The 142,064-nt window shown below is 48.3% G+C and overlaps 3 protein-coding genes and 1 non-coding gene across 10 annotated transcripts; 3 read left to right on the plus strand and 1 right to left on the minus strand.

Annotated features, from left to right (window-relative positions):
• Positions 1–6,856: 6,856 nt before the first annotated feature.
• On the minus strand, positions 6,857–6,963 carry LOC112310012 (U6 spliceosomal RNA). The gene has a single exon (XR_002975332.1). It is a non-coding gene; the product is annotated as a U6 spliceosomal RNA (small nuclear RNA).
• Positions 6,964–16,627: 9,664 nt separating this feature from the next.
• Positions 16,628–43,863, plus strand: ENTPD3 (ectonucleoside triphosphate diphosphohydrolase 3). 2 transcript variants are annotated; one of them, XM_024565851.3, is made up of 11 exons: positions 16,628–16,750; positions 17,465–17,590; positions 20,784–20,911; positions 24,364–24,481; positions 32,323–32,473; positions 34,541–34,700; positions 35,646–35,879; positions 39,194–39,466; positions 39,639–39,749; positions 40,157–40,294; positions 42,502–43,863. In XM_024565851.3, exons 2-11 carry the CDS (start codon positions 17,551–17,553, stop codon positions 42,739–42,741), a joined length of 1,593 nt encoding a protein of 530 aa, XP_024421619.2. In that variant the 5' UTR covers positions 16,628–16,750; positions 17,465–17,550; the 3' UTR covers positions 42,742–43,863. The 2 variants fall into 2 exon arrangements, with proteins under 2 accessions (XP_024421619.2, XP_024421620.2); XM_024565852.3 differs by having other exon boundaries at positions 16,672–16,750; positions 17,539–17,590.
• Positions 43,864–51,575: 7,712 nt separating this feature from the next.
• Positions 51,576–54,924, plus strand: RPL14 (ribosomal protein L14). The gene is made up of 6 exons (XM_053929267.2): positions 51,576–51,641; positions 52,145–52,246; positions 52,837–52,931; positions 54,132–54,231; positions 54,320–54,373; positions 54,588–54,924. Exons 1-6 carry the CDS (start codon positions 51,639–51,641, stop codon positions 54,864–54,866), a joined length of 633 nt encoding a protein of 210 aa, XP_053785242.2. The 5' UTR covers positions 51,576–51,638; the 3' UTR covers positions 54,867–54,924.
• Positions 54,925–61,037: 6,113 nt separating this feature from the next.
• Positions 61,038–71,250, plus strand: ZNF621 (zinc finger protein 621). Of its 6 annotated transcripts, none has more exons than XM_045200111.3 (6): positions 61,038–61,177; positions 61,844–61,929; positions 63,776–63,846; positions 66,642–66,784; positions 67,358–67,465; positions 69,006–71,250. In XM_045200111.3, the coding sequence occupies exons 4-6, from the start codon at positions 66,751–66,753 to the stop codon at positions 70,043–70,045; spliced, it is 1,182 nt and encodes a 393-aa protein (XP_045056046.2). In that variant the 5' UTR covers positions 61,038–61,177; positions 61,844–61,929; positions 63,776–63,846; positions 66,642–66,750; the 3' UTR covers positions 70,046–71,250. The 6 variants fall into 6 exon arrangements, with proteins under 6 accessions (XP_045056046.2, XP_053786235.1, XP_024421956.2 ...); XM_053930260.2 differs by having other exon boundaries at positions 61,038–61,389; positions 66,658–66,784; positions 69,006–71,249; XM_024566188.4 differs by having other exon boundaries at positions 66,658–66,784; positions 69,006–71,249.
• The last annotated feature ends 70,814 nt before the right edge of the window (positions 71,251–142,064 follow it).

The following is a 142,064-nucleotide window of genomic DNA, read 5'->3' on the forward strand; positions in this document are numbered from 1 at the left end:
CATTTTAAAGTGATAAATTCAGTGGCACTTCAGCAAAATTCACGATATTGTACAACTGCCTCTCTGTCTAGTCCCAAAACAGTTTTATTTTCCCGAAGGAAGACCCCCAACCCCAAAAAGCAATCTCCCCCCGCTTTTGCCCCCAGTGCCTGGCAACCGCCAATCTGTTTTCTGCCCCATGGGTGGGTTCTTCACATGGGGCTCTGTATTCCATATACATGGAATCATGCCGGAGGTCACGTTTTGCGTCTGGCTTTTCCTCACGAAGCATAGCGTGTTTGAGGCTGGCCCACGCTGTGGCAACGCGTGTCAGCACTTCCTCCCTCCGTGGCCGAATGGCATTCCATTGCAGGGACACACCGCCGCTTTTGTCCGCTCATGGTCGTCTAGGCTGTTTCTCAGTCTTTCCACCAAGGACGTGTATTGGGACCTGTCCCTCATATATCGTCATTCCTTGTCACTTCTTTGACTAAACTATCACAAGTTTTTGACTCAATTATAGAGGAATATTCATCACTCTATAACTCTCCCCTACAGACCACCCGATTCCTTATTAAAGCCTCCTTTAACCCCACTTGGAATCAACTTCTCCCACGTACTTTGAAAGAAAACCAAAAATCTTCCCTCAGAGTTTATCAGGCAAAGCGTTTTTGTTTGTTTGTTTGTTTGTTCTGTCCGACAGAATCACTTTAGAGAAAGTATTCTCACAGAGCTGCAATGTCCTAGCAGGCATTTCTGACTGAGCTGGAGAAATCTGGGCCAAATAAATGGGCCCCCTGAGATCCCACGTTGCCTGATCTCCTTTGTGCTTCCACATGCTTTGGTGGATTAAGCATTAAGCACTTAACTGAAAAGGGGAAAGAAGCCAGCCGCTTGAGTGTTGGAGCAAAGTCACCAAGGAAAGAATCAGCAGCGCTGCCTCTGCCCAGCCTGTCTTCCCCCACAGGCCCCTGCACAGGCCTCTCGTGTCGCGCGGAAACTCGAGGAAGGGACTGTGGCTCTTTCACTTCTTCCCTCCAAGGATCTTCTCCCATGGAGCAGAAATAACCTGTATTCACTGGTCCCTCTTACCCAGAGAGAAAACGTTGACTAACGCTTAAGAATAGCAACATTTCTGTGGCCAAATTTCACTGACCATTTCTAGGGTTTGTCGTTAATGATTAAACATCAACCATCAACATCTTGATCTATTGAACAATTTAAAGCAAATTTATCTAAACAATATGACTCCTATTTCTTGTCCAAAGTAAATACTAGGCAAACTGCTGGAAGATTCTGTGTAGTATTTTCTGATCCCAGAGATCAAGTGAGAACATTTTGGTCTGGGTGAGGTTCTTCAGGAGCTGATGGAAGATGCAGAAATCATCAGATAAGAAGCCCGAGGACAGATGCCTCCCCTGGGTGAGCCTCTCTCAACTGGCAACAACAACGGGAAGATTTCAGAGGTAAGCTGTCTTTTCACATCCCCTGCTGTTTGGGGCATAGGCTATTACAGGGATAGGGGAGGTTGAAAGGGAATATATTCTGCAGTATAATTAGAAGCATATATTACTAGTCTAGAGAGTTTTGCTTACAGGGGCCAGAAACAAAGCACAAATTAGCTTAAGCCTAAAAAGATGACTTACTGGTTCATCAAACTAGAGCTTTGTGGCCACAGCCGTCTGCTCTCACAGCTGAACGGAGGAGCTCACCCTGCACCACCCCCTCTGCCTTCCTCTGTGTTGTCTTCACCGTTAGGCAGTGGCCGGGGCAGACAGCTCCACCGGAACCAAACCAAGGAGAGGGGTAGTTCCCCAGAATAAAAGCCAGAATCTCGGGGTAGACAAGAACAAGAGATTCTCCCGCCGGAGGTCATCAGAGTGACCTCCGTGAATCTCGCCCGGAGGTGCCGCAGGGACTGATCTCAGGGCACCTCCCCAGCATCTGCTCCGTGCCGAGCGTTTTGTGCTAAGTGACAGCGATGCACCGATGAGCACGGCATGCTCTGCCTCGTGGAGCTTGTGTGTTAAGGTCAATACACTTTTCTATGACGCCAGCCAGACTAGCCTCTGTCGCGAATCCACACAACAGCTGGGTGGGGAGTGTCACGGGCCAGATTGCCTCCAGGCAGAGCCTGACACAAGGATTGGGTAAGTGTGATTTTCAGAGGGGTGGTGTCCTTAGGGGAAGAGAGGGAGAGGGAAACGGAGTGGAGCAGGGTGAGGAGCTAAGCAAGAACGGGGTCTCAGCGGGACTTGGCTCCAGCCTGGTCCTGGAGCTCTGGAGCGTGAGTTGTACGGTGGAGGTGGTCCCAGCTCCAGGCAAGAGGGCTGGTGCCCCTGTGCCAGTCACTCCATGGCTGTGGGCCACCCTGGGTGGGCTGCGGGTGTGATATTCCAGACCAAGTGGCTCCCATTCTGCCACGACAATTCTCTGAAGTGGGCAGCTGTGAGTCGTGAATGACCAACACTCCCAGCAGCTGGGGTTGGGTCCTCTGGCTTGGCAAAGGCATCCGGGTGGAAGGTGGGCACCAACAGTGTGCATTATGGAGGGGATGATGTTGCTTACCTTTTCGATGTAGGGTGTAATGCCTGTTTATGTATTGGATAACAGCTTTTCTTCAATTTTTCAATTATTCAATTAGTTCAATGATATGACCAGAGAGCAAAATAATAGAAATAATAATAAGATGAGGAGATGAATCAAAACTCCCTATAAACCTTTCCTAGGACCTTGGTGATTCTCTTAGGAAAAAATAATCATGAAATGAAGGCCACACTATAAGCTGAGTCTTTCTCAACAACGCCCAGGGTATTGAGGGAAGTTAAGGGAACAAGGTTGAGTCACATAAACTGTGCTTGATGGCTGGAAGGGGCCATGTCCACCAAGAGAACTTTGCTCCCTAAAAACAGAAGCTCTGCCTGGTAAAGTCAGGGCAGTTATAGCCATTAATCATCTGTAACTGAACGCTTGTAATGGAATAAAATGGGAGTTGAAAACTCCAAATCTGATTTGTCAGTAATGGACAAAACATTCCATCTAGAGGGGCGCCCGCTGCAGATAAACAATAAGCAGTATCTTATGCTTTCTGCAGTTTCAAATGACTTCCCTCATCAGAAATTGCAGCTTCGCTGACCGCAAAAACTTTACAGGCATTAAGAAGATGGTAAGCCACCCACTGCATTGAGAGAGAACAGGAAGCCTCGGGAGCCCAGAGTCACACCGCAGCCAGGGTGGGGATGGGAGGCCTGCACCCAAGGACAGGAGAAATGGCACCGCTGGGTTTTGTGTGAGGGACTGACGTGAACACCCACCCTGCTCCCTTCTACACACACAGCACTCACTGCTACTCCATCACATTTGTGGGTATAACTTGGCCATGAGAGAGACTTCTGCCCGGGAAAGTAGCTTACGTGTTCATTACGTGAACTTCCTTAAAGACATGTCAGTGCCGCTATAGGAAGTATCGGCAGAAAGCTTACTCCCTAAAATGCTTCGGGTCCAATTCTAAGCCACTGTGTCATGCTCTTGACCCAATTCTAATCAAGCATCTCACTAAAAGACTTCCAATTCTCAATACCTCCCGCTTTGCCTTTGCCCCTTGTCGGCCCAGCAGATCTCTCTTGCCCTAGTGTGCTCCCCCCATCTCTCACTGTCAAGTCAGAGTCCAGTCAAGGTCAAGGTGGCCCTCCAAGACTTTCCTTCCAGGCATTGGTCACTGCTCCCTGCCTCCCCCATTCACCCATTGATGTCTAGTAGTGACACTGTCCCTTGCATCTCCCTCTACCCTGACCACAGCTTCCTAAAGAGTGCTTTGTTAAACCCTTCTAGAATTATACAACTGGGGTGGGCCCATTGTTTCCTGACTGTAGCAACATCCCCATTTTTTTTTTTATTTTTAAAAGTATTTTGGCAAGCCTCATCAAGAAAAAAGAGAAAATACATGCACGTTAATATCAGTAAAGAGAAACAATTGCAAATGTGGGAGAGTTTGTGAAGGATAGAGCAATTATATGGAACTCCATGTGAATAAATTTGGAAAACTGGAAAAAAATGGGTAATTCCCTAGGACCGTATAGATGAAAAAAATTGGTTTAAGAAAAAGAAAACAACCAGAAAAGAAAAGGCAACTAAAGATCTACTACCCTAAACAAGACTCTGGGGGCTAAGTGATTAAACTGGACAAGAGAATCTCCATGTTATGTAAACTGTTCTACAGCTCAGAAAGAGATGGGCATCTTCCCAACTCAGCTACCACCCTGGCGTAAATCCTGCACTAAAAGAAGCAAGTTAGAAGAAAATGATCCGTCGATTCTACTTAGGAATATGGATGAAAAACTATCCTAATAGAATACTAGCAAATTGAGCCTGGCAGTGGATTCAAAGAATAACATGGGTTCCTTCCAAAAATGGAAAGATGATTCGACATTATCTGTTACTGTAACTCAGTACAGCAAGAGATTAAAGGAGAGAATGGCTGTCTCACTAGATGCTAAAAAAACCCATTTGACAAAACTCAACCCCTATTCCTCTATCAGGTTGTTAGAAAAGCATCTCCTAGCAAAACAGAAATTAAAGGAAACTCCCTTAACTCGACGATGGGTGGCTTCTAGAAATTTGCAGCCAGCGAGAAGGGAGGAAGAACTAGCCATATAGCATAGAACTCAAAAGCAAGGCCTTTGGACTTTTCAATTCAATTTATTTATAGTAGATAATGTTTTATGCTTTAAAATTCAAAAGACATAAAATGGTACAGAGTGAAACCCTCTTCCCCGGGCCATCCGCCAGGCACCCCGTTGCCCTCCCAATAAACAAAGAACACCGTGGCCTTCTTGGTTATCCTTCCAACACTAGTCGGGGCGTTTGCTAGCAAATTCTCAAATATTTTTTTGACAATGATAGGAAACACTAGTTCTTAGTTTTTGTAATACATTGTTCCATACTGGTACATGAAAAGCTTCCTGATTTTTTTTCCTGGCTAGAAAGCATCACGTTAGATCAATACCACATACGTTTATTCACCTAGCCCTCCCCTGAGAGATACTCAGGTTGTTCCAAACTTTTGCGACGACAAACAATGCTGCTATGAGTAAGCTTTACACGTGTGTCATTTGTGTACATGTGTGTGTACGTAGGATTGTGTACTAAAGAACTTGGCCTTGCGCAAAGAGATGGTCTGGTTTTTGCCCTCAGCTTCTGAAAGGTGATCCGTGCCGTACTTGATAAGCGAGGCTTTGTTCAGGGCTTCGACCTGCCAGAAGGATCAGCCACGTGACTTAGGATGGGGGCTTCGGGCCACACAGCATTGGTCACCCTGGGCCCTAAGTTCCAGTGCTGATTGCATGTTTCTGTGGTTCAGGTTCTTAATTCTTCTGAATATTGTGTGAGATGTATTTTATTTCTTTCTCTTTCAGAAAGTGTGATCGGGCTGCCTTTTACTTTGGAAAGCTGCCCACTTGCTTCATTCCCTGAGGACCAGACGCTCTTGACAAGACAGAAGAGAGCTCCCCGTGCTCGTCTGAGTAAATCACACTGCACCCTCCTCCCGGGGGACGAGGCTTGCCACTCTCTTACAAACCTGGGCTTACTCCTAACTGCGCGGCAAGCCCCGCGCCTCCCGTCCCTTCTCTCCACATAATTTCCCTCCTCTTTTTTCCACCGTGGCCGTGGATGTTACCAGAGACTGTTTACCTTCTTTCTGGTTATTGCACTTCCTGAGTTCTCCCTCATGGTTTCTATCTCTCCCTCATCTCTGGAGGGTCTCGCAGCTGTGGTCCACCTCTCCCCACCTCCCTCACTGAGTATGCCCACTCCTACAGACCACCTGGTCGACCTGGAAGGTCTCGGAGCCGCCTGACCCTTGGGGACAGTTCCTCTCACCTTGTGAGAGCTGCTCAGTGAGTTGTTTCATTCTGTGAAAAGTCAAGGAGCACATTCGGTCACATTTCCAGAAACTTCCTATGAAAAGAGTTGCAGGATGTCATTGTTGACAGCTCTTGACACCTTTAATAATTTATTGCTTGGACCCAACCAGAGTGGAAACTGGATTTTACTTCAGTTTTGTAAATACCAGTGAGGCCTTAGGCCAGCTGCCTAATATGACCGGGCCCCAGCTGGAAACATAACTTCAAAAGGAGTTTCTGGCTCCAGGATGTATAATTCCTAGTCCTTTGGTTAGTTGGAATCACACAAAATAAAGAGCATCTCGCCCATGAGCTCCTGTTGGCCTCACTCCTCCTGTCTATAGTTTCTGAACGTAGCTCGGCCCAGGCACATGATAGGCAGTCAAAAAGTTTTGATATTTGAGTGAATGAAGAAATGAATAAATGAATACACAGAGGATGTTAACAGACCACCTGTTTGGTGGTGGATGTGGCCAGTGACAAGACAGTCACGGAGTTGCAAGGACTAACTTCTCTCACCTCCTCTACGGTTAAGCAGGGCAGCCTTTGAGATCTTATTCCTCTTCCCCACCCCTCCCCCACTTCCGGCTCCTCCACCTGCTGAACCTCATACTTGGGAATGAACCCTCAGAGACCTGGGGAAAGTGCTTCCCACCCACTGGATGAAACACGCTGCACTTAATAACCAGTTAGGCTGCTCCCGAACTGCATCTTGTCCTGACCAATATCTGTAACTGGCTCTTAGGTAAACCGGCAGCAAACTTACCATTAGCTCTGGGAGACAGTTCTGTTGTCAAGTGTAAGGGCAGAACACTTGGCTTGAAGTCAGCATTCCTCCGATTCTCAAAGTGGCAGCAAATATAAGAGAATGAAATCTAAGGCTCATGCCAATGACAAGGGAGAAAAAGTGATGGTTATTGTAAATTTGTGGGTTTTTAATTTAATTGCATGCTTGGGTTTGTTGTTTTTTTTTTTAATATATGGAACGCTTCACGAGTTTGCGTGTCATCCTTGCTCAGGGACCACGCTCATCGTCTCTGTATTGTTCCAGTTTTAGTGTATGTGCTGCCGAAGTGAGCACGGTGTTTTTGGTTTTTTCAGAAAAACTGTCATTAAAGCAAAGGTGACTATTGCTGATCTCAAGAAATCATGACATTCTATTGATTTTCCACAAAAGTCACTTTATTGCATTGGCTTTAAATTCATTCTATCGGACCACGAGAGTACATTCCTCTGCAGATTTTCTTTTTGCATTACTTCCTTTTAAACTAATATTTATTTTAATAAAAACAACGTAAGCAAATGATCTTGGGAACAATACACAAGGGAAAAAGTGTTGGTTGCCTTGGCAAAGGAGAAGTAGATGGGCAGGGGCAGAAAAGAAGGCAGACTTTTTACTGTACCACTTGAATTTTGAAACATGTGAACATACTTTCTATTATAAAAACTTAATACTAAGGTAACAGAGGCACATAATTTAAAAGTTAATAGCATTAAAAGACAGGTCTCAGCCCTCCCTCTCCCCACCCGCACTCCACCCCATCCTTCAGAAGCTTCATTTTCAACTCTTTTGGCTGCTTCTTCTTTTACGTATTCTCACATCTTTAAGTCGGGTGTTCTTATTGCTACTTCTAACTTTATCAGTTTTAGAGGGTGCCTGTTAATTTCTAATGATAGTATTTGAGAATTTAGTTTCTTATACCCCACGACCTCCTGCTCCCCTGTCTTCTTCTTCACAATGTGGTTACGTAATAGCTTTTTGGTTTAAAAACAGCCAACGTATGTATTGTTCACGGGTGAGCCAGGTGGTTCTGATTTACTTCTTCCTCTTACAGCTTTCTATTTTCCCCTCGTTCTTATTTGCTTAATTTTCTGTGATATTTTTTTCAAGTAATCCAACAGATTTGTTACATGTCTAACAGTAATTTTTCCAAATGCCCAAGGACTCGAATTTCCCCCCAGAGTGTTATTTTTTTTATTCTGCCCTCCTGAGATTATCAAAGCTGGTCATCAGCGGCAGCCTCGAAGGTGGTTCGATCCCTTGCTAAGAGCCTTTGTTCACCCCAGCTTTCCACCAAGCCTGTGTTACCAGCACAGCCCTACTTGGAAAAAGGTCAATTCAATCCTGTTTCCTCAAGGGAGGTGCCCGCCCCCGCCCCCCAGGGGGCCACCAAAACCCCCTGCGTGTGCTTCCCTTGAATTTCCTCTCCTGCTTCTCAAGGTAAGTGAGGCTCCAGGTACAAATACGTGTCATCCACACAAGAACACATTTTAGCGTCACCAGCTGGCTGCATCAGCAAAGAGTGTGTTCATGTGCCTGGTGCCATAGTGGAGGCCCAGGACCAGACACATTCCCTGTGGTCAAAGACTTTGCAGTTGGGTTTATCTGCCGTAGAGGCAAATAGTCACTAATAATTAATAAGAGCTACAATACTGTTCTTTCTTTCCCCTTCCACCTCTGATGGATTTTTTTTTAAACTTAAACGTAATAGTCTTTGTCCAGTTTTCTGTTTGTTCTCTCCTTCTGTCTCTTTCCTTGGTTACCCTGTGTAAGCACGAACATCTCACTGCATAATGCAAGTATTTTCTTAATTTGAGGGGAAACTCATTTCACCACCCAAGCTTTCTGTCTGCATAACCTTTAACAAGTGGGTTAATCTTATTCCATTTCAGTTTCTCCGTTTGTAAAATGAAAATGATAATACAAATTATCTATTAGATTTGTCGTGAGCATTCAATGAGCAGACCAATGGGGAGAATTTAGCATGTTTCCTGACATTTTTATGCAGTCAATAAATATTAGTTATTGTTTGTTTATGGGAATTATTACTTTTCACCATCATCATCATTGTCTCTGGTCTAGAAGGGAATCTCAGTGCATAATTTCACCGTCTTCTAGTGTTCAGTGTTGCTGTGAAGTCGGAAAGCGATCCGACTTCCATTCCTCTGTAAGTGAGCTAACTGTTCTCTCGCTCGCCAATCTTCTCTCCATCGTCAGCATCGTGAAAATTCACAATGAAGTGCTTGTTTGCTTCTTTTCTCAACTATTGTGCTGGGCACTCAATTTAGCACTTTCAACCCAGACCTTATTTTTCTCCAAATTGGGGATTTTTCTTATGTTACTTCTTACGTTCTCTCCCCCCATTTTCCCTGCTCTATCCCCGAATCCTGCAACAAACACCATAGGATTGTCGAGTACTCCAAAGTCCCCAGTAGGCAGAGGGTCTGTGGATACAAAATTTAATTTTAATCTTTTTCCTTTTCAAAGAAATGTATTTAAAAGATGAGCAACCCAATAGAAAAACATGAGTAAATGATACATACTCCCAGTTCACCAAAACAAACAAGAACAAACAGCACGTGGGCAATAACATATAAAACGATGCCCAAAATTATTGTCAATACTTGGATAAGGTTACATCATTCTCTCTTTGTTATAAGAATAAAGGTGGAAAATTTTATATTTTCCCAGATTTTATATTCTCACTGTTTTTTGTTTTGTTTTGTTTTCTCGAGCCAACAAATGTCTCTCCGGGGCCCATCATAATTTTTTCCTATATCAGAAGAGCTAGGTAGGCTTACAATTTCAAAACAAAAACGAACTCAAAGACAGAAAGAGCCTAAACATACTCACTTCTTTAGTCTTCCTGCCTGCCTTCTCTGATTCCCATTATCCACGGTCTGGTTTATTTTGGTATCGAGTCCATGCTAATAGCTGGGAAATTACCGATGTCGTCTTCACAGTGGTGGCCTCAGAGCCTGACATTTCTGTATTTAAAAACAACACAATACCTCACAAATAAAACTAACATTTTAAAAATTGAAAGGCTAGGCCAGCGCGCCACATATCACCTCTCATGACTTTGCTCTGGAATGATGTTTAAATTACATTGTTTAGAGGAATGCAGTTAGCTCTCTCCTCTTCTCTGCAAAGAACAAGAGGAGACAAAGGAATTTATAAATGGAGGGACACGAGAAAGGCCTTGAGGATGACCTGTGGTTCCTCCACGTCAGAATTTTGTCTCCACGTCATCAGCTAGACTGTGGGGTGGGACCCCAAAGAGTCTGTTGCAGTTCTGCCTCATCAACATGTGACATAACCAGCATTCCCGACCGTATCTGAACCCATTTTAAGACCTTTGTATTACTTTTGAAAGTTCCACCTATAGTCTTCCCAAATCCTTTATAATACACCTATATTATAATAATATATTGAATATCTACATTGTCCTAGGCATTGTTCTAGGAACTTTTCATACATTAGTGGACAAGATTAAGATCCCTACCATTCTGGAGCCTTGATTCACTATGATTCATACACAACTAAGGAAGAGTCAGGTTGAGTTGAGTATAATTGAATGGTTGGCATGTTACATTGTCTATTTCTGTTAGTCAGGTTAGGCTGGACTATGCTGAGATAACAAACAATCCCTGCAATTTCAATGGCTTCACATAACACCAGGTTATTTCTGACTCACTCCCTGTCTGTCCGGTGTGGGTTGGAGGTGCTGTGCTCCATGCAGACACTTGGGAACCCAGACTTCCAAAGGCATCGCCACCTGGTAGCTGCCCCAGTGAGAATGTGTGACTTCTTCAGTCTCCATAACTGAGAAGGAGTAACCTGGAGAGTCGCACACTGGCTTTAAAATAAAATGTCCCATACCAGGGACAGAGGTTACTTCCAGTCATACGCAATGGCCGAAACCAAGCACAAGGCCCCACCTTCCTGCAAGGGAACTAGGAAACACGGGGCAGCCTGAGCAGTATATATCCCTTCCACAAGACTTATTTAATATTTATTGATTTTGTTTTGCAGTTTTCCTTTTGTATTTTTGAGCCAATAAATGTTCTTTCAAGCCACGAATATTTGCACGAAAAGCCACAAGCTCTGAATGCTGTTCTGTAATTATAATAGTTTGTGTTTACTGGCAGCTTTTTATGTGCCAAGCACCTTATAGGAACTTCTATGTGTGTGTGTAAATGCGCAGCTCATTCCCACCAGCCCTGTAACATGGGTACAGGGGGTCCCTGTCCCCCTCCTACAGCTGAGGAAATGGAAGCACAGAGAGGGTGAGTCACCCAGCTAGTAAATGGCAATGCCCGAATTTGTACCTCCTAGTTACAGTGCCTTTTAACACTTGAGGGATAACACAGCTGTGGGACTTTCAGTACTTATCTTGTCTGCCTGTACCAGCATTTATGGTCACAATAATGAAAGAGCAGAGAAAAGAAAGGGGAAAAACAGGACTCCTCCTGCCCAGTTCAAGACCAGTAGCGAGCAGTTCTTATTTACTTTTGGGTGTGTTTCCACCCAGCACAGGCCTATAAAGAGATAGGAGAAAGAGACAGGGGCCCTCCCCCTTCAAAAGCGTGGCATTTCCATCCGCACTGCAGTGTGCCTTCTGATCAAGTGAGATAAAACACTCACGCAGCCAGAGCTGTCCCAGGGGAGTTCATTTTCTTTCCACAGGCACATCTAATGTGGTTAAAGAGGGGAAGCCATTAAATAGAAAAAGTGCACCAAGGTAACGACCTTCATCATTGTGCCCGAAGCAAATACGAATGTCGTCAGTCCCATTCGAGACGGTGCCTTACCCCAAACCTGGCGATTGGAGCTCGGGAGGACATCCGTGTCTCAGCACACCCTCTCGCAGACATGTCCTTTATGTCCGGGTTTCCTTGGATGTGTCGCCAGGGAGGGCAAACCAGACTCAGCTGCACACTAGGACGCGTGAGCAGGCACACGCTCATGCTAGGGCGGCGGTCTTCAACCTCGTTCCTCTCACGGCACGCATAAACTCAGTACTGAAATTCCACGGCCCACCAGAAAACCTGTTTTTTGCCGATCTGACAAAAAATAGGTGTAATTTTGATTCATTCACACCAGGCAGCTATTGTTGGGTTGGCTGTTGTCATTTTTTTTTTTAATTTGACAATCTAAGGGGAGAGAGGGTAGTGCCCCTGACGAAATAGTCAGGTAGTGCATGTTTTAAAAATTGCTGAGCACAGCTGTTGCAAATCGCTGACCTAGAGTAAGAAGCCGCGCTCCCGAGCCCGGGCTGTGCCATTCCATTTATATAAAGTTCAAGAACAGGCAAAACTTATTTATGGTAACAGATGTCAGAATAATGATTAATCTTTGGAAGAGGTACAAGGGAACATTCTGGAGTGATGGAAATGTTTTATATCCTGAACTAGCTGGTGTTTACACATTAAACATTCATCGAACTAAGTGCTAAGGTTTGTGCATTTTACTGTATATACAGTAGACCTCATAAATGTACCGTATTCACCTCTCTCACTAGAAATCACTAACCAGGCAGTACATGATTCTGCCATCCTGGGGTGAGACAAACCAGGAGTCGCTCTCACATACATTGAAATCGCTTAAACTCTCTAAACCCCAACTGCTACATTCTTTAAAAAAAAAAAAAAAAAGCTAGTCACTATGCCTACCTTCAGGCATTCCTACCTACACATGCCTTAGCCCTAAACACAAAAAGCTCTGTTTATATTTATGAATCCATATATACATATATATGTATATGTGTATATATATATATATATGTATATGTATATGTACATATATAAAACTCTGTGGCCCACCAGTACTGGTGACAGAATCAATAGCACCCAACAACTGGCCCACAGTTCCTAAAGGGAGGAAGAACTTAATCTTCAAACAGCTCCAGAGGTGAGTGGGGAGGGGCTCAAGGAGGTGCACATCCAGAAGTGCAAGCTTGGAAGTGGATCCTGCAGAAGTTTCCGAGACAAAAAGGCAAGCAGTGGGGGGTGAGGGGAACCCGGCTGCCCTGGAAGCCCATGTGCCTAGCCCAGCCCAGGCCGCTGTGTTCGGCTGGGTAGGTGGCACAGGGCAAAACTCCAGGGCTGCAGTTCGCGTGAACGGTGTCCCCTGCGGCTGTGTCGGGCAGGGTCGCTGAGGGAGGCACCACCAGAAGGCTGAGATCTCATCCATGAATGTCCCACCTTCTCCAGCAGAAAAACCTCTCAGGATAGAATTTCCTCTGGACTGCATCAGCCCTTCAGCTGGTGAGTTCTCAAAAGGGCAAAACTTATCAACACAGCGGGACTTGGTTCTCTCCCTATCTGAGTGTCCTGTTTCATTCACCTCCCCTGGGAACGTGCCAGGAAAACTGAAAGGCAATGGTGGCCCCAGACACCACAGCAGCGAAGGTGTGAACCCCTGCGACTGCACTTTGGGGGGTTGGGGACCCCCGTGCCGGCCATGTAAGTGAGCCCACCCCCCAGCATCTGCTGATGGGAGTAGTATTGTATCACCATTCATATGGATGAACCTCTAGCTGTGGCTGATTTGGAGCTTTGCTACATATAGCACGACCGTGATACAAACAAATTTTTGATACATCAATGAAGTCCAAACAAGGAAGAAAACGGTGCCATAAACAAAGAGAGACTTTGAGGCCAGAGGAATCAGTGAAAGCTAAAATTCACTCCAGGTCGAGAGAATGTCAGACCCAAATGCAGACCTCAGAGGCTGGAGGGCGAAATTACAAAACGTGATGGCAAAGTAAATCTGGGTAAATGTGGACTTGACTTCATAATAATGTATCAACATCAATTTATGAGTTGTGATAAATGTAACAGGAGAGAAAATTAGGTATGAGGTACACAGAAACTCTCTATGATATTCTGGCCACTTTCCTATAAAGCTGAAACTTCTAAAGGGAGAAGTTTACTAAAAAACATTAACTTTCAAAGAAGTAAAAAATACACGCGTAAAGTTATAAAGTCATAGCAATAATGACTGTAGGTCTCTTAAATCAAAACCATTGTGGGTGGATATTGGGCATTGTTATTTCTTTTTAGATGAAAAGACATTTTATTTCTATTTTAATATATAACATATTAGTGCATATACCTGATTGCAGGCACAGTATTCTTTTTTTAAAGTGCCCGAGAAAGAGAGAGGCAGAGACAGACAAAAGCACAGGACACGGAGAAGGAGGGACATTGTAGGTGTTGGGGACTACATTGTGTCCCCCTTTCCCCCCAGATTGAAGCTCTAACCTTCAGTGTGACTATATTTGGGAGGCAGGGCTTTTAGGAAGGCAGTTAAAATTAAACGAGGTCATAAGCTAATCATGTTGCTCATGAAGTTAGAAAAAGAACAATGAACATTCAAAAAGTGGAAAGAAGGAAATAAAATTAAGAGCAGAATTAGGTGTAATTGCAAACAAAGGCACACTGTAGAGAGAGGACTGTTAATAAAAATGACAACAGAATTGTGGCTGAGAGACAAGAAAACTATGAAAAGAATGCAGAACCCGGTCAGGCAGAAAAAAAGAAAGAAAGAAAGAAAAGAAAAATTGAAATCAATCAAGTGGACAAGGAAATTAGGTGTATTCCAGCTAGGAGTGCAGAATTTCATTTTCCTAAATCAGGTGATTAAAAAGTGGAAAGAAGTTACAGTTAAAATTGGTGCCCCGGGAACATGTGAGGTGCTTGTTTACAAATCTCAGCCCCCCTAAAAGGATTTGGTTGGGTCTGGCAGTGGCTGCCACTCCCCTGGCATGGACCCGGCTCCGTTCTAAGAAAGAGTTAGCATGTGCCTGTCTGTGACTCACACAGAACTGGCCAAAACAGAAGTTCTGAGGACCCCAGAGAGTTCTTGTTTTCATGGGTTTTAGCTATCGATAATGAATGCATTAGAATTTACAACTAGAATTCAAAAATATTTTAGTCATTTAAAAATACCAAGAATTAATCCAATACATTGTTCACATACAGAAAAAGCAAAATGAGAATGATCCAAATACTCACAAATACCGAAAAGCCCAAGTGCACTGTGGTTTACTTATATAATAGAATATGCTATAGCTTATTTAAAAAATATTTTATTTATTTATTTTTAGAGAGAGGGGGAAAGGAGGAAGAAAGAGAAGGAGAGAAACATCAATCAGTTGCCTCTTGCGTGCTCCCAACAGGAGATCTGGCCCACAACCCAGGCTTGTGCCCTGACTGGGAATCAAACCCAGGACCCTTTAGTTCACAGGCTGGTGCTCAGTCCACTAAGCCACAGTAGCCAGGGCCAATATAACTTATTTTTTACTAAATCTATAGATAACAAGATGTTAACAACACATCTTGGGGTTAAAAAATAACCCTTTGAATGGAAAAGGCAAGTAGCAAAGAAATAGAAAATACAATACCATTTATGTAAATTAAGGCAGGGAAAACCAATTGGTAAAAAATAATTGAATGCCAGGCTCAATTTGGACCTATTTCAGTAGGCAGTGAGAGCTCATTATTGAATGGATGAGTCATCAAAAGATTTTGAGCAGGAAACCCACACTTCTGCAATGAAAATCAGTCTAGCAGCTTCTTAACCTGGGGTCCACGTGCAGAATTCAGGGGGCTTGTGCCCTTGCATGGGGGGAAAATGCCTCTTTATTTTCAGGCAGTGGACTAGCTCCCAGATGAACAGAGTCAGCAAAGCTCAATGGTACTGGCAGACCTGTGCCTGCACCCAGTGCGATCCCAGATATTTCCTGTTGCCTGCTAGTTACGGGAAATGTCTTTAAACATGCTTTACATTCATCGCAGTATTACACCTGCTGATGTAATTGCTTAGTGACAATAAAGAAGCACACAGGTATTACCCCACAAATTTGATTTTTAAGACATTTTGAAAATGCATGCACACACACCCGCCCTAGCTTGGAACCCTCCTCTCTGAGAGCTCAGAGGCTCCCAGGCCTAGCTCTCTAGGGAGGGCGCGCAGGCCCAGGACATAGCAGGGGCCTCAGCTCCTTCTTCTAGACAAGCAGGAGCCACGAAGAGGAGGGGTCCAACAGCAGCCAGGTTAGGCCTCTTGCTGGGATTATTGCAGGGATCGCTGGGGTCACCGGGGGTGGGCGGTGAACAGTCTCCCGGGCCGTTGAATGCCTGCAGTCCCCCATGCTGCACTTTCTCATTTTTCCTGTTTGGCCTCTTTCAGGCAACACATGTCCTAATTTTTGGCTTAATGCCACCTATATAAAATCGGGAAGGGGACAGTATTGCTCAATAGCTGGGGAGCCTGTGCCCCGGCCCAGCCAGGGCAGGTCTGCTAAAATACGGAGTGGGCAAAAGTAGGTCTACAGCTGGGGGTATGCGAAACTCGGAGTTTATTCTTGTATTCTTATTTATTAATTATTGTATTGTTTAGTTGCATTGCTTATTCTTATTATTGTTATTACTTCGAATCCTGACTTAGGATTTGTCATTTAGGTAATGATGGCTGGTAATTTAAGCTACTTCTGCTCACCCTTGTATGTGAGAAGGAATGTCTCTGCATTAGTTTGCGCTTTTGGCCCAGGTGACCCAAGGGTCAGTCTGCTCAGGGGCCTCACCCTCAGCTTGACAGGTGTTGACTGGTCTGCAGTCCTTGGAAAGGTGGGACCCAGGGCTCACCTGTGGGCGCCTATGGAGTGTCCTGTCTCTGTTCCACTCTGCCCCCACATCCCCCTCCACTTAGGCTTTGGGTGCAGGTGGAGGAAACTGGAAGAGAAATAAAAGCGTTCTGGCCTTGACAGAGGAAAGAGGGGCAGGCAGGCAGTGGACACCTCCCCCACTTCCCCAGTATAGGCCCCAGCGGGATCTGGGCTGGGGGGCCCGAGGCCTCGCAAGCTCCACACCTTCCTATTTCGGGCTCAGGTGGTAGTCGCGTGAACCGCAGGACCGAACGTGAAGAAGTACTCAGCCTTGACCCGGCCAGGGGGCGGTCCCGGGCGCCGCAGCCGGCTCCGCCCCGCCTCCCCGGCGCCTCGGCCGTAGCCTCCTGCACGCTGTCCGCCGGCTGCCACTGCGGCAGCTCCGGTCGCCTTCCTCGCGTTGTCCGCGCACAGGTGAGGACAGGGAATCCCGCGTCCGATCCGTTGAAGAAGGAACGGGAAGCTTCGTGAGCTTGAGAGCTGGGAGGGAAGGAAACGGAATCAGATTCCGCAGAGGGCCGGAAGGGGGCACCGAGGGACGTGAACCCCAAATCTTTGGCGGCGGGGAGGTGGTCCCTACCACGACCGGAGAGGTGGGCGCGTCTTTCCCAAGCGCCCCTGCGGGGTCCGGAGATGCAGGGGGCGCTTAGATGCTTGTGGCAGCGTGGGGACCGGGGCCTCCCGGGTCCTCGGCGCTGGCTCCCAGGGCCCCAAATCCGCTCGTAGTTGTTTCCAGCCAGGAGCTAAAGACACCCCTCTGGGTCTTGAAAAGACGACCCCAGGCTCGCGGGCCACGACCACACGCCCAAACCTTGCTGGCTTCTGTGCTTTGGGGAAACCCCTGCCTGAGCGTGTTAGGAAGGGCTGGAAGGTCTCTTTCCGCCCGGGGTGCTGCGTACAGGTGGAAAATTCTGTAGGAAAACCTAGACTGCTTTGTGACTATTAATCTTTCAATGTAAAATTTCAGCAAACCCATTTCTCTCCTTTTTCTCGCATTTGGGGAGGTGACTCTGGAATTTAAGCCCCAGCTTTTAGTCTTTCTCCGAAGTTCTAGGTTCCCCACCCCCCCTACCGCCCCCAACCGCCGGGAGGTTTTGATCTGGAGGGGGTGGGTTTGTGTTTTGACAGTGTGTGCGGCTTTTGAACTTGAGAGACATCAGGGGCCGCGGTCGCGTCGTCACTCCGTGTTCTCTCACCTGCAGCTGGGCGAAGAGATGTTCAGTGTGCTGACCCACCGGCCTTGTCAGCAAGCTGGTAAGTATCTATCTCAACAGGCAGCCAGCGTGATTTTCTCAAATCGCAGGAGAATCCCAGCTTCAGCTCCCGGTTTCTCACCCCAGCCCCTACAAACGACTGTTGAAGCTCTTTAGCTTGATACTGAGTTGCTCACGGGCTTTCCCACAGGCATTCCTCATATGAAAGTAATGCTTTTCATCAAAGCTACGCCAAACAAGGACTAACATGCGTGTTTCGATTAAATGGTTTTTCCGGTTTGCATAATCCATTAATTTGGCCCTTGTGGTTTCCCTTACCCAGCAGTGGGTAAGGTCGGCTTTAACATAGTGTTGATTTTATGATGAACTTTAAAGCAACTGGATCTTTCCTCTATTTCCATTCAAGTGTTGTAGCTGGCACAGCGCCTGCAGCCTCCCCCAACCCCACCGTGGGTCAGCATTGTTCCTGCAGTGGCGCTGGTGCAGAATTCACACACACACACACACACACACACTCACACACTCACACACTCACACACTCACACTCTTCCTCTGCCTGCCTCTGGAGCACTGTTTGCAGTTGCTCCTGTGAAAACCCAGAAGGCTCTCCACTCTGAGGCAGGCACTTAGTAATCACAGTGTTTGTCTACCCTAATGATATCGCGCTCTAGGCCCTGCTCCCTAACTGAGTGAGACCTGGGCTAGTCGTGTTGCTTCGTGATAGACTTTTCTGCCGGAGCAAGGGTTTGCTTAAGTTAACCATAGTTTTTTTTTTTTTCTTTTTCTTTCTTTTTTTTTTTTTTTCACCTAAAAACTACTGAAGCTCAGAGGACTTGGGAGGGCAGCTGGTGGCTGTGGTTAGGGGCCTGCTTACATATCAACCCACATCCCTGTTTTTTTTTTTTTAAAGATTTTTATTTATTTACTTTTAGAGAGAGGGGAAGGGAAAGAGAAAGAGAGGGAGAGGAACATCGATGGGTTGCCTCTCGCACCCTCACAACCTAGGCATGTACCCACACTGGGAATCGAACCAGTGACCTTCGGCTGGCAAAGCAATGCCCAGTCCACTGAGTCGCACCGGTCAGGTCTGGGCAGATGTTCTTTAGTTGTGCCCCTACATTGGGCCTTTTTGTCTTCCAAAAGGATATGATTTTAGGATACTGGGGGCAATTTATACCAATCTTTCTTCTTTTTTCTTTTTTTAAGGGAAGTTGTGCCTAAGGAGCTGATTTACTTTGGTTTTCAGGTTTTTCCCAAAACACCTTGAAATTTTAGCATATATACAGTAACATCACACATACAGACTAATTGTCACATTCCTCCCAAAGGACAAGTTCGACCTGGCAGATTAAGTCTCCGCTGTGTCTTGTTAGGGGGAAAAATTCCCTTAAACTGACACTGATGTGTGGATTCTGTAACAGTTGATACCAGCATTTGCCTCTGTGGATAAACTGGCTCCTGGTGGGTTCATGTGCTTTTCTCTTGAATCACAGAAAAGTGATCCAGGACCCCTTCAGAGACTCTTAAGGTCAACTCCACGGTGGGTGGCCCCCCCTTCGGTTGCTACTACAAAGGAGTCGTCAACAACGAGTCACTTTGTGTCATTTTACACAGTCGGGGCTCCTTCTGTGCGATCAGTCCCCAGAGGTGGGAGTGCCAGTCAGATGGTGTAACCACTTGCCATTATTGTCAGTGAGTATTGACACATGGCCTTCCATTGGTGCCGGGTCAGTGTTCACTCCCAGCGACAAGGTAGAGGAATCAGGGTGTTAAGTGACCGCCTCTGATGGCAGGAAGTGTCCGTGGCAGCATCTGTACGGCAGGGTCATCAGATGGGGCAGAAAGAAATTTTCATTAGCACACATGCGTCTGTGAAGACCCGAGTGAATATCTGCTTGTAATCAACCAGCTGAGCAATAGCAGTTTACATTTAATAAAGAGACATAGTTCATTATGATCGTGAGGTATTATTGCAAAACATAATATGTATATACATTGTATGTTATATAATACATGTAGAATTATATCATTGTCTTTATTCAGAGTCTATATATATTTAAGAGTATTCATGTGCTTTTATTTATTTACTTATTTGTCTATTTTGCTTTTAAATGGGTGAGTATAACTTACATGTTATGATTAAAATGCAAATACCAGAGATTACATGACCCCTTTTGGATGGGACATGTGGCCTGGGGTCTAGTTAGTCTTGGTTTGTAAAGATGGGGGTGACCTCGCGCCTTCACTGCAGACGTAGGAGACGCACCTGAGGGCGAGTTCTTACTGGGAACCAAACACCTGAGAAATGTGGACATGTTATCATTTGCTCTACAATAAGTCATTACATAGTAAATCGCGGCTTGTGTCTGAGGTAGAGTATCAATTTCTTTTTATTTATCTGAGGTTATTTTTAAAGGTTTTATTTATTCATTTTTAGAGAGAGGGGAAGGGAAAGAGAAAGAAGGAGAGAAACATCAGTGTGCGGTTGCCTCTTGCGCACCCCGTACTGGGGACCTGGCCCAAAAGAAACCCAGGCACGTGCCCTGATTGGGAATCGAACTGGCGACTCTTTGGTTCGCAGGCCCATGCTCAATCCACTGAGCTACACCAGCCAGGGCCTGAGATTATTTTTAAATGGAATATTACCTTCTTTAATAGAAAACCCATGTTTTTGTAATCTCCATGGAAACAAATGTTGTAAATTATCTCAGGGACACCCAGTAATATGCATAACATACTTTGAGAAATACCAGAAAACTAAAACCATGCACACCTGAAAACTAATATAACACTGTAAAAAACTAATACATATACAAATATATTTTAAATTAATACATGTAAAATATATATAAAACTAATATAAATAAAAATAATGTGATGCTATATGAAACTCCCAGAAAACTGTATAAAACTAATAGATATAAATATATATAAAACTAATATATGTTAAAAATATAAGAAGCTAATGTACGTAAAACTAATATAATACTATATGAAAGTAAATACCTAAAAACTGAAACCATGCAAACATGGTTTAGTCCACTCTTAGGAGGAAATATAAATGGGCATTAGAGCCCAGTTTCTTCTCCCTCCTAGAAGCGTGGGTCTCGGTAAAGCCAGAGGCGGGGGCTTTGCACGCGGTTCTGCATCCAGCCCCTGGATCCTACAAAGAAGGCGCGTGCCTCGTTCCCACTTCCCCCTCATGAGTCTTCTGGGTCTTCTTCCTGTTGTAGGCCTCAAGGCTCTCTCCCGAACTCCAGTCATCGTCACCTTGGGGGTCTTGCTTCTGAGCGTCGTGGTCCTGGTGACTGTCATAGCCATCCAGACTCACCAGAAAGAGGTCCTCCTCCCAGGACTGAAGGTCAGTGTGAAGGGACTGGCGTTGGAGGGGAGAGATGGGCTATGGCATCAACGATTCTAAAGCCATGAGTGAGGAGAGAAAGACGTCATTTTCCCCACCTGTAGCTAGAGGTACTGGCTGGTGACAGGAGGGCATGTCCCCGTTTGCACAAGATGGAAGGTGGGGGGAATGGGCACAGATGCAGGAAAGTGTGTTGAATTGGGGGAGGAAAGTACCCCACAAGTTGGGGGGAAGGCTAGTACCACTTAGATCCAGGAACTGGGGCCCCTGCCCTGAGCCCCGTATTTCAGAAGGACCAGCTCTAGCTGTGCTCCGGGTTTACGTCCCTTTGTGGAACAAGAGAACATGCCCACCCAAGCCACGCTTCTCCATCCACAATATGCTATGGGGCCTGGCACTCCAGACTCCAGGGTCCGTACCACTGGTGTGAAGGGAGGCAGATGGGCAGCTGCCTGCAGGGAGGGTAGACGGAGCACAGACGTGGGGTCCGAGCTGTCCCGTCGCCTGCAGTCTGCATACAGATGCATGAGGCTCTCTACCTCACGGCACTGCCAGGGTGGGAAGAGCACAGGTGGATGGAGAGGGCAGGGCAAAGCCTTCATCTGTAAAGTTGTCCCTCAGGCCCTACAAGTGAGGCTGGTTAAGGTGGTTGCCAGCTTCTGCCTTGCACTCCTTCTGGGAGGTAAGAGGTAAGTCCTCTGTTCCTACTGGAGGAAGTGGAAGAGGAGCCTGAGTGGAGAAAAGCAGACCCTGAGGCAGGTGGAGGGCAAGGTTGAAGGAGGGACCCACCCGTGTGAGATGCCACTGTCTTGGGTGGATTCCCCTAACTAAGGTGTGACTGCAAGTAGGTCATCTGAGGATGGCCCAGGAAGTGCAGGCAGGGGATGGGGAAGGGAGGCAGGAGGGAGGGCAACCACTAGAGGGCCTGCTACCCAGCTGGTTACCCCTGTGGGCACCTCAGTCCTGCTGGGGATGCCGGGAAGTCGTGCAGAGCTTGCTTCAGGGCTGCCCTCTGGCGAGTGGCCTCCCAGCTGTCCTGCTCAAGGGCGTGTTTACACACCAACTGCCATCAGTCATCGGTTGAGAGGCTGTCCCCTGGGGAACATTAACTCTAGTATTTCTGGCATATTGTGTCCTCAGGTAGGCTGAGGCCACTAGAGGAAGCCTTCAGGCAGGTGGAAAGTGCATAGCTGGTCATTAAGTGGTAAGACCTGAGGGGTGGTAGGCAGGGAACCCCCAGCGACCATTCCATGTAGATACAATTGTTGCCACCCCCCATGTGCAGATACCCCCCATTGTGCAGAGGAAGAAATAGAAGGACAGAACGGCCAATGGCTCCCCACGGTCACACAGATAGAGCATAGCGGGACTGGGATAGAAGGAAGAAAGGAGTAGAGAGCGTTGGCCTCAAGTAAGCATTTGGAAGGACAAGAAGACACGCCCTCACCGACTGGCACACAGTTCAAAGAGGGGCTTTGGGATCTCTACAGGGTCATGCTCTCAGGCCCCAGTCATGGCTGCAGGGGACAGGGCGTTGTCTAACAGTGGAGTATTGGCTCACAGGGCCCCTCTGCTTCACTGGGAGGATTCATGTGAGAGAAGACAGATGTTGCCCTGCCTGGTGTGGCGCAGTGGGTTGGGTGTCGTCCCTCCAACCAAAAGGTCACTGGTTCAATTCCCGGTCAGGGCACATGCCTGGGTTGCAGGCCAGGTCCCCAGCTGGGGCACGTGTGAGAGGCAACCAATTGATATTTCTCTCACACATTAATGTTTCTCTCCCTCTCTCCTTCCTTTCTCCTCTCTGTACAATAAATAAAATTAAAAAGAAAGAAGGAAAAGGCAGATGTTCTGGGCAGGTTTAACCAGGGGAAGAAGGACAGCCTTGGAAGAGAAGGTTGCCCATGCGGCTCTCCTCGGGGTGTTGAGAGACCTCTTTCGTGGTATACTGTGTGCCGGGGCAGGCAGGGAGGTGGTGGGGGTGCGGCTGGGTGGCTAAGCGGGCTTTCCCATTGTCCTATTTGTGTTTTCGTATCTCGAGCCCTGTTTTCTTTTCTGTGCACCTGACAGTTGGTTCTGAGGGGCCAGCCCCCCTCTGGGGGACCCTGGGGTGTTCCCCAAGACCCTCATGAAAAGTCATGATATCTGGCAATTAAATCCAACCAGGGCTTGCCTACCCTTGGTTTACTGAGTTTAAGAGCAAATTAATAAAACTTAGTCAGGGTCCAAATGTCCCCTTGTCATTGTTCCTGGTCTGACCTGTTCTACGAGCTGGCAGTGTAAACACGGTGACGTGCTTTTCCTTCTTGCCGGGGCCCCCACTTGCTTTATTATCATTAAGTCCAGTATCTCCCTCCTCCCGAGGCTTCACTGTCCCACCTCCAGTCAACAACGGTCTGGAAGCCCTGCAGTTTCTCCGTCCAGTATGACCAAGACCTCATTGCCGCTGCCCACGCAGCCGCAGGGTGTGACTGTTGAAGAGGGAGGGGCCTACATAGTCTCAGGGCTTCCAGGGTGCAGCTTCTCTGTGGTGACCTGTGCAGGTCACACTAGTTCCCCATGTTGGGTCACTCTCTCCTGGTTGGGCATTACTCTCCAGAGTGCAGCCACTGGGCCCGGCTGTGTTGAAACTGTTCCCTTCTAACCCTCGTCAAGCAGGGGCCATCAGTGGGGTCTCTGATGTCTGTGGCCCACTCAGCTTGCCTGCAGCACCCCCAGGTCTGCCCCTTGGAGAGCGAGAGTTGGGTCATCGATTTGTTCCTTTCCAGAAAGCCCCGGCTCCTTGCTCAGCTTAGACCACCTTCTCTCCAGCCGGACCTGCACACCACTCGACTATGAGCTTGCTTTCGAGGGGCTTTTGGTCTGCGCAAAGTCAGTCTGCCAGGCCGTCTCTGGCGCCTTATTTACTAGACAGTCACCCTGTTAGACTCGGTTCCTTGGAACTCAATGAGAGCATGGGGGTATGAATATCGGTTTAGGACTCTGTGAGACCCAAGCTTGACCCCAACTCTGTGACCTGGGGGGTTACCCCTGTGAGCCTCGGTTTCCCCACCTGTCAGATGGGGGCGATGATGATGGCTGCACTGTCTGTGCACCCACACCACAGCCTGTGCGCTGTGCCTGGCACGCTATCGGTGCTCGATAAACATCCCGTTCTATTCTGCTGCGCTGTTACAGTACTCGTCATGATGACGACGATAGTAATAAACAATCTAAGAAAGCTGATCTTACGACCTTCGCTTTTGCCTTTGCCAGAAGCCCAGTCCTTAAGTTTTGGACCATGGGGTCCATAAGGAAGACTGTCCACTTTGGGTTAAGCCACCGAGTATGTCTTCTGTTCCACATTCCTGTGCTATTTCTTTCTGACGCTGCATTAGACAGAGGGTTACTTGCTGCGTCCCATCCCAGCATCAGAGCCAGCCCCTGTCTGACTCCCCCTTTCCCCTTCTATTCAGTATGGAGTCGTGCTCGACGCCGGGTCTTCCAGAACCACCGTCTACGTGTATCAGTGGCCAGCGGAGAAGGAGAATAATACTGGAGTGGTCAGCCAAACCTACAAATGCAGCATGAAAGGTAAGGCCCAGAGTGGCTCTGGGAGGCCCGAAGGGAAGCAAGGTAGAGTCCCATGTCCTTTGGAAGCCTGGAGTGGTCGGTCCTGAGAAGCTGCGTGGACTAGGTGTCAGGGAAATATGAGATGTTATGCTGGTGCTGCTCCTTATCAGTAACCGTGACCTGGGGTCAGTCACGGCCGTTCTCTGGGCCGGTTTTCTCATCTGTAACATGTGCAGGTTTGGAGGGCATGTCAAGAACTATAAATGGCCTGAGATTTTACCCTGCCCTTCTTTCATGGATGCTGGTGGAGATGCAAGATTCCTGGGTCAAAAAATAAAGGACAGCCCCGGCCGGTGTGGCTCAGTGGGTTGAGCATCATCCCATAGACCTAAAGGTCACCTGTTTGATTCCTGGTCAGGGCACATGCCTGGGTTGCTGGCCAGGTCCCCATTTGGGGGCATGTGAGAGGCAACCAACTGGTGTTTCTCGTGCACGTCAATGTTTCTCTCCCTCTCTTTCTCCCTCCCTTCTCCTTTCTCTAAAAATAAATAAGTAAAATCTTAAAAAAAAAAAGAAAAGAAAAGAAAAGAAAAGAAAGGACAGTTCATTATTCACAGCAATAGCAGAAGCCAGAGTATCAGCTAATTTTCCTACGCTGGTTCTCCAAGGATGATGTAAGGAGGGCCAGGCCCGCCCCGCCCACACGGTGGGTTGTGTTGCAGAAGAGAAACCCGAGATTACGGAGCCTGAAACTTTCATAAAGGGCACTGAGTGTGCCAGCCTTTTGCTCTGGGGCGCTGCCTTTCTGTCTTCTGCACCTGTCTGCAGCGCAAACGGCCTCAGAAAAAACAATCCAGAACAAAGTCAATCAGTGCCTGTGCCCATAAAACACGCAGAAACCTGAGAGACTCACCGCAAATTGTCTTCCCGAGGGTGTACGTGGCTGGGGGAGGGGTGGTTGGAGGGAGATGGACACCCGGGCAACAAATAGGAGCCGCTCTGTCCCAGTCCAGCTTTCTTTATGGACCCTGAAACTGTGAATTTCATGTGATTCTCACAAGTCACAAGATACTCCTTATCCTTCTGTTAATTTCTCTGCCCACCATTTTAAAATGTAGAAATTGTCATAGCTCACAGGCTGTACAAATAAAGATGAGAACTTGATTCGGCCCTTGACCTGCCAAGCCCTGAAACAGAACATAGTCAACATCTTTAATGATCCTCCACCCAGCTCCCTGCCTCCCCGACAACACATCTTGAACTTCACGTTAGATGTTTCCTCGTTCTTCTTTATAGTTTTGTTCTTATGTATTTAGTTTCTCCTGGTTTTGAAAATGAAATCGAACTCGTATTCACTTAAATAGGAATCAAACAGTTATTCTTCTGTAATTTACGTTGTTCACCCACATTGGGTCTTAAGATTCATCTGTGTTGATGTGAGTAGCAGTAGCTCATTCATTTTTCCCTGTTAATGGACACTTGAACTTTCCTGGTTATTAATAAGGTTGAGTATCTTTTGGTATATTTATGACCATTTCTGTTTTCTGTGAAATGCCTGTTCATGTCTTTCGTTCATTTTTCTCCTGAACTGCTTGACTTTTTCTTATTGATTCATCGAAATTCTCTATACATATTCTGACTATGGATGCTTTTCTGGCATTGTTATTCTATCGTTGCTAGTAGCATCTCCCAGATCATGGTTTGCCTTTGGAGTCTCTTCGTGATGCCTTTTGATGAATAGAAATTCTTCGTTTTTATGTAGGCGCACTTATCAACCTTCTCCTTAATGGTTTTCTCTGTTATACATTTCGTCTAAGAAATTCTTCCCTGTCCTGTGGTCATGAAGACATCCTTCTATCAGAAATTTTAGCATGTCGCCTTTAACCATGAAATCTCTCGTTCCACAGTCAAGCCCAGGGAGTGAGTGTGCGTCCATGTGAGCCTTTCTCGAAACCCGTCACTTCAGAGCACTCTGATCCTTGAGGTGGCCTGGAGCTTCCCAATTAATGTGCCCTATATCTGTATGGGTCACAGATATACTCACAGGACAACAGGTTAGAGACTCCACACTAGTCCTCCTACTGCTAAGTATCTCCTTTGTGTCTCTCAGTGAGCTGCTCCAGTAGTCCAGACTCTTGGGGGTCATGGCATTGAACCCGTTGAGAGGCAGACTTGGCCTTTCCCCCATAGTCTCCCTTTGAAGACCAGGGTGAAGTCTGATCCTCTGCCCTCCATGGAGGGCATCCTGGCGCTCATCTATCCTGATGCACAGGTGTTCCAGGTTAGGATTTCTAGAAGCGGGTGTTGAGTCAGAGTTAGGGATGTAAGGTACTTAGTTACTAGAGACCCACACCTGGAGCAGGAGCGGATAAGGGGAAAGATCCCACGGAAAGAGATGAGGAAGTACAACGTAGGCCTGACAAAGCTTCAGCCAGTCAGAGCTACCCTTTGTTGGGTTGAAATGGCCTGAAAGAGCGGGGCTGCGATACCCTGTCACCTCCAGTCATTGGTTGCTGCCATCCTGAAAAGACCAAGACATTAGCTCTCTGTAGCTGAGGCGAATCCTGAAGCTGCTGGCAGCTGGGACAATGAGTCTTTATTTGGAGGGTGTCTGTGTGGCACCTCTCTGGACTCATCCCAACAAGGAACTTTGGTGTTTTCTGAGTACTGCTTGGCCACAGGTCCCAGGGACCAGCAGCTTGCCGGAAATCCCGTCTCTGTTCTCATGATGTCTGAGCCATTCCTCAGCTGCAAGCATGAAAGCGGCCACCGGGATGCTTGTTTAGAAGAGAGAGGTCACCCATTTCAAGAAGAGAGGAGAGCGTAGAATAGTGATTAAGGCTTTACCTCATCCCTCCTGTGTGAGCTCTGGGAAGTTATCTAACCTCTCTGAATCTTGACCTCTCCTCTCTAAAAGCCACACCTGATAATAGTAATGCTTCTGCCATAGGAATGATTTGAAGATTAAATGGCGATGTATGTAAAGCAGGTAGCAAATGCCTGGCATACAGTAAGCACTCAATAAGTGTTAGCCATTATTAGTCATGGGGCACCACGCTTTAGAGCTCCTGGTGGATATTCTCGCCAAAAGGTCACTCTGCCCCATATTTACAAGATCTGTTTCGACCCTGGAAAGCAGTTTAGCCAAGTCAGTCCTGACGTGCCTGTGACTTGCAGGGAGACGTGAGACTTCCATGGGAAGGAGTGCCGACGGTCCCTCAGGGGTGGGGGCCCTCTGCCCCCCCAGGATGAGACTTAGGGCAGCAGCAGGGTCACGGAGCCCACGCCACATCCACAAGTGGGTCTTCCCTTCTTTGGTCACAGTAGCTGCAGGGATCTGTATTTACCCCGATGATCAAAGGACCACAAACTGAAGCTTAATGACAGAGCTGAAGTTGGGTTAAGTGTCATCCCCTCAAGGACATGCTGCTTCTCCAGGGATAATTTGGGTTTCTGGTTTCTCAATTATAAATTTCCCCAGGACTCCCCGTCTGTGCCAATCCGAGGGGCGGGGGTGAATGTGTGCTTGCCCAGCGGTGTTTCCCCAACACGCAGGCCCTCAGAAATTCACCTCGCAGGGGGCTCCCTGGGGAGTCTCAGTCCTCGGTGGCTGCTCTTCTCCAGGAGTTGGCCGGGTGCTGGTCGCCATGCAGGTGTCTAGAGCTCTGGCTGGTGGTTGGAAAGCCCTTCCCTGGCGGGCACTGGCCCCTGGGCGCCCTCCTCTATTTTGCAATGTGCAGCGCTCAGGCTGGCTGCTGCCTTCTCCCACAGCGGACATTCGCGTTTTCCCTTTACACCAGTGTGGAGCCTAAACATAGCCATCTCTACTGAAACACCTTAATGAGTTGCTCCAGGGGGCAGGCCGCTTCCCTGTTGAAAGCACCCTTTGCTCAGGCACATTTTTTAAAAGATTTTATTTATTTATTTTTACCATGGGGAAGGGAGGGAGAAAGAGGGGAGGTGAAACATTAATGTGTGGTTGCCTCTCATGCGCCTCCCACTGGAGACCTGGCCTGCAATGCAAGCATGTGCCCTGACTGGGTATCACACTGGCGACGCTTTGGCTCACAGGCTGGAGCTCAATCCACTGAGCCACACCAACCAGGGCTGGAATAGCAGGTTTAACTCTCTGTTCTTGGGGTTGAGAATCCCAGTATCCCACGAGCCTATGAACCCCACCTCTTTTTCACTCTAGGAGGCTTAAGGGACCTTATGCAGATAGGCCCTCTGGTGACATGTTGGGATATGCCAAGTGTTGACATTTTAGCAAGGTCCCTAACCAGTCCCTATCCAGAGGCTAGCTCTGGACGCAGAATGTCCTGAGCAGAGGGCAGGCCCAGAGGAAGGGCCAAGGGCGGGAGCGGCTGGGTACTGTATAGGAAAAGCAAAGGGGCCATTGTGCTGGAGCAGAAGGAGGAAGAGGAGGAAAGAGGAGACACGAGAGGGAAGCTGTAGCCAGGCCAGCTCATGGAGAGCTTGAGATGCAGTAGGGCTTTGACTTCTACTCAAATGAATTTCTGCAAAGTGCATCAGGAAGCCATTAGAAGACTGATTAGGGAACTAACTCGTTTTAAAGGGTCTGTCTGTTGCTGTACAACACACAGACAGGCTAAGAAGAGAAGCGGGGAAACCAGGGTCAGTGCAGGTGACAGAGGATATTATGAGGGTCTGGCTTAGACCAGCGCTTCTCAGCCTGGGGCGATTTTGCACCCCAGGGAACATTTGGTAATGTCTGGGGATGTTTTTGGTGGGTCCATCCCAGGTTGGTGGTGCTGCTGGCATCTAGTGGTAGAGGACAGAGAAGCAGCTGAATGCCGCACAGTGCCCGGCACAGCCTCCGCACCAAAGAATCATCTGGCCCCACGTGTCAGCAGGGCTGAGAGAGAGAAATTCTGACCTAGAATGCTTCTGGGGATGGGGGTGGGGGAGGTGATCAGGTTTGAGAGGCATTTTGAAAGGAGAGCCGACGAGACTTTGTGATAGATTCAGTGTGAGGCATGTAGGTCGATGGTCGGTGCCTGAGCATCAGCTCCGACCCGAGTACCCGTGGGTGACGGTGCCGGTGCCTGAGAGTGGGAGCCCGGGAGTGCAGTCAGCTGGGGACATGGCAGGGAGTAAGGAATTTGGTTTTGGACATAGTAAGTTGGAGGTGCCCATGAACCATCTAAATCAGGGCTGGCAGATTTTTCCTGTAAAGAGGTAAATGAGCAGCCCTGACCTGGTGGCTCAGTTGGTTGGAGCATCATCCCATACACCAAAAGCTTGTGGGTTCGATCCCTGGTCAGGGCACATGCTTAGGTTGCAGGTTTGATCCCCAATCAGGGCATCTCAGGAGGAAACTGATAGATGTCTCTCCCTCTCCCCCCGCTTTGTATCTCTTAGAATCAATGAACATACCCTCAGGTGAAGACTAAAACAAGAGATCTAGATGATACATATTTTTTTACTTGTAGGCCATAGGCCTCTGACATAACTATCTAACTCGGCTGCTTGAGCATGAAAGCAACCATGGCCAGTAGGCAGACGGAAAATGATTTCAAGAAAGCTTTATTTCTGGACACTGTCCATGCTTAATGGGATATACTCTAAGGACAAAAAGAACTTTCAAAAAAAATCTTGAACTGTTTTCAATGATCGTCCAGTTGGTGGCAGCGCTGGTATTGTCATCGGAGACTTGGATACGGACTGTGAAAGAAAGCAAATGAGTTGCTAAGTTGGAACGCTACCACCCAGGGTTTGTAGCGTAGAAGAAGAAGATAAAGATGTCAGGTCAAAGAATTTAAGTAAAAACCTATAGTTTTGGATTAGAAGCCCCAATAAGAAATTCATGATATCTTCTTCTCTTGAAATAAAGTTTTCCCCTGCGTCTGCCCTCTCAAAAACCATACAGTGAGCACCGCAGCTTCCAAATTTAGGCACTAAATACTGTTACCCGATAAAAGAAACCGGGACTCCCTGGAGAAATGGCTGAGTCCGGATGTGGGGCAGGGAGTGTACAAGGTTGTCGATACATCTTATTACATCAGAAAGCCGGGCTGCGCTCAGAGGTTTCTGGGATCATGTCAGAAAGGTTCAGGGGCCAATTGGAGGAAGCTAATAAGAATAACAACTGCAATTAATGGAAACACATCAACTATATCTTTAAATGTATGTGTTCCTAAGACAGAAACAAACAAAATCCCTCATTGGTTCAGTTAGGAAGATATCGGAGCCGCAGGCTACATTTTTAAGCTGGTCAATAAAGGGGCAGAATCAAGCCCGTCTCCTGCCTTCTCTGGACAAACTGTATGATGGGGTAACCACAGTTAATGAGGGGGATGTTTTTCTCTTATTACAACATTTCAGGTGAAAAAGTGAAGCAAGAAAGATGGCAATAAAATATCCCCGTTTATAGGCCCTCATGGACTCGTGGTGCTAAGCGGTGACCACGGATACCTGCACCAAAAGAGAAATAAGCAGACACTCGTGCCTCTTACTGGAAGTGCACGCTAGTCCCTGTGAGTCCCCGTTTCTGAAAGAGTGCAAACCGGAATCTGATTAAGTCTCGGCACTCAGTTACCAACTTACAGGAAAAACCAGGACCAAGTAAATGTTCAGTGAGGCTTGGGGATTCAGTCAGCAAATTCTAGGCATCGGGGAACTCTCCAGGCCAAATTAAATTAGGAGGAAAAAAGTTTGAATTACAAGGAAAAAATAGACAGGAAGAGAGGGCAGAACCTATAGGTTAAAAGAGACTTAAGAGGTATACCGCCCGATTGCAATGGATGGAATTTATCTGGACTCTAATTCAAAGAAACTGGATAGAAAGAGAGGGATGGACGTTGGGAGAGGGATAGAAAAACTATGACCAAGGAAGAAATGGGAACCTTAACTAGATGTTTGACTATATTGAAGGATCGTTTTTAATTCTTAGAGGTATAATAACGGGATGGTGATTGAGCTTCTTTCAAAGAATGGTTGCCTTTCAGTGCCACACACCGCAATATCGGTAGAAGGAGAAGGCGCCACGCCTGCAGCTTGCTCTGTGAGGACAGAGCGGGCGGGGTGCAGAGGAAGTAAGAGGAGCTCGTTGTTGAAGCTGGGAGATGGGTCGTGCGTTCATTGTCTTACGCTCCCGACTTCTATTTATATTTGAAACTCCCAAAATGAGAACTGTTTTGCAAAAGTGCGTTTATTAAGGCAGTGTGCTGTTGGAATAAGGGTGGACTGAGGCTCGCTAGAAGATGAGGCCTGGGTATTTTTAAATGATCTATAGAAGTCACATTGGTTGATAACATTACACAAAAATTTCGGGTGCAAACAATACAATTCAATCTCTGTGTAGGCCATTGCATGCTCTCCACCCAAAGTAGTTTCCTTTCATCGCCCTACATTTTACCCTTTTACCAATTCAAGGGCTTTTTTTGAAGCAGGTTCATTTTTTTTTTTAAGATTTCATTTCTTTTTAGAGAGAGGAAGGAAGGGGAAAAGAGAGGGAGAGAAACATCAATGTGTGGTTGCCTCTCATGTGTCCCCTACTAGGCACCTGACCCGCAACCAAGACATGTGCCCTGACTGGGAATCGAACTGGTGACCCTTTTTATTCACAGGCTGGCACTCAATCCACTGGGCCACACCAGCCAGGGCAAAGCAGGTTAATTTCTTAACCTGACTTATTTTCTTTCGTCTTTGTAATTCCTTTCATCCGTGTTTTGGGAGCTGACTCATCAGTGTGACCACCTGGGACCTAACATACCCACCTGTTTTCAACCCCCCTACTAAAACCTATTAATTTCCGAAGCCGATTCGTTTGTTCTGTGAAAGTTATACTCCTCTTGTTGGCTCCCGGGGATGCTAAGAAGTCCTGACTGCTTGCTCTTTAGGCTCTGGGATCTCCAGCTATGGGAATAACCCCCAAGATGTCCCCAAAGCCTTCGAGGACTGCATGCAAAAAGTCAAGGAGCAGATTCCAGCCCACCTGCACGCATCCACGTGCGTTTACTTGGGGGCCACGGCTGGGATGCGCTTGCTGAGGTAAGGACGGGAACGGCACACAGGAGCCCCTCTGACCAAAACAGCCACGAATGTGCTGGGCCTCGCCAAGAATGTAGTAGCTCTATTTCTGGGAACAGATCCAAAAGAAAGCAGCCCATATTCTGCCGTAAATTTAGGCTTTAAACGGTGGGAAACTTTTCGTCTTTATTTGCATACCCCAAAAGAAACAGTTCTGAAATCAATTCCCTTGCCAATTGTGATGAGACCTCCGCTCGTGGGGATTTGCCTCGAGTCTTTCTAGAAAAAGTAGAAACTGTTTTTGACACCTGGTATTTTGACATCTGTGCACAACCAGCTCCGCCGAGTGCTTCCCATGGCTGTGTAGCTGGTACCCATGTATAGACTGTCGCCGAAATCTGCTTTAAAATCGTGGAATTTCTGCGCCTCACCCCACGCAGAGCCTTTGGGGTTATTGTGAAACAAACATCTCATTTTCAGTCAAGGTAGCAGCTCCTCCTAAATGTGCATCTGTGACGTTTAGGCATGTCGCCTTGTTTCAGCACGCCTCTATCGTCACTTTATTATTATAGGATTTTTGGACCTCGAAATGAAAGAAAAACAGTTTTTTAAAAAACCCATAGAACGTAAGTGTATCTATGGTAGAGGCTGCCCCACACTTTAAAAATAAGGCTTTGTCCCCCATAAGGACACTCCCTCTGCTTCAAAGTCCCTTTGTCTGTGACCCCAGTAGTGTGAAATGACAGGTGTGGGCATGAAGAAAATACAGAGGAACGGACAGAGCCCCTTTTACGTGATCATCCAAAAAAAAAAAATCACGAAGCTCTCCCAGCTGGACTGGGCCTTTTCCTTGCAGTTTCCTACCCTTGTTCCTTCTCCTGTGTCCTGACCGACCAAGCAGAATGTGGAAGAAAGTCAGACTTCTCTGCTCACTCTTGGAAGCTAGTGCGTGTTTCAAAATTATTGAGTTTCCCCGAAATAGAAAGGATACAGAAATTCCTTCCCTCTGCCTTTTCTTCTTCCTCCTGGGAACAAAGAACCCAACTTTTTCTTAGTTGCTTTTGTTCTCCCAGTCCTCTGAGTGAGAAATGATTGTGAGGCTCTGTAATTCATAGCCCGTGACCAGCACCGTGGGATAGAAAGTCAGCGCTTGGGAAAAAAGTGAATGGATGTCCCATTTAACTAAATTATTAACTCCTCCTTTTAAAGCTTTCTGATGGTGATCCATTTTTTTTCTGAGCAACCAGCTGATATTTTAATTGCTGGAAAAGTCAAATATTAAAAAAAAAAATAACGAGAATCATCCCAGATGAGAATTGATAAAACTAGGAAGACTGAATTATTTTCCAAGCGTCGATAGCTTGCTGCCAAACTGGAGGGGATTCCTGTGTGTCGTGCTGCTCCTTCTTCTTCAGCCAAGAGTGAGCCCTGCCCCTGGTTTCCCCAACACACTGGCGAAAGGGAGCATATCATCCCCAGTGAGCTTCTTCCATAGGATAAGATGGCGGCTGGTGAATGATAGAATGTACCGCCACGTCATGGGTGATGTAAGGCTGCTATGTTGCCATCCCTCCATCACGATCAAGCCCTCCCGAAGAACGAAGCAGGGACAGCTGGACACTCCACCCTCTTCCTCTCCCTGCCTCCTCCTAAGCTCCCCTTCCTTCTGGCCTGATGAGGGCTTCTTTTTACGGTGTCCCGGAGAAATTACTTATACCACTCCGATGCCTGTGCCAGTCTCCTTTCCTTTGCTGAGCTGAGACAGAGCAGTGGGGGTTAAGCCCAAGGTTCTTTTGATGAGCTGGTTGCTGCAGAGGCGGACAGGAAGAGGTAGGGGAGGAGGGAACAAGTGGTGTTCTACTGGGATCTGTTTTCCTGCTTGGCAGTTTGACAGGTGACAAGTGCTCCCTGCCTTCACTGTTACCCTTGAAGCCTCGGCTTGCTGAAGGGTCTGCCGTGTATGGCACACACCTGGAAATTCTCCCTGCCAGCCGCGGGGTCGGGAGGTTCACATGCTCACCTGGGTGAGATGCTTTTAAGGCTCTGTGGTCTAGGCACTCAGCCTTTTGTGTTCTGTGCCTTGCATAGGTTGCAAAACGAAACAGCAGCTAACGAAGTCCTTGCGAGCATCCAAAACTACTTCAAGTCCCAGCCCTTTGACTTTAGGGGTGCTCAAATCATTTCTGGGCAAGAGGAAGGGATATATGGATGGATTACAGCCAACTATTTAATGGGAAATTTCCTGGAGGTGTGTGAAAAATGCATGGTTTTTATTCTTGCTATCTGTCCCTTCCCCTGTGGGTGGCAGCTTCAGCAGAGATGTAGCCAACAGGGACACCTGTCCCTGTGTCATCCCTGTTGTGTAATGCATTCGAGAAACACCTGGGAGACAATAGCTAAGAAAAGACACAGACAGCTGGTGCAAAACCTTGGACCATAAGCTGGACTAAATGAACGGGGGAGAGGGAGTATCGCTTTGCCAGCTGGTGAGATATTGGGGGGTGGGGATCTAATGATGGGCTATAGGTAATTTGAAGGGCAGCTGGAGAATGACTCTTCTAAGAGGTTCCAGAGCTACCTGGAATTCACAGAGCCTTCAGGCAGTCTGCCTCCCCAGGTCTCTGTCCCCAGGTCTCCTTACACTGCAGTCCCCACTCTCCCTTCTCCTTGGGCACAGAGGAAAGAGGACTCCAAGGGACAATCACCATGTTCCAGGGGGGTGTAAACTGAGAACACTTCCCCCATATCCAATCCAAGACCCATTCTGTTCCTCCTCAAATATATTTTTAAAATTTCCATTAATTGCCAACACTTACTATTTTAGAAATTTCACAGTTGCAGCTTCTCCTGACCTCACCCCCCAAATGCTAGAAGTGATGGTCACAGAGAACTCACATTCCTGCATGGTAATAACCAACTGGAACAGAGCATAGCACATGCACTCCCCAGTTTGCCACAGTCCCCGCCATTCCCTATTGTCTACACCTAACCTACTTGGTTCATGTATGTTGCCTGCCCAGTCCCTGTAAGCATTTCAGCTCAGCACCCCTGACACAGAGGAGAGGTGTGGCCCTGAATGCTTCCCAAATGTCCTAGTTCTTAGCAGTAAGAGATGGGTCTTGGATGGAGCACCCTGGGCAAACAGAAATGGTGTCTCTGGCCTTTTTTCTTGCTTCCTTTTCCCACCATGCAGAAAGACCTGTGGCATATGTGGGTACATCCGAATGGAGTGGAGACCACAGGCGCCCTGGATTTGGGCGGTGCCTCCACCCAGATATCCTTCGCGGTGGGAGAGACGGTGGAGCTGAACTCCAGTGACATTGTGCAGGTGTCCCTGTACGGCTACGTGTACACACTCTACACACGCAGCTTCCAGTGCTATGGCCGCAACGAGGCTGAGAAGAGGTTTCTGGCGATGCTCCTTCAGGTACCTGAGCGGGGGGGGAGCAGGTGTTTTCTTGGGGGGTCTTAGCTGAAGGCAGGGTGCCTTGCTTTCTGGGGCCTGTCCTTTCCGATTCACCTAGGAAGTGGATGAAAACAACAGCGTTTCCCGGTTTACGCAATTCCCCCCCCCGCTGCTGTGTTTGACCACTTCCAGTGTGTTTGAGTCAGAATTCCAAAGAAATTCCAGAGCTCCAGATGTTTTGTAAACATGATTCGAGTCCCTTTATGGACTTGATGGATCCCTTTATGGACACAAGCTGTTTTAAGCCAGTAGCTAAATAAGCCTGAGAATTTTGAGACTCCCCTGTGTTCAGACAAAATAACAACAGGGGCCCGAGAGACATGCTTGCCGTCCCCAGGCTTGGCCTCCTGGTGGATGGGCCTATATTAGGCAGGCTTGATGCCCTTTATATGGTGGGGTTTTGGAGCCACTGAATTCCATCATGTTGGACAGCAATTCACATGGTAACTGTTCCACGGCCCACACGGCTCCTTCAGGCATCAGCTCTGAGGCTGTCGCTACTCTAAACTCGGTGTGGCATAGTGTATATCAGCGAGCACCAGCTCCATGGATGATGCCCCGGGCCCAAGCTCCCGGGCTCCGAGCACACCCACCTCACCACGGCTGAGAAGGGAAGTCGAAGGAAGGGGCCTTCACCACCCAGAGTGGCATGTGGCTAGCCAGAGGCCACAGATCCTGGCTTCTGACGGGACCCAGGGTCGGAGGAAGGGCTGGGTCAGCCTGAGAACATGGTGGACCCAGCATCATTAGGGACAATGCCACCTCTCCGACCTCCCTTGGTAACTGAGGAGGGGAACAGCGTTCCTCCGACACGAGCCTGCAGGAACATTGGGCTGGCTCGCAGAAGTGGGGTCCGCAGAACACACATCTCCAGACCCGTGTGTTCACCCAGCAGTCATGCAGGGCGGGGTGTGAGGAGTCAGTCTCCAGCTTCTGTCTGCTCCCCACAGTTCTCTCCCAGCCTTCCAGGAAAGGCTGGGGCCTCAGGACACCTGCACACCACAGGTATGCGCGGGAGAGGCTGAGCACTTCCTCGAATGCAGGACCGAGCAGGAGACCCTGCAGGCAGCCTTCAGCTACTGCTCGAGGCTCTGGAGACTCGGGGCCCACCCCGGACTCTCGCCTTCCCCTGCTCCCAGCCCAACCAACCCCAGGGGAACCCAATCCACTCTCCCCAGCAAGGCTTCCAGCACCACCTCTCCTGTCCACTGGCTCATTAAAATATTCCAGCCAACACACCTCTTTCCAGGAGAGAAGCTCTAGGAAATCATCTTTTCTCCACCTCCTTTTATTTCAGGCAATGCTTAATGCTCCAATGCTCCTTCCTCCAGCTCTGGCCCTGGCGGTTGAGGGGAGGGTGGCGGGGATAGGGGGAAGGGGCCATCTCAGGACTCTGGCAGGAGAGACAGGTGAGACCTTCCTTCTCCCAGGGTGAGTGGGGGTCAGAGACTCTAACCTTTTAAGTTCGACTGGCCCTGAGTGCAATACTCCACCCACCTGAGGTCTCCTTTGGCTTTGAAACCACAAGTGTCCAGGTGTGAGGCCAGGACTGGGAGCGGAGTTGTGAGGCTCCCATCGCCCGCTGTGGGCAGTCCACTCACAGGGATGGGCCATCTCTCCCATGTGCCTGGTGACCTCTGGATGCCTGAGAGGGTGGCTGTGCCCTGGGCGCCTTCTGACTCAGTGAGGGAAAGGATCTGGGGTGATGCGGATCACCCACAAGTACACGCCTGGGCCCCCCTGCGTGACACCTCCATGACCCAGATGGTTCATGCAGATGATTCCATCGTGAGCACCAGCAGAGTCAGTGCGGCCTGCCTGGGTCCCGTCTCCTCTTCTGTACCAGCAGGGCCTGTGCAGTGTGGTGAGGACACCTGGATGGGTACTTGGCCAATTACCCTCTTATTACAACAAGTCTCCAGCCACCCCAGGGCTCCCGTCTCACTCTGGGAGCGCGGTAGACATTAGGGACAGGCTTTCACTTTCTTTCTTTCCTTCCTTCAGTGAGATTTTTTTTTTTTCCTTTTGTTTTTAAAGCAATGTGTGTTCAGTATTTTACTTCGCTCAGGATTTTACTTTAGGGAAAACACGATGGTTTAATGACCTTGCCATCAGAGTTCAAATCCCGTTCCTTTGAAAAGAGAATTTATAAACAGAACCACATACACTTAGAAATGTAGCATAAGGTAAAGGGAACATTATTTTTTTTCACCAGCAAATAAAAGATTAGATAGTCATCAGGGAAAAAAAAAAGTGAGCTCCCTACCACTATCTTTATACCAAATAAGTTACAAACAGATCAGAGATTTGTATGTGACAAGGATGTTTATTGCAGGGTTGTTTGTAATGGCGAAATGACTGGACACCACGTAAGTTTCCTTCAAGAGGGTATTTCTTAAATAAATCCTAGTGTGTTTGTACAGTGAAGTTCTATGCAGCTACTAAAAGAGAAGAGGCTCTCTACATGGATAAGAAATTGAAAGATAGCAGAGATGGATTTTCAAGTAAGAAAAACAAGGGGCAGAACAGTGTGTAGAGACTAGCATGTATGGTTTTTAAAAAAGAGCTAAGAACAGAAAACATATTTGCATATGCATATGAGCCGTACAGACAAAATCTCTGGTAGAATACACAAAAACTGGCGACAGAGGTCACTTCCAGGGAGGGGATCTGGTGGCTGGGAGGGGGTGACAGGGAGACAATTTTCATAAAGTATCCGTGTGTTACTTTGGGCTATTTTATTAGGTGAACAGATAACACTTCATTCCAAATGGCCGATTAATCTCAACATATCTTGTTTTCTCATCAAAATGGAGTTCCCAAAACCTGCTTCGTGGTGCTGTCCTAGGGGCTGGGTCAGGTCAGGGGAACGAGAGCCTGGCCTGAGCCTGGTGCAGGTCCCGTCCCCCCACTGCCACTTGAGTTATTTAGACAACTTGGGAGTCGCCTTCAAGTACCCACTGACCGAGAACGGCATTTTTTCCATTTCTCCCTTGGCATTAGAGAGTAGCAACTATGAGAATTTGTGCAAAAAAAAAAAAAAGTATTTGGTCCTTCACAAATGAGTGATTTTTAATAGCTCACTCTTCTTTTAAAAAAAAAAGATTTTATTTATTTTTAGAGAGAGGGGAAGAGAGGGAGAGAAACATCAGTCAGTTGCCTCTCCTACCTCCCTGGCCAGGAATCAAACCAGGGACCTTTGGCTTTGCAGGACGACGCTCAAGCAACTGAGACACACCAGTCCAGGTTCTAATAGCTCACTGTTGTCCCTACAGAATTCCACCACCAAAACCAACGTCATCAACCCCTGCTACCCTCAGGATTACTCCACCTCCCTCATGGGGAGCCACATATTTGACAGCCTGTGCACGGAGGATCTGAAGCCTGGAGGTTATGACCCCAACAACATCATCACTTTTGAAGGAACCGGCGACCCGTTGCTGTGTGGGGTGAAGGTGGCTTCCCTGTTTGCCTTCAAAGCTTGCCATGGGCGAGAAGTCAGCTGCTTCGATGGTATTTATCAGCCGGAAGTCAAAGGATCTTTTGTGGTAAGAGCAAAAACCACTGAAATAATACCTTTTCTTCCCGTTGAATATTTATTCCTCGGCTTTCTGTTGCTCTTCTGCTGACCTGTTTCCCAATGTCCGATTCCCTGCCCTGCAACCCCCATCGGCGGTCCCGTTCTGAGAGCTGATGTCCTCCTGTTCCGCCTCCTTCCAGGCCTTTGCAGGGTTCTTCTACACAGCCAGCGCTTTAAATCTCACGGGCAGCTTTTCCCTGAACACCTTCAACTCCAGCACCTGGGACATCTGCTCGAAGAATTGGGGTCAGGTCAGTATTAAAGACAAGGGGTCAATGGCAGCACAAAGTGGAGGAGCAGAGTGTATTCCATTTGTGCACATGTGTGTGTGTGTTCTGGATTTCGCCTTCATGCTGTCCTGCTTTGAACCCCATAAAATGGGAGCATAAGGGACCCACATCCGTGCCCCAGATTCACATTCTAACCACAGGCTCAGTGGTGAGAACAGTGATTGGCACATGATAAGCACTCCGTAAACTTAGAGATTGTTCTTACGTGACACTGTGTGGGGATGTTTTCAATATTATGAAATTGCGTGATTTTATGGTATCTTTGCTATGAGATGCTGGGTAGCACGATTCTTTCCAGTAGGGCTATTGACGTATGGCGTTCTGAAACATGCATTTTGCAACCTGCCCGCCTGCCTTCCCCTTTTCAGCTCCCACAGCTGCTCCCCCGATTCGAGGAAGTGTACGCCCGCTCCTACTGCTTCTCAGCCCACTATATCTACCACTTGCTTGTAAGTGGGTACAAATTCACTGAGGACACCTGGCCCAAGATCCATTTTAAAAAAGAAGTAAGTCAGAGCACAAATCTTTTCCTTCTCTTCCTCTCGAAACAGAGGTTGGTGTGGGTGTGTGTGAACGATGAGCCCTGATCCCCTGGGAGCTCCCCAGGAGAGATGGTGGGGAGTCCAGTGGAGGCGGTGCCCGCAGACCCTTCCCCATGCGGAAAGGGTTGGAAGCCAGGGCCCCTGGGCTCTGAGTTCTGTGCTAGCAGGCCTAGTGCCCTCATCCTCACATTCCTGAGCATTCGGCACAGGGGCAGGAACCTGGGTGACGCTGAGTGAGTGTTTGTTGAGTGAATAAACAGATTAAGTATTTGAGACTTTTCATCCCCCAAAGAAGCTTCAAACAGCACCATATTAAAAGAAGAAAGAAGTTAGTAACTGATTGCCCTCCATTTACGCAGAGACAGCGTAGGATACCGGCTCTAGAGCCTGAGGGATTAAATAAGAATCTTCTCCTGGGAAGAGCCCGAGGCACCGTATTTACTGTCCAGCGTCCGCCATGGGCCACAGCTGGAGTCGCAGCTGTCCCCAGGTGACTGGTGACGGGCCCGGGTCCCTGCTTTCAGGCAGAGGCGGCGCTGCAGACCTGCTCATCCAGCACTGTGTCCCCTGGGCCTGGGAGCGTTGTCTGGTTTCGGGAAGGGCAGGTGCAAAGCCTGAAGGATGTCTGGAGTCAGTCTGTTCAGTATCCACCTTGGCAATAATTAGATTGAACCAATCGACATCCGGCATTAGCCTGTGACTGTCTTTTACATAAATAAATCGGATCATCGACAAGAATAAAAGATGTCTGGAGACATGTCAGGGCTGTGCCGGCATGTCCTCTCCCCTAGGCTTCGCCCCGTGATCTAGTTACTGGGAGCGCGCGTCGTGAGAGCGGAGGGAGACTTTCCACGGAATGCCAGCCTGGCCACGACAGAAGTCTGGGTTCTGAGCCCCTTCCCTTTATTTATGACGAATTCTCTCTCCAGCCGAGTTAGTATTCAAACGTGAGGGCACAAAAGGGTTTCAGACGATGTGCAGCACAACGACTTAACATCTAAATTGTTTTTGGATGAGGTACTCCAATAAGAATAGAAATAAATCCAGGAGATGCTACAAAAACACGTGAAGTAAGAATAAATGATGTTGTGGCTTAAAATGTATATTTAAAAAAAAAAGAAAACTAAGAACTGCCCCCCCCCAAAGGTGAAAGAAGAATCCACTCATACACCAGAAAAACCCAGAATTCAGCTATAGCCCGTGTCCAAAGTGATGGGGACAGGGTAGGTAGGACACAGGACAGAGGGCACGGGAACATAAGAGTGGCCTAAACTGTTCATCTTTTAAAGGGAACGCACACACACACACACACACACAATTTTTAAGACAAGAAAGGAAAAAATAAATATAGGAAGAGAGTACTAATTAAAAATTTAAAGCTATTAGAAGTCCAAATATATCAATAATCACCATAACATAAATGGACTAAATCTACCAGTTAAGAAACAAATATTGTCCGACTGGGTTTTAAAAAATCAAGTCCTGTGGTTTGTAAGAGAAACACTTCAAAGAAATACTTAGGCTTTCTACATAAGGATACGGAAAGATTGAAAGTTAAAAAAACTTCTTTAAATGTCAGACAAACATCACCCAAGAGAAATCTGGCATAGCTATTTAATACCTGGGGAGAAAAAAAGTCTTTAAGATAAAGAGCATTGTTCAGGAGAGAGAGGGTTACAACAAAATGCTAAAAAGTTCAGTTCGTCATTAAAAGTGCAAGCTTGAGATATTTACCCATCCAATAAGACGACCTAAAAATGCGTAAGCAAAAACTGATGGCACTACCAGAAGAATCTGACAAAGCCGGTCCCTTAGGCACTGGGCCTTGGCTTAGTAAACACGCGTTACCCTCTTCCTCCAGCCGCTGGCACCTCGTGCGCCGAGGGTAGAAACGCTTTCACTGTTACAAACTGTGCCCTCGTCACGCTCGGCTGAAACCAGCTCGTGAGGATCAGTTCTGACTGTCTCTGCAGGGCTGGAGGGAGGCTCTCTCGGCCCTCTGGGGTCCCACTGACCTGGATTCTAGCCCGGTCTGCAATGTCTGAACTTGGGCAAGACTTTTGACCTCCTTTCCTGTGGGCGTGTCATGCTGGTGACAGTGGTGTGCCCGGGTTTGTAACTCCCGCCCTGTCCTCTGCCGGGGGAGCTGAGCTATCTCCTGTCCTTCACAGGTGGAAAACAGCAGCATAGCCTGGTCTCTGGGCTACATGCTCAGCCTCACCAACCAGATCCCAGCTGAAATGCCCCTGGTCCACCTGCCCCTGAAGCCACCCGCCTTTTTGAGCACCATGGCCTTCTTCACGGGAGTGTCCTTGCTGAGCCTGACCTTACTGGTGCTGTACCTGTATTTGTCGTCCAGGAAACAGCAGCGCTCCCAGCATGTCTTCGACCACACCGTGGATTCCGAGTGAGCCTTGGGCAGCAGCCTCTGGAACCTGAGGGCCACCCAGACCCAGCCTGGGCGGCACCAGATAGTGCAAAGGAAATGCCCATCTGCGGGGAGCACAGCTGAAATCAAGGACTTAGGTTGTGTGCCCCCTCAGATACCGATTTATGCCAAAGCCCCTCCTGGGGAGTCCCTCAACTGTTCTGTGCGCAATGCTCGTCCAGGGACGCCACACCCCGCTTGCTGGCCTCCTGGGAACAGAGAAGACAGGCCATCAAGGTCAGGCTCTTTATTCCAGTGCCCAAGAAGAAAAGTAAGCTGAGCCTGAGACAGTTTAATGTTGAAGAACTGATCTCAGGGCTCATTCTGCTCTCTGTCCTCCCTCAGAAATGCCGTATCCCTCCTGGCGAGTTTGGAAGCTGCCAGACACCCACGAAGCACTTGACCCAATCTGACATCTCATTCTGTGGCTTTCTCTCATTTGTCCTTAACTGAGACTTCCCTCTAGCAGTCCCATACACATGGAGCTCCCTCACATTGTAGACCACAGTCTTTGGGAGAGACGACACCTTCACGTCAAACCACGGTGGCCACCACCAGCCTCTGTTATGCAGGCAGAACCTGAAGGACAGAGACGCACAGCACGTCTCCCAGAAAACTCCTGGCCATTCCCAAAGCAGGATTCCCACTCGGGCGTCTGCCCATCAGATTGCAGCTGGTGTGTGTACCATACCGCTGTCCTGACCTCCCTTCACTTTGCTCTTGTCGTCATCGTGGGAAATGTTTGCTCCTGGTGACGGTGTGGTGCCCCCGATCTTCTTGCCTTTGCGAGGCTTTTCTTTCCAGCTGTCCTGCCATCGTTACCGTGGTGTGCGCATTTTGTCCACTGTCCCCACAGGTATACTTGTCACGAGACATCCTGTTCCAGGGTCTACCTACCAGTTACTTACCTACACGGTAGACCTCGCTGCATAGTAGCCGTAGTTCTTGACTTTGGGGAAAGAAAAGGAAGCTGCAGGCACATCTAACACTGAAGTGGGATGAGAAACAGCTCCAGCAAGTCCAGTGGCTACACAGTAACACTCAACACGCTTTCAGATTGTTGTTTGGCAGCTCGGTGTGGAATAAAGGACTCGTTTTATTTCGACTTGCAGCGTGTGTGTTTGCCATCTTGCATGTGCTATTCTTCTCCTAAGGTCCCAAGAAGGTGTTCATGGGAAGGAGCCTTAAAAATTAAGAACATTTTCTTAAGAAAACATTCCTAGTGAATTAAGAAAATGATGCATGAATATCACCTTTATTCCAGAGAGTTCAAAGGGCTTCCCTTTGACAAACCTTCGGCTCCTCAGGATAACTGGTGTTGAACATTTCTTTGCCTTATTTGGCGGCGACACTTCAGAGGGGCCACAGCCTGCCATTCAGGTCTTGATCCTCACCCGGAACAGCTGCTCCCATCCCAGGATGCACTTTGCTCATATAGTTCTCCCTGCCTGGACTGTGGGTCATCCTCACACCCATCCAAACTGTGCACATTTCTCGAGGCCCAATTCTAGCTCTACTTCTTCACAGAGTCTTCTTTAAACACACACACACACACACACACACACACACACACACACCATAGTGTATCTCCTGGACCACCTTTTCAATACTAATTACATTATAAATTCTTATATCATTATTTATCTTTGTGTGTGCATATGGTTTGTTCCTAAAATAGACAGAAGGCTGCGTAAGAGCCGAGCCTGCAGTTCATCACTTACTCATTCAACAGGCACCTCAGAAACACCTACTGTGGGCCCAACATTTTGCCCCATGTGATCTTGGATTTGGGTAAGTGCTATGAATGTATTACATACTCAACATATTGCTTCCATAAATGACTGAAGGGTGGACAGTAAGTTATAGAGCTATGAGATAAGAATAGCATCGAAACCACCAAGCGTTGAGAGGAACACAAGGGTATGTCTGCACGGGAAAGAGGGCCAGGGCTCCATGAAGGCAAGTCATAGTCAGTGTTTCTAGCCTATTGGGGATTTGGAACAAGCTAATGAAGTATTTGGGGCTTTCCAATGTATGTCAGAGAATCTTTTTGTTGCATTGTGTTGTGTTTTTCCCCTTATCAAAGAATCTTAGTAGATGGACCATCACAAAATCTTCAGGCCAAGTGACATATCAAGGACCACCGTGGTGGGCAGAATCAAAGGCGTACCCCATGCGATTCAGCCTCTGGTGTTACTCCCAGGGTTAGGTTGTTACATGAGGACATGAGGGATTTGAGGACATAAGATGCAATTACTAATGAGTTGACCTTAAAATGGAGAGACTACCCAGGTAGGCTTAACCTCATCAGTGAGGTCTGTCAAGGCAGAGAGAGTTTCCTCCAGCGCAGCTGGTCACATTCAACGCATGAGAAGGGTCTGACTGTTGGGAGCTGGAAGATGGAGAGGGCCAGGTGGAAATGGCCTGAGAGCATTTCCTAGGAGCTAAGAGCAACCCCTGGTTGACAGCCAGCAAGAACCTGGGACCTCAGTCCTACAGCTACATGAAACTGGGTTCAGCCAACAACCGGAATGAACGTGGAAGCAGATCACCCCAGAACCTCCAGATAAGAGCTCCGCGCAGTTAACAGGTTGATTTCAGCCTCGTGGACCCCAAGCAGAGAACCCAGGTGAGCCCACCTGGGCTCTGACCTACGGGACTGTGAGGTAATAAACAGGGGTTTTTGTAGGTCACCAAGTTTGTGGCAATTTGTTACATAGCAATAGGGAGTTAATACAACTACAGAACCCCAAGCCCCGAGGCTCCAGCCAGAGCCAGTGCTTACGCATGAAAGTTGTGCTGAAGGTAAAAGTGAGTAGGTGTCACGAATTGTGCCCACTCTCTACGATAACCGTGCAAGAAAAGCATGAGCTTAGAGGTAAAATAACACGCCGACCCCATCCAGCCAGTAAGCACTTTCGGAGATGGCGACTGTGAGTCGAGATTCTGACCTGCCTGAGTCTACTCTACCCTGTTTCCTTTCACCGAGAAGGCAGTGCTGCGGCAGTCAGGGGTTTGGCCTTAGAGTCTTCCAGTCCAACATACAGGCACTTGGTTTATGACACAGAGGTGTCACATCAGAGCAGTGAGAAAAAATGGGGGACACCTGGATTTCCATGGGGAAAAAAGGAAGTTCAACCCCTCCCTCACACCATTTTCAAAAATATTTCCAGGTATGAACGATAAACCAATAAAGGTTTGGGAATAAAGTGTAGGGGAAACATTTTAAGATCTTGACTAAGGAAAGGGTTTCTTAAACACTACACACACACACACACACACACACACTCAAAAGCATTAACCATAAGAGAATACTTGATACATTTGATTACATTAAAATTAACTTCTATTCATCAAAAAACACCATTAAAAGAGTGAAAAGACAAACCACAGAGTGGAAGAAGGTATTTGCAACATAAACGGCCAATAAAGGACTAGTTTTTAAATTATATGAAGAATTCCTACAAGTCAGTGAGGAAAAAGCAGATAATCTATTTTTTTAAAAATGGGCAAAAGGCTTGACAAGGCACCGTACAAAAGGAGAAATGTTCAACAAATAGGAGAATGGGCTCAACCTTATTAAGTATGTCAGGGCAACACAAACTAAAACTGCAATGAGTCAACACAACGTAAGTTAAGGCAGCCGCCCTGGGAAACTATGGTGTGGTCTACAAAGTTGAAGATAAGCTTCCCCAATGACCCGGAAATTCCAGTCCAAGGAATATGCCTTAGAGGATATGTGTGCACCAGGGTACACACCTGAGAATATTCTTACTGGCGACCAGCACGCCAATCCCATACAATGAAAGAATAAACAGTGATATATCTGTAATGGAAAATACCACACAGTCTGAAAACAAAAGAACTACAAATATATGTTCAATATGGATGAATCTTGCAAACAGGTAATATGTCACAAAAGATATATAATATATAAAAATTTATATATAAAAATACTTATATATGATATATAATATATACATTTATATATAAAGTGTATATATAAAATTCTATTTATATAAAGTTCAAAAGCAGGCAAAACTCAACACAGAGGATAAACTCTGAAGAAAAGCAAGAAAATTATTACTCTTACATTTGGGGGGAAATAGAGGTTGTGTTTGGAAAGGGATAAACAGATGTCTTAGTCTGCTAGGGCCGCCATAACAAAATACCAGAGACCAGATGGCTTAAACAAGAGAACTCTAATTTCTCATAGTTCTGGAAGCTGGGAAGTCCAAGATCAAGGTGCCAGCCGGTTCAGTTCCTGGTGAGAGCTCCCTTTCTGGCTTGCAGACAGCTGCTTTCTCACTGAGTCCTCCCACGGTCTTGCCTCTGTGCTTGTGTGGAGACAGTGAGCTCTCTGGTGTCCTTCTTATAAGGGTACTAATCCCGTCGTAACTAGTGGCACTGCCTCATGACCCCAGCTAACCCGAATTACCTCCCAAAAGCCCCATATCCAAATACCATCGTGTTGGGGGTTAGGACTTTTAACACACGACCACGGAGGGCACACAAACACTCAGTCCACGGTAGCAGGGCTTCTGGGGTGAGAGGAGTATTCTGTAGCTAGTTGGTACTTTACAGGGGTTCCCTGTTTTCAACCGTTCATGCCCTTCCTGTATGTCCTATAGTTCCTTTAAAAAAATAAAATTATAGAACTGGGTTAACTCGAGAATTTTCTATTTGCTGCCTCTATGATCTCCTAAAGTCTTTCAACCTCTTTGAGCCTTTATTTCTTCGTGCATGAAATGGGAATAATAGCTACCTCTTGGGATAGTTGAGAAAAGAGAAATTTAGTACTTAGCCAGTGCCTGGCATGGAGTATAGCCAATGAATGCAAGTTTTAAAAAATATTTATTTCATCCATTTAATTATTTATTCATTCACTCATCATACATTCGCCCCCGCCCCCCCCCCCCAAAAAAAAAGAAATGTACTATATGCTAAGTAAGTACTGGGCTGGGTTCAGACTGAGGTTGCAAGAGAAATGAGACAAATATCTTTCCTCTTGAGACACGTGAGACGTGAGTGCCCTCTGCTGGAGCCACGGAGAAAATCTTTCCCACGTAGGGCTCTGGCTTTTTCTTTTCTCCCTAGTTAAAGATGCTGGGGGAAAAATCATTAGCTCAAAAATGTTTTTTTAAAGATTTTATTTATTTTTAGAGAGAGGGGAAGGGAACGAGAAAGAGAGGGAGCGAGACATCAATGTGTGGTTGCCTCTCGCACACCCCAAACTGGGGACCTGGCCCGCAACCTAGGTATGTGCCCTGACTGGGAATTGAACTGTCAACCCTTTGGTTCACAGGCATACGGTCAGTCCACTGAGCTACACCAGCCAGGGCTCAAAAATATTTTTAATATTATCAAATAGTGAGTCAAATGTAAATTTGAAGACATGATGGGATGAAGGATTGCTGTTAATTTTTTTTAGGTCAGATAATGGTCTTATGAATTTTTTTTTCCAGAATCCTCACCATTTAGATAGATGCCAAGCTATTTCCAGATGAAATGACATATCTAGCATAGCAGTCAGGGCTTAAGCAGCAAAATAGAACCAGTAGGAGATATATGTTGAGAGATTGCTTTTGCAAGGAATCCCTTATGTGCTTGTCAGGGCTGGACAGGCCAGTCTGAAATCCACAGGGCAGGCTGTCCCAGTGGGCAGGCTGGAGCCTGAGGCTTGAGCTACAGCTGCTGTCCACAGGTGGGGCTTCTGCTTTTTCAGGGAAGCCTTGGTTGGCTCTGCTCTTAAGGTCTTCCAACTAATTTAGTCAGGCTCGCTAAGATTACTCAGGATAACTTTCCTTAAAAGCAACTGGTTATGGGCTTTAATCACATCTACAAAATCCTTAACAATATCTAGATTAATGAATAACTGAATATTGTAGTCAATTGACATACAAAGTTGACCATCACCTCTGTGAATTGACTCGCAACGACACAGAAAGGAGGATGTGGATGGGACAGGACTAGCCAGGCCTCTCCGTGGTTGGACCAGTGGGCTGGGTCGGTGTAGCCGGCCTACCCAAGTTCTTCGTGTGCCTGGTTTGGGGTTTGGTTTCTGATGTCAGTAGCTGCTAATGATTACCTTGCTCATTGTTGGACACCCATGACCTTGTAAGATGGCCAAGGCTTACTTAGAGAGTTACCTTGCCATTATCACAGGACTTTGAAGAAATCTGAAAACAGCCTGGGGCTGCTGGGGTAGGAGTCTCAAAACACTTCTTCAAGGACCCACTGTCATTCTCCATGCACAGTGAGGAGCACGTTCTAGGAAGAGGGAGCCCAACTGCAGGAGAAGCCACGAGACCTGTAGCTTATAGCAGGATAGGGGTGAGTGTGAGGTGAAGTGGTTGAGCAGGGCCTTGAATGCCAGGCTGGGAAGGTTGGACTTTATTCTGTAGAAGAGGGGATTAAAATGACCACTTGGAGGACTTTAAATAGGGGTGACTGAATCAGATGATGAACTTCAGAAAAACAATTCGGTAACTGTGGAGAATCCAAAAGGACTTCCCAAATTGGATTTAGTGAACCACTGGGGAGCTTGAGTTTAAATGTGGATTCTTGCCCCTCCTCAGACCTGCAAATCAGGTTCTCTGGTAGTACAGACAGGAAACGCCCTTTTTGAAGTTTGTTTATTTATTTATTTTTAAAGCTAACATATATTTGGGGGAAAGAGATGTACCGATCATAAAGGTAGTGCTTTGAATTTTCACAAGCTGAACACAGTCACGTAACCCGCACCCAGGCAAAACAGAACACAGGCAGCTCAGAAGTCTCTCTTCACCTCGTCACTGCAACCTCCAAGGGTAAACATGTTCATTACTTCTAACACCCAGATTAGTTGGCCTGTTTTGAACTTCATATAAATGAAATCACACAGTATATACTTTGTGTCTGACTTAGTTCATTGTTATCTGAAAATGTATCCATGTTCATGTAGATGCCCGTTGACTCCACTATAAAAACTTCTACAATTTACCCATTTTCTCGCTTGTGGGCCTTTGGGTTGGCTGTTCCCAGTTTGGGCCTCTTAACCACAAAGACATGAAAGTTCTTACTCATGTCTTTGGCTTTATAAATTATAAAGCAGGCTACCACAGTCTAAAGACTAATTTGTTCACTATCCCCTAACTGGGCCCCTTATAAGGCATTGTGCTAGGAAAATGCTCTCAAGGCACGGCCAAGGGGCTGCCCTCACAGAACTTACTCCAGCTAGTGCAAAACTACAAGCTAAGTGGACAGAAAAATGAGTCAAACAATTGTGATAACAGCTGAGGAAAACAAAAAGCTGATCTACTAAAGGGACAGGGGACTGACCTACACTTCTTACATGGCAACCAAACAATGAGTATGAACAGAAGGAAGAGTGTTCTTGGCAGGACAGAAAACATGCAGAAGTCGTAGAACAGGAGAGAGCTCGTCCTGGTCAAGGCCAGCGTGGCTGAAACACAATGAAACAGGTACAAGAGGCGGCATAAGGTGTGTTTGGACATAGGGGCGTATGATGCACGGCCTTGCAGGCCAGAGGAAGCAGTTTTGATTTTATTGTGAATACTGCAGAAAGCCATTAAAATGTTTTAAACAGAAAGATGTGATTTGATTTTTTTTAAAAAAGATCCCTCTGACTGATGAGCAGAGAAGAGATTTACATGGATCAACAGAAAAAGCAGGTCACTTAGGACCCTGCTTAGAACAGTCCTGGCAACATATGCGGGCACAGAGCTTAGAGGAAAAGACTACAATAGATTTGGGAATTGTCAGTAAAACGGTCACCATCTTCACCAAGTTGCGGAAGGTAACACGGCTGTACTGGGACAAGGAGCTATCCTGCCTGTGCCCTGATACGACGCATCAGGTGCGCAGGGTTTCTACCGAAAGTGCATAATCCGAACGTGATCGTGGGGAAAACGACAAGACATCCATATGTACAGGCATTCTACAAAACAACTAGCCTGTATTTAAAAACGTCAGCATTACGAAAGACAAGGCAAAGCTTAGGAACTGTTATGGATTTAAAAGAACATCAACAAAAACTAGACACAAAACTAAATGCAACTGGTAATCCTCCATTAGATTGCGGGCCAGGAAAAAAAATTAATTTACTCTAAAAACTGTAAGTGGGACAATTGATAACATTTAAATAAGAACTACAAATTAAATAATAAGACTACTAGTATTAATTTCCTGGTTTTGATCATTGTATTGAATATGGAAGATAATGTCCTTGTTTTTAGGAAATAACACATTTAATAGTGTAGCGATAAAGAAACGTCGTGTCTGCAATTTCCTCTCAAATGGTTCGGAAAAAAATGATAGAATGACAATGCAAACATAAAATGTGAACATTTGGGGAATCTCAAGAGAAGCGTTTATGGGAATTAACGTGTATTAGTTCTGCAACTTTTCCGTAAGTCTGAATTACTTTAAAATGAAACGTTAACAAAATTACTGGGGTAATTTAAGGAGAGAAAAAAACCTAGTACTAAGCCATGAGTAACATTGAGACAAAAATCGAGAGAGCGGTGAGTAGTGGAAAATGGAAGAATGTTAAAAAATGAAGTCAAATGGAACGTTGACAGAGTTACACTGGAGTCATAGCTTCCGTGCTCTTCTTCACCCTAAAGTACTAAGACAACCTGCAACTCCAGCGCCCGATCTCCGAAGGTGATCTCGTAGTTCGGGTTAAAGAAAAACCAATTCTTCTCAAGCCGGCCCCGCCATGTTTCCCCAGCGAGCCTGCGTGCGAGTGCGCACGCAGCCACAATTCTAACCAATCGGTGGCCACGTCGGCATCCCGTTCAGCGCAGGGGCGGGGCGGCCTACTACACATGCGCAAGATTGGGAAGGCCCCCTTCCTTCTCGCCGAACGCCGCCAACATGGTGAGTGTGGCTGTCGTGGGCTCCGAGTCTGGCGGCCCTGCAGCTCCACCACCACCTGGGCGGGGGCGCGGAATGGTGCCCAGCGGGCTTTACGTGCGCGTGGTGATGGCCCCTGGGCGGGTGGAGCCCGACATTTGGGAGATTCCCGGGCTCGCGGTTCACGAGCGCATGGAGGGCCCTGCAGGCCTGGCGCGCCTGGGACAGGCGTGCGTGTCATCGCCGCCAAAGCCGCAGGGCCGGGCGGCCAGTGGCCTTGCCTGGCGGCTATTCCCAAGCCGCGCTAGGGCACGGAGGCCTCATTGGAGACCGGCGAAACTCTAGCTTTTGTCGTCGACCCCGCCTCTGCGGATTTCGTCCATCCAGGTCGATCCATGGCATTTGAGCTTATTCCCCTCAACGTTCTTTTTCGCTGTGCTGAGCCACGTTTCCTGTAAACTACAAAACCTTATAAACTGTGGAGAATTTTTAGAGAGTTTCACTGTACTCCCCCCGGCTCATTTTAGGTGTTCAGGCGTTTCGTGGAGGTTGGCCGGGTGGCTTACGTCTCCTTTGGGCCCCACGCCGGGAAGCTGGTCGCGATTGTAGATGTTATCGATCAGAACAGGGTAAGTGTGGGGGATATGGGTGGTATGCAGTACAGGATGGTAATGGTCCCATCGGCCCCCTGAGGTAGGAGTACTGTGGCCGACGGCTTTATTTTACGTTCGAGAAAAATAGTGCACACACAGTAGGCGTTTCAAGCACAGACTTGAATTGGTCCAGTGCTACTGGGTTTGAGTATTAACCTCTGTCGCTTAAACTAGCCAAGACCTTTAATGGGTAAAATATCGGTGAGGTTTAAATGTGTTCCTGTGTATAAAGAGAGTTCAGAACAAAGCCGGACACAAGGAAAGACTTCGTTTGCTGTGGTCAGCCCCTTAGTTTGAGAACCACAAATAAGGGGTTGACCAAAGGCTGTGAAGAACAGTAAGTAGTGTGTCGGGAATGGAAGGATTGAAGACTTAAAATTGTCAAGTAAATTATATGCAGTTGGGTTATACTACTAATAGTACTGTTAATAGTTTAGTCTTTTAAAAGCAGTTAAATAGCAGGGATTAGATTCCAAAAGGATATAATAAACTATCCGTTTTGAGTGCTGCTAAGTTTTGCACTGAGATCTTGATTTTTTATTATTGTTATTTTTTAAATATTCTAGGCTCTGGTTGACGGACCTTGCACTCAAGTAAGGAGACAGGCTATGCCTTTCAAATGCATGCAGCTCACTGACTTCATCCTCAAGTTCCCACACAGGTAGCTGTCGCCAGCCACACCCTCCTGGCTGTTTTTTTAATTTATTTTTAGAGAGGGGAAGGGAGGGAGAAAGAGAGGGAGAGAGACAGGGATTGGGCATTGCCCTGACTGGGAGTCGAACCAGCAACATTTTGCTTTGCCGGAGGATACCCAACCAACTGAGCCACACCGGTCAGGACCCAGCTTTGTTTATACTAGAAAAAGGTGTAATTTAGTTTAATTCAAAAAAAGCGTTTTTGTTATTTTACTGGTGTTCCCTTGAGAATGTAGTAAATGTTGAAGTCGAGAGCAGTTGAGAAGAGGAATTTACAGTGCAATAGACAGGCATTATCTCCTTTTTAAATGTGATCTGGTAGTTCTCTGGCTTTGCCTTTATCCAGACTTGCCATTCTTTCTCTTTCTCCTAGTGCGTTTCTTTCAGGATACACACAACAAAGACTTTCCTAAGGAATTCTGGTTTCCTGTTTATACTAATTCTTGTCTCCTAACACTCTAGCTGTCCTTAGTTGAGGTTTCACATCAGTTATTTAACGTACATCATCTCATAACAGCTGGTGCAGTGGTTCTGCTTGCAAGGACTTGAGACAGTCAGCGATAGTTTCTCATACGGCGCAGACTGGAAGTTGAAACACTGTCACCGTGCAGTCATCTCACCACCGTGACGACTGGCTGTGGTGGGACGCGTGCTGTGACCAGTTTACTTTTAAGCACACCAGGTTTCAGTGCTTGAAGTATTTGGGAGGAGGTTCAGAATGGTTGTACTTGGATTCCATGATGTTTGGCCAAAAATCTTTAAGCGTTTTGTGCAAAATGAAAACATTAAGGATTAACTTCACTGCATTCTGTATGAAAGGAGATGGCTTTCTCCACATCCACTACTCTAGAGTGATATTCTAGACACACTGGAGGTCATTTGAAAATCCTGAACATGGACCGGTTTGCATTTTTTTATTGTGTGCTTGAGATTATAGGCGTCCTGGCTTAGTGAACACCAGCTAAGTGAGTAGAGGGTGCGTGTGCTCTGGAGGCAGCCAGAGCCAAAGGTGTATCAGATGAGAAGGGTACTTTTGGCATCATTTTTGCTTACATTTTTTTAACTTGTGGGGGCACGGATTCTGCTTTTCAGAGGGCACGAAGCTGTCCTTGAGTCTGTGTGGCTTCAAAGCTGACTTCTTAATCTCTGGCCTTGGCTCTCTCTAGTGCCCGCCAGAAGTATGTTCGACAAGCCTGGCAGAAGGCAGATATCAATACGAAATGGGCAGCCACGAGATGGGCCAAGAAGATTGAAGCCAGAGAAAAGGTAATGGCTTATGGTCATTTGAATTCTGACCTCTTCTTTTTTGGAGGTTTGCAAAATGATATGAGAGATTTTTATTTGTTTTTAACAGAAAGCCAAGATGACAGATTTTGATCGTTACAAAGTCATGAAGGCAAAGAAAATGGTAAGTTTTTAAGTTACTACAGGATTGTTATTGTTACATCTAAGCTTGTTTGTCTGGTAGTTCTGTTTGCCGAAGCTTAGTAGACCAAAGTTGAATTCTTAGGGGTCTGAGACATAAGGGTTGTCTCTTATGCATGATATACATATATATGTCAGTGTATATGATAATAGTTTTTGTATCATGTATAATAAATATGGACTTTGAAATTTTTCAGAGGAACCGATTAATCAAGCTTGAAGTTAGGAAGCTTCAAAAGGCAGCTCTCCTGAAAGCGTCTCCCAAAAAAGCACTTGCTGCTAAAGGTTCAGCTGCAGCAGCTGCTGCAAAGGTTCCAGCCAAAAAGGTGACCGCTGCAGGCAAGAAGGCCCCAGCCCAGAAGGCTCCCGCCCAGAAAGCCGCAGGCCAGAAGGCAGCGCCTCCAAAAGCTCAGAAGGGTCCGAAAGCTCCAGCCCAGAAAGCACCTGCTCCAAAGGCATCTGGGAAGAAAGCCTGAGAACATAAGAGGCTATTTTAAAAGTAATAAAGGTTCTTTTTGACACGCTGGCAAATTACGTAATTGTGGGTTAAAGTCTGTTGGTTGGGACAGGGATTACAGATTAGGTTGGTAGTCGGGCAGTTGATGTAGTCTTTAGAAAAAGTCCCTTCCTCTCCCTGCCCAGTTGCGGGCAGTGTAAAGCCATCGCAGCAGCTGGTGACCAGTTACATGTTCTCACGGGACGTCGTGAAAGTGGGAGCACCGGGCGATTTTATTTTCTCGTGCAAATATAGTTCCCATAAATACATGGAAATCTAGCAGCTTTTGATGCTTAAGGGTTTATATTTCTTTAAAAATATACTAGGAGTAGATACAAACAACATAAATTCTGGCTGCCCATCATTTCTAACTGAAGCTGGTTTCCTGAACCCGGCTGGGGTAGCAGACAGTCACTCTCAGTTGGTGGTGTTAAGCGATAACAGTGTAAGAGCTTCTGCGATAGGGGTGAAATACAGGCAATTCTGGGCTACCTGTCCTGGGGTGAGGGGTGAGGAGTTGTCTAGAGAAACTGGGATCTAAGCCACAACCTAAAAGTGTTTGTAAGGGGAAGGGTGGTATGACCCTCAGGAATGGCAACTGCAGAGACAACAGGGTAAGGAAGCAGAGTAGATCTGTGGGGGACTTTAGGGAGCCGCGGGGCAGTTTTAAATGGTCTGGTACCTCAGGTGTAGGTCATTGTGCTATTGGAGTGAATCTTGGGGGACTGACACTGGCGACGGGCAGGTCGGGGCTACCCAGCTCAGCGGTGCTCCTCACCTTGACAGCCGTCTATACCGCCTAAGTGTGGGTGGTGGGCCGTTCAGCAGGCCCGAATGGGGGTTCTTACTGGTTTTTAGGTTTCACTGCTGCTACCTCTGTCCCACCTCCTACTCTTGGATTCATTTTTTCATTTTTACTTACTGCATCTTCTAGTATTTCTTCAGTTAGCCTTTGTGAACAGCTGGCTTGCTCGTTTGGAAGTGGTATATTGCCTTCAACTATTCTCTACAGCATTTCTGGTAGTAAATGTATAGCCCCCTCCCCCACACCAGCCAGTGTACTTCAGTTCTAACACTTGACTCTCAGGAGTTAGCATCACACCCCACCTCAGCCGCCGGGCACAAGTCCCAGGCCTTCCATGCTTCCGGCTGACCAGCTGTCAGTTGGACCTCCTACTGAGGTTTGATAATTTATTAGAACGGCTCATCACAGAACCCCGGAAAACACTTGACTTAGCAGTTTCTTACAAAGCGTAACTCGGGAACAGCCAATGGAAGAGATGTACACAGGCCAAGGTGTGAGGGAAGGGGCAGGGAAGGGTAGGCCCTCTCCAGCTTGCAACCCTCGGTTCAACCTTGTGTTTGCCGACCTGGAAGTTCTACCTCTTAGGGGGTTTTATGGAGGCTCACACAAGCACGATGGATTAAGTCACTAATGTGACAGCTCAATCTAGCCCCTCAGTGGGGTTGGGGTGAAAATTCAACCCACATGGTTCCACTTCTATGGTGGTTTCCTCTGTTGACCCCAAAGCTATTTAGGAGGCACGGGTCATTAGCATACAAAAAGATTCAAGGGCTTTGGAAGCCTCGATCAGGAACTGGGGACAAGGACCAAATAAATACCATAACACGTGTATCTGTGATAGATTAGCTCTTCATAGAGTCCTGGTTTCAAAATGACTTTGCTTTGAAGGACATCGTCTAGTTCCCCCGCTGTCACTCTGGACCAGATACTGTTGGAAATGCAGTCGACCAAGTCATCTAAACAGGATGAGATTAGTCTGGACATGAGTTGGGTGCTTGTGGGATGGCCCCGCAGAGATGAGCGGGCAGGCCGACACAGGTCTTTAGCTCACCTGTCTGCACAGTGCCTGTCTGGCAGGAAGCACTACTTCCCTGGTTTTTATCACATGGACCAGACGGAGGTAAGGGAGAGAGACACGAAGAAGGTGCTGTGCACACGGGTGCACTCGTTCTGTGGAAGGACGAGCTGGGCAACGACGGAATGCATATACTACGGTCCCGTGAGACCGATGGCGCTGAGAAAGTCCTACCCCTAGTGACATCATAGCTGTGCTAACTGGCGGCTCGACGCATCCCGAGTTCCTGCCGTTGCGGGGCAAACATCTGCACTGCCGGTCGTGTGAGCGTGTAGCACAGAAATCAGGTGCAGCACACAGCACTTGATACAAGCGGCTACGTTACTCTGCATGTTTACTGTTGGTTGTTATTTCGCAGCGTACTCCTTCAACTTATAAGAAAAGTTTGCCGTGAAACCGTATTTCCTGTGACGTGGGCACAGCCTTCCTCGTCTCGTGTGTGCCACATGTCTTGTCGAGTCATTTTCTCTTGTGTTTGGTGTAACCTCACGTCTGCATTTAGTGTAGCCTAGGTGGGAAGTGGCTCTAAAGTGTGCAGCAGTAACGTCCGAGGCCTTCACACACCACTCACCCTCACACAGGCAGTGTCCCGTCCTGTCGGCCGCAGTCACACTAAGAGCCGGGCATGGGCATGCATTCTTCAGCCTTCCTACTGTGCTTTTACTGTAGCTTTTCTGTTTAGATGTTTACATGCACAAGTACCATTGTCACAATTGCCTGCAGTGTTCAGCAGCGCAGTAACACGCTGTACACGTGTGGAGCCTCGGAGCAGTAGACTCTACAACAGGTAGCCTAGGTGCCCAGCGGCAACAGCAGCTAGGTCTGCAGGTGCGCTCCTCTGACGTTCGCAGGCCGCGGTGTTACCTAGCGATGCGTTCGTCAGGAGGTGTCCCTCCCTCCCCGTTAAGGGGCCCGTGACTACAATGGTAATGTCAGCAACAACAGAGCTAGCACTTACTGGGACTTACAGTACAGAACCAGACGTTCCAAGTGCCTTCTTTACACGAGTAGACGACTCAGTTAATACCTGGAATTCATAAACTGGAAACCATAATCATTCTCCACTGAGAAATTGAAGCACAGAGTTAAGTAACTTGCGAAGGCCGTACAGTGAGTGAGTAGTGGAGTTAGCATTTGAACCCGACAGCCAGACCCCAGCCTTAATAATGAACCTGGGTTACAGTCAAGCAGGTGGGAGATGGACTGTAAATTCACAAGAAGCTTAAGTTACCGCTACGGATCGGCACAGCCAGAATTCAGAGCATCACAAGGAGTGTGAAGTGGAAGCTCTGTCCTTGAGGAACAGATCCCCGACTCGAGGTGATGTGGCCATAAGGCATAGAGGAAATGACCGAGAAGAGCCCCTGCTGGAGTTGTCCTGGTGGGGTGCGGGTAGGTCTGGCTCGGGGGAACCATGGGGAAGGGCCAGCCTCCAAGCTTCCTAGACAGGCGCTGAGAGCTGCAGCTGGTCCCGCTTCCGCCTTGGCTGAGTTCTGCCAGGCTGCCCCCACTCTCGGTGAGCGGCCGGGGATTCCACGACCCCCGTTTCCCCAGGGTGGCCCGGTGTACCGGTTTCATTTATTTAGATCTTAATTTCTTTTAGCAATGTTCTATAATTTTTACTCTTTGGGTCATTTACACATTTCCTCATATTTGTGTCTAATTATACCATATCATATTTTTGATGCTATGATAAATAGTAAATTTCTAATTTTCATGAATAGTGTATAGAAATAGAATTAATTTTTGTATCTTGATCTTATAGGCTGCAACCTTGCACAACTCACTTATTAGTTGTAGTAACACTTGTAGGTTCCATAGGCTTTTGTATTCACAAATAACAGCCATTTTACTTCTTTCCAATTTGGGATGCATGTTCTTTTTCTTGACTTATTGCACTGGCTAGTGGCCGCAGACAATGTTTTCATGGAGAGCCAATCTCTCTGCCATTGGCCAGGTGAGGGAAGTGCAGTTCCAGACTTTCATTTTGCTGATACATGAAGAGAATCCTTGACAGGTGCAAACACTACAGTTTCCCACCTCTGCTGATTCACTTTGCCATGTAGCTGCCTCCGGGTCAGCGCTCCCTGTATTCTGCCCCTCTGCTGAGGCTGTTCTGGGAAACACTGGGTCGCTTGGCGCATGCTTCCATTTTTCTTTTCTGACTGCCCATGATTCCAGTCACCCTCCCAATTTGGGGGTTTTATTTAGGCCTATCAAAGCTTTCAGTTCTCCCTGTACCATAACACCAAATATAAGCCTGTCCAATTTTGTTCTCCTTCAAGTTAGTCCCAATGGCAATAACTGGCTGAAACTCTTTAGGGTTTGTGGCATGTGTGTGTGTGTGTGCATCCATACGTGTGTGCCCATCTCTCTAGACTCACGGTAGCTGTTTATTTTTGACAGGCTTAGAGAAAGGGCAGTATGCAAATGTAAGCCCTTACCATGCTGTCGTCTCTGGGAACCTAATTCTGTTTAAAATGATCGTTCCGCATAAGCTTTACAATCCCAATACCCCAGGTTTTATGAAATGGACTTTCTGTGGCGGGTCTAATCTGTGGGTCAGGCAGCCTCCACCCTGGTCCCCACTGATTCTCATCCAACACTGAACGTGACTGGCATTTGACGAGTGTACATTGAGGTGATTACGGTGCTCGACTTCCAAACATAAACACACACACACACACACACACATGCCAGCCATGGTGTCAGGCAAGCTTTCAGATGAAAGTTCAGGGACTGACGAGTGACACCTGATGGAAGTTCATGAGCGATCCCAAGCCAGTACCACCCAGCTCCTGAGTTCCTGATTCTCCAAGAAACTTGGAGAGGTAGTAAATGTGTTTTGTTTTCAGCCACAAATTTTTGGGGTGATTTGTTATGCAGCTCTAGACACCTAATGGACTCTTCATGATAGGAAGAGTCCTATCATGATACCTATAGATACGTATGGACTTTACGCTATAGTTGACCAGTAACTATGTCTAATTCCTGTCAAAGGAGTAACAAACTCCTGTGATAGAAGCAGACATCGGGGTCATACTGTTTTCTAGCAGTGGGAGGCCAATTTCCCTGTAGAGCTCTGAACTGGTTGGAGAGTAGGAGCCCTGTATCCGGAACTCTGTTCAGTGGACATTTCAGATGGCCAAAGTCTATTCATATGGGCGACCACACGGGCCAGAAGCGGTCACTGGAGTAAGGCTACTGTTAATGCGGTCTTTTCAGAAGCGTGGTTACTATGGTAAGGCACTATGAATTGGCTGTTGGCCAGTGGGTGGGGCTATCACTGATTGGCTGACTTTCAAGGGTGTTTGTCACTGATTGGCTCACATTCGTAAACTTGAGGTTGCTATTGATTTGCTAATTTGCAGAAGCATAGTTGCCAGGGGTCAACGAAGTGAGGTTGTCACTGGTTTTCAGGGCATGGTTCTGACTCGAAGTTATGTAAATTAATGGAAATTGTTTGTGGCTTGGGACTTTGATCAAAAACAGTCTTTCCCTTTCTTGAATATATTTTTACGAAGTGCTTTTAATGTTTTCTCTTTTTTCCCCTTCTGTCAGCTAAACCTCCAGGAGACACTGTAAGAGATTATCCAGATCTTTATTTCTGCAAGCATGATTTTTTTTTTCAGCCAGTGTCGACATTTAAGTTATTTTAGTGCCAGTGACGGTCTCCCCCGCCCCCCACCCAAGCTGTAAATTACGGATTTTTTTCCGAAATTTATTGGAAAAAGCTGATCCTGCCAGGGTCAAAACCGTACTAAATCATTTAACATAGGGTATGTCCTGTATATACAGGACGCCTGGCAACCTTAGTCACCATTATTTTGGTTGTTAAATGGACCTGCCCCAAAAGGTACTGCACATGTACAGTTCCTAAGAAGGAGGAAGCTTTATAAAGGAAGGTGGGAACCATGGTTTTCCTAAGGGCTGCCCCGCCTAGAACCCAAGCAGGATCCTCGGCTTGGACATCTAAGAGATGACACAACAGGAGCCATTCTCCCCACACCTGCACAGCCCAGGTGACCCTCGGAGGAATGGCGGCCGACCGCTGATGGGGCAGTCTATTACCTGTGGCCCCACCTGTGTCTAGAGGTCGAAGTCTGAGCGGAGCGAGGCTGTATCAGTGCTGTGATACTCCAGTTCCGAGTTGGTTCCAACCGCTGCATCTGGTGGAGGCACCCGCCCCACCCAGTGGCGGCTCAGGCAAGAACCCGCCCACAGCCCCATCTCTTCCGCAGGGCGGGCCCTCGTCACGTGGGTCGGCCGCGGGGACCATCGAGGCGGGCAGCCTCCGAGCGGCCTAGAGGAGCTCTGGGCGCGCACGCGCACTTCCGCATCGGCTGTTAGCTACCAGGTTTTCGGGGATCGGAGAGCAAGAGTGTGGGTTCCAGCGAGTTCTACGTGCCAGGTCCGCTCGGTGATGGCACTTTCGCCTTCCCTGGCTCGTCGTCAGCGCCCCCGCCCCTGCACTCGGTCCCGGTGTTGGCTTGTCGCTCCCTGACCTGGGGCGCTGGCGCCCCGGCCTCGCGGACTTCCAGAGCCCTGGTCCAGCCCCCTGCCCACGGGAGCGCGATCCTCTTTCCCACCGTAAAGAACTGGCGCAACAGCCTCCTGCACACGGTGCTGATGTTTCTGTGCTTGGGTTCCTCTGCTTCCCTGGGTGGAGATCCCGGGGGGGTCTCGGTCGGCATAACCCACCGGAACACTATTTTACTCCTAATCCGCAGCCAGCCACTCGTGTCCCTCCTCCACAGGCATCTTTTTTGGGGGCGTTAACATCATGGTCCCTATAAGAGCTTTTTAAGGTTTGTTTGGATCCAACACTAGGGGCAGGGTTGTCTCAGTCCGCCTAGTGTGACTGGGCTCAGGAGCAGTCGGACCGAGCAGGCAGATGGGGGTTCGCCCTGAGGCCCCGGCGGAGCAGTGTTTGCGGGGGTTGGGGCGCTGAGCCCTCGGGGGCCTGCGTGATAGAGTGTTCCACCAGTGCCATCAATGAGGAGACTGGGAAGGTCCCAGGCGACAGGGGGGTGATGCAGGACTGAGCTCCTTTCACTCATGGCTCTTCCTCTCTTAGCTTCTAAGGTTCTTGCTTTTCCAAACGCTGAAGACAGTGCACGAAGCCAGGGAACATCAGCCATGCTCCAAACAACTTGGCCTCAGGTGAGCTGAGCTTCTTTTCCGACTTGGAAAAAATCACATTAGCTATCGGTTCATTGGGAAAGGACCAAGAAGGCCTAACGTGGCCAGGCTCTGGTTTTCTCTCTGATGAGTCCATCCCCAGAGCTATGGCTGTAAATACGTGGTGGAGGAAATAAGAGTTTTGTGTATAGAGATGCTTTTGGAAGTGTAGGTTTAAGTGTAAAAGGGGGACCCAAGCCAAGAAATTCTCCCTTACTGTGGAAATCTAGATAATGTGCTACAAAGAAAAGTCACCCGCTGAAATCAGAGAAATTCTTCATGGAAGAGGTTGCCCCACAAACTGGGGACGTATCCCACAGAGACCGGCACCGTTCTTTCCATATACACTTTCTGAACGCTAGGTGCGTGGTATGGGATAATGCAGACGAGTTCCCTTTCCTCATTAGCAAAATAGTCTGCAAACAAATGAGCAAGTTAATACCATAATTGCACGTTGCTAACGTGGAGCTTCTCAAGAGTGTGAGCCACTGGGCAGCGCCTGGGAGCTCAGTAGAATTGCAAACTCTTGGGCCCCACCCTGGACTCAATCAGACGGAGGAGGAGGCTACCTGGGGTCAGGAATCTGTTGTTAAAGCTCCGCAGTTGATTCTTGTAAACCTCCAATTTGAGAAAACTCCATGAAGCCGCCTCCGAAGGTAATGATCGGGGGAACCTCACATGGAGGATGAGATAGAAACAGTCTTGGGAACTACTGAAGAGAGAACTTTCCAGAGAGAAGGGCAGCAAATGGAAAGCCCCTGATTTCTCACCCCACTTCCAGCAAATGGAAGTGGGGTGAGAAATCAGGGTGTTCGTTAGGAACAGGAAGAGATCAGAAAGTCGTTCCGTGTGAGGTGGGAGAAGTTGGCACATGTCCTACAAGTCACCGTGAAGACTTTGGTTTTCACTCTGGGTCCGTTCGGAAGGCACCGAAGTATTTTAAGCAGGGGAGGGGACATGGTTAGATTTATCTATTGAACAGGTTTTCCAGCCCTTTGTGGTGAGTTGTTTGTGGAAGGGTGTCAGTTAGGTGCATATCTCAGACCAGGTAGGAGATTAAGTGTTGTCCCTTTTTTTTTTTAAATTTAAAGTAGATTTCATTTTCTTAGAGAAGTTTTAGGTTCATAGCAATGTTGAGCAGAAAAAACAGTTTTCATGCGCTTCCTGGCTGACTCCTGCATGATAATCGCCCCCCACCAGAGTGGTACCTCAGTTACAGCTGAAACCTGCACTGACACGTCATTGTCACCACAGGTGTGCATCCTGTGGGTTTCAGATGTGTGGTGACATGTCTCCACCATTACGGCACCGTACAGAGTAGTGCTGTGGCATCACACTGAGTGTTTGCACAGCCCTGAAACCCCTCTGGGCTGTGCCTGTGCATCCCTCCCTCCCTCGCTCCCTGGCAGCCCTTGGTTTTTTTCACCGTGTACTGGTACGTAGTTTCCCCCTTTTCAGAATGCCATGCACGTGGAATTATATAGTGTAGCCTTTTCAGATGGGTTTCTTTCACTTAGTCATATTCACTTAAGGTTCCTCTATGATTTTTCATGGCTTGATAGCTTGCTGCTTATTTATTATTTTTTAACCCTCACCCAGGGATATGTTTATTAATGTGTGTGTGAGAGAGAGAGAGAGAGAGAAACATCAATTGTTTGCCTCCCATAGGGGACGATGTTCCAACCACCTGGGCCACCCAGCAGGGCGATAGGTTATTTTTCGGTGCTGAGTAATGTTCCATTGTCTGGATGGACCACAGTTTGTTTATCCATTTACCCACCGAGTGTTGGCAACGATGAATAAAGCTGCTGTAAACATCTGTGTGCAGGTTTTTGTGTGGACGTAGGCGTTCACCTCGTTTGGGAAGATTACCCAGGAGCGTGCTTGCTGGATCACATGGTAAGAGCACGTTTAGTTGTGTGAGAAACTGCCAAACTGTCTTCCAAAGCGGCTGCACCGGTCTGCGTTCCCAGCAGCGGTGAATGGCAGCGCCTGTTGCCCCATGTGCTCCCCCACATCGGGCTGTCTGTGTTCTGGGTCGGGCTGTTCTGACAGGTGCCTAAGTGGTGTCTCATTGTTTTAGTGTGCACTTCCCAGGTGACACATGATGTTAAGGCTTTTCATATACCTATTTGCCATCTGTACGTCGTCTTTAGTGAGGTATCTGTTCGGGTATTTTGCCCATCTTTTAATTGGGTTGTTCACTTTCTTATTGTTGAGTTTTAAGAGTTCTTTGTATACTTTGGATAACACTCCTTTATGAAACCTTTTTTTCCCCCAAATATTTTCTCTCTGTCTGTGGCTTGTCTTCTCATTTCTCAAAGTATTGTCCTATTAAGGTACGGTTTAATGTCCCCTTGTCATTTATTTCAAAAATATTTTTTCTTCAAAATATTCTCAGCTAGTCTCTCACACTTACTTTTTCAGATGGCTTTTTAATCCTCATCCAAGGATGCTGATTTGAGAGAGAGAGGAAGGGGGGATGGATGGGGGGGAGAGAGAGAGGGAGAGAAGGAAACATGAAGCTGAGAGAGAAACATTGATTGGTTGCCTCCCGTACGTGCTCCACCTGGGGATCAAACCTGTGACCTTTTGGTCTACAGGATGATGCTCTAACCAGCTGAGCCACCCGGCCAGGGTTCAGATGGCTTTAAATCAGGGGCATCAGCCTGTGGCCTGCAGGCCACGTGTGGCTCAGGATGGCTGTGAATGCAGCCCAACGCAAAGTCATAAATTTACTTAAACCATTATGAGATATTTTTTGTGATTATATGTCATAGTGTATTTAATGTGTGGCCCAAGACAACTCTTCTCCTTCCAGGGTGGCCCAGAGACGCCACGAGGGTAGAACCCTGCGTTAAATGCTCCCCAACCCCTGCGAGAATCTCATTGATTCCTTTGGTGGGGGGAGTGGATTTTATTGAATTCATGGGCAAAATTGGAGATAAATTAACTTTACAAACTTGATTCTTCCCATTCAAAAACACCGTATGTCCCACTATATTTCACTCTTTTATTTATTTTAATAAACATTCAGTTTTCTTCATCCTGGTCCTAATCATTTTTGTTAGGTATATTCTTAGCCATTTTTATATCAATGGCATCTTATTTTCTCCCATTTTATCTTCTCATTTATTTGTGATGGTATTTAGGAATGCTGATGATTTTGGTTTATTTATCCTATATCTAGCTAACTAAGCAAATTATTTTGTCAGTTTTAAATGTTTTTCATTCATCCTCTCGGCCCTCGATATTTTTAGGCACATACAGTCGGCTCTGTGTGTACGGGTTTCTTATCTGCATATTCAGTCAACCGTGGATCAAAAATACTTGAAAGAAAGTTACGTTGTTGCTGACGCGTGCTGTGCGTTCAGGCCTCTGCTGGCTGTATCTGTACTGAACACGTACAGACTCTCCTTATTGCCGCTGGTCCCTAACAAAACTGTGGAGCCGCTGTTCCCATAGCATTTGGACTGCATTAGGTGTCATAACTGGTCTAGGGGTGCTTTGAAGTATATTGGAGGGTATGTATAGGTTACGTGCACATACTGTGCCACTTTATATGAGCATCCTTAGATTTGGTGTCCGTGGGGGGATCCTGGAACCAATCCCCTGTGGATACCGAGGGGTGACTGTAATCATTTCATCGACAAAGCAGAGGTATTTGTGTTTATTCCTTTCCTATGTGCTGCTTTCCAGCCTTGCACGGAAAGCAGGACTCAGCTCGAGGTGAGCACTCTGCCACCAGCTCTAATGGATATGCTCTGGCATTTTCCTGTGAGGGTGGTGGTTGCTGTTGTTTTCTGATCCCCTTCATCCATTTACAGAGTCTTATTTGTGGTCAAACCATTTTTGAAGTTAATTCTTTCAGCATATTTACATTAAGCATCAAGTGTCTGCCAGGCAATATGCCGTGTGCTGGTAAAGCAGTTACGAACAAAACAGAATTCTTGCCTCATGGACTTATGTTCTGGTGGAGGGAGACAGACAATAACAAGTCCCCTTTGCTCTTGGGAAGATGGAGATGACCCAGATGGAGGCATGGGGGGGCGGGGCAGGCACCTTGACAGGTGGGACGGGGCTGTGCCCAGAGACGGGGCACTGCCAGCCTCATTGGAAATCAGGTGGTTCACCGAAGAGGCTGGGACAGGCAGGCTGCAGGTGTTCTTCAATTAGAGCTAGCTTTCTGATACAGCAAGAAGGTATAAAAAGAGATTTGCAAAATGCTGGGGACATTTTGGAGGGGTGCTGCTCCGCACACAGTGGAAGGTGTTGGGGAAGACTGAGGGGAAGTCAGGTTCGGGGAACAGGTGGGGCCATGAGTGTTTACTTCAGGTGGGCGGAGACAGGGTGAGTGGCAGCTGCCTGCCGTGGCTGGTGTATGGAGAATAAGGTGACCAGATTATGGAGTGCATGAGGCAGGAGGTGCCAGAGGGACATGGGCTGATGCAGTCACCAGGCAGAGAGCCCCGGATGCCAGGCTATGGGGTGAGGATGACAGCTGGGGCCCCAGAGCTAAGCAGATGGGAGAGTGTAGGGACTCCGTGTTTGGAGATGGGGACGCTGGCCGAGGGCAGGCTGCTGGCAGGGTGCTGGGTGCCCTTCTTGGTAGAGCAGGCCTTTCCCAGGGCCCCGAGCTGGGGACCCTGCAGCACAGACTGCCTCCCTCTGCCCCGCACTCAGAGTGTGAGCAGGGACCTGTCGTTTCAGGAGCCAGTGACCTTTGAGGATGTGGCCGTGCACTTCACGCAGAATCAGTGGGCCAGCCTGGACCCTGCGCAGAGGGCCCTGTACCGGGAGGTGATGTTGGAGACGTACGCAAATGTGGCTGCCCTGGGTAAGGCCGCTCTCCGTGGCTCTTGGTGATAGTTTGACAGCTTCCTCAGATGTTTTGGGGAGTCTCGTAGCCCTTCAGTTCGGTGACTGCAGGGGCAATTCTGCAGTCACCAGGCTCTGGAGATGCTGGCCGGGCAAGTCCCTGGCGCCCTTTGGTTTTGAAACTGGACTTCCTTCCATCCCAGGGAAGAGCGGGCTTTCAGGCCCTGAGGGGAAGGACTTCCTGGAGCCCTAGGTGCCCTTCCTTCCTCCACCCTGCGGCTGGCCTAGGGTTGTGGGCCGCCTTCTGAGGAGGAGTCTCCCAGGGTGTCAGTACGTGCAGCCTCCCCAGGGGGATTCCCTTTCTCCTGTGTCAGGGCAGGGGTGACATTTCTTCCTGTGGAGAAAGGCTGCCTCCCTGTCACGCCCTTGGAGCAGTGTGGAGCCTTTCCTCAGAACCCCTGGCTGGCTCACTTGTTCTCTTGGGGGTCCATTTCTCTCCCCCCCCAACTAGCCCGTTACAGAGAGGGCGGGCCAACAGGAACAGCTCTGGGTGTCTGCCTCAACTTGCCTGTCTTTTTTTTTCTTGCTGAAGTCGCCTTTCCGGTCCCCAAACCTGCTCTGATCTCCCAGCTGGAGAGCGGGGAAGCACCCTGGGGCCCTGACCCCTGGGCGGAGGAGGTGTGGAGTAGCACCTGTCCAGGTGAGTAAGGGAGCACAGCAGCGTCTGGGTGTGCCTTCCCGGTTTACTGGGAATGTTTCTTCTGCAGCAGAAAACAAGGCTCCCTGCTGTCCGTCGGGCAGCACCGGGCACTCCGACCTCTCCTGACTTGCAGCCCGGAGCCCAGAAAGACCAGTCCCGGGGTGCTTGGCCACATGCTTCCTGCACACCTGCATGGCCGTTCTCCCCCAGAAAACAGTGACCCGGGAGCTCCTCAACCACTTCATTCCTCACCAGTGGAAATATTTAATTTTATGCCAATTTTTATTGCAGAGTAGGGCTTCAGTCATATTTTAGGGAAAATTTGATTCTGTGGGTCAAACTGATTCATTGTGTGCCTCTGCTATGGGGTTCAGTTTAGTTTCCTTTTTGTGCATTTTAAAGTTGCCTATGCCATAGTCTTTAGGTTTACATTGTATTTGTCTTATATGGGGCTGCGTAGAAGGCAAGGACTGGCCATGCCCCCCAGCCCGCCCCACGACACTGGGCACAGCACTGTGCACACAGCCACCGGCCTCCCCAGGTGTGCCAGCCAGTCCTGGAGCTGTGGGTTACTTGGTTTTCTTTCCTGATGAAAGGAAGTTCCAGGCCTCACTTCTCACACTTACCGTGATTTTGTAAATAATGGTTTGTTTAGCAGTGGTACTGTGGCCTGGAGCTTTCCAGTTCCGCTTCTGTCCCAGCTGACTCTCTGCAAGCAGCTTTTATCCCAGAGTATTATGTGGGGCCTTCCTAAAGGGAATTGTGAGGCCATTCGGTGGAATTTGGAATTCGGGGTGGTTTTCTGGCCCACGGGGGCGGGGTTGGGGTGGGGTACCGGGATCCACTGTCTCCCTGCCTGTGATCCCAGCCTGCTCTGCCTCTTGTCGCACTGGGTCTGACGTCTGTGCCGTCTCACTGGTCTTTTTCCCCTTCCGGGTCTCTCTCTCTCTCTGAAAAATTGTCCATTTCGGGTGATCCCTCTTATCTGCCCTTTTCTTTTCTCTCTTTACCCCTCCTGCCTTCCTCCCCTTCCATTCTTGAAGTTCCCATTCTGCCCATTCCACCTGCCTTGTCCTTCCCCCTAGTCTCCCTTACAGGGGGCCCTTCCTGCTGTTTCCAGGGTCATTGCTTCTCCAGATGTGTGTTACTGTTTTTCTTCTCTCTCCTCTATGGATGCTGATAGGCATTTCATGGGTTTATTTATTATGATTTTGAAAGTATGTTTATTATAGCTGGGGACAGTGAAACAAGGGAGGTCTTAGGATAGAAGCAGCAACAAAGAGGGCCTTGGAGGCAGGTTCACGGGGTGAGCCTGGGATGAGCTGCTGCTGCCGCTAATCCCCTGGCTGCAAGTCTTTTGGGGTCCTTTAGCATTTGGGAGATGCGTGCCTGAGGGAGGGGGAGAGGAGGAAGGGAAAGGCGTGGGCGTGCTTCTGGGATGAGGAGCGTGCTCTTTAAAAAATCACATCCTACAAATGAAAATTAGGACCTCTGGGTCCTGTTTTCTGTGCAGCTCAGTAATTGTGGTTTCTCCCATCAGGTGGTGAGTCCCGGATCAAGGATGACGAGCCAGTGGTAAAGCAGGAAGCCTCCGGAGAGACAGAGTGGCCCAGGCGGCCGGGAGGCGGACTCACTAGAGATGTTTCTGAGCCCCTCGATTGTAAAAGCACGGCCCGGTGGCAGACTTTCGGTCTGAACCCGAATCTGATCCTTCGAGGGGGCATGAAGTTCTACCAGTGCAGCGTGTGCGGGAAACTCTTCAGATACAACTCCAAGCTCGTTCGGCATCAGATGAGTCACACGGGGGAGAAGCCCTTCAAGTGCAGGGAGTGCGGCAAGGCCTTCAAGTCCAGCTACGACTGCACTGTGCACGAGAAGAACCACGCCGGCGCGGGGCCCTACGAGTGTAAGCAGTGTGGCAAGGGTCTGAGTTCCAACACGGCCCTGACCCAGCACCAGAGGATCCACACGGGGGAGAAGCCCTACGAGTGCAGGGAGTGCGGCAAGGCCTTCCGGAGGAGCGCGGCCTACCTTCAGCACCAGCGGCTGCACACTGGGGAGAAGCTCTACAAATGCAAGGAGTGTTGGAAGGCCTTTGGCTGCAGGTCGCTCTTCATTGTCCACCAGCGAATTCACACGGGGGAGAAGCCCTACCAGTGCAAGGAGTGTGGCAAGGCGTTCACGCAGAAGATAGCCTCCGTTCAGCATCAGAGAGTTCACACCGGAGAGAAGCCCTACGGATGCAAGGTGTGTGGGAAAGCCTTCAAGTGGTACGGCAGTTTCGTTCAGCATCAGAAATCGCACCCGGAGGAGAGAAAGCCGGTCCCGACGAGTCCCCAGTGCCCTGCTTCAGCCCCCTCGCCTGGGCCCCTCCAGAGTCTCTGCCCGGCTCCAGCTGTGGCCGTTCCTTCACTGACCTTTCCGCAGGCCGTGCTCCTCCCTGCCTCTGGGCCTCTGTTCATGCTGCTGCCCACGTCTGCAGTGCCTTCGCCACCCGTCCAGATAGTGCGAGTCTTCCAGGGCCCCGCTCCCACCGTCAAGCCTTTCCCGGTTCCCCTCGCCCCTTCTCAGCCCCTGTGAACTTCACCTTGCCGTGCCTGTGGCTCTCACACCCAGCACATTTCCACCCTAATTGGAGTTTCACTTGTATTTTTTCCCCTCACTTTACATGTGTTTCAACTGTTTCAGCATACACTCCACTGTAATCTATATATTCAAAGACTGTATTCGTGTAGTTTCTTCTGGAGATGGAAGTACTTGACCTTGGCTTTGGCCCCTCTCAGGCTTGAACAGTAATGGCTGCGTCTGCACTGTCCGGGGATGGACTTAGAAGGGATGTGAGACGTTTGGGAGAGAACACACAGGCCATTAGAACAGCCCGAGAGAAAAGGAGTAGGCATTCTGACTCCTGTGGAGTAGAGGATTAGAATAAATTAGCAGCAGCAGACTTCAGAAATTAATGCAGGTTGTTTAGTGGACTGAGATGGTGTACGGATGCCATTGAAGTTCATTACCCTCGCCTCAGATCATTGAGGACGTCACACGTGTATGCAGAAGCTCGGGTGAAGTGCCCAGTGAGAAATAATACGTGTGCAGTGATAGCAATCATCTTACGATCGACAGTGAGCATCCCTTGAATCATGCAGTTTTTTTCTCTAGTCTTGCTCTTTACATTTAGATTTATTTTTTAACTTCGGTTTTCTAAGTAAATATACACCAAGGCATTCACCTTTGTTCCATTCATTGTGTGAGTTTTTCTTGGGGGGCATTTTCTGTTGGCAAGCAGTGCGTCCGAGTTTTACTTTCTCTGCATGGCGTGAACTGTAAATATGACTTAGGCAAGTTGCCACACAGCAGTGTGGAGCCGCCTTGGGGGGAATCTGAATAAGTCTCTAACATCGTTTCTTTTTTTTTCAATTTTTCAATTATTTTATTGTTGTTCAGTTACAGTTATCTGCATTTTCTCCCCAGCCCTCTACCCCACCCCAGCCAAACCCACCTCCCTCCCCTGCTTCCACCCTCCGCCTCGGTTTTGTCCATGTGTCCTTTATAGTAAGTCGTTTCCAAGGAATAAAGGGGGCTGTGAAATGGGTCTGTGGCTACATTTAAGTGATAGGACAGTGAACCGGGATTTTGGGTGGTTCCTGCTTTTGACCTTGATGAGGATCTTTTACAACTATGCGAAGAACTGTGTGAAATAATTCCTGGAAAAAAAAATCTCAACTTCATTACTAGCATTAATGTAAAGTAAATCCTTAACCCCTGATGGACAGGGCCATCTTTCTTTTTCTTTGAGGTGTTTTTTTTTTTTTTTTGGAAGTATTTTGCTATATAAATGTTTCTCCAAAGCACTTAACAGAAAACCTTTAAATTAGAAGTTCTTCAACTTCGTCGTGTGTCTGAATAACCTGGTGTACAAAGAATCATTTTCTGGCCTAACGCAGCAATTCTGATTTGGGATGACTGCAGACGCTCAGACCTCTGCCGTGGCGCGTGCTCGGAGAGACACTTTCAGCAGACAGTGCTGATGGGCTGTTGGGAGGCGTGCACCGGTAGAGGACTCGACGGCCTTCTTGCCCCGTGGGTGTTCAGGAGACAGACTTGTAAAAGTAGTTTGAGCCACCCCGTTTTAGGAGGAGAGAGAGGAGCAAGCGAGCTGTGGCCCGTGGAGAGTTCTGAGGTCTCCTCTGCTGGGTACGTGGAGTTGCCATCCGCTGCTTTTGCTCTTTATTGGCCCATTGGCTGAAGTAATGAGGAAATACTATTTTCTTATAAGAAGTTCACACACTTCCAACTAGCTCTTAGGTTAAAGAGCACAGGACGGATGTGACAAGCGAGTTAGAGCAGAGACAGTGGACAGGGCAGAGGGTGCTGGGAGCAGGGCAGCCTTGGTTGTGTTCTTTAGGAAGCTGGTGTGAGGGCTTGTGATTCAGAGCTGGGAAACAAAAGCAAGCAAACCGACCAAGACATTCCAAATGAACGTAGCAGAAATTAAGATATATAACAGTTCTCGATAAAGATGGTGGTTGGACGAGTTAGCATTCACACCCTCCTGAAGCCTCACTGAAACCGGGAAGAGGTTAAAAATCAACAGGCCTGAACTCACAAGGACAACAACAATAAGCGTGATAACATTCTGGAAGGTCAACAGCAGGTGAAAGAGTTGTGACCTTGTGGACCGAAGAAGATGAATCCTGGGCCAACTTGGGGGAAGCTGAGCAGCGCCCCAATGGGGCAGAGTTCCTAAGGCTTAGGCACTGAGGGTTCCAGTATCTCTGGAAGCTGGGGATACTGTGGGGCTGAGAACAGGAGAACCAGCTAGAAGTCTTTACGATGCACTCAGCTGCTTGGGTCACCTCCCATCCCCCCATTTTTCGGGAGTGGTAAAGGCGGAGTTTGGAGATCGGGTACCACGCTGAATGATAGGCCCTTCTTCCTCACCCTCTAGTCACCCTGGGTAGGGGAGAGCAACATCCAGATTTCAGTGTGTGTCAATGGATTTATAAACTGAATCCAGTCAAAATTCTTAAGGGGTTTGTGTGTGTGTGTGTGTGACTCGACAAGCTGATTCTCAAATTTATGCAGAAGAGCAAAGAATAAAGAATGGTTACAGCAGTTCTGAAGAACGAGGTGGGAGATTTTGTGCTACCAGATGCTAAACTGATCATCAAAAACAACAAAAAGCAAAACCAAAATGACCCAAGTTGTAAAAAAAAATACACAATGATAGGACTGTATAAATTAAAAACTATAAATGCCCTGTTTAGGAATATATATTGTATACAAAAGGCTAAGTTATAGAGAAGTGCAGTGTAGAGAAACCAAGCTTCAGTGGCATATGCGGAGAAAATAGATTGCTGTCCTTTTCTTACCCTTTTATTCTCTTGCTACTACTTTCATTTCGTCCCAAATACCAGCGGTCCCACATACTGTCCACCAATCATCCAGCACCCTCTACCGTTGCCACCTAGTGTCTGGAAACAAACAATAGTAAGATAATTTGTTTCTAAAATAGCTTGAATGAATGATTCTCAAAGTACTTTACAAACCGGTTTCTTAACAACCCTGTAAGTAAATCAGTGCTAATATTTAATGACTGCCAGAAAGAAATTATGTAACTTGCCTTAATCTAAAAATTATACCGGTTTAAATGCAGATGATTGAACACATTGCCTAAAGAAAACATTTTGAAAGTTGTATCACATGAAGTCCAATAGTCAGGCTGGCTCATATCTTTCCCATAAATGAAACAGTAATCAGAGTTGTCATTTCATGCCAGTGGACCCACTTACTAGTTACAATGGATTTGTGGTATTATAGGAAACTTTAATTGGCCAAAACTTCCAGTTTACTCCACTTTGCTACCTCTACAGGAACACCTTCAATTTTAATAATGGTAAAAATAGATACCTGGACTATCTAGCATTTGACATTTAAGCACAATGCATTGCAGGTTAGACTTTCTATCTCAGGTTTGTATACAAGGTAACTCCAGAGACAGTAAACCACCTTGGTATTTGATGCCCACTTTCAGCTCTGATGTTAACACCAAGAAAAACTGTCTCAAACAGCAGGAGTTTTCAGCGTATCATGTAATTACATGGGGAAGATTTTTTTTTCTTGCTGTTTTGCAGGCAATCTTAGTGCTGAGTTGTAATTTGGTCTTCAGGGACTACTAGCAAATTGCTTGATTCTGGAAGGAGTGGTGTCCGTGAGCTTGTCAAGGTGTAAATAGTGAGTCTCAAGTGTACGGGTCGGGCAGCAGGCATCTGAAGCCAGGTTGCGCCTGTTCCCCAGAAGGAGAACAGGCAGCCGCCGTCTGCTGGGAAAGGGCCGTTTTCTTGTACTTTTGAGATCTCTCATTTCCGATAAACAAAATGCCTAATTGTTTTATAAACAATTGAGGTTTCGACATCATTCGAATAGATTCTCTACTTTAATGTCTTGACTATGGTGGCTTTTACATTTAAACATTGTTTTTCTAGTTATAAAAGAAATTCAGGCTTGCAGTAAAATTTTACCTAGAAGAGGGTTTAGGCCTAAATCTGACCACTTTTATTTTACAGTTTTGAAAAACATTATTTATTTTTAGAGAGAGGGTAAGGAAGGGGGAGAGAGAGGGAGAGAAACATTGATCAGTGCCTGTTGTACGCAGAGCCTTGACTGGGGACTGAACCCTCAACCCAGGCATGTACCCTGACTGGGAATCGAACCTGTGACCTTTTGCTTTGCAGGACGATGCTCAACCAACTGAGCCACACCAGTCAGGGCCTGAACTTGACGACTTTTAATACTTCGCTGTACACACCAGCATGTACATAATCATGCACTCGCGCACACGTAATATGCACATTCTATCATAGACTCCCTTTTCAGCCAGCAGATTACCGTGCACATGTCCTAGTCAACAGGTAACGTGTAGTATTTTTGCCTACATAGTATTACATTGCATGGATTTATATGTTTTTATGTAACCAGTTGTTTGTTGCATATTTAGGATATTTGTACTTTGAATCTCTTAAATACTTTGATGAACACCTAGTACAGACATGATTGATATAGTTATGGTTTATTATTTCTTGGTTTATTCCTGCAGATACTTTGAAAGTAAAAAAAAGGCATATTTCTGATAAAGTAGGGGTCTCTTGTTCTTCCTCCCCCCATTTCCCTTTTCTACTACTCTTCCAGGGTCAGCCCATAAATAGTAACTGGAAACAGTTAAGCTATGTGAAATCATGAATAGTGATTCTCTGTTAGTCCCTGTGAGTTATTACTCTCATTCAGCAACTTGTCTTTTTTCTCTTAACATTGTGCTTGAGAGCGATTACTAGGGGGTATGTGGTTCATCAAAATGAGGGAGTAAACCAAAAAAGAGAAAGGTCTAGGGTTCAGGCAATGGAGGGCCCAATAATTGCAGACTAGTGAGGGGATGAGGAGACATTTCACACCAGTCCTACGCAACAGCCAGGAGTAGTGAGATGGAAAAGTGTGGGAGTCGGGCCCTCAGGAAAAAAGGACACGATGTTCTAATTGCAGGCACGTCCGTATACAAAGCGCATCAAGGACAACAAAAAGGTTCTGAGAGATTCTGGGGGTGGGCAAGGATGGGAAGCAGGCCGTGCATCGAGGACCGGGAGTCAGTCTGACGGCAGACTTCTTGACAGCAACACGGGATGCTCCGAGACAGTGGAACAATGCCTTCCAAATTCTGCAGAAAATTATTTTCAACCTGGAATTCCATTCCTAGCCAAACACCCCATCAAAAGGACACCGAGGCGAGTAGAATGCCAAATGCAAATTGATAAGTTAATCAGGAGTGCCGGAGGTGGAAAAATCATTTACAACCATTGCGCTATCAGTTCAGGTGAGAGTCATCAGTGGGTGGGTGCTCAGTATGGGGCGAAATTTGGTGAGAATCAGAGTACTTTCCAGTCTTAAAACATCTATCTGTGGACAGCTGATCAGTGGCCAGAGAAAACACAGTGTCTACTCACTGTTTGGCAGCTTGACTGGATGGCCAAAGCTAACAACACCGGTGAGGAAGAGATGGAAACCGGGTCCTCCACAGTCGTGACCCAAGAAGGACATGTCACTTCTGAGTATTGTAGCGAGAGAGGAATACCCGGGATCTAACCGTGAGGAAGCACCGCGCACCAGACAGAGTACATTCTATTCAAAAAGGAGTCCTGCCCTTACAGAATAGACGCGGCAAGTGGCCTTTCAACATCGTCGTGCCTGGGTGTGGTGTTCGGAGCTCCTGCAGCCATTGTGTGAGCCAGAGGAGGTGACAGAAGGCAGAGCCCCGAGAGTCCCCTAGAAGGGGAGCCCCGGTCACATCACGCGCTATATTGTCTTTCTGGAATGTCTTTAAAGATAAAAATCAAGACAAAAAATATAAGATATTAAAAATAAGTTACTCTTTGCCATCTCAACCCTTCAGACATTTCTGTGAGCAGAATGCACATTATTTTGGGTGTTTTGCATGTTTATGTAAGTGTGTATGTGATTTTTATATGTACACGTGTGTATATACACACCCACAAACTTAAAAACCCCTAATAGGACAATACTATAGACCAGTGCTTTTCAAACTTGAATGTGCTTAGGAATTATCTGGAGGGTTTTTTACATACAGGCCACTAGGTGCCATCCCCAGAGATCGCCACGTGACAGGCAGGGCTTACAGGGCAAGCACGACTCGGGGGCCCATCCCCCCTTCTCTTTCCAGTCCTGGGGGAGCGACTCTCTTCCTTCTCCACTCTCCCCACGCAGATCAGCACAGACCTGCCCTGCTCTTCTCCCCGTCTAGTGAATCCCCTCCCTACGCTCTTAGCAGCCAAAGCCTATTTTCATGGATTGTTTCCCTGGCAGCGAACTCCAATTTACTCTTTTCTTTTTTCTTTTTCTCTTCTTTTTCCTCCCTCCCTCTCTTTCTTTCTCCCTCCTCGCCCCTCCCTTCCCCTCCCCTTCCTTCCCCTCCCCTTTCTTCCACAAACACTTAGTAACCGCCCCCATAGGAAGATAAACATCCAGAGAGATACCTGGCTAATCTCCTGGGAGAGGAAAAAGGTAATGTTCACTCCTTAATGATTGACAAGAAGAAAACCAGTCACAGCCACTTTCTTAGTGTCCCACGCCCCCACTACACCCACCACATGCCTGAAGTGCTGGTGAGTCTCGAGATGAGCCTTTGCATGGTGACTCCCGACTTGTCCTTCACTCATTTAACATATCTCCCCCTAAATCATGGCACGTGCACTCTGCTTGATTTTCTGCCTTCCCCCAAACCTGTGTCCATCCTGGAGATACTAAGAAACAGGCGGGCAGAGACCTCCAGGGAGCATCAGCCGACCCGGATTTAAAATAACTGCTCCGTAGACGCAAACCCATTCTAAGATCAAGTGCTGCTTCCCTAACACTCGTGAGATTCGTGGCAGTTGATGGCACATTAATGGGTCCCTTAAACAAATCCATTCATTCATTCTCTTAAAAGTATTGGGTGCCCACTCTGTGCCGGGCACTGTGGGAGGACCAGGGAAATGATTCTGGGCAAGTCTTCACCCTCTTGTATCTTACAGTTATGTGTGGAAGACAGTGGGACAGATCCTTTACCAAATTATGATAATTTTGGTAAGCACTTGAAGGACAGGTGTGGGGCGTTACGAGAGAACCCTGGGAGGAGGAAGTGCTGGAGGGGAAGAGCAAAGGCCCTGAGAGAAGAAGGCACGTGGCTCATCTCAGGTGCTGCAGGAAGCCCAGCACAGCGGAGGTAATAAGGGAGGGAAGGAGAAAACAGTATAACAGGGTCATTTTACTAGCGCAACTCACATACTCATTAGAGATTCTTTAAGGCCTATCCTAAAGCAAATAAGTGTGGTCCTTGGAATGTTTTACCCAAACATTTCATTGTGAAATTGTTAAATCTACGAACGAATGGTACAGCGAACACCTGTATCCTTCCATTGCGTCGCATTTGCATTTTCCATCTTCATACGTCTGTCTGTCTGTGTAGCTCCCTAATTCATCTGAAAGTAAGTTGCTGGCATCAGGCGCCTCACCTCTGGCTTCTTCCGCTGTATCTCCTGAGAATTTAAGGCCATTCTCCTGCGTAATCACAATACCATTCCTACACCCAAGACAATGTACCAATACTTTGGTTGTATGTATCATGTAACTTAGAGGCCACTAAAAAGTCTCCCCTGATTTTCCCCAAGTTTCTTTCTTAAAGCTGATTTTTTAAAAATCCAAGATGTAATCAAGGTCTTCCATGGATTTGGTTGTGATATCTCTCCTAGATGAGTATCCTGATTAAAAACAGTGATGCTGACTTTTTAAAAGTTGCTTTATATATACTGGTGTATTTTATGTGTATAGGACTCATCCATTTCAAGTATACAAGTCAATAATTTTTAGTAGCTCTAAACATGGCCATAAATTAGTTTAACAATATTTTCATCCAATAAGGTCCCTCTTGCCCAAGCAACCACTAATCTACTTTCTGCCTCTATAAATTTTCTTTTTATGAACCATTCCTATTTTTGGAAAAGCATTTTTGTGCTTTCTAGCACAACATGGTGTCCATGCGTAGCTGGCACTTCCCAGCCTTGCACCAGGAATCAGCCATTTCCCAAGGAGCCCTTGTGTGGGACACGATACTTAGAAGCCAGGAGCTGGGAACCCGATGTCTCGTGGTGTCTTGAACATGGTTGGCCCAGGGCTGGGATTGGGCACATTTCACCTAGTGCAGGGCTGTGGGGCTGTTGGACGTTCGTCTGGCTTTCCGACTCTGGCTTCATGTGGGAACCCAAGGCGAACAATCAGACCTCTGTGAGCTTGGTGCTCCAATGTGATGGTCAAGAGGCATTGATTCTTGGTTCTCATTGGAACTTGTAGCCATTAGGGGTTTTTTTTTTTTTTTTTTTTTTTTTGTATAAGAACAGAGTAAGGCATCTATGATTGGCTGCCTTGTCTAACTCATACAGCTATCTGATTTCCACATAACTGAGTGCCTGACATGTTGAAGGCTTTCCATAAGTGCTTTTTGAATAAATAAATTACCAAAGCATCTTTGTATAAATAGTTATTGCCTTCCTCATAATTCAAGCTGTAGCTTAATGTCACCAGAAGGCTAAGCAATAAATATATAGAGATTCATGAGCTATAAATTGTAAAACAGGCCTCACTACATACTAAAACACAGACATAATATCTGCAGACTCTAGTTTGTTTATACATTGAAGAAACTATTCCCATCAATTATAGGATTACTTTAAGGACATGCAGCAAAAGTGATCTTAAAACAATAAGCAGGTGTATATTGGTAGAAAAATGTCACTAACCAAGGAACACGGACAATGTGAGAAGCAGTAAGTTTAACTTGTTAGTGCAGAGAGGGCAAAATTAGGCATCGTTTTTTACTTTGTTTTACCTGTGCCTAGATTTTAAGTAAGTGCCGCTTCTAAGGAAAAGGGATATTGTCATGAGGGAGAGAACAGCGGCATTAGCCATGGAGACAAAAGGAAAAGGCAGAGATGATTGGAGCCAGTTCAGTTCATCTAGCCGGACACAGATGTGCCCTCGCCCCCGCAAAGGGAGGGTTCAGTTTGTTTCCACTGGGAGCAGCTGAGAGGCCCCCCAACCTCTCTGGGAAGCTAGTCATCCAGGGAGGGGACGGAGCCCTGTTCAGTCCTCTGCCCTCATCTTCACCCCATTTGACACCTAGAGTCAAATGGGTCACCTAGAGTCACCAATTGTTAAAAGTTTCCACAGCTGGTCTCCTCCTCCTCCTTCTTTTCACCTCTATATCCCTAAATACTTCCATGGTTATATCCAAGGACAGGAATCTTTTCTCATTCTTTTCAATGTAGTTATCAGAGTCACGAAATTTAACATTTAACATCGATCCAAAACTGGTTCCGACTTTGTAGTCTATATTCAAATGTTACCAGCAGTCCTGTTGATGTTGCCTACAGCCACCATATTTCTAACCCAGGGTCACAGATGACATGTACTTGTGTGTCTTCCTAGGGCCCTTTAATTTGGAGCACTTCCTCCATCCACCTCGTCTTTCATGACTTTGACTTCGTCATTATCGAACTTGGGTTTGTCTGACGTTTCCTCATTATTAGGTTCGGTGATGCGTTTTGGCCAGAATACCCCAGAGGGGACACTGTGTCCCTCTCGGCGCGCCCTGTCACGAGGCACACATCATGGGCTGATTTTCTTATTGATACTATGAACAGTGGCCATTTGGTTCAGGTGGTGTTCTCCGGATTCTCCACTGTTACATTACCAATTATTTTCCCTTCTGTGATTAATAAGTACTTCTGTGGGAGATGTTTTGGGTTTATGTGACTGTCTCATCCCTCAGCAAACTTCCATCTAGTCTTGCCTGAAGCGTACCCTAAGTTTTAAATAGAGACGATATATCCCTATCGGCATAATCTGTGAAGCACGAGGCAGAACCTGGATCGAGTTTCGCAATTCTATTAAATTTTCCTTGGCAGGTGAAATGGCTGCAAGGTGCCAGCTCGCTTCAGACTGCTTATTCAGTAGACCGATAGCCAAGTCCCTCAGGTGAAAGCTGCCAGGTATTTCTAAACAGAGAGATAAACAGCAGCAGGGGAAGAGAGAGTACCTTCAGGCTGAGATTGGAGCTTCTGTGTCTTTAGGTCACGGTCCTCCTGCTGGGTGACCCTTGACTAGCAGGACCCCTGGGTGACCTGCCATTATTCTTAGGACTGGAAGACCCTTCCTCCCTCTGTTGAGTTGCTGAATATTTATATTCAAATAATTCTACTTTGTTTCCAAGCCTGAGTGAGGTTCTTTCCTGGAGAGACACTTCGCCTCTTTGTGAGGAATCCTTGGACTTGTAAGGGATGTGGAGTTGTCACATCCACTGGTCCCTCCAGCACCTGGGAGTGAAGGGCAGAGGGTCCCTGGCGTCAGTGGGACAGCTGGGGTTGGCTTTCCTCTGGCTGACCGCATTCAGTGCTCTTCCTCCTCTCAGAAGAGAACCTCTGTTTTATATCTGTCGGTCCTGTGTGGTACGGTTCCTTGACCCACACCGTCATGAAAGATGGTGACCCCTGAGGGACAACCCGAACGGGTGATTTGTCAGTGACAAAGTCCTGCGGGGCTTTTCTAAGGAGTTGTGGCTGCAGATGGAATTCTTCTCACAGCTCAATAACAGTACAGTTAGTCATTTATTCACTGCCAAAGAGAACTAATGCCTGTGGGTTTGTGTGAAGGTTCATGTTCAAGGAGAGTCTTCATCATGCTCATCATCCAGAAAACCAGGGACCAGAACAAGTATTTCTCAGGCTAGGAAAATAGCTACTGTGATGGCAAGAGATCAGACCCAGTTTTTACTGAAATATAAGTATTACACAATGAGGTGCACCTATCTTCAGCATTTGGTGAGTTTTGACGGTATATAGGCCTGTGAACCGTCACCAAAAGAAGATACGGAACATTTCAACCGTCCCCGAAAGTTCCCTGCTGTCTCCTCCCAGTCACTTTACCTGCCGCCCAGAGGCAGCGACTCCTGATTTCCCGTCACCGCCGTTCCTTGCAAGGTATCCGCTGTTCTAACTTGTAGCCCAAAGGGTTGGTTTTGCCTGTTTTTGATCTTCATAGAAAGGGAATCGTGCAGTATGTACTTTGGTGGTGGTGGGGGGGTCTAGTCTCTTGACTCAATATTTCCTGTGAGATTCATTCATGGAATTGTCCCCTTTAGAAATTGCTCTGCAACGTCCCCCAGCGTTATCCTGAAGCAAGTTGCGGACGTTCTATTGCTCCATCCATAAATATTCAGTAGGCACCTCCGAAAGATAAGGAGTCTAAAAAGACCTTACGTTAGCTCATTGAAAAGAAATCAGCGCACAGGCTCTGACGTACGCCTATTTCTGGCTCTCTGCCTGGTGGGGGTACAGGGGGCTGCCGTCCAGGTTGGGACAGGAGCTCGAGGGACTGAGAGCCTGACTGTGGCAGAGGGTTGTGGAGTAGGAGAAAAGCGTTTCCCAACCCTTAGTGGGGTGGTGGGGAGCGGGGAGGCCTGGTGAATGAAGGAACGTGAGGCACATGTCATCGTGTGGTCCAGGCTGGGCCAGGAACCCTGGGGGCTTGGGGCTTGCTACAAGTACATGGAATACATCAGTGACAACAGCAGGGAGCATGGGTGGCAAAACCCGTTTTCTATTCTTTCTGCTTTTTATCATTGGATTTCCAGCCACTGAGCCATATACCTTAAGAAGTATTTGTTTTTGGGTGTGTTTATTAGGCTTAAAAATTCAGCTGGTCTGCGTTTGGGACACATAGTATCTCTCAACCCCCGACGCTTTTTTCTTTTCGTTAAAATGGATCTTTATTCACATACCCATCCCTTCTTTTAGCTGGAATTTAATTTTGACTAGAAGAGATTGGTCTTGCTCCCAGGTCATGGGGAATCTGCCTGCGTACTATCTTTCTATCTTTTCTTGTTCCTTAAAAAAATATCCTTTCCATGGAAATGTCCTCTTTCAGAAATGCCTCACGTGGGCCCAGTCCGGCATGCACATCAGTAACGGCACATTCCACGTTCCTGGGGTAGTTCCCCGGGCCTGCCGGTATCTCTGCAGCCCCCCGCTGTTGCCTGCCTGTGCGTCCTTCCACGGTGCTGATAGCCTTCATGTTGGTCTCCCCTCTGCATCTGGCCCTTCGAGCTGGCCCGTGGTTCTGCAGCTGCTGTTGGGGTGTTAGCGATCGGCCTCTTTTCAGCCCCCACCACATGCTGTCTCTGCCTCTTCCTGTAGCGTGAGGATGAGCTTAGGACGTCTTTCTTAGGGTACCTTGAATGACGTATTACTCTTTGGGCGCAGAAGCCCATACCAACATGAAAGGCTGTCTGCGCTCTGTATTTAACAGTAACAATAAACAACAACAACAACAACACAACACTCTTAGCAGAGCCCCCTCCCTTGAAAAGATACTATCTTTCAATAATACTCAAAAAGGTCCATAGAGATATTGCAATGTTTTGGTGAGAGTTCTGTGCTAGCGTTTTTTTCTTTACTACTCTATAGCGCATCATTTTCCTCTCTCAGCAGAAGAGAGTATTTAAAAATTAGAATTGTTCTTGTTGATGGCCAGTGGGTGTTCTTCAAGCGAAAATGATGACTGCCAGGATGGCCCCAGACGAACCCTAGTTTTTAGTGAAATATAATTAGCATGCAGTGGAAGGCACAGAGCCCAGGCCCTGGATGGGGTTGACAATTGTACGCACGCGTATACCGTCATCAAAACAAGACAGAGTATTTTTATCACTCTGGAAGGTCCTTCCTGTCCCCTTCCAGCCAAAACCCGCCACCCAGAGGCAGCCACTGTTCTGATTTCTGTCCCCGTAGGTGAGTTTTGCCTGGCGTTGAGCGCCGTGTAGATACAGTACGAATGCTTTTGTGTCTGGCTGGCTTTTACACTTATTACCCTGTCTGTGAGATCCATCCGTGTGGTGTGTGTCTCTCGTCCACTCCCCTTTACAGCTGAGTGGTGTTCTGCTGTGTATTCACACAATTTGTCTATCCGCTCACCTGTTCATAGGCATTTGGGTTGTTTAGAGTTCTGGACCATTTTGAATGAAGCTGCTATGAACATTCGTGTGCACGTCTGTGCATGCGTGTGGCAGAGGCTGTGCCAATGACCCCGCCTGCTGGTGTTCTTGCCCTTGCATAGCCTCTTCCCCTCGAGTGTGGACAGGACCTATGACTTGCTTCTAACCCCCAGAACGTGACTAAGGTGACGGGATGTCGCTCCTGTGGTTGTTACATCAGATTGTGTCTTCTCTCCTGTTGGCAGAGTCTGTTCACTGTCCTGCTGGCCTGTGGACAGTCTCAGGTGGCCAGGAACCGAGGGCAGCCTCTTCGGTGGCCATCACATAACTGAGGCCTCAGATGACAGCCCAGCCCTAGCCGACACCTGCCCTGTGAGAGACACTGAGGCAGAGGACCGGCGAAGCCCTGCCCAGCCTTCGGGCCACAGAAACTCTGAGATGAGACCGGCGCGCGTGGCGATGTTGCACAGCCACAGAGAAACAGTGCAGCGGCCATGAGCTTTCCTCCTCTGGGAGGACTCAGCGGAAGGACTAGATGGTATCGTAGGTACACATCTGACTTTCGAAGAATGTGTGAAACAATTTTTCCAGCCATTGGACAGTTTTACTTTCCCACGTGCAGCACATGAGAGAGTTTGCTGAAACCCCATCCTTGACAGCATTTGGCGTTGCCAGACTTCTTGATTTTCCATCCAGTGGGCCTGAAATTGTATCTCGCTGTGGTCTTTAATTTGCATGTACTTGGCTAATGAATAAAGCTGTCTTAGCCGGTTATGCAACCTGTGCCCATTTTGTTTTCCTTTTGAGAGAAATACGTCTTGTTTGTTGGCCTAATTTTTTGTTGCTATTTGAGATGCATAGTTGAAAAGACAGGATTTCTGTCTGTGGAGAACTCAGAATAGGTGCAAATGTCAACATATTAGGGTAAAGGATGTAAGGAGACATAGGGAACATGAGTAATAGCACGCTCAGGCCGGGTGAGGCGACACGCTTTCTCTGCTCTCAGGTAGGCATTTGAAAATTTCATTTATGATCGGGGCTCTGGGACGCACAGACTGACATGACAGCAGCCAAGATGGGCCGGGCTGGGCCGGGCTGTGGTACAGTACAAGCAGTCCCTGTTTTCATTGGTTTAAGACAATGAAGGCTGATTTTTGTTTTAAAATTTTTAGAGGGGAAGGAAGGGAGAAAGAAAGGGAGAGAAACATCAGTGTGTGATTGCCTCTCACACGCCCACTCCTGGGGATTTGGCCAGCAACCCAGGCATATGCCCTGACTGGGAATCAAATCAGCGACCCTTATGGTTTGCAGGCCGGCACTCAATCCACTGAGCCACACCAGCCAGGGCAACAATGAAGGTTGATTCATTGCTCATGTACTTGTCCAGGATGGCTGCTCTGGAACTCTGTTTCGCATCCTCGTGTTCATCACGGAACTCTGGGTAGCAGAGTAGCCACCACCTGGCGTGTTGCTGGGGACGTGTCAGAAGGAAAAGGAAGTATGGCATAGAGTGTACAAGCTCTGGAAGCTTCACCTAGGTATTACACGTTCACGTCTGCCCACCTAGGCCAAAGGAAGGACCCCGGCAGGGAGGGGATATATAATCCCAGCATCCAGAGGTTAAGTAATTTACCTGAAGGGGCAGAGTCAGAACTCATGATTCCAAACCGCTGCATTTCTTCCTGCCACACAGTTGTCCCAAATGATCCTTCAAATAGTATCACTTCATTTACTCTTTTCATAATTTTCTGTTCTGTTTCTAAGGCTGAATAGTCCCTTATTGGTGTTTCATCAGTATGGGCCCCGGTACCTCCAGTAAAAGAACGAAATTTATTTAGTGTGCCTGTTTATCTATATACAGATGTGTATTTCAATTTCTTTCTTTCCAGTTCAGAAAGCTCTGTTGGTAATGAATTTTCATTAAAGTAGTACAAGATTGGAAAATGAAATAAGCGTCAACACATTTTCCAAAATCATCAACACAAACCCAATGTGAGAACCAGACAATTATTACCTTCAGAATTAGTCCCAGATTATTAAAATGCAATTAGACTTGGAAAAATACCCCAGCAGGGGGCCATGTTTATTTCTCCTCATTTTCACAGTAAATTTTCTCCGTAGATAGGGGACAGCCCCTCACACTCGCCTCCTCACATCTGAACAAAACCCAGAACTCAAGGGCAGAATCCTTTGTTTCTTTCTCCATTGATTTCAAAGACACCATTCAGATACTGTCCGATATGGCCTGTAGGTACGTATGTTTTATGTGGCTCACTGTGCTTACAGTTTTTCAAAAAAAACAGCTGCCACACTTCACATTCTTGCACACAACGTCGGCAGCTTCTCTTTGAAATGGGAGGGTGTGCTGTATCCCTGGGAGGGCAGCAGGGATGGCTTACCCGTGTCCCCCTATCTCTCTGGGGGAGACCGTGGAATTAGAACTCAGGTCTTCGGATGCCGCTTTTTAATTCTTTCCACCATGTCAGGTGGCTGCCAGGTCAGCCCTGGCCCAGCTGTTCGGACATTGCAGAGGGTTGTGGGCGTTGAGAAGAGGAAGGTGCTTCAAGCTGTCTTGGGCCCGGTTTACAATCAGCAGGTCAGTGCCTTCAGGCTGCCCGGTATCGTTAAAGTGAAGGAACTGGCACAGGGCAGGTTATATCGACAGAGTCTCAGAGAACCAGAGTCACGGCTGTGCTGAGGCCACAAGTGTCCTTTTTACACTAAATGACTCGAAATGTAAGGAGGTGGCTCTGGAAGAAAATGCACCCTTGGACGCTATGCCCAACACCTGCCACTAGGTGGAGCTCAGATGCAGGCATACATGGGCATTGAGGCTTTTGCAGGACTGTACCTGCAGGGAGGGTAGGTAAAGGTGCTGTTACCTCTAACAAAAACTATGATGGAAGCAGGGAGACTTGGTCCCATTCAAGACGACAGTCTCCACTTGTGGGGCTGCCAAGATCTGTCTTGGTCCAACCCCAAGCCCAGGGCTAAATGTCCTGGGCTCAGAAGGTCTGCAGGCTCTTACACTAGCAGGGAGACTGAAGCAGGGAGCTGGGCTCTCATCCATCCTTGCCCTGTCAGCATTTACCCACGGGGGACCACCGGCAGCTGACCTTGGACTCTGGAAAGGTCACCTCCCCCATACGTGCAAGAACCACCCTGAACTCACAAGCCCCCAACGTGCAGGGTGTACCTCGGCAAGGAGTGTCTTTCTAGATTTTCTGGTGGTGACATTCCAAGGGCCTGGCAGACACAGTCTCCTTTCCTGACATTGTTTTGCTGACCATTGAGCAATCCTGTGGATGACAAGCAAGTCTCCTGGCACTTTAGAACCTCAGTTTTTTTTTTCATCTGCGATGTGGGGATAATTACAGTTTGCATCCTAGGGTCGCTGAGCATCACAGGGAAGAACAGAAGAACCAAGGGAGCTCTGCAAACTGTAAAATGCTCTATATGCTGATTGTCTCTCTACCTGCAGTGCCAAGGTTTATATGCTATTCACTCCCCTTCCTCCCCTCTGAGAGCATTGGTCTGGGTCAGGCTGAGCTCTCCGTGCTTCGTATTCAGAAACCTCCCCACCGACCACCAGGCAGCGTGCCCATGGCTCCACCAGGCCAGTTAGTGGCAGAGGGGAGCTGCCCACGCAGGCTTGTGGCTTCAGACCTCACCCCCACACACCACTACCCCAGATGGCCTCCTGATCAAAGTTGAGTGGCTGCGATGGAAAAACCAGGCGCCTTGTTCCCACCTTCTCATTTACTTCCCAGAGCAAGGCTTGAAAGTCGTTTCCCCTGCAGCTCTCCCTTCTGTTTATACACACCTGCAGCCTCACGGCCCCTCCTTGGGCCCAGCTGTTCTTCACTCCTCTGGGATGCAGAGAGGAGGAGGGTGGAGGGCAGAGCTGGCAAAGCAGGATGGGGGTACCGCGCTCTCTGTGTCCTGCTGAGGGAAGGCTAAGGGGATCCCCCATCCCCAGGCCCCTGGTGAAGAGAGTGACTCTTCCAGGGAATATTTGTCATTGACCTGGCCAGGCGCTGTTAACTGGAGTCACACCAGACATGCAGAATTAGGACATATAAGACATTTTTCCTGATGTCAGCAGCCCCTGCACCACCTCAGAGCTGTCGCCTCCCAACTTGGGCCAGTGAAGGGGCCTGAAATGGGCCCCCTCCCTGTTCTCTTGGAGACCCAAGGGGGTCAGAGAGCCTCCCAGGTCGCAGAGCTTCACCTAGGAGACGAGAGTCTGTGCTAGATGGGCCTTGGACCTGGTACCTTTTCAGGCGTTGTCATTTGACAGAGGGCTGCCTGTTCTAACCAGGTTCGTGGTTAGCATTTGAATTGTAAATTCACTGAGAAAGTTGAGGGGTGTGAGGAGAGGAAGGGTGGGAGGTGTGTCTTGTCAAGGTATCAAGTCATACAGAGCCATCACTGACTTGAAAGGAAGGAAGCCAGACAGACAGATAGGGCGCTGGTGGTTAGGGCCCCTTTTGTCCCGAGATTCTGGGATTCCATGACCGAGTTGTATTCATTTGTCTTCATTACGGTGTCAATGACTGATGCCTTATGGAGCCATCCTTAGATTCTTCCCCAGGAACTGTGAACAAGGCTTCTCTCAGCCACCTTCTCCGGCAGCGGTTCTGGGAGCAAACAAAGCTGCTGACGGGCTGTGGGAAATTCTTTCTGCAGCTCCCAGCCATGTACTCAGATAACTCCAGCCAACACTTCCAGGAGGAGCTGGCTGTAGGGGGTCACCCGGGCCAGGAGTGGACCTGCCACCGGGGTCAGGGACAGCTCCCTGGGCTGGCCGCTCCCCTCCTGTCCTGACGGGCACCTCTGGCCAACTCACACTGAAATGACGAAGGTGGCTCCTCTCCCTGCTGCCTGGTGCCCCCAGAGGGAGGACGTGGGGCCAGCAGGAAACCTCTTCTCCCAGAACAATCCCCAAGGCAGTCATTTCCTCCTGTGGTCAGGCCCCAAGTCCCAGTTTTCCATCCAGCAAGTGTGGTCCCTGAACCCAGGGACAGTCATGTCCAGATGTGGAGAGATTAAGGAATCAGCCAAATATTCGCTAAGTGCTTGCCAGCTGGACTCCAGGCAGGAAGAGGGACCAGTGGTCAGTGACTGGGTGGTGACGTTGCCGGCAGAGAAATGCACAGGGGGGAGGTGTGGTGGGGTTCAGAGCAGGGGCACCTGGCCTGTGAGGAAAGGGGGCGGAAGTGGAAAGAGCCGTCTGTACAGGAGTGACGCTTGGTGACAAGTTGGAATTGGGCCGGTGACGAAGGGGCAGAAGGGCTTCCAGGAGAGGAGTGGCCTGTGTGGGAGCCCAGAGGTGGAAGAGAGTGGGGCCTGAGTGGGGCTGGTGGGGCAGCTTTGCCTCGTGGGATGGAGCCCTGCAGAGGGGTGGGGTCGGAGCAGTGCGTGGGCTGCTTCAGGAGGGCTCCGAAAAGGAAGGCATGCCCAAGGGTACATTATCTACAGAGTCTTAAGTTAAGGGCAGTGGCAGAAAGCAACTGCCCTCCAGAGCGCCTGGCCTTGTCCCGGTGGCTGCAGGGAGCCGGCAGGCCGAGCAGAAGCCGAGGAGCAGGGCTGGGCTGCCTGGAGCAGCGGGGGCAGAGGTTCCTCACACCAGATTGCACACAAATTGCTTGCAGGGTCCCTGCCACGCCTGACCCCTTCTAAAGGTCGCTGATCCCGAGTGTCTGCATTAGGATTTGTAGCTGCCATCAGTCAAGTGGGACGTCTCTGGCCAGGGGCCATCTTGGCATCGTATTTAGAGTCAGGCCCCGTGTTAGGCGTCCGCAGCCCAAGACGGCCACAGCAGGCGGGGGCGGGTGGGGACATGCTGGGCGGTCAGGAGGTCCCAGAGGCCAGAGGGTGGCCTGGATGCTCCTTGCTCTCTAAACCACCCCCCCCTCCGAGCCCTGGCCGGGGTGTGGGAATTGAGGAGCAGGCCAGGCGTGACATCCCGAGTCCTAGACCACTCCCAGTGCAAGTTCAGCGGCGTGGAGTCCAGGCGGGCCTCGTGGGTAGGGTCGCTTCCGCACTGGTCTGGTCCAGTTTGTGTGATGGAGAAGCTCGTTTTATCTTCCCTGAGAAGGCCATCCCGGCCACCGCCCACAGGGTCATGGAAAGGACATTGGTGTCAAATGCCAATGCCGAATAAACCAGTTGCACCCACTGGGCAAATCACTGAACTCCTTGGGACCCGTGATTTCTTGTCTATTGAAAAGGGTCAACATCCCCTTGCAGGGTTAAATATTGAATGAGACCGTGTAACACTGAGACCCAGGCCCAGCTCGGTCCTTCCGGCAGTGGTCTGGCATCTGGCACTTGCCGGGGCCCATTCGCCTGCCCCTTTGGGCCAAATGGACAGAGGCCTGGCTCAGCCCAGGAACCCCAGCCTTGTCTGGCTTCCAGCCGCTCTGCAGCTTGTGACCTGCAGGGGGCAGCAACGGGACATGTGGTCTGGGCTGTCTGCCTGCCTCCCAGTCTGGGATAGAAAGTTCTCTGCGTCAGTGAATGCAGCTCGGGTGGATTTGTTTTTAAATGGGTGATGTTTGAGATTCCTTTATGAGAGCCCTCCACATCTGGCATTCAAAGAAATCACCAGTCTAGACTCTCAGGCCGACAGCCGCTTGTATGGAATTCAGGCCTGTCTCTCCCATGCCTCACTGCTCCCGCCTCCTCCCCCTCCTTCTCTCCTTGTGACCTTTTATCTCAGCGGGAGCTCGGGCTAGAAAGAGAGTTCTGGAAACGTGGTGTGTTTCTCATTAAGTTTCTGCGGCATAAAAGTCACGTGACAAAGCTCTCCCCTCCTCCCCCCCATCTTCTTTCTTTATCTTGAGTATCCGCAACACCTCCTGCCGCATAGGTTGTGTTTAATTTGCGATGACTGGAGCCTGAAATCTTGTTGATACAAAGATTTTTTAAAATCCGTTTCTAGGGTGCTGGTGGTACGTTTGGCTCGTTCTCCTTGACATTGAGGTGGTCAAACAGAATTCCAAATAGAAGCAGTGCTCTGCCCCCTTTCCCTTCTCCCTCCAAAGCTGAACAGTTCCTTCTTTCAAACGTGAGGCTGAGACTTGGGAGAGTTTGAGGAGGGAGGCTGCCGAGGGGGCCACAGAGCCCCGGGGTGGGGGGGCTGCAGGGAGCCCCAGGGCTCCAGGAAGGTCATTGCTGTGAGCCAGCTGCTCCCTTCCCTGCGTGTGTGTGTGGAGAGGCTGTTGGCGGGGCCCAGTGGTCCACGGCAGTGGAAGACAGAGAGACGAGGACGTGGGTCTTGACCGCTGCCACGCTTCCTTTCTCTTCTCCCAGGACCTGTGCTGCTGAGGCCTCTGTGACCTGTAAAGCCACAGGTCGGAGTCTGTTCAGGCCCATGGCCACACCTGAGCCGGTGAATGGTGCAGGTGAGGAGGATCTCACCTCCCCCAGGGCTCGGCTGCCAGCCCGGACTTTTGTTCCCTTGCCTGGGTCTCCGCAGTTGGAGTGGCCGGTCTCTTGCTGCGAGCAATAGGGTGCTGGATGTCTTGGGGGCAAAGGCATCCTGACTGCCTCAGGGCTGCTGTGGGGCCCTGCCCCTCACAGCGCCAGCTGAGAGCTGCCCCAGGGGCAGGAAGGCTGCTGGCTGTCTCCACGCCTGGCTGTCTGTGGACTTCGACCCTTCCCTTCTCCTCCTGACGCATCACGTCACCCTCTATCGCCATATTCTAGAAGCCTTTCGGATTCAGCCCCACCCGCTGAAGAATGGAACAGAAACAAGGAGCACCCTGGGGTGTCCATGTCTAGTCTGACCCCTGCCAACTCCTGTGGGACCCTGGGCTAGTCCATTCCCCACCCTGTGCTTGTCCTCATCTTCACAATCCAGGTTTGGAGTTGAGGTTTGATGAACTCCCAGCTCAAAGAACTTGTGGCAGAGGCCAGCCAACTGCTGTGCACAGCGTTCTGTTTGTCTGCATAAAGTTTTATTGGCACACAGCCCTGCTTTCACAGACACACTGCCTGTGTGCCTGCTTCTGCTTCTGCACCTGCGACAGCAGAATTGAGTAGTTGTGACAGAGACTTTCTGCATGGCCTTTGAAACCTGAGAGAGAGAGAGGAACATCGATTTGTTATTCCCCTTATTGATGCATTCATTGGTTGATTCTTGTATGTGTCCCAACTAGGGATCGAACCCGCGATCTTGGCGTATCAGGACGATGCTCTAACCCACTGAGCTACCCGGCCAGGGCTGAAGCCTTATGTATTTACCATCTGACTCTTTACAGAGCTTGCTAACCTCTGCTGTGTGGCTTCGGTTTTCCCGACTTTCCCTGGAATGAGGCAGAGTTGCTCCCAGAGTCACTGTAATCTTACTTTGAGGGGAAGGGTCACTTGAATGAGGCGGAGGAGGCTGTTCCAGGATCCCAGCCGGAGAGCAGGTGAAGGACTCTGCGTGAGTCTGCTCAGGCTGCCGCAGCGAAACACCACTGACTGAGTGGCTCAGACAACAGACACTTCCTTTCTCATAGTTCTGGAGGCGGGAAGTCCATGGTCAATGGGCTAGCAAACGCTGAGGCCTCTTTCTGGTCCAAGGGCAGCTGCCATTTCTCTGTGCCTCACATGGCCTTTTCTTGGGGCGTGTGTGTTGGTGTGTGGGGAGAGGAAGGGACAGAGGGAGAGGTTGTGTGCTGGCTCTCGGTGTCTCTTCTTACAAGAACACTAATCCATTGGACCAGGGCCTTAACCTTATAACCTTGTTTATAACCTTAATTCCTTTTGTATAGGCCCCGCCTCCAAATATAGTCATATTGGAGTTGGGGCTTCAACCTATGAATTGGGGAGGAGGCACAATTCAGTCCATAACAGAATCCTCCTTTTCCCGGGAGAGTTTCTTTTCTTTTTTTAAAAGATTTCATTTATTAAAGATGTTATGTATTTCTTTTCAGATAGAGGAAAAGGGAGGGAGAAAGAGAGGGAGGGAAACATTGATTAGGTGCCTCTCACATGCCCCCAACCGGTGACCTGGCCTGCAACTCAGGCACACGCCCTGACTGGGGCCCCAACTGGTGACCCCTCGGCTCGCAGGCTGGTGCGCGATCCGCTGAGCCGCACCAGCCTCTGGGAGGCTGTCTAAGTACGCCATCCTGACAGGCGGGGAAACTCGGGTACCTGGGGTCAGACCCTGGCTCGGAGCCTCTGGCGGGTGTCCCCAGAAGCAAACCCTGCCACCAGGACTTCCCTGCAAGTGACGCATTGAGGTTGTGCTTCCTGGGTGGGTTGGTCTGAGAGTCAGGGGAGGGCAAGGTGAGAGCTCGGTGAAGTCCCCACAGCAGGGGGCTTCCTCCTGACTCTGCCAGGGAGCACTGGAGTGTGAGTTCCAGCTCAGAGCCTGAGACACCCGTGCCTGTCAGTCACTGGCTGAGGCTGCCTTGGGGGGCCATTGAGTCCCAGGCATTTCCAGTCTCTGCAGGTGTGGGCGAAGCAGCTCTATGGGCCTGGGGACTGTCCTCTGCCACGAGTTGCGAGACCAAACGCCTGCAGAGGGAGGGCCGCACAGCAACTGTAAAAGGGCCAGCAGGGCACCCGGGCAGGGCACTGACTGTGGGGGCTGTGCCCCGCATGGAAGGCCCGAGTCAGTCACTCAGTGTACACAGAAGAGTGCCTAGGCTCCGTCTGGGAGGATGAAACCGGGCGCGTGGTCAAACTCCAGCTGTCGTGTTCTTGCGTCCCCAGGCCTGACGCACAGCAGGTGCTCAGGTAGGCCTGAGGGCTGTGTGGAGAGTGGCTGAGTGGTCACCAGGCTGGGTCAGTCTGGGAGGGCCGCTGGCCCGGGCCTCCCCTCACAGTGGGACACCTACACTTGCCTGACAGCTGGGAGCGTTTGGAGTTGGGCCGTTTGCCCCCAGAAGGACTTTTCTCAGTCTGAGTCTCAAGGACTTTCTCCCCACACGGGGCAATGGCCTTTCCCCAGGGGTGGGGTCAGGTAGTGGGTCCCCCAAATGTTGGGGGTGGGGTGGGTGGGAGCAGATGGCCAGGGGAGATTTGTTTCTATCTTAATTTTTTCACACATCTCAGAACAAATGGAGCGGTGGCTGATTTCACCTGCTTTTTGTCAGTTTTGTCACATCGCCTGGACTTTTTTTTTCCTTTGGGAGAATTGAACTGAAAAACTATTAGAAATAATGAGAGTTCAGTAAGGCAGCCAGTCACAAAACAAATGTATAAAAATCGATAGCTTTCCTATTTCCAACAGTAACCACTTAGAAGAAATAATGGGAAAGATCTTGTTCACAGTGGAAACAAAAGATATTTATCACCTCCCTGCAAAGTGCTGGGAAAAGACCCGTGGCTACACTCTCCTCCCCTGTCCCGGGGATAGAGGAGAGAGCTACTGTGGCTGCAGCTTGGGTGCTTGCCTTCAACCCCTCAGACCTTTGCCGTGGGGTGAGATGATGGGGGGTAGTAGTGTTCCCCCCGCTCTCCAAGGCATGTTGAAGGTGTAAGCTCTGAACAGCTGCTCTGGGAAGCTGCCACGGGGCTTCTGGGCCTGTGGGTTGTCATAGTTACTGGGTGGTCCCTCTTGTCCAGGACAGGGCTAGGTTGCAGTGTTTTTGCTGGGGTGGGGAGCCAGAGGACGTGGCGCTGTCTCCTGGAGGCCCAGCTGACCCTGGAAGGCTACAGGGTTGGCTGCTTTGACCACTCCAGGGTGTCCCGATGGACCAGCTGGCCAGGCCAGTGGGCGTGCGGGGCACCAAAGGTGTCATCGGTAAGCGTTTCTCCCGTGACCAGCATGGTTTTGTGTCTGGGATGGGGTCAAGTCAAGGGAGAAATCCAGGGCTCTGTTTAAATCTCAGGAACATTCCAGGGTTACCTCTGACTTGGGTGGAAGTATCACATATGTGAAAATGTGTTTCCTTTGCAAATGGCGGAAAGCCTGGCTTAGATCCCCACTCAGCCCCCAGAAAATAAAATAAAAAGTACAAAACAGATTTCCCTTGGCACTGGGCACACCAGGTGACTGCCCACTGCCAGCCCCATGGTTACCTGAGGAGTCTGCTTAGCCCATTCCTATGGCAGGCCGGAGATGAAGGGGTGCCCTCTGTCCCGGGAGCAGCCCGACAGTGACAGGCAGGAGAGGTGGGTCAGTAGCCTGGCTTCCCTGCCCCTCAGGTGGGATACTTCTGAAATGTGTGCTCCAAAAGGTCTCCCAGAGTACCTGAGTGGGACTGAGCCCAGATTGGCCTTTAGCTGTCACCTGCTCAGTAATGCAACTTCTCTTCCTTGTCTCACTTCTCCTCCCACTCGGGTCACCTGGCATCACTTCTCAGATAAACTCTTTGCATATATGAATCCTTTTATTGGGAGCCTCAGCTGAGAGAGGGAGGAAGGGGGAGAGAGAGAGAACTTAGTCTCATATAACTGGAGTCCAGGTATAGATTTGGCTTCAGGTAGGGTTGGACCCAGCAGATTCACACAATATCATTAGGACTTGATCTCTTTCTTCCCATTACTTGGTTCTGTTTTCTTCCCAGTCATTGACTCTCAACGTAGTAGCTGCCAGCAGTTCCAGGTTCATATTCTCCCGACTAAACTACTGTAGCAGAAAGAAGAGAACTTACTTTTGCCAGTAGTTCCAAGAAAATCATAGAGTTGTGAATCACTGGCTGGACTTCCATCACTGAGGCCAGTGTGTGGAACAGTCTGATTGGCCAGTCCTCAGCCTTATGCCTGGGGGGGGGTCCCTTCCAGGTCCTCTTCTGTACGCTCCCATTCTATATCCCCACCCACTACATTGAGTACACAGGACAGAATGGAAGCAGGGAAAAGGGGCGTGTGTTTTGGAGGGAGATAAGTGCAGACGTGTGCCTGTGGGTGTGCGCTGATGTTTGTTTGAATTTGTCTGTCCCTCTACCATCTGATCTTTTGCTGACCTTCAGACAACATTGGTGAACATTTTCAGAGAATCCGTGGGTAAGCCAGACCACCCTTTCACCAATGTTGTGGGGGGGGGAAAAGGAAAATGACTATCCCAGCTGAAGAACGGCATCCCTCTGCCCTTCAAACCAGTGCTGTCTGTAAGAGAAAACAATCTTTGACAAGAAAATAGGAGGTGGGAAGAGAACTAATATCTGCAGAGAGACTACGGGTGCCAGACATCATCTTAGTGCCGCAGGTCGTGGTTCATTTAACGTCAGCCCTTCGGCGCTCCTCGTCAGCTGGGAGATGCTAAGTCAGGTGCTGAAAAAGCAAAACGGGGATTGTGAGCCGGGACTGTTTGGCCTCTCAGTGGCTGTGTTTCCGCAGTTCTAGACGCTTGGCCTCGGAGAATGGTGCTGGGAGAGGGAGGTCTGATCTGCCGGTTCTGTGGGTAAGATAAACTCTCTTCCCACCAGGCTCAGTCCTGAGACGCTGGAAAGGAACAACTTTACACAAGTGGGGCATAGTCATACATGGTGTTAAGAATTAGAGACAGTAGCCCTGGCCGGTGTGGCTCAGTTGGTCGAGCATCATCCCACAAAGAGAAAAGTCTCCAGTTTGATTTCTGGTCTGGCACATGCCAAGGTTGCGGGTTCTGTCCCCAGTAGAGACACATACAAGAGGTGACCAATCAACGTTTCTTTCTCACATCAGTGTTTCTCTCCCTGTCTCTCTGCCTCCCTTCCCCTCTCTCGAAAATTAAATAAACTCTTTTAAAAAAGAATTAGAAGCAACCCATCGATGCCTGTGAAATCACAAAGAGCTTAACAGCAAAGAAGAAGCAGTTCACTCAGATTCAGGCTCGAATAACTTCTCTGTGTCATCCCCAGTGTGGGCGGGAGGGGCAGGGGACGGCTTGGCTCCTGGGAGCAAGTTGTGACTTTGTCCCCAGCACCCAGCACGGTGCCTGACGGACAGTGGTGCTCGGGTGTGTGTGGTGCGTGAATGAGCACATGGGCACACACACTGGTGGCTGAAGAACAAGAGGAAACAGTTCTACTGTCTAAATGTCGTTCCAGGACGACAAATGAATTATTTCTGATAGTTGCAAATGTTTCTTCAATTTGACGCTTTTATTAACAGCTCAGAATTGTTTGATATATTTAAGTATTTAATGTCCTATTTTTAAACAGTTGGATGGTTTACATTTTAAGGGGATATTAAAGAATGATATCAATGAACACCCTTGTACAAATTTTTCAAGTAATTTTCTTAAGATATATACAGAAAATAATTGCTTGGTTAAATAACATGTGCGTTTTAAGGCTTTTTCTCTCCTCTTTTTTTTTTTTTTTTTTTGGTTACACACAGCCAAATAGATATCCACCTATAATAAGGAAAAATGTAATTTATTTTTAAAATTAAACCACCTTTGCCCTTGACACAGTCTCAGGCTAGGCTTGCCAGTTTCGCCTTAGCACACGTTAGCACTCCGACGCTTGCCCGGCTTTTGTGGAGTACTGTTGATGGTAAGCGGGCCGCCAGGTTAGATGTGAACGTCTTTGCTCGCTTTTATTCCCGCAGTCCTGTTCTGTGCATCTGCGTCACTTCTTTTATCTTCAGGCCTGTGGTGTCCGGTCTCAGCCGGGTCTCACGGAGCCCGCGTCCTGCTCTGCTTCCTTCCCACCCCGTCACCTCGTCAGTGCCTCACACCGGACCCAGGTTCAAAAACACTTGTGGAATTAGTGTGGCACAAGCGTGGGACACCCAGGCCTGTGCACGCCGCTTGGGGGAGTATTGATGGTACCGCCATGCAGGAGGCAAGTGGCAGCATCTCTTAAAGGGTAGAATGTGCAGACCCCGCGATGCAGCAATTCCACAGCTCGGCGCCTTCTCCGGAGAAAGGTTTGCACATGTGCAGACGTTCCCTGCAGCACTGATTCTAATCGTGAAACTGGAAACAACTCAAATGTCTGTCGACGGGGGAAGGATTGAAGCTGGGCAAAAGTTCTGTCCTGTATAGTAGAGAAGGAAGATGAATTGGACCAGGGACTAAACACTGGGTCCTGGGTGTCAGAGCCAGGCCAGCAGACCTATTTTATTTACATTGCACGGTGTTTTTGCCCCATATAATCTACAGCTGTTTTAGCACATTGATTCTTGTTATCCAAGGTCATTCTGTTCTATGAAGTCACTGCAAGTACGGCATTGGCGGATGCGGAACCACTTCTCCTAGGGCTAGGTCCCTGCGAGGCTCTGGCCACATTGTCATCAACCAGCACATACATGACCGTGTTTTATGTGTGTTTTTGTTTGAAGAAAGTTTAATGTACATTACCGACTCATTAATATCGAACTCACGGCCAATTGCACCACAACTCACGCCTGAATGAAGCTTAGCTACAGGCGCATTTTTTCCCCGAGGCCCGTCACAGCCTCCTTGCTCTTTAGGAGCGCGGGATAGCACTTCAACACTTAGTTTAGGGGCCGTTTTAAAACAGCGAGATTACCAACAGAGAGCACAGTAGTGTGAAAAGCGTGACATTAAGGAGAACACAGAAAGGATCCTTGTTTATAGTCTGAGAGCTGACACCCATATTTGTGAATGAGCACAGAAACGCTGAGAGTGTGGATTTTGGGGTCACAGATACATTTTAGTGAGTACGGGAATTCACGAATATAGAATCCATGAGTAATAGGGATTGACTGGGTATATCTCTAAAATATAAGGAGTCTTTTAGAAACATAACCCACATGACCCTTATTACTCCCAGATTCCTTGATATCATTGAATGTGCAATTAAAATTCACGTTTCCAATTTCTTATTACAATTATTATGAATCCATGAATTTAAACATATTTGGCATATTTTGATTCATTTGCAACGATTCTCATTACGTATTTGAAAGATTGTTATTACTGCTGCTCATGTTGCCCCATCTTCAGCCAGTGGGAGTTTCTTCGAGTTGGCATTTGATCTTTTGTTCACTGGCAACTGTCTTCCATAACTGTCTTGCTTTTTGATACAATTAAGTGTTTCAGGTTCCTCTTATTTATTTCCTGTTCTAGACCTGGAATTAGCAGTTTCCTTTTTTGTTGTTTTTGCAATTCTTTTTGTGCTTGGAATCTATTCCACCAGAATTGTGTGGCCAAGTTACTATAGCTTCTCTCTGCGTTGTTTTGCCACCAAAATGAATACACAGTTAAGTTCATTTTATTTCACTTTATCTTGAGATTTTTTTTGAAATCTAATTTTGTTTTAATCATGTAAAAAATTACATAGCATTAAAGACCTATGCAAAAACTAAAATATATTCAAATTAAGTCTAGCTTGTAACCTTTCTCACCCACTCTGTACCTTCCTTTCCTATATAGAAAAACCTTTTTTATCTAGGTGTCTTGTCTTCTCTTACAGAAATAGTAAAACATGATACACATTTTTTGACAGCTTGTTTTATCTTTATTTTTTAAATCACTTTAACGATGTATCTTGGAAACGTCTCCACAGTGAAAGACAGGATGTTCCTCATTCGCTATTATAGTTGTAGGGTGCTTTATCTTACGGATGAAGAGAATTCATTCAACCAGTCCCAGATTGTGGCATTTTGGCTGTTTTCTGTCTTAGCTATTAATAACTTTAATTAATGCCGCAATTAGTGGCCTTGTGCATATATCTCTTTTGTAGCGTTGCCAGAGTATATTTAGGATAAGTGCCAAGAAGTCTGATTCTTGGATCAAAGGGTAAATGCATGTGAAATCTTACTAAACGTCTCCAAACTCTCCTCCATAGGGGTCTCGCCATCTCGCCTCCTTCCAGCAATAGGGCGACATGCTGTGTTCTCTACGCTGCACCAACGGAGCATATGCTGAACTTTCGACTTTTGCTCATCTTCGGCGATAGTGAGACTGTATGTCGGTACAGTTTTAATTTGCATTCGTTACGAATGCCCAAGTTTTCGAGGAAAATGGAATGTATTGGCATATAAAACAGTACATTTCATATAAAAATCTGAATCTCCATCTCTCTTGAAAAATAAATTTCGTTGCACTGAATCAATATTTGCACATGCCATGACTGGATGGAATCACGTACCAGCTGTCCACTGCACTCTTTAAAATTATTATTATTTTATTTATCCTCACCCAAGGACATTTTTCCATGGCTTTTAGAGAGAGAGACAGAGAGAGACATCGATGTGAGAGAGAACGTTCATTGGTTGAGTCCTAAATGCATCCCTACCAGGAACAGAACCTGCAACCCAGGCATGTGCCCTGGCTGGGCATCAAACCCACAACCTTTCTGTAATGGGATGACACGCCAACCAACTGAGCCAGGGCCTAGCTGTCCACTCTAGATGGGCGTGTATTTTCCAGTTTAATGTAGAGTCCACTTCCTCACTGGATTGCCTTCCCTGCCTTTCTTTGCCAGCATTGGAATTTGTCAGCCCATCCCTTGACTTGGAAAGCAGGTGTGACAATTATCTACTGCCACAAAAACGCTGTGTCACCATCACAGACCTGCAGAGGCATATGACTCTGGGCATTTAATGCTCTTGCATCTGAGGTGGCTGCCTGGGGGGCTCTGCTGGCGCTGGCTGAGCTCCCTCACGTGTCTGGAGGTGTGGTTGGCTCTCACCTGATCTAGATGGTTTCTGGCTGTGTGGTTATGGAGCTGTATGAAAAGTGGGGTCCCCTGTATGTAAAACAGTGTGCGTAGGGTGTGGTGCTTCTTGTCTCGGGGTGCTCAGGGCAGGAGCACTCACTGCTCGGTCTGTGGGTGGGGCCCATGTCCCGTTTAGACCCATGTGTCCTACTGTTCCTCTGGACCTCTCGCACCCCTGGCTCCTCCCCCTTTAAGGCTTTCCCAGCACTCTGGTCTCAGACCGTTGCTCGGTATCAGGAGTTTTTCTTCTACCTGTTCCTGTGGCCCTGTCAACCATGGGAACGTACTTTGATTCCATGGGCATGGAACGGCATGAGGGGGCGGAGATGTGGAAGTAGTAAGGTTGGCCTAAAAGTCTGAGGCCCTGGGAGAAGGGGCATTTCTGCCAGCGACCGTGTTTGGACTCAAACTCTTCCCTGGGTCTCCAGCCTGCAGATTTTGGACTTGTACTTGCCACCCCTATGTAATCACATGAGCACATGACTTAAAGTAGATCAAGCATCCTCCCTCTCTGCCTCTCTCTCTACAGAAACACACACACACACACACACACTCATACCCCCGTTGCTTCTGTTTCTCTGGAGAACCCGGATACAGAATGTTGATGGAGGACGGACTTCCAACCTGATTTTTGCTTGTTTTCTTCTAAAGTACTGTAACTTTAAGTATGCCTTACCACTGTGAGAATTAATTTGCTTCAGTTTCATGGGAAAATCTGACTGTTTCCCCCATAAACAAAATGCTGACTCTGTTTCTTACACATTTTAACTCTGTGCTGAACGTTCAGTCCTCTCTCCTTCTGAGTTGCACTGCGGAGGTTTCTGGTGTTAACTGACAATGAAGGTCGTCACCCACACGGGTGCTCTGTGACCCGAGGTTTCTCTGCTGCACTGGTGGGCTTGTGAGGGGTAGAAGGGGCTGCCATGGACTTGTAGAAGGTCTTTAAAGTGGTGACCAAGGGTGATAACCCCTTCAGAACATTTAGACCTTCCCAAAGCACTATTGGTTCTTAGGAACTATCCTGGGCCCTGAGGTTGGTTTGGTTCAGGCCCAATCCAGTAAGGGGGATGGTGTAGGCACGATGTTTTGGGGCCATTTTGTCTCATTTAACCTACCAGAATTTATGCTCGTGTCTTTGGGACTCAAAAGTGGGAGGCTTGACTCTGGCCAGGTAGCTCAGTTGGATAGAGCATCGTTTGGATAAGCCAGGGTTGCGGGTTCGATCCCTGGTCAGGGCACCTACGAGAAACAGCCAATGAATGCATCGATGAGTGGAACAACAAGTCCGTGTCTCTCTCTCTAAAAGTCAATAAATAAAAATTTTTAAAAAGAAGTGGGAGGCTCTGCGTGTCCTGGAGATGCTGAGTTTTGGACAAATGGCACCCAGGGCATAGACATCCCGACTCATCCTTCAGGACCCCTGAGGGCATGTGAGAGGGATCTCAGAGCCAGACTTGGGCAAGGAGAGGACGGGAGGGGGGACCTCAGCCCTCTGGCACATCAGGGACCCCAGATGCTGGTGCTCGCGCAGCAGCAGATGTTGGGGTGCTCTTCCCCTGTCATGTTATTTTGCAAATGTTCTGCGGGGTGTTTGTTCTAAATGTCCTTCAACTGGACCGAGCCCCCATTTCAATTGTGGGGAACCAGCAGCTGGGAGAAGAGTTGATGGTGCAGTACAGCAGGGGCCTATTTCTTTTAAAAATATTTATTTGTTTGTTTATCAGAGAGAGGGAAAGGGAAAGAGAAAGAGAGGGAGAGAAACATCGATGGGTTGCCTCTTGCACGTGCCCCGACAGGGGACCAAACCTGCAACCCAGGTGTGTGCCCTGACCAGGAATCGAACCAGCTACCTTTTGCTTTGTGGGACAATGCCCAACTGAGTCGCAGCAGCCAGGGTGGGGCCCGTTTCTTCAATGCCCATTCATTCTGCATGCTGCGGAAACAGCGACGCACACACAGCAACCGTGGGCTCTGAAGATCCTGTTAGGAATCCTTTCCAATCTGTGCCCTTGTGGAGGTCCATGTAATTTTAAAAATGGTCTCCTAGACCCACAAGGGAAGAACGAGGCACTGAGGGGCTCAACTCCCCATGTTTTGGTCTCAACCCCCTATTCCAACATGAAGGAAAGCCCACTGGGCGGGGGGAGGGGGTCAGGTGGTGAATGGAGGAAGGAGGGAAAGGAGGATGGAATGGTCATGCCAGTCTCCCCGTGGAGCTGCCGCTCTGCTCTGGGGGAAAGAAACGGACATAGACAGCGTGAGAGCAGCAGGGACACACCATGCCAGAGGGGTTTTAGGGCCCGGGTTCAAATCCCAGTGCTGCTGCTCTCGTGCCACCTGGGGAAAGTCCCTGATGCCCCCTGGCCACAGCTTCCTCACAGTAACGACCTCAGAGTGTTGTAGAACATGGTTAAGACCATGCATGTGAAGAATCTGGCACGCAGTCGGTCTCCATAGATGCTAGTTGTCATTTTTATTTTTATCCTACTCCTGATTGCGGCCCTGTGAAGCAGGCCAAGGGGCAGCCATGTCTACCTTCTGTGAGGGCCGTGGAGAAGGGAGATGAGGAGAAAAAGGTATGGGTGGTAGGGTGAAGAGGAGAAAAAGGTACAGGTGGTAGGGTGGCTGGAGGGCTGATGTCTTGGCGCCTGGGCCTTGGCTCCGTTTAATTGAAAAGCCAGTTCCTGGGTCAGCCGTTGCCTGGACAATGGGAGAAACCTGGTGAGCCCTGGGGTTGGGTGTGTGCCTTCTTCTCTGACCCTCAGCCCCTTGCTCGGGAGAGGAAGCTGAGTGCAGGGCAGCCTTGGGGAGCTTATCTGGGTCCTGGGTTTGTCTGGATGGACCTCATTGTCCCTCCCACTGGACCCTCCCTTCTGGACAGGGAACTACACCCCTGGAGATGCTGCGTCGCTGCTCGGAGAGACTTTTCTGGCCTTCTTAGGACACACGTCTCTTAGATTATTCAGGAGTGTGTGTGTTAGACATAACTCAGATGAGTAGGAGACCTGAAAGGTGAAGAACTCCAAAAGGAAAATGAATCAAAGGCAATAGTAACTTTAAGAAGAGATTCTCGCCTTGGCTGGTGTGGCTCAGTGGATTGAGCGCTGGCCTGTGAACCAAAGGGTCTCTGGTTCGATTCCCAGTCAGGGCACATGCCTAGGTTGCTTGCCAGGTCCCTTCCCCTCTCTCTAAATAAATAAAGTTAAAAAAGTAAATAAAAAAGGGATTCTTTCTGTCTCTCTCTCCCTCTCCATCTTCCTCAGTCTCTATTGTTTTGAAAAGTTGGTGCTAAACCCACCTGTGGCATTATGGTAAAATCTTGGCCTTTCTATACTATCTGTGAAGGTTACGTCTGGGTCATTCTTCCCCCCGCCCCAGTGGAGTTGTTCTGAAGGACTGCACTACCCAATGTGAGAGAGTAGCAAGGTGTGCTGGCAAAGGCAATGGCTTTGACCACACTTGGCCTGGGTTTGTGTCCAGGCCCTGGAACTCCAGGGCTGTGGTACTCGGAGTGAATTATTCGCCTGCTTCGAGCCCGAATATCCACACACATGGAAGTCATCTTGCTTTGCTCACTTTTTGTGTGTGTCTCAGTTCTCTGCCGTATTTGTGATCTGGTTGAAATGGGAATTGTGATATCTCAAAGGTGAATAAAACTGAACATCAATTTTGAAACGTTAGGGGATTATTTGTAATCAGGCCTTTGGAATGTCTGGCTCTTGTCAGGGACAAGGTCGATTTCCTGAGGTTTTATACTGGGCGGGATTGAGAGGAACTGGAGATTTTTGAGTGAGGAAAGATGGATGAATATCCCTCATGGTTAATATGTGGAGTATAGAACATGTCAGAGTCATTCTTCCCAATCCTGGGAGCACCCTCTGACCCCTCCCCTGCTCTTCTGTGCTTGCTCTGCTCAAAACGGCAATAGTGGTCCCGGTGGCCTGGCACTTCAGTCTGCGTAGGGCTAGAGGTTCATCTCATGAGGTCACTGTTCCTGCCCCAGAGGCGCCCTGTGGCTGTGCGGAGCCTGCTGTTTGAGACTTCCTTCACTGGAGGTGGGCTCGTGGGGGCTGGGAGACTTTCATAGTTCCCTGTCGGACTGTGTCTCCCAGTAGCCTGCTTCTGCTTTGGGAGCCTGGAGGATGGGGCATTGATGGGAATGGGAGGGTGCCAGGTGTTGGGTGCTGGACATGAACCCTGATGGACTTGGGTGGGATCTACGGTAAAACAGAAAAATGGTCAGGACCCTGGATTCCTGAGTTTGGCGAACACCAGTAACTGTGGAAGGGTCCCCGTCTCTCCCTTCCAGCAGAGGTTTGGGATTCCAGGTGGCTTGTCAAAAACCTTCTTCAAAAAGCCTTCATTGTATGGTTGTTGGGATGGGGGCTCCTGACCCCAGAGGACCGTCCCCTAGTCCTCCCGTGATAGCTCCCTACCCCAGGGGTCCTTTTGGACCATCTGTCAGAAGGGGAACAAAATAAGTGCAATAGAACTTTATGCAACTTTAAGCTGTTGTAACAATTATCGTTGTATTGATCTTCAATGGGGTGTTTTTATTCATCTTGAATGGAGCGCAGAGAGACCTTCCTCAGACAGCTGGATGTGAGTTCTTGTCACCGTTCCAAGAAGAGAATTCTCCCAGGAATGAGCTTTATGGAATATTTTCCTGATGATGCTTTTTTCCTCTCAGTGTTTACTGGTGAAGCCCTGGGAGCCATATTATCCCCAAGACACCTTAATGTGGGTAATATCCAGCCTCTTATTCCGCTTAACAAGGCAAACAATCTTGGTAGTTGGCTGCTGCATGCTGAATGTGACACTTTATCATCTTTCCTAAGCCCTGGGAGTTTAGAAAATGATGAAATTTCTGTTCCTGGCAAAAATGGGAGATTAGAAGGGCTAAAACCTTTCTATGACAAATAACAAAAAATGCTAGATAAAATCTAAGAAACGTAATTTTAAATGCACGGATGACCTTACAAGAAAATGAAGGGAGTCTTCAGAGACCGGGGTGGGAGTGGGAGTGCCCACAGGTGTGAGTGGGCATGGACGTTACTACCTCTGGACGCACCTGCAGCCACGGAAGTGAAGGGAGACAGCCCAGGGCCTGGGGAGCATTGGGTGGGGCCTTCTATCCATTCCATACCTAGGATCCACTAAGGGCTATGTTCTATTTTTTAAAATTTCTTTTTATTGTGTTTTTTTCCATTACCATTTATCCCCCAGGGCTACATTCTTAATAAAAATGCAAACCGGCAAAAAACTCTCCTTGCAAAGGAATAATACAAGGTCATTTGTCTATCCAGCCCAGCCTTGATTGTGAGGAAAGGGGGCAAAGTATCCTCCACGAATCTGTGGACAAGGGCTGGCCCCTGAGTGGGGTTGGTGTCCACATGCCATTATTTGCAAGGTTTGAAGTAAACAAGCTGAGAATGATAACTTAATAGGTGCCCAGGTTGGCCACGGACTCCCAACACCTGGGAGAAGCAAATGGAGATCCTCTGTAGCCTCAAAAATTTCCCTTGAAAGAATTTCAAGGATTATGGCCTTACAATAAAAAAAATTATAATACAAGAAAACAGTCACCTTGAGACAGTCCATGGAAACACTGTACAGGACAAACTCTTCTTCCATTTCCTTGTACTCTTGGTGCCCTCCGTACAAAACACCTGGTCACCAAGTGTGCGCGCTTTCTTCCCACGCCGCACAATTCTCCAGCGCCAGCTGGTGTCCTACAACTGAATTCCACCCTGCCAGCGTCTACCTAGAGACAGAGACAGTCCCACAGGTTAAGGGGTCTGCCCACAAGACCGCCCCATCTGAGATATTGTTTGTAATCGTTCCTTGGAATCTCTGGGTCACATCAAGGTGTTGGGGAACAGACCAAAGCTTTCCTGAGGTTTTACAGTGGGCAAGAGTGAGAGAAGTCAAAGACCCTCGGGACTGCCCCCACTTCAGATGTCAGTCGCAAGTCCAGGTTGTCACCTGCACTTCTGATCCCTTCCTTTAGAGTGGCTCCCAGAACTCAGGGAAACTGTTGACCTATGCGGTCACTGGTTTCTTTTTAAAAGATACAGCTGAGCAACAGCCATGTGGACAAGACACTTCGGGTAAGGTGTGGGGAGAGGGCATGGGGCTTCCAATCTCCTAGCACCTCTAAGTGTTCGCCAACCCAGAGGCTCTCAGTGAGGGTTTTTGTGGGGGCTTCATGATGGAGGCATGATTTATTAAGTCCTCAGCCATTGAGAATTCATTCAGTCTCTAGTCCCTCTCTCTGCCCTGGAGGTTGGAGGTCAGAAGGAATGAGAGGCAGAGATCCAAAAGTTCTAACCCTCTAGTCATATGGCTGATTCCATGGCAACCAGCCCCCATCCCTAGGGACTTTCTAAAAGTCATTTCATAAATTCAGGTGTGGTTGAAAGGGACTTGTTATGCATAACAAAGACACTTCTGTCACTCTTACCACTTCAGAAATTCCAAAGGTTTTAGGAACTCTGTGCCAGGAAGGAATGAAGAGCAAACATATATATTTTTAAGATAAAATTTTATTTTTCAATTACTGTTGACATACAATGTTATATTAGTTTCAGGAGTGCAATGTAGTGATTAAACATTTATATTTTACAACTTCAGAAATGATCACCTCAGTAAATCTAGTCCCCACCTGGCGCCATACATAGTTATTCCAATGTTATTGACTGTATTCCCTGTCCTGTACTTCACATCCCCATGACTGCTCTGTAACTACCAATGTGTGCTTCTAAATCCTCCAACTCCCCTCCCATCTGGCAACCATCAAAATGCTCTCTGTACCTATGAGTTTGTTGCTGTTTTGTTGGTTCATTTGCTTTGTTTTTTAGATCTTACATAGAAGAGAGACCATGAGGTATTTGTCTCTCCCTGTCTTATTTCACTCAGCACAACGCCCTCGGGTCCACCCACGTTGCGGACGGCAAGGTTTCCTTCTTGTCTCTGGCTGCGTCACATTCCATTGCGCACGCGCACCACTTCTCCTTTTCCCTTTCGTCTACTGATGGCAGCTTGGCTGTTGTAAAGGATGCTGCTGTGAACTTGTGGATGTGTGTGTCTTTTTGAATTAGTGTTTTGGGACTCTTTGGGTAAATACCCAGCAGTGGAGTTGCTGGGTCCTTCTTTGTCTCTTGTGATAGCTTTTGTTTTAAAGTCTATTTTGTGTAGAATAAGTATTATTTTTTTATTTTCATGTTTATGAAATTTCTTTCCCATCCCTTTACTTTCAGTCTGTGTGTGTCTTCTGAGCTGAGGTGAGCCTCTGGTAGACAGTATATACAAGGGTCTTGTTTTCTTATCTACTCAATCAACCTTTGTCTCTTGACTGGAGCATTTAATCCATTTGCTTTGAAAGGAATTGTTGGTAGATACGTAGTTATTACCATTTATTATTATTATTTATGGTTTTGATCTTTATTCCTTCTTTTTCTTAAAAAAAAGTCCCTTTAACATTTCTTATAATACTGATTTGGTGCTGACAAACTCCTTTTGCTCTTTCTTGCCTTGGAAGCCCCTTATCCGCCCTTTGATTTTAAATGATAGCTTTGCAGGGTAGAACAATCTGGGTTGTAGGTCCTGCTTTTCATCACTTTGAATATTTTGTGGCAATCCTTTCTGGCTTGCAAAGTTTCTGTTGAGACATATATATTTCTTATATATCACCACGTCCCAACAACATACATTCGAAACTCAGTAAAGCCTCAGAGATTAGAATGATCGCTAGAGAACATGAAATGAACATTCCTTCTGTTTTTGAAGAAATAAAAGAAGAAACTGAAAATATAAACAAGGAACGAGAGAGTAAAAATGACCAGAAAGAACTGAAAAAGAACCAGCTTGTACTTCTGGAAAGGAAAAGCATAACAATGGAAATTAATAATAAAAATTTAAAACTCAGTGGTTGTGTTCAATAGCAGATTCAGAATAATTGAGGCAAGAATTAGTGAACTAGAAAAAAAAACATAAAGAAATCACAAAGAATATGGTACCTAAGCAGGAGGTAAAAAGGAGTCTTCCTTGCACAGTAATAGTAGCTCAGCCAATGAGAGACTACCCTGACTCAGCCAATAAAACGTCACTATACTCCAAACTTTTCAGTTTCCTCCCCTGGACTCTTCATTCACAACAGCCCTTCCCAAGTCCATAAGAGTGGTCTTCTCTTTTGTCTCTCTGGACTGGTACCTGGTCCGCCATTCGATCACATGCCTCAAATTGCAATTCTTTGTTGTTCCTGAATAAACTCACTTTGCTGGAAAAATATCTGGCTGTCTGTTTAAGGTCAACAGTGTTTATTTACGGTTGTACAAGGAGCCACAAGAACCCTGACGGAGGTACAGCCTTGAGAGCCCAAAGCCTGGGAAGAGCTGGTGTCATTTGGAAACTGGTGGATGGATTGCTCTGTGTGTTTCATAAAGTCCTTGCTCCCTTTCTGGGTGCCTCCATGCTCACCCAGACAGAATCATTCATCAGCCCAATTGCCTTCATTAAAGCCCTCCAATATTTCACTGGAGATTAATATCTGTTTGCAAAGACCTGAAGTTTCAACTGCTGGATGCAATGAGCTCAAACTTGGAGTCACAGACACTCTGAATTCCATCAGCACCTCCGGGGCAGACCAGTGCGTGGGATGACTTCAGAGGTCTTACAGGGCGCTTTATGTATGTGGAATAACCATTGCTCCTCACCACCGTCACTAATTACCTTTCTACTACTGTTACTGAACGACAGCAGCTACTGTGACTATGCACTAGGCACTGTGCAAAGTCCTTCTTAGGCATTGTCTCATCTTCATGGCCATCCTGTGAGGTAAGACTGATCATCCCTATTTCACAGATGAAACCGTTGACATTTCAAAAGGTTCAGTAACACGCCCAAGGGCAGAGCTAGTGCATGTCAAAGCTGGGATTTGAACACAATTTGAGTCCATGACCTTAACTACTACCCCTGCCCCCCACGAGGCCCAGGTTTCATGATGCTTCTCTTATCTTTGGGACTTGACGCCAGTCCCATAGGGTAATTAAAGGTAACCCCTTTTATTGGGAAAGAGATTGTATCTTTTGGAATATTCTCTGCAGGAAATATCTGAGTACGTGTCTCCATGTGGCTTAAACTGTCAGGAAGTATGTCACCCCACACTCCTGGACGACGGTCTAGAGGGAGGAGGGTGTCATCACAGCAGCTCTAGCATTGTGTGGGTGGGGCCAAGAAAGGTGTCCCCAGGACATGAAGCATGGGCTGAGGCTGAGGGTGGATGGGAGTCACCCAGAAGGGGTTGGTGAGAGGCAGTGGGGGCAGTCAAGGAGAAGGTGGCTGGTGCTGTGGGACTGGCCCATGGCCCACCTTGCTGGAGCGTGGCCCGGGGGACACCAGGCAGACAGGCAAAGGAGGTGGTGGCAGATCATACAGGGCCTTGTATTTCATGCTAAGGATTTGGAATTTAGCCAGAGGGCAAGCCCTCTGTGGTGGCGTAGAAACCCACCATCGCTTCAGCTACTTGGTGGAAATGGGTGGGAGAGGGAAAGACTGGGACACTGAGACCAAGTGGGAGACTGTTGTAGCTGTTCAGGAGGCATTGAAGATGGAGGGGAAGAAATGGACATATTTGGGGATGATTTAGAAACTCAAATCCACAGGCCATGGTGATTGATTCTACAGCAGGGTGACAGAGAGGGTTCTGAGGGTGTTACCAGGCCTCTGGCTTGAGTGAACGTTTGGGACCACTCAGAGAGATGCGGAAGACAGTAGGAAGAACCAAGCAAAGGATGCTCTGCCCTCAGCAGGGGTCTAGTAGCTCCACATGCCACTCAAGAAAAACTCCCAAGGACGGCTTTCATGGAAACACAGATTTGAGGCTGGGGCATCACTGTGGGTCTGAATCTCTGCTTCTCTCTGGGTCCTTGGCAAGCAGGATGGAGCACAGGCTCACCTGTGTGCCAAGGAGACAAGCCCAAGGATGCTGATCACTGGTATTCTATCAGCCACGATGAGCAGCAGGGAGACTTCTGTCTGTATTGTGGTGGCGAGGCATTTGCTTGGGGTGACTCAGAGTGACTTGAATGTCTCTTTGCAGACGTGACTGGCAGTGAATTCTTATTTCTTGTCCAGATATTGATAGAGATATTTTGCATAGAGCTGTAGGCATCTTTCTGGAAAGTCTAAGGGTTTTGAACAGTCTTTGCTTAGGAAGAATCGATCTCTGCAGGTAAAAAAGCTGTATCTGTCTGTCACACACCAAGTCCCTCAGCTGAGGATTTCAGAGCTGTTGACAGTGGGGGGAGAGGACTCTCACTGCTTTCTCCGAGGTGACAGGGTCTCCTGAGATGACTTAGCTGCTGTACCAGGACTGGGAGCCGGCACCTCTGACTCTCCCCCCCCCCCACCCAGCTGAACCTGGAAAGACTGAAGCTCACCCACCTGGAGGGGAGCCAGGCTTAATCATAGGGAGCATGGTTTTCTCCCACCTTCCAGGCTGCTCATCACTTCTGATTTGGACAGAGAGGCCCTGGGTGTAGAAGTGGAAAGAAATGAAGAGGGTGGGGTACCGGGGCCAGGCTAGGTGTGTGCTTTTGCTCACCCCTATACAGGTCAGGGCAGCTGAGAGGGAGACATCTTTATTCCACTTATAGACGAAGGGGCAGCTGAGTAGTTGTCCAGGACCACACAGGGAGTCCTGCAGCTGTGATCTCACCCTGGGGCCTGTCTGACTTCAAAGCCCACGCTTCTTGCCTAGTGGGACACAAAGAAGAAAGATGACCCACGGGGAGCTGGGGTGACACTGACGGTTCCTTGTGTAGAATGGCTGCAATACCTCCAGTTCCAGCCGATCCCCAGGAAATCTGCAAGGCTCTACTTGAACTAATGGAAACCATGGAAACTTTGAACGGAGTCAGGTCCAAAACAGCCTCAAGGGGCTAACCAAAGGCCAATGTTATGTAACGAGTGTTATGTAAGTCAGATTCTTGAAAGTAATGTGAATTAGATAGACCCACCCATGCATTGTATAGTTGCTTTGCATGTGTATCATTTGATGAGTGCAGCTAGCCTATGAAGTGGGCACTGTTATCCCATTTCACAGCCAAGGAAACTGGGCGCAGGGAAGCTAAGGAATCGGTCAGGTCACGCTGCTAAGTAAATGGTGGGTCTGGATCTGATGCAACTTCTGGCAGCAGCTGGGTCACAGCCCGCCTGTGTGGGACATTGAATGATGGGCTCCCATCAACACCAGGGAGGAAATCAGGATGCTGACCACGGCTGTAGTGATGTCCAAGTGAATCATTACTCCCAGATATTATTATCAACTAAAAAACAAACACACGAGTGATTCCACCAAAAACTATTTACAATAATATAAGATTATAATATGAGGGTCATACTTAAAAATAGCAAAACCAATGATTTTTCTATGTGAGCAATAATCACTTACAAATCTTACTTTAAAAGCCCATTCAAAACAGGAATACAAATGTAAAGGTCTCAGGGGTAGACCCAACAGAAATATAAACAGTACAGGGTGGGGCAAAAAGGTAGCTTTACAGTTGTTTGTATGGAAAATAATACGATAATTAATAAGTAATAATGCAAAATTAAACCCTGTGCTTTGTGTGCTCACGACCTTTTTGTCCCACCTTGTCTACAGACAGATGACAAAAATTTCACTGAGACAGAAAGGAAGACAAGAGACATAGAAGAGACCCAAAGAATGTGAAGCTCCACCGTGTACAGGAGTCAGTAATTCCCATTACTGAACCGCAGTTCTGACCACCTATGTCCATATGTTTTTTTAAAAAATCAAGATAATATATATCCATGGAATGACAATAATCCCCAAATTAATGGTTTGGTGCATTTTTAAAACTATATTTTTAATAAAGTTCTTTTAATTGAGGTACTCTATGTTCTTAATTAAAAAGTCAAATTCTAAAAAAAGAAAATGTTTATACAGAGAAACAACTGTTTCTTGTCTCATCCTCCCCACCCTGAGCCCCACTCCTCAGAGGCCTTATTAACACAAAATGTAGCTGTTTCTTCAGGCTGTTTCCCGCCTTCACATCTCTCAGTGTCTTCACTGCGATTTATAGCCTGATCAATTTGGGGCATTAGCTATTGACCCCCTGCTACGACGGACGAAGACTTAGTTCTTTTTTTGCCACCTCGCCACCTCTTCCCAGTGCCCCAGTATGACAACAGCACTCTTTATTTTTTCTGTGGGTTATGTTTGTCACTTGTGAAGATTTGCTGGCCCTCTATTTCTGGTTAGGTAAATAAGAGCATCTTCTGCTTCCTCATTTTGTGAGGTGAAGCTCTCCACATCCCTGCAGATCACTTACGTCTTTGCACTCTATTATCTGTACTTAAATCTCTACATGGTCATGGTGGAGGATATTTATATCACGTTCTTTTATCCTAAGGTCTTCTTGTGCGACTCCAGCTACATTTTAGAAGCAGAAAAATCATTAGACAGCGATTGTTTGTCGTGACTGTGCAAATGTCATTCACTGTGGAGCCCGGTGGTGTGCTACAGTTATGGCGCCCTCCTTGAATGGGTTTGTTTTCTACTTTTCCTGGAGCTAAAAAATATTTTAATGAATGAATTAATTTTATTGCTGGCTTTGCTTGTCTCCGCAGTCCAAATTCTCAGGAAAGGTCTGAGACCTCAGATCCCACCCTGAATCCCCCGCCTACCATGCTCTGTTCCTGTCTGGGCCGATTGCCTGTCTCCCCAAGACCTCCCCCTGCCGTCCCCTCGCCTACGCTTTGGTTTCTGGAAGGCGTGTCTGCTCCCTGTGCGGGTGATTTCTAAGAAGGGAGCGATGGGAGGTGACTTTTCTCACTTCCACGTAACTAAAACTGATGCGACTCTCCTCCAATGGCTTTGACTCTCATTGGTCGTTCCTGTCTGCCTCCCTTGTTTCATTCAGGGCTGCAGGCTGGTACGTGTTCTAATTCCTTCCTTCCTTCCACATTGACTGGCTAGATTCTTCTGTAAATAAGTTTTTTTTTTTAAAAAATCATCAACTAGGTATAAACTATTACTCCTAAAAAGCAGAGGATTGCTTAATTCATCTCTTGCGTTAATTTTCAGGGTAAGGAGTTGGTGGAAGTGTCACAGGTCAGGGTTGTTTTTTCTTAATTGTCAGTTGACCGTATTTTTGAAATAGAAAGGAAAAAGTGAGGCTGCCCCTCTATGGGGCTGGTGCATAAACAACCCACCCTGGTTTCTGGATCCCTTCCTGTTTGGGAATCAGGACCTGAGAGTCCTGCCCCAGATGGATTCAAACCCCAAGCCTTTCCTTCAGGACAGGTGGGGAAAGAGGGCAGCTCTTACCCCCAGGAGCGCTTCCCGGCCTCTTCTGGGGCATCGCACGGAGAGTATCGTGGTCACCAACTTGACCCACTGCCGTTCTTGGTGTTTTAAAGTTTCATGCTCCAGGTGTTTTTGTAGAATAATTGCCATGCCCAGCAAAGCTGTGTCTGCCCTACAGGGGGGCCTCTTCCTGCGCTCCCCAAGGCCTGTCCTCACCTGGGGGCTCTCGTCAGGGAAAAAGATCCCAAGTGACTCTCCAGTCCCATTTGGTCAATCTGTTGTGTTACTGTGAATACCCCTCAGTTGGGAATTCAAGGAGCTTTGCAGTAAAAGGAGAAAAAGAGAATATTAAAATGTGTGTGTGTGTGTGCTTTTATAATCCTCTCCTCTCTTGGAGCCAAGATGGCAATTCCTGGTTCAGAGGAACTCAAACATAAACACCTTGCCTTGCTTGTCCTGGGGAAAAACTACAACCACCCCCCTCCCCACCCCAAGTGGCTTCCTTCCCTGTCCTGGGGCCCGTGTCTACAGACCCTCCTGCTCCTCCAGGACTGTGGGTTTCATTACTTCTCTCACAAACATGGGCCCTCTGCTGCTGTTCTGGACCCTGTGCAGGGCCCCAGGGCTTGGGGCTGGGACGCAGAGGGTGTGGCCCCATCCCAGGGTGGAGAATCATTCGCACACGCCCCCAGTAGAGCCTCCACAGGCCAGACACAGCTGCTCACAAAGTTCCCTCACCGGGAAAAATGACCGGGGGCGGGGAGGAAGTCCTGTGCACAGTGTCCCGCGCGGTGCGGGCTCGGGGGAGGCTACTGACCAATACACCGACCCCACGCCCAAAGACGGGGATCAGGTGGAGCGCGTGTGGGGATGCAGACAGGAAAGAAAGCCCAGCGCTCACAGCAGGGACGTTTTCATCAGTGGGAAGACCCTGGAGAAGGCTCTTCCCCCCCGGATCCCGGCCTGGGGAGTGAGACCACCAGAAAGGCGGAGCGCGCGGCTCCCCTGCCTCCCATGTACTGTGCCACGTTTTCCCTTTCAAATTGAAACTGTTTATTCATTTTCCTAGTATTTCAATATTGTAAAAAAAATTCAAGTCCAAGAGGCAAAGTTCAAACGCTCTCATCCCATGGAGGCAACCACCGCTCATAGCTGGATATAGAGTCGTTCAGACTCAAAGAGTGAATATATAGATATGTGAATGACTTAAATTTTATTACATACATGGAATCTCTTTGATTCCGTTCTCTCTCGCTACGTACACACGTATGTTTTCCCCCGTGACCCTGTAACCCTGTGTCACCAGCATCTTCCCAGGTCTGCCCATCTTCACGTGGGGTTCTGTCGTCTGGAATTTCGGCTCCTCCTCCCCAGCGCTGGTCGAAGGACCTGACATCAGGCATCGCGGTGGCGCCTCCTGGTGGAGTTCTTGCTGACCTCTCACGCCAGTGTGCTTCACTAGGATGGACGGCTGGGGACAGGCGTTTCTGTGTTTAGCAAATGTTCTCCTCTTCATGAGTGACCTTCTAATGTCTCTGCAAACCACTGTGACCTTCTAAGAGGAAGGGCGTGCCCCAAAGCAGGAAGGCCCTGGGAGGGCCAAGACCTCAAAGACCATTTTGGGATCTCCACAGTAGTGAAATACTTGCCCTGTTGTTCTCTGCTAGAGGAGATTAGTCTGCAAGGCTTTCAACGGGTCTCTGCTCCACTGGTCTGGCCTTTCTTCCTCATTTCATTTTTGACTGGAGTATCACGGATTTGGGAAGTGCACTCATCTGATATTTACAATAGAGCATAAACAAGGTTGTAACCATCTGTCTATTCACTGCCCAGGTCAGAGTGTTGGGCGTCCCGGCACCCTGCTGCTCTCTCCTCCTGGCTTCCTTTTCCCCTGGCCCACGTTGCAGAAGGTCTGGCTGCCTGTCAGGCCACCGGTCCCAGGAAAGGTATAGCTGGACCACTGTGTTCCTTACCCCAAATGTCACTTCCTCAACCCTCCCCCAGGACCTTCTATAAAGAAGTCCCAGCCCTGGAGGAAAGGCAGCTCTTCCTTTCTGCTTCTTGGCTCTTCCCAACTCCAATTTCCTGCATCCCCATTTCAGCGTGGACCCAGATCCAGACCAGAGCTCCCAGCAGCCCATCCCCTGCAGCCCCGCCACAGTCCAGAAAGGGTTAAATTCAGGAGAGCACCAGCTCGTCGCAGTTAATCCCGGATTCTCCGCACTGATCTCTGAGCCTGTCATTTGCATTTCTCTCCTTTGTGCCGGCTTTTCTTCCTCCTTTTCCCCTGGCCCAGGCGCCCACATTAGCATACCACGCCAGGCACACCCGCTGCAGGGGGCCTCCCTGCTGTGTGCCAGCCTGCACAATCTGCAGGCGCCATCAATTTTTCAGCACTTTTCTCATTTTTCATTACAGTCAGGCCCAAGCAGCTCCCCACTCAACACCCTCCCCAGTCATCCCACCGGGCAAGCTGGGGAGCTGGGGCTATCACGTCCCTCCCGGCCCTCCCTAGCATGCACTTGCTTGTTGAGGCCCCCACAATAATTAATCATAGTACAGTATTAATCCTGGCCAAGACTGTGTGCCTGAATAATTATGTCAACACGCTCAGGTGCCTGGGCCTGATAGAAATGTTACCAACCTTGAGTGCTGGACGGTATCTCTGCACCCGGGACTGCCACGGGGCCTGGGCTCCTGCTTGTGCCTGCAGCGCACCCACATGCATACACGCACACGCACACACATGCACGCAGGCCTGCTTGCACACACGGAGTGGCACACTCTCTGCACAAAGCCAGGAGAGCAGCATGGTGGAACTCACAGTAAACAGCATTTCTTTAGGAGCCAGGAAACAGTGACCGCACAGTGGAGTTCTCTTTAGGTACCAAAGTGGGTGGTTGTCATAGCGATGCGTGCATTCTTAAGAGAGTGTTGTTCATCCCAGCAGCTAATCTTATAATGAGCCTGGCTCATTATCAGGGTGAGGAGAAGCTGGCTTTTGCTCTCCTTTTCACTGTGGGCCTGGGGTCCAGTGGGAGCCCCAGCTCCAGCTCTAAGCTGGACCACTGACTCCCAGCATGCATCTTTTATTGGTTACCCCATCTTCCTTCCCTGCTTTTCCAGGGGGATGGATGCAGGAGGATGGGGCTGGGCAGGGCTCCTGTGGCCTTGGCTCACTCTATGTCCCACAGCTGGCGTTTGCTACAGTTTGTGAATCACTTAGCACCTGAGACCTCTGTTGGCCCAGGTGACTGGGGCCTGTGTGAATTAATTTACCAGATTGTCCTGAAAACCATCACTCCCTCTGCTTTCCTTCCACACCTGTTTCTCTTACCCAGTCTGCCCAGGGAAACCAACCAAAAGGACCAAATAGTAGCTTTGCGTCATGACCACCATTTAATGGGGACTTTCTTTTCACCCCAGGGGTCATTCCAATTTTGTGAGTCCCTGAGATGCGTTGAGAGTCCATCACCACCTCAGATGAGGGCACCTAACGACTCGCTTTAGGACCAGGTATCCAGCGACGTGTAGACTAGTTTGGAGGTTGTCTGCCATTCCTTTGGTTGTCTGTCTCTGCTTGGGGGTTTTATAGATTACTGCTAAAGTCTATGGGGCTCCAGCTGAGATTTCCTACAGCCTGGGATTTTCATCCTCCCCTCTCTTTTTAAATTAAGGCCTTTCTAATTTGGGTCAGGGGAGCATCCTCCACACGGGGAAAGGAGAAAGCAAACGAGGTAACTAGCTGCCTGAGTATGCCATCCAGTGGCGTGGTGGCTTGGGACCTGAGCCCCGGTCAGGGAAAGGAGGTGGCGTGAAGCTTTATTATTCAGCACGGTGTCCTGGTGAGCAGAGGCGTTTCCCACTTAGGGGCGGCCCCCATGGCACACAAAGGTCCCAGGGCTGCCCATCCCCCATCCAGATCCTCCAGAGCCTTCGCCAGCCTGCACTGCACCCCAGTGATGGGCTAGCGTTTTGTGGTAGCTTTCTTCACAGCACGGTCCGCCGACATGAGGTTTACCTGGAGAGGGACCGGAAATACAGGTTCTCGAGCTGTCATTTTCAACAAGTTCCTTGGGTAACTAGAATGCACATAGATTTTTGGTAAGCCTCTGTTTAATTTAATGGTGTGTTTCTTTTTTCTCCCCTCTGTTCCCCCGCCCCCCCCCACCCCCCCCCCCCCGCTCCTAAAAGTAATACAGGGATATGGTGAACAATAAAAAGGAGAAATAATCTGTAATCCTCAGGCTCCCGTCTCAGGAATGTCTACATTTTCTTTTTTTTAAGTATCTTTCCTAAGATGTTCTTTGCATCATATGTATGTAAATTTCTTTCAAATCCACAAATGCAGCCTCCTAAACACATCGTTCTGTCGCTGGCTTCTTCACTATGCAATATCAACATGCTGAGATCATCCGTACTTTTGAAAATGGCTGCACAGAACATTTTGTATGGGATGTGGCATGTTCCATGGGTTTTGAATACGGCTGGTGTCTGCTCCTAATCAGGCACCTTTCTCTCCTCTGCCTGGAAGAATCTGGTCTCATACACCCGCAACAACACCACCTGGGAAAAGGGAGGCAGTTGCTTATTTTAAAAGCCCTGTGTTTGACCAGAGGGTAGCCTGTCTAGCTTTGGGTTCCCCAGAGGCAAACCCCACGACCAGGGTTCCAGGGTGGGTAGATTATCTGCTAGATCACAGGGAACACCTGCAGGAGAGTGGGGGTGAGCTGGGTAGGTACCTATACACCAAGTTCTATCAGCCCCTGGGGACCGACTGGTTGTTCACAGGAAGTGGAGGTGTGAGCTCCCCCTTCCTCTGGCCTGCAGCACTGGGTGCCAGAGGTGAGAGAAAGCAGATCTCAGGCAGGGTGTGGGTGCCAGCAGCTGGAACTTGGGCAGGTGTGCACAGAACTGATAAGGGCGAGAGGATTGGGTTGGGGCGCTAGCCGTGGCTGCCCCATAGCTGGGCGCCAAAGCTTCCAGATTCCTTTCTATACTCAAAAGGAGCAACTGACATGACGTGGTGCCAGAAACACATTTATTTCTAGTTCTGCTCTTACTGGTGGGTGACTTGGGGTGAGTCATTCAACTTCCAGGAGCTTTATTTGCCTCATCTGGAAAATGGGGTTAATAGCACCTATCTTTTAGGATAGCTTGGAGGATTACATGAGATTTCTGGTTTTGGAAAAAGGGCTTCACATCTCAGCGAGCGGGTAATTACTCTCAGTGTATAACAGCTGACCCTCCTGGAAAAAAGGCAATTTGGCATCCTTCAGAACCTGCCCCAAATCACCACGTTTAGTACCATCAGAGCCCCCATTTCCTGCAGTCACGTGAGCTCTCCTCTAAAATGTCCAAAAGTCAAGTTCAGCTCAATCCCAATGGCAGCAACACGCCAACAAAAACAGGCACAAAACGATTCCCAGGCAGTCTTCCCATCAGGAGAGAGCCTGTCATCCCTCAGTAGCAGGACCTCCTTGCTTTTCAAAAACAGCCTGGATTTTGGAGTCAGAAAGATTCGTAAAGTATGTCTAATTCATTGGTTTCAAGCACTTTTTTTCCCCCCCTCAGAACCCTTTTTTAAAAAGAGAATGATGCTCAAAAGCTTTGTCAAACGAAAGCGGAGCTCTCTCTCATCCGCTGGAATTGGTGGGGGACCCAGGCCTTCCCATGGGGTCCTGTCACAGCTACCTGCTGCTTTGCACACCCCTGGCAGGCCTCAGGCTCCCCCAGGCTCTGCAGGTGCAGCTTGTAAACAACTGGCCTAGTACACCCCTTTTCAATGAACTGAGGAAGAGAAGGGGTCTTTTTAAATGGGAAACCAGGCGCCGCGGGAGGGTGATAACCTAGTTAGGGCTGTAAGACCTCCACCTTGGGAGGAAGAAACTGGTGGACACCCTCCTCCCCTTGCTTGGATTCTGTGCTCCAAGGGTAAGTTCTCAGATCCCTTCCCCCATCCCCCTTTGGCCCCACCTCTAAGCTCGTCACTCATTTCCTGTCAAATTCAGCACTCTCCTCCCTGCCACACCCTTTGCTCTCAGGCACATAAACCAGCTGAGAATCCTGGTGTCTCACTGGCCCCAAGGGACTGTTCTGCTGGGCCTGCTTCTCTCCAGTCCAACCTTCTGCTTAGGGGAGACGGATGGGTTGCCCAGAGAGATCAGGTGACTTCCTTAGTGTGGCAAAGCCTCTGGTGCAGAGTGATTTTGACCACGTGTGATTCCAGTAGCTGTTATCCACTGTTTTCAGGCATCTTCTGTTTTGCCTTTTCGTCTTTCCAAATTGGCCTCCTCTAAGTAATCAGCCAAATAGCACTGCAGAAGGTCAGGTTTTTGGCTGTTGATGGACAGCTCCATTCTCCAGGGTAGACCAAATGGAAATGGGATTGGATGCTGTCCATGGGTTTGCAAGAACATTCTGACCTTTCTCTCATAACTGTGCCACTGCCTGGGAGGCTGGCCCTGACTCAGTTTCCCCATCTGTAAAACTGGAATCATGTGACCTTCCTCTGTGGGCTTCTGTGAAAACCACACAGAATGACATGGGTGAAAGGGCTTTGGAAATAAAGGAGGGTTTGGAAATGAATCTATTTCTTTAGTATTACACATTTTTGATGGTTGAGAAGGTGTAATTTCTGTAAGGCTGAATCTCAAATCATTAGGGAGCCTACGTGGAGTGTGGAACATACCTGCTTCTCCAGGGCACCTTGCCCGGCCAGGACAGAGGTGACACTGGAGCTGGATGTGCTCCTGTGTCACAACATCCTGTGGGGGGCCACACAGGACAGGGCAAAGGAGGAGCGGATGGTTCTGGGGGAACAGGCAGAACTGGCAATTATCACAGTCATTTTACAGAAGGAAAGGCAGCCTCTTTGGAACTGGAGTCGGTCAGGCCTGAACTCAGAGCCCCTTCTCATGGCACAGAATCCTGGACATCAGGAGCGGATGAAGCCAGTGCCAGGTGCCGGGGCACACGGGAGAGATCGGGAGGGAAGCAGGGGGTTTCTGCCCATTATGGAGGAAATACTGGGATTCCACACCAGGGCCACATTGCGCTGTGGATTATTTGGGACGTGCCTCACACGTGTGGAAGGATTATATTTTTTAAAATATAAAGTAATATTGACACTGTCAGCTCCTTCATTTTTATCATAGTGGTCCCTCTCTGCCCCAATTCCCAGCCCCAACTTTTCAAGAAACTCAGAGACCATCCTGAGATCGTTATTCCAGGGGACAAAGTGCTAAACAGAAAGCAGAAGGTAGCCTGTAAGTTTCTTCCTGAGTTTGGGCCCCAAACAGAGGGTCCCTCAGGAGATGGCGGGGACTCGGGGCCTGGGAAAATGCTGGGGGGATATAGCAGACTGTTTGAGGGGCGAGGGTTCCTCCCAGGGCTGGGAAGGAGGAAGGGGGTGGAGACAGTGATGGTAACACAGCTCTGATGGTTCTAGAGATGGGACCTCATCTGCCTTCTTGGCGGAGCATCAGGGCATCGGCCAGAGTTAACACGGGGAGCTGAGGCCTGAGAATGGGGTTCCACGTTCTATCTGCTGGGTCGAGCCCTGAGGAGGTGGGAAAGGCTATGTGGCAAGTCTGATAGTCTGATGGAAGGATCTGCCATCCCTACAGGGCATGGCATAGAAACGAGGAAGAGAGCTGCAGGGCCTGAGGGAGCCAGAGGAGAGGAACAAGGGACAACTCGGTAGCGCCTTGTGCAGCCTGGTGACTGGGGACGATTAGCTGACACATAAAGGGGCAGGTGACTTGCTGATCAGTTGTTCTGTCCCACTCTGTCCTTGCTCAGCCTCGGTCCTCTAGAAGTTTCCAGAGCTTACACCAGGTTAGGTTGAGTTTCTCTGGAAGCAGAGCCTGAGACAAGGACCCATGTGCAAGTAGGTTATTTGGGAGGCGATCCCAGGAAGAAGAAGGGAGGGGGTGGGAGGAGCGAGTCCAGGAGAAAGAAGAGGATAAAAGGGGAATTAATGAGCAAGTTACCTCTGCGAGCACCTGTGGCTGGAAGCTTCCTTCCCAGAGCACCTTGGGGGCGGTGCACCTCCCCCCGAGGCAGGTGAGCAGAGGGATGTGGCCGTGTGTGCTTCACTCGGATGCTGGCAGCGTACATGGACCTATGTGGGTCAGGTGCCCGAGGGGACGTGGCGTGGAGCATCCCACGAGCCTGCGAGGTAACACTGGGAGAGGCAGGGGAAGCTATGCCTGAGTTTAAGTTACTGTCACCCTGGTGGAATGAGCTTGAAAGAGGAACTAAGAGAAAACTAAAGAAAATTATACTTGTTAGACACCTCTGTTTAAAGACAGGTTTTGTATCTGCTTTAGCTTATTAAGGTTAACTCCTGTCAATCTGGTACAATGGTAAGAATATAAATTTAGGAGTCAGACCAACATCGTATTTGAATTCAGGCCCTATCACTTAGTGACTGTGCGGTGATCACGTCACCTCTCTCACCTTTCCTGAGTGTGCCAAACCAGCCACTACGCTTACCTTCCAGGGTTGTTGAGGGATTCACAGGCATCCCTGTGAAAGCCCCAATGATGGGTTTTCAATGGGCGTCGTTTTAGTGAACCTTAGTTTTCCTTACGTGGTGTTGGTCCACTTACTCTTAACAGAATCTTCTTATTTAAATAGTCCTTAGTGGAGATGTCCCTTCTGGGTGCTGTTGTAAATAGATTTAAATGGGGTGACCCAGACGTCACTGTCCTCGTGGCCCTGTAGTCTGGCACAGTCATACCTGGAAAGCAGGGTGCTCACGGAGTGGCTGTCCTGCTTCTGTCTGCCCCAGTGTGACACACATCACACGTGGGCTCGTTGCCCCAGTGGACCTTTGGGAATGAAGTGTCCGACTTTGGTATTTGCGGGGGAGGGGGCTGGAACAAGAATACTAGAGGAATTCCCTTCCTTGCCCCTTTCCCACCTCTCTCCCCACAAGCAAAGAGAACCTGACTGTTCTTAGGTGCATTATGACAAGTGGTGGGAAATGCATGTGTATTTTTGAAAGCCAAGTTAACCGTGGCCAGATAGAGCTGCCATCAAGACATGAAAAATGGTGATGAGGTGGCCGCCTGGTATACAGCACCCTTTAAAAACCGCCGACTCAGTGCAAAGACTCCTGCAGACAAAATATGTGTCATCCTCAGAGTGTGACACAGCTCTCCATGCCGAGAGCTTGGTATGGACACTGGAGCAGATGATTCAGCTCTAGGCTTCCTTGTCCTCCCCATGGTCCCCAGCATGGTGGCCTGGGCCCTGGTGGGTGGCACTCACTTCAGGGCCACGTTGGCTGACATCACAGTATCTGGGCACGCTCAGAACTCTCACTAACCTCTCCCCACTCCCCACAGAAGCCTCAGGTGTGCCGTGGAAAGTCCTGGAAGCTCAGCTCCAGAACCTGATCAGGCATCATTTCCAGCTTGTCTTCTGAGTTCATGTAACCCTCTGCTGTCCTCTGTTTCCATCCCAGCTGGGTGGAGCCTGCCTCCCTGCTGAGTCTTCTGGCAGAATTTCAATTTGGCTCTTGTTTTATTTTTACCCCTGGATGCGTTCTCTTTGCTAGACTACCCAGACTTCTTGATTTGAGAGGAGAGTTTATCCCACTCCACGAATCACCATGTGTTATTAGCCAGTTTTTACTGCAACAGCACAGAATAACAAATAGCGTACATGCCTTGTTTTCACTTATTGTTCTCTGGTGGCTCTGCTTCCTGCCTAGGGCTCCTCCCTCTGGCGCCAGAGGCTCCTGGGAGCACACCCTTCTCATGGCAGCTTGCAGAGGCTTGAGAAGCCAAGCTTGATGAAGCAAGTGCATTAGAGCCTCTGCTCATTTCACACCCACTGACATCCACTGGGCAAAGCAAGTCACATGGCCACGCCCATCACCAGTGGATGGAGATGTGCATCCCTCCTCTTCCAGTGGGGGGCACTGCAGAGTCACATGGTAAAGGACGTGGAAGCATAAGGCTATGGTGAGGGTAGAGAAGAGTTGGAAAGAGTAATTGAATTTATCACATTGTGCCAGGCCACGTGCAGTAGGCAGCCTGAGGGCAGTTCAGGAGAACTAAACATGTGACTTTGGTGGTGAGTGGTCTGTCTGTGAGTTACCAAAAGGTACCCCTTGTAGGCAGATGGATTACCAAAGGCACTTCTTTCTTGGGGTTAATACAGCCCCTAATCTGGGTGCTTGGCTTAGCAAGTGGAAGAGGGGCTGGAATTCAACCCCTACTTGCCCCCTGGGTGAGCCCCCTAATGTAGGGTCACCCAGCAGACCTGTTTGCTGTGACCCTGAGCACGCCTGGGACAGGGTGCACAGGGCCTAGAAAAGCACTTTCCTCACAATGGACTTTACACTCTGCTGGTTGCAGCGGTCTGGGGTGGTTTTCTGTTTTTTTAATCAATCCGAGTCCTAAAACTTATTATTTTTTTTTTTTAAACTCCACTTTCAGAAAAGAAATGAGCATGTTTTCCTTCCCAGAAGTAGGCTTGCCAGCCAACTAGCTAAAGCCAATGTAACAACAGCAACAACAACAAAAAAACCCCAACTAAAAATGAGAAGGTTAAGAAACATTCGTGATTGTGGAGCAGCACCTCTGTCTGTGCAGAAAGGCCTTTTGTTTCCCTGGGAATGACCACATCGCCCACAAATCACCCGCACGTCCCAGTGTCGGAGTAAATGCCACTCCCCTTTGGACACGAGTCGTAACCATTCCTCGATGCAGGCCCCCCGGGCGGGCGGTGGTCTGCGCCCACGAGCCCTGCAGTACAAGCCATCGCTGTCCTCCTGTTTCTGTGGTGCCCCGGTACCCTATTTTGCCGTGCATAATATACACTTTTTTTGCCCGAATTTTTAAAGGAAAAACAAGGATGCACATTGTACATGGGTAGTACCTGACCTACCTTGTATTTGTTCTTGCGTTTTGTAATTATCTGTTACATATAATTTCATGTAGCCTATGTTCAAAAATAAAGGCTAAAATTCCTTTAGAATACAACAAATAAGTATCTCTAAATAAATAAATAAATAATTGAGTTAAAAAATTAGAACAAAAGATTTTTTTTCCTGAAAGTTTGGGCCAAAAACGGGGGTTGCGTTATCCATGGCGAAGTATGATACGTAAGCACGTCACTAGTACCTTCGTATTTCCTAACTGGTACCACAGACGATTAGAGCTCCAGGGTCTCCGCCGTCAGCGTGGCTTTAATTTGAGTTGAAGGCATGACCCAGGCTTTGGTACATGAAATTGTTGGCTCTGTGTCTTTTACCTTGCCCTGCATCTTCACCCTTGACATTGGGCTCGGCCATGTGACTTCTTTGGGCCCATGATATCTGGACAATGGCATAAGGCCAGTTCTAACCCAGGCCTAACGCAGTGTTGGATGGTTTTGATTCTTCTCTTGGGCTCAGAGAAGACCTAGGTGTCAGCATCCCCTTTAGGCATGGGCCCTGGGTGAATACACTGTGGAGCAGAAAGGAGCCAAACCTCAGTGGGCGCCGGGACGACAAGCACCCAGAGCTGGAGGCAGAGCTGCCCAGCCAAGCCCATCCTGGTCCAGCCAACCTCCAGCTGGCCCTCAGATACCTGAATGGAAACGTGTGATGATCACTAAGATTTGGGGTGCTTTGTTAAAGAACATTATTGCAGCAACAGTTAACTGATACGCTCGTTTTCTGATAGCATGCCACAGGGTATTGACCTTGGGCACCAGATGTGGCGGGGGCACAGGAAGCCCTCCAGCCCAGAAACCACTCTCTTTTTGACTCGAGGACGGAGAGAAAGCATGTGACTCAGTTAAGATACAATTAAGATCCTCCTCCATGGTCTCCCTTTTATCTACTGTCATTATCCCGCTTGCTTCTCTCCTCACTGTGGGAATGGGGCGGCTGTTGCATGCTGATGAGTGTGTCTGTGGCCCAACTTCTGAACTAGAGATGTCTGGGTAATTAATTTGGATTTAAGCTCCTCTAGCCAGCCCTTGATGGACCCACGACGGAATGCATTGAAAGGCCTTGATTTCTCCTGGGCATTTTGGGGGGGTACCTAGAGGTCAAGAGTCATCGGGTACCTGTCTATTTAAAGTCAGTCTCAAAGCGAGTTTTGAAAAATGTATGAAAATATAACAGTTGTTTCAAGTGACTTAGCTTACTCCTGGGATCCCCCCACCCCTGCAATGCTATGAAGTCTTTTTTTCATTTCATCTCTACAGTTTGGTTACTGAACAAGTCTCCCTCACGAAACTGTGAAATATTTCCTAGGCGTGAGGCTTGGCCGGAGCTCAGGCACAATATGGGGCACGACATAAGTCCCACATTGAAGAAGGTGATGAGCAGGTAGAAGTAAACATGTAACTTGGGAAGACAAGTGAGGAATTAACTCAGGAAACAATAGTCCCAGTTTTTCATGCTATTGTTCCTGGATGTGCAACGTGCTTTCCAACTTATCAGCCTTGGCCTTCCCTCCACCTGCCCTTGAATCTCCTTTGACGCCTGGTCTTTCTAGATTTTATCAGGGCCGACTGAACCAGCTCATGGGGTGAAATCCTGTGGTACTTACCACAATGGCTTTCCCGGTATTTGCTGCATCCCGTGGTAAGAACTGAGTTTTGCATTGGTCCCTAACACACACTCACACACACAGACACACAGACACACAGACAGACACACACTTTTAGCAATGTCTTAGTCTAGGTTCTCCCAGAAGGAGACCCCGAGGTGAGGTTTCCCATGCAAGTGGTTCATCTGGGCGGTGGTGTCAGAAAAGAGTGGCGGGGGTTTAAGGAAGCGAACCAGGGACAAGTAGGAAGAGAGACATTAGAGCATGTTATCAACAGGCACATAATATCACTGGGGAACTCTGGAGGGCTTCTGTGGGAGCCAGCTTTCAAATTCCCCCTCCCACCCCCTCATCCTCACCTCTGGGAATTCATACTCTAGTGGGACCCCTCCCACACTGAACTGTGCGTGGCCTGTGTGCCCACTAGAACATGGCAGAGGTGACGCTCTCCGTGGTTGGCAGCCTCCGAAGTGGCCCCAATTATCTCTGCCTCCTGGTATTTGTGTCCGGCGGAATCTCCTCCCCGAGAGTGGGGTTGTTTATGATCAATAGTAACTGACTCAGTTCTAAGCAATAGAATATGACAATAGTGATGGATGTCACTGCTGAGATTAGGTCACAGAAAGACTGGCTTCAACTTGCTTGTGCTCTTCTGCCTTTTCCTTCACTGGCTCTGAGGAAAAACCAGCTCCCATGTCTTGAGTTACAGAAGGACCCATGTGGTGAGGAACTGGTATTTCAGGCCAATAGCCCATGAGATTGTGAGGTCCATCGACAGCCACGTGAGTGGGCCTGGAAGTGATCTTCCTCCAGTTGAGCCCTGGGATACCTGCAGCCCTGGCTGCAGGCTCAAGAGAGATTCTGAGTGTGAGGCACCAAGAGGCACCCAGCTAAGCCGTTCCCAGACTGCTGACCTAAAGAAACTGCGGGTTAACGCATTTCTTGAAGCTGCTAAGTCTTGGGTAATTTGTCATGTGGCTGTAGATGATTAATGCAGCATCTAACTTTTGAGGCTAGGTCATGACAGACTTTGCTGTCCCTACTTGGATCTCTCTTTGGCTGGGAGTTCTGGGGGAAGCCAGCCGCAGATCGTGAGGACCGCAAGGGGTCTCAATGAGCTTCCGATAGGAAGGCACTCCGTCATTCAGCCCAGTCATCCCTTCGACCGACCGCAGCTCCATCTGACATCTTAATGGCACGAGGGACCTGGAGCCCAAGTCACCCAATTAAGCTCCTTCTGAATCTCTGACCAACAGAAATTGTGAGATAATCAATATTTATTTGGGGGTAATTTGTTGTGGGGCAGTAGATAACCAATAGAGTATGGAAGGAGTGACTCAGAGTTTTCTTCCCCAAAGAAGGATATTCATCTGTCACTGGATGAGGGATGCTGCTGGGTGGGTGGGTGGGTGGGGGGCTGGTAATTCCCAAACACTCACTTGTGGGCAGAGAGGGCTTCAGTGGGCAGAGAGAGCCTGCAGGCAGGGGTGCAGGTCCTGGCAGTTGGAAGTCAGGCTTGGGTGCACCCAAAGACAGAGGTGAAGAGATAGGAGTAGAGGGGTTCATAGGGCCTGCTAACTCTCAAACTCAACTTAAATGCCACCTACTTTACTTCTCTTCCCCTAGGCAAGCTTAGAGCACCTACCCAGTCTTCAGAACCTGGTTCCTGCAGGCTGTTGTCCCTGGTAGAAGGAAGAGAAGTCAGGCGTCTTTTTTACTTAGCTATGCCCTTCTGTCATGCTCCCTTTGTTGGGAGTTGGTGTTTCTTGGCCCAACACTGACTGGTTGTCAATACTCTATGACACGAGTCCACAGGCTGGGCGTTCTTGCTGGGCGTTCTTGCAGGGTGCACGTCTAGGGCCTTGAAGGGCCCTGGAACAGCTCCCTGATGGAGACTGCCCTCTTCCACCCCCCCTCCACCATTGAGATTTCACTATGGAGTCTAACCAGAGCCTCCTGCTGCAGGGCAGGCAGCCAGGTTGAGCAAAGTACAGAAAGACTAGTCAAGTCCAGCCACATTCTGGGATGTCTGCTTGGCTTCTGGAGGGCTGGAACATCATCAGCCTCACCAAACAGCTGAGGCACAGACTGTTCAAGGCTCTCCTCTTCTGCCATGTGCCTCCTGTCCAGGCATGTCCCAGCTCCGGTGACCAGAGTGCATCCCTGGGGCTTGAGGGGCCAGATTCCCAATCTTGCAGGAATCCCAGATCTTTACCACAGACTCTTGGAGACTTATCACTTGGCTTTGAGGTGGGCACAGCACTCATAGCCTTTGGGAGGAATCACACTTCCCTTATCCAGCCCTGCTCTCCAGTTGGTGGCTCTGCCGTGGGTTCTCGCTTCCGCTTCTGAAGCAGCAGGAAAAGTTTCCCCCAGTGCCCTCTAATACAATAAAACAATTTTCACAGGGCTGGGCAGTGGGTACTCCAAAGATAGTCATTTTCTCCTTCTCGGTGTCGATGATGGCACGTGTACCAGGGTGGTTGGCCTGAGGACATCGGGTTTAATACACACAGAGACAGGGAAAGGAAAGGGCATGCGCATTCCTGGCTCCTGGTGCAGAGTCTCTATTCACTGAAAGAATGAAAAATGAGCTGATACAAGAGACTTTTCAACAGAGGGCAAATGCATAGAGACACTGAGGTCCAGCATCAGTCTCTGGTGCTTGTGGGGGAACAGGGTGATGTCCTTAACCTGGTCTTCAGTGGCCAGCCCCCATAAGCCAGGGGCTTCCCTTTCTTGGGGACCAGGCAGCTGCCACCCGATTTGCCCCTTTTCTGTAAAATGTGGCTGGACCCAAGGCCCTCACCATGCACCCTCCCTTCCGGAGGCTGCCCACGCTCCCTCCCCTTCCGTCCCTTCCTTTTTTGTTCCATCGGTATATTTCTGTTTCTACTACAAAGGTCAGAAAAACCAATCAGTGAAGAGAAGGACCCAATAATTCTGAGCCCTGATTCCAGGATGGGAGGTGGGGAGGGAAGCGGCTCAATGAAATGAAAGAGAATTAAAAAAAGTCCCTGAACAAGGCACAGCATGGGGTCCTGATCAAAAGGCCAGGCAGCTTCATCTTCTTGTGCAGGCGCTGGAGGCTCTGAGGGTGGGGAGCGAAGACGAAGACGCCTCGGGCCTCTGCCCCCATCCCCACCTGCTTGCCAATGCAGGCACGCGTACTTGCACACCGCGCATAAACACACAGGCAAGCGTGTGTACACACGTGCACGGACACACACGGGTGTCCACACACTCCTTGGACTACCACCTGACTGCTTAGGAAAGATCTGATGATGAATTCCCAGAGCCAGGAAGGCAGAGGGGAGAAAGCTTTGGCAGGCCACATACATACATACCTGTAGTGGTCCCATTTTCCAAGGCTTTCTCAAGATCCCACCCACAGGAGAGAGCTCAAATGCCCTCTGAGGACCTCAGACAAGCTCACGGACAGTGACTGAGGAATGGGCTTTTTAACCGACCTTGGGAAAAGGGGAGTAAACCCATCAGTGTACAGAGAGCTGAGTCCACTCTTCAAAGCCTCTTCCTTGTTGATGGCAGCTCTTCCATGAAGTCCTTCCTGACACCTACCACCCCACCCCCACCTCCACCCAGGGCCTGAATGAGCACTCTCCCCTTGAAGCACCCACTGTGCCCCAGCACTGTTCCACCAGAGAGAGCCCCTGGGGTGCACTATCATTCCTCATCCTTAGTCTGTGCCATTCCATTATTAGGGGGCTGACAGTACGGAGATCAGGGACAGATGGCCTGAGTTCAAATCCTGCCATCACCCCTTATTGATGTGTGGCCTTGGACAAGTCACTTACCCTCAGCTTCCTCATATATAAAGTGGGGATAGTAAATGTATTCCCTTTTTTGCACAGTGGCTCTTCAAATATTTAAGGGTAGGCTTTTCTCCTCCCAGTCCAAAGGGCTCTGTTATTTTCACAATTCTTTATGTAACATGATGTCCCCAAATCCAAACATGTTTGGAGCCAGAACAGCACAGTCAGAATAAGGATAAAAGTTCTCCACTTTGGACACAGCTCCACCAGGCAGTGTTTCCTCGGTTTCGCACCCTCAGCTCCTCTGTCTGGGGGTGAGGAGACTTGCCTGCTTGGGCTCATTCGTGTGGCTGCCCTGTCTGGTCTGTGGTCTGTGGCATCAGAGGACTACTGGAGGGTCTGGTGTAAAATGTAGCCTCTCTTTATTTCATCTGCCAGCTGGATGAACCAGAGGGACATCCAAGACCATGGTGACAGACACACGAGATGGACTCAGAGGGCTTGGAAGAGAGTACCTCACCTGTATCCATCTCTGATGTGAGTTATTCATGTTATTGTAGGCTTCTGAGATTTGGAGTTGCTTGTTATAGCAGCTAACGTTTATTACCCTGACTAGCAGTTATTACCCTAATCCCTAGTTAGAGACAAGGCACAATCAATGTCCTGAAACTGTAAAGAAATTTATTTTCAAGAGACCCGATTTATTTATTTTAAATCCATTTTAAAAATTAGATAATACATCTACATGCTTCAAAATTAAAAATATGTAGGAGGATTTGTAACAAAAAGAATCTCCTCACACTTACTTTATAATCACCTGGATCTTTTTTTCAAGGTAATGTTAGATATTTCCTGCATATCTTTCAGAAATATTTTGTGCATATGCAAACAAGTGAAAAATATAATATAGATGGTATATTCCAAATATATAACACATACATATATATTGTGCAAGTGGTAGCACATTTTACATGTTATTGTACACCTTACTTAAAAAATTTTACACTAAGTTTTGGTGAACTTTTCTTACAGAACATAAATATTTTTCTTTTCTTTCTCAGCTTCATACCAGTACATTGATGGACATATTATAATTAATATAATTACCTCCAAGTTGATTGGCATTTAGCTCATTTCCAATCTTTCGTTAACATAAGTGATGCTGCAACACCCCCTTCATTATACAGATGTCGTCGCTTGCAAAACTATGAGTTTACCTTAAAGAAAACCGACTGGAGTTGGAATAGCAGGGTGCATTTGTATTGTTGAAGGAGGTTTTCATATTTCCTTCACAGCGATTTTACAATTTATGCTTCTATCAGTAATACATGGAAGTGCCTGTTTTTCTACGCCCCCTACCAGATCAATATCTTGATCTTTGATAAGCTGATACCTTCCCTATTATAAGTACATCGTGAATGTTTATGAATGGTCAGTTTTCTTTCAGTAAACTGTCACTCACCCAGTTTTCTATGCTGTTGTATTGCTGGTGGTTTTCTATTATGTGGAGTCACAGGAAGAGATGAGGTCCAGGTTGAGAAGTGGAGGGGGTCGGCCTTCCCTGCTCCCAGCTGAGTGTATCGCTCAGAGAAATTAAACATGACAGTAAACATTGCCGATCCTTGTGGACATGTGGGAAGCAGAGGAAGCTCTAGCTTTGTTCAAGGTCATAGCCATCGGGCCTACCAGGAGGTCTGCAACATGAGAAGCACTTAATAAATATTTACTGAATTTCCAGTTAACAAATGAGTAAATCCCAAGTGCTGGAGATTGGAGACTTTTTTTTTTTTTTCCAGCACTGAATTCCTCCTACAACTTGGTTCCTTCCCTTACAAATGGTTCCATGGCAGGGTCCTGGGTGTGGGTACCAGAGGCACTAAGTATTCTTCTGCTACATTAGATGGAAGAGAGCACCAGAGACATGTAAGGCAGAGCTTTGGGCTCCAAAGATTCTCCCCACAATCGCAAACCCTGGGGGGTGGGGGGAGGAGATTCCACGTAGAGCTAAAGGGTGACATGCATTCTGCCTGAGATGGAATCTCTCAATTCTCTCTTGGTCCTTCCTGGTCCTATAGCAGAATGGAGTGGAACTGGGGCACAAACAAACTTTATCTCCCAAGCCTGTTCTACGAATGCCAGTGCCTCTCTGCTCCTCCCCAACATCAAAACCACTTATAGGAAAAGTTCTACTCTTGGTAGCCTTGGTTTGGGCTCTTCTGCAGGTGACAGAGACAAGAATGTATGTACAGAGAGTTTATTTGGGAAGTGAGGGGAACTCTGTGTGGTCAAAGCAGGGGAAGAAGCCAATGTACAGGGCGGGGCACTCCAGCTACCACTATGGGGGGATTACTGGCTTGTAATCCCCCCCCCCCCAGGCTGTGGATACGTGTCTCAGAGCTGCCCCACCCAATGGGTGAGGAAGCCAGGTGTGTATACACTACATCCAGTCCATCATTGCCTCTGGCCTGCTGTGGGGGTTGCGAGGTAGGGGGAAAACGGGGCAAGAGAAGGCCCTCAGGCCAAGAAGCTCCAGCAGGAGATGGGATAGTAGGCACTCGAAGTGGTCCGGGTGAGGGAAGGTGGACAGGGAAGAAAGAAATTCTGATCTGCTCACTTCTATGCACTTGAAATAAAACACAACCTCCTTAGTAAGGCCCACAGGCTCTGGATGAGCCAGGTCTGCCGCCTCCTGGCTCGTGACTGCTCTACGGGCCCTGCAGGCTTCCCACCTGAGACTCCTGTGGCTCCCATTCACCCAGCGCTCAGCCCCCAGTGCTCCCTGCTGCTGTGGCCTGGCCAGCTGGCGCTCACCTCACCGGTACGACTGTCCATCCACCCCGTCTGGTCTCACGGGTGCTCCTGCTGCCATGGGACCTCTGTCGTGAGGAAGGTCCATGTGGCTTCTGTACCCACAGCCCCTGGCAAAATGCATGTCCTCAAATGCTCCCTGTAGAATGGATACGTGACCTTAAATAATGAAAGGAAAGGCATCAGGAGCAGATTAGGGAAGGTTTGGAGGGAAGGGGAACGAGTTGGCATTTGCCAAGTACCTATGAGGAATAAGAAGCTGTATTGTCATTACCTCATTTAATCCTTGCGACAATCCTGTTACCGTTCCCATTCAAACACAAGCAAACAGGCCAAGAGAGGTTAAAGGACGCCCCCAGAGTCACCCAGATGGTGAGTGCCGTAGCCCAGCAGCAAATGTTGGTGTCACTGATGGGAAAACCCGGGCCTGTTTTCACCGCGCCAGCTGGCTCGTGATTAGCCACTTCCTCTGTACTCTGTAGAGGTCAGTCCTGTAGCAGAGTCCTTACTCCTCTCGGTCAGAGTCCCTGCCCCCTCTCTCTGGGGCAGTAGGGCACCAGGAAACCTCGCCCTGCCTCTCGGGACTCCTCCCCTCACCTTCTCCCCTGGAGTTGCCAGCAGCACTCCAGGCCTTCTTAGCTCTGACTGTCAGCCTTTCTGTTATCGCACGTTATCAGCACCGGGTTCCCCTGGGGCACAGAGCTTATTGGAATCCTCCAGAAGCCCACTTATCAAGCGTCCCACACCAGAGAGGCTCCAGCTCTCCGGAAACAAGGCCCTTTCCATCAGCCTCAGATAGAATTAACCTCCCAAAGGACCCTGTCCAGCCTTTGGGAACCAATCACAATCGGTTCCACATTGAGTTTCCATGGGCTTTATTTTATTTTTCCTCCAAATCTTGCGGCTGCTGCGTTAGGCACCAGCTCCACAAGTTGCTTAGAAACTGCTTTGCGTCAGCGGGCTCATCCAGGTCCCCATGTGCAGGCAGAGTGATAAGCACCACTATTTATTTTTTAAAATGCAGACATATAATTAAGGAGAATGTTCTGATGTCTGCAAAGTCTAGCTGGCAAGGAACAGCCAGTGAGACAGGCCTCAAGGTGGAACAGAGCTGAGGCTTTCCATGGGAAAATGAATATGTGAGACCCCCATTCACTCCCCTCTCTGTAAAATTAGGGTTGGTGCCAATTTTAGGTGACTCATTTTTTCCCCCTCAACCCTGTTCTTCTCTGGCCCTGCCTAATCCTTCAGAGCTAAAGATGTTTCTTAAAGGGGAGACACTTCCAACTCCATGTCTAGCTATTCTGAATGAGAAACTGGAAGAGAGAATATGCAGGTGGCCGGAGACATCTGCTGTGCTTGTCAGCCCAGCCTCCGTGTCCCCTTCTTCTGCTAATGGCACTTTGATTTTGCCTTGGGATATTGCCTCTCCCCCAGTCAAGGTCACATGGTTTGTTTGTGGGGGGGGGGTGACTCCACCCAGCCCCGGGGCAAGGTGGGCAGACACATCACTCAGTCCTGGAGGGGGAGCAATGCTTCAGCACAGGCCTCATGACCCAGGAAAGTCAGTCCTGTGAAAGGTGGCATATTTTTTTCCTTCTGCTGGGGTTGCAACCCTGGAAGGGTAGACACCTGGTTCTGCTGGTGGTCAGCTTTGTCACCACGTGGGGAAGACCTACCCGTTGAGAATGAAGCTAAAGTAGAGAGAGTGAAGTGAAAAGACAGAGATCACATGGTTGGAGCACTGGACCCAGCCTTTTCAGTTAAATGAGTCCATATGTTTCTTCTCTCCTCCTTTGTTTTGCTTAAGCCGGTTTGACTTGGTCTTTTGCTGTCTGTAGCCAAAATAGTCCCACCAAGCAATTGTGTCAGTCCTGCGCTCCTTCCACCTAAGATCTGTTTCCGACCTTCGAGATAGGGCCAGGACAGAAGGACTTGGCTTTGTGGTGGTCCATGAAGGTCTTAATACCCAGTGATGCCAAGTATTTCTTCTCCCTAGGCAGAGTGGGTGATGGGGGTGACGGGGAAGTGGGTGCGTGCTCAACAACTTGGAGAGGGGGAAAGAAGTCTCAGAACGCTCCTTGAAGTTGGCAGAAATGTGTCTTACAGTGCACTGATGTGGTGGCTGGAGAGAAGCATCCCACAAGGGCTCTGGGCTCCAGGGACTTTGGCGTTGAGAAAGGGTGCCAAGATACACGTGTAGGTAAAGCTAAAGACAAGCCCCCAGAGCAAGCCCTGCTGGGAGACCAGGTGGTCGGTCAGGGTTATAGGAGTTCAGGGAGGGCACAGAGGTAGGCTTCCTAAAGCAGTTGGGTCAGGGGGGTCAGAGTGGTCAGTGGGGGGGAAGGCAGAAAGATGAGGTCTCCAAACTGAGACAGTTGGAACCAGAATATAATTCGCAAGACTAGAAACTGCCCAGGGCTTTAAGGTGCTGCGTCTATCTCTGAGTGAAAAGGTTCTCTTCTGTCTATCCTGTTTCACACTCCTTTCTCTTCTCGTCTCCTTCCCTTTCTCTGTCCCCCCCGACTCTCCTGGAGCAAAGGCTAGGTGGGAGGGCGTGGCCCTAGGGAATCGTTTCTGTCTGTTCCTCCACTCCTGGGAGTCCCACGCCACAGGATGAATGGGCTTTGAATTACATCGGAGCGGAAGTAGGTTAGACTGAAGGAAGAACCAAGCAGGACTCCTGAAAGGACCCACATTGGTTGCCAAGGCAACATACTGACTCTTTCCCTGGAGGAATTTTAAAATAGGTCACACATTCCTTTTTAAGGAAGGTTGGGAGTCTTGCCAGGAATGATGACGGGACCTGCAAAGGACTCAGCGCGAGAGGTCAAATTCTGTCAAATCACAGATTTCTATTCCGCACAAAAGGACAATGCTCTGTCATTGGCTGGGCTACTGTCCTGGGCCACCTGCCTGCACAGCCTGGGAAGCCGATGTGGTGGTCCAAGGGATGGAGCGGCCTGTGTGGTTATAGTTTCCTGACGTGCCCCTTCTGGGGGTGTAAGCATGGGAGAGTCACCTGGGAGCATCCATTCTTCCTTGATGGCTGGCACGGGTGACCCTTTATGGCTCTCCTTCCAGTGCTAAAGTGGGGGCCCCACAAGCAACCCTGTCTTCTGTTACTGGCTCCATAGGTTTGGCTCTGTGGCCTAGCTCTTACTAACCAAGAGATGCAACCAGGCCACTGAAGCTTTGGTTCTTGGTTCTTAATGCGCAAACACTGGCGAGCATGCCACCCATCTGGAAGTGCCGGACAGAGGAAGAGATGGAACACTGCAGAGAGATGGCCCAGCCCTGTAGGAGGCGCAGAGCAGACACGCAGACCCTATCAGCTTCCTTTCTAAGTTTAATGTTTTCATCTCCTTCAGTGGGAATTCTTGAATTTAGGGCAGTCACACCTCTTGAGAATCTGGCTGTGGCTCAGCTGTCCCTTAGGCAGTGCCACCTTCCCTGAAGCACCACCCCCCACCCCCCAGGCAAATCTCACCTCAAGCTCTTTCCTGTGTTCTCCTTTCTAAGGTGTGTTTAGGATCATTTGATGAACATCTGCTTTCATGGTAAGAACAGGAGGGCAGGGACCTCGTCTAAGTTCCCTACGGTACCCCCAGTGCCTCCACACAGTGAAGGTTCAGTAGGTGTTTGTTGCATGAACGAATGGATGATCAGAAACCCCGTGTTGCAGTTGCATATGTCTTTGCTTAATAAGACACGGGAGAAATGAAAATAGCGCCGTCTAATAAACGTGATTTCTCTGGGAGGAAAGATCTTTGCAAACATGAGCCCATGTGATGTATATAAATAATTAAACAAGCTCTTAGTGGTGAAAAAAACGAGTAGTTCCTGGAGTTACGCAGCCCGTTGAATTTTGCTTTCGTTTGCTGTAGTTTCGTGCAGGCCCGCACCTGCTGCTGCCACCTGCTAACTTGCATGGGTTGGATGGCATCCGTGTTGCTTTAGGTTCTTGGCAGAGGTGTGTCAGCTCAAAACCTGCCCATGATTGTTGTCTCCCGGATACCTGTCCATGTGTTTTTGTCTTCCTTCTCACAGGGCCGGGGGCAGGTTCGTCCCTCGCATCCTCCTCCCTGTGCTTCTCTGGGGCTGGGCACAGTAGTAGCTGCATCACAGCCTCAGGGCATGCACACGTGGCACACAGACATGCATGCACATGGGAAGCACACGGGAAGGTACTGGGCAGACACGGCTACTTCTATGGAGAAGGGTGCTGGAATTGGAGTCAGGTGGGCCAAGGAAAGAACACATAGTTAGTCATTGAAGCCTCTCTCGTGCCGTTAAGCAGAAGGCACACTAAGAGAGTCTCCGGGAGCAAGGGAACATTGATGGGAGAGTTAAGAGAAGGGTGATGGGGAAAGGTGGTGATTCTATTTTCTATACTGGGCCACGGGGAGGCTCAGGGGACGTGAGGTCTCCCGCTGGCTCCTGTGGCTCTCTCTTCATCACTGCAGCTGGAGAGAAGCTGCTTCATGTCCACACACCACATCAGTGTCCTCTTTATGTCAACAGGGTTCACACAGGTTTGGTTTTCTGGGGAAATGATGCTTAGTAAACCCCCAGGATTCCTTCAGTCATGGAGAAAGAGACGATGTCAGATATGGGTAACTGTCCACTTTCCCTTCCCTTGTAAATGCTGAGATGGAAAGAGTTTGCCCAGCTAAGGACTACAGTTCCCAGCCTGCCTTGTACATGTTGGGGTCATATGACTTGTTCTCATCAATTGAGTATGACAGGAAGTGATGTGTGTAGCTTCTGGATCAAGGCTTTTAATAAACATGTGAGTATGTGCGGCCTCTCCACACTTGAGCCCCTTCTGCTAGTTGGATATACAGGCCTCAGAGAATGGCGCGGGGGGTAACACCGATGGAAGGATCGTGGGGTCTGAATGACCATGTGGAGGGGAGCCACTTGCAGACTCGACCTCCACTGCAGGTATGTGAGCAAGAAATAACATGTTGGGGCCTATTTATCGCAGCAGCTTGGTCTGTACTGAACAGTACAGACAGAAGCCTCCAAGGCCGAGCCAACAGAGTGGGAGGGCAGGGGTGCTTCCCCAAATCTGTGCGCACGTGATCTTTCACACACTTGTTCGTGACCACGCTCGGCAGCTGACGCTCTAGGAAGGTTCAAATAATCTTTAGTTGGGCTCAAGATGGTCATCCTTTTTGAACAGGTAATTCATTCACATGGTTCAAAGAGGAAAACGTTATGAAAAGATACACAGCACTCAGTCTCGTCCCTGCCCCATCTGCCCTATTACTGTGCCTTCCCTAATGCACAAAGGGGCTGCCATTTTTATATATGTATATAAGCATACATTTGAAGTTTATTTATATAAATATAAGCATGTATTTGCATATACACCTATGCATATCCCTTTCTTACACAAAAGATAGCATACTAAGATGCTCTCCTGCATTTTTCATTCTATAACACTAAATCTTACACCACTCTCCACACCAGTACATAGAGAACCTCTTCTTTCTTTTTCACAGGTAGTGTTCCATTAAATAGCCTTACCACAATTAATTTAATCAGTCCTTCTTAATGGATGCTTGAGTTGTTTTCACTCTTTTGCTCTTACAGACAGGGTGGGAAAGAATAATCTTTTCACACGTGCAGGAATAGCAGTAGGCTACATTTCTAGTAGTACGTTTATTTCGTCAACAGGTAAATGCGTTCAGAACGTCCACGGATATTTGCTCCCCCCAGTTTGAATCTGGTGTCTTGGAGGGTCCAGGGCGGGTACTTGGAATTTCACTTCTGCCACCAGTCAGAGTGTTCAGGCCAGCTGAGGGAACGTGGCCAGAGCTCCTTCTTGGTGCAGCATCTTAGAACAGTCCAGGGTGGGAGCCGGGGTTCTTCCAGATTCCTCGAGGCTCCGGCAGCCAGAGGCGATGCATCTGTGCTCTGTTCTCTCCGACTCTGTGCCCAGTAGAGCTGTCAGGTCTGAGCTGCAGTTCTCATCTGTCCGTGGGGAACAGAAGCTCTCTGGCTGCCACAGGTTGGGGGTGACGCTCAGGTGAAGGGATTAACGTGAATGACAGAGCCGCAGAAACTGGGAGTCAGATGATTCCTGCTCCACCTTTTTTAACCTTGTGACTTTGGGCAGGTGTTTGACTCACCTTGAGAAGGAAGACCTTAGTTTCTTTAGCAATAAAATGGGAAAGATAATAACAGAGCTATGGAGATTATAGATAATATAGAAAAAACATTTAGGACAGTGAGTGGCACAAAGTAGTCAAAATAAATAGGATGGTAAACGATCTAGATGAGTCAGTAAACATGCTGTATTTTCTAATCTGCATTGTTCCTGGCCTCGCAACTCTCTTCGTGCAAACTGAGGTTACATGATGTTTGTGGGCCGCCAGAACATCCCTACTTTTTTCATGTTTACTCCTTTGATCAACCTTTTTTGATAAAAGACTGATGGAGGGCAGACTGGTCTGTTTCCGGTGAAGGCTTTTGGCTTGAAAGTCATCACTGGAAACATGAAATAAAATCATAACCCAAAAGAGTGATAGATTTATAAACAAATGCTCCCTCCCTCTTCTAAACTGTTTGTTAATTTGGCCAAACCAAGCTTCATTTATGCAGCGCAGAGGAAAACTGAGAGCCAACGGTTTCTGGCACATCCGCTGGTTTGGACAGATGGACCTTGCAGATTGGTGTCCAAAGCGGATGACCTTGCTGCTGTTATTGATCTGGGGCCCATGTGATTTTCAGAGGAGATACAACCTTAGGTTCTAACTGAAGATCGTCTTTTTATCCTCAGAACTTAGTGGTATGCTCCAAGCATAGTAGGTACTCAACACACATTTATTGAATGATCGAATGAGTGAATGAATGAACCAATGAAGAAAGACCTTTTGTGAGTAAGACATAGAATTCAGGCATAAATTCATGCTTTTGGGGAATATCAGCTTTCATTGTCCTGTCGGCTTGACTTTGTGGGTGATTATTTCGTCTGGCCACGGGCTGGCTTTATTTAATAACCAGTGCGTATTGCGTGCTTACTGTGCGAGGGCCCTGTGCTAGGGGCTGGTGAACACGTAGGGATCTCCAGTTCTCGATGTCCATTATTTAATTTGCAATTAGAGAATGTTGTCGCCTGGCAGGGATTGAACTGTCACAAGTGGTTTGACTCTGGAACAACTCTGCTCCAGAATCCTTGCTGACTTTGGAAAACGCAGCTTCGACTGTTTTCTGCCTGTCGTGATTCAGGTGTGAAAAATCAGCACCAAAGGGGCATGAGCATGAAACCCAGGGAACCCAACCGAACCCAGGCATGAGTCTGAGCTCAAATGTCCCACTGCTGTTGGACGTCTCCCCTCACCGGTGAGAAAGGGGACAGGAGGGGAGTCAGGGTGCAACCCTGGTGCCCCAAGGACGTCCCCAGTTCCAGTGGCCTCTACCCTTACCCCATGCCCTAGCCCCGCTTCCTGCTGTTCAGTTGTCAACAGTTACATGCAGCCCCAATCAGTCCTTTTGAAGGCAGAGACCCACCCTCCTGCGACAGAGGACATGAGGGTGTGCTCAACTGCCAACTGACTTCCTCCCTTGGCCACCCAGCAGGACATGGAAGCTGGGCCTGAGCACACGTGTTGTATGTAGCATGGCCTTGTGCTTTTGAGGCCTGAAGTGGGTACCCCGCCTTCATAGTCATAACATTTATGCTTTCTTTTTATTTTATTATTAATTATTATTTTTTTAATCCTCACCCAAGGATATGTTTATTGATTTGAGAGAGAGAGAAACATCAATGTGAGAGAGAAACATCAGTCAGTTGCCTCCTGTACACACCCCAACTGGGGACTGAACCCCCAAACTAGGTATGTGCCTTGACTGGGAATCGAACCCCCAGCTTTTTGATGTGTGGGACAACACTCTAACCAACTGAGCCACCGGGCCAGGGCTATGCTTTCTATTTAAATGCTACTTATAAGGATACATTCTTTTATTGCTTATTTATTTGTTTGTTCTCACTGTCCTTAGTCCAGAAAGCATGATTTATAAAAGGCCTGATTTAGAGTAAGGATGATTGATATTAAAGACCGGCCCACCACACCGCATCCTGAGGCAATGAGCATCTTTCCCTCATAGTAGGGAAAGGAACAAATGGAAGGCTGTGGCGAATTCCACCAACACCCACATGTCAGACATCCCAGCTGCAAAGGGAAGCAAGCAGCCATCTAGTAGTGAGCATTAACTGTGCCAACCACTGTGCTACGTGCTTTACCTCTATAAACCTCGTTCTTGCACACCCTTCGAATACAGGGCCATTTTCTCATTTGATAGGTGACAAAACCAAGTCCCAGAGACCCTGACTCATACAGGCGGCCCAGCTGTGAGCCATGAGGGAGGAAGGTCCATTTCTTCACTGGGGTCTATCATCGTGGCAGAGGACACTGCAGACTGGTGTACAGTGTTTAGAATGTTACATAGAACAAATGTTCAATGTAACATTTGTTACATTGAAGAGCTAGGAAATTTCACACAGAAATCTGGGCTCTGGGCTTCCCTAGAACATCCAGCACACCTGCACGGTATCATCAACTGAGTGGGGGCTGTTCGCTCAGCTGGGGGGACCCTCCCTAGGCCTCCGCAGTCCCCTTTGGCCCCCTCTATCCACTGATATCCTCTGCCTGGCCCCTTGGCCATTCGAGTTAGGTAGCCTTGCTCTAGATTTCTCTCTGCGTGATGGTAAGGTACATGGCGTGGGGTGGGGGGTGGGGGATCTGAAGCCGGCTTCACAACCCTAAGCTGTGTTACCCATTTTGAGTTTGGATAGCTTGGGGTTGAATGGAGGGGCTGTACCAGTTCATCTCTGGATTTCTATGTACATCTGAGCTTCTCTCTTTTTTATCCTCATTTTCTGCAAAACTGGTTGATTTTTCCCCCAAGTCCAAGTGCAGGTCTTTATCTCACCTATATTGACCTTTTTTGTGTTAGATTTACCATATTTCCAGTTATTGGGGTTCTTTGGGTACTGATTCTTTCACCTTACTGTTGCTACTCCCCCCAGCTTCACATTCCCCCACGTTTTCTTCAGGACATCATCTCTGTCCTCATCTGAGGTCCTGGCCCTGCTCTTCACCGGCAGTGAGGTCAAGGACCTGGGCAGGAATTGTGGGGCCCACAGCACAGCTCCCCTCAATCTCAGGCAGCCTCGGATAACAGGGAACCGACAACCGCTCAAACTAGTTGGGGAAAAGGAGGATTCATGTGAGGCGCTTTGGGGGATGTCAGGCGCTCTGATTTCTCTCTGCTGTTCAGGTCCTCATTGTCCTCTATTTCTGCTGCATTTGCCAGGCTGTGCAGACTCGCATTTCTGCTCATTCACTGGGGCTCATCTGAGCTGTCCTGGCTGCCCTGAAGGGGTTCCTGTAGATGCCAAGGCCGCTGGCCTTCCAGCGGAGCTCCCTGTGTTCACAGACCCTTTGGACTGACCCAGTTTGGCACGAGTACCCACATCTGTTTCAACTGTCTGTGGCCAAAGGCAAATTGTGTTGTATAGTGAGCTTCCTCTTCGAGACTGTGAGTGGGACAGTTTCTCCACACTGGGATTGGACAGAGAAGAAAATGATTGCATGTATCTAGAATTCCTCCAGAGGCCAAAATGCCACCATAGTGAAGAGGGTATTTATTCATGGGGTAGAACTGGGGAACATCAGCATTCCAAGGCCTCACAGCCTTCTAGGTAGGTCTGCCACATGGTTCCCACAGAAGACAGAGCCTCATCCATCCAAATGTCTTTTGGAAGCCTGCTTTTATTGGGAAGGCATTTATTTATTCATTACTGGGGAAAACCAACAATTTCCTATTGTCCCATTCTGATTTTAATTAGAATATTAATCAGCTATTCTCTGCACAGCTTTGGCTAAAAATCCACAAGACAATACACTAAAATTCCTAGGAACAGAGCCAATTTCATTTGTATTAAGTATTTTACCCCAGGTTAG

The sequence above is a fragment of the Desmodus rotundus genome, chromosome 8 (genome assembly GCF_022682495.2).
Source record: "Desmodus rotundus isolate HL8 chromosome 8, HLdesRot8A.1, whole genome shotgun sequence".
In the NCBI taxonomy this organism is placed as follows: domain Eukaryota; kingdom Metazoa; phylum Chordata; class Mammalia; order Chiroptera; family Phyllostomidae; genus Desmodus; species Desmodus rotundus.

Excerpts from the sequence above, each read along its gene's own strand:
- RPL14 (XM_053929267.2), top strand. Across the intron at positions 52,932-54,131 it reads ATCCTCAAGTTCCCACACAG|TGCCCGCCAGAAGTATGTTC; the intron begins GTAGCTGTCGCC and ends GGCTCTCTCTAG. Across the intron at positions 54,232-54,319 it reads AGATTGAAGCCAGAGAAAAG|AAAGCCAAGATGACAGATTT; the intron begins GTAATGGCTTAT and ends TGTTTTTAACAG.
- ZNF621 (XM_024566187.4), top strand. The coding sequence starts at position 61,906 with ATGCTCCAAACAACTTGGCCTCAG. Across the intron at positions 61,930-66,657 it reads TCCAAACAACTTGGCCTCAG|GAGCCAGTGACCTTTGAGGA; the intron begins GTGAGCTGAGCT and ends CTGTCGTTTCAG. Across the intron at positions 67,466-69,005 it reads GTGGAGTAGCACCTGTCCAG|GTGGTGAGTCCCGGATCAAG; the intron begins GTGAGTAAGGGA and ends TTCTCCCATCAG.
- ENTPD3 (XM_024565851.3), top strand. The coding sequence starts at position 17,551 with ATGTTCAGTGTGCTGACCCACCGGCCTTGTCAGCAAGCTG. Across the intron at positions 35,880-39,193 it reads TTCTGGCGATGCTCCTTCAG|AATTCCACCACCAAAACCAA; the intron begins GTACCTGAGCGG and ends TTGTCCCTACAG. Across the intron at positions 39,467-39,638 it reads AAGTCAAAGGATCTTTTGTG|GCCTTTGCAGGGTTCTTCTA; the intron begins GTAAGAGCAAAA and ends GCCTCCTTCCAG.